The sequence below is a fragment of the Macaca mulatta genome, chromosome 15, assembly GCF_049350105.2.
Source record: "Macaca mulatta isolate MMU2019108-1 chromosome 15, T2T-MMU8v2.0, whole genome shotgun sequence".
NCBI lineage: Eukaryota > Metazoa > Chordata > Mammalia > Primates > Cercopithecidae > Macaca > Macaca mulatta.
In genome coordinates this window covers 50,495,263-50,639,441 of record NC_133420.1, presented here as the reverse complement: position 1 = coordinate 50,639,441, position 144,179 = coordinate 50,495,263, and the positions used below count along the sequence as shown (strand labels likewise).

General features: G+C 42.5%; 1 protein-coding gene, 2 long non-coding RNA genes and 1 other non-coding gene across 12 annotated transcripts in view; 1 reads left to right on the top strand and 3 right to left on the bottom strand.

Annotated features, from left to right (window-relative positions):
- The window catches only part of LOC144334852 (uncharacterized), a 14,565-nt gene extending 3,669 nt beyond the window's left edge, over positions 1–10,896 (top strand). Inside the window, exons 1-5 of one of the 6 annotated variants that reach the window (XM_077966609.1) lie at positions 1,684–2,067; positions 7,300–7,407; positions 8,175–8,319; positions 8,952–9,022; positions 9,408–10,896. In XM_077966609.1, the coding sequence (XP_077822735.1) occupies positions 7,365–7,407; positions 8,175–8,319; positions 8,952–9,022; positions 9,408–9,484 (336 nt within the window). In that variant the 5' untranslated portion in view covers positions 1,684–2,067; positions 7,300–7,364 and the 3' untranslated portion in view covers positions 9,485–10,896. The other 5 variants (XR_013405095.1, XR_013405094.1, XR_013405098.1 and 2 more) reach the window with 5 other exon arrangements.
- A 32,060-nt stretch (positions 10,897–42,956) lies between these two features.
- LOC114672977 (U6 spliceosomal RNA) lies at positions 42,957–43,060 on the bottom strand. The gene has a single exon (XR_003723489.1). It is a non-coding gene; the product is annotated as a U6 spliceosomal RNA (small nuclear RNA).
- A 46,374-nt stretch (positions 43,061–89,434) lies between these two features.
- Positions 89,435–113,031, bottom strand: LOC144335166 (uncharacterized). 3 transcript variants are annotated; one of them, XR_013405660.1, is made up of 6 exons: positions 112,599–113,031; positions 108,099–111,542; positions 104,510–104,632; positions 103,584–103,653; positions 95,838–95,960; positions 89,435–94,986 (listed from the first exon to the last, which is right to left on the bottom strand). It is a non-coding gene; the product is annotated as an uncharacterized LOC144335166 (long non-coding RNA). The 3 variants fall into 3 exon arrangements; XR_013405661.1 differs by having other exon boundaries at positions 104,510–108,470; positions 111,350–111,542; positions 112,599–113,025; XR_013405659.1 differs by having other exon boundaries at positions 104,510–111,542.
- A 13,600-nt stretch (positions 113,032–126,631) lies between these two features.
- On the bottom strand, positions 126,632–135,344 carry LOC144334851 (uncharacterized). Of its 2 annotated transcripts, XR_013405093.1 has the most exons (4): positions 135,112–135,344; positions 129,794–129,929; positions 128,739–128,932; positions 126,632–127,266 (listed from the first exon to the last, which is right to left on the bottom strand). It is a non-coding gene; the product is annotated as an uncharacterized LOC144334851 (long non-coding RNA). The 2 variants fall into 2 exon arrangements; XR_013405092.1 differs by lacking the exon at positions 128,739–128,932 and having other exon boundaries at positions 135,112–135,333.
- Positions 135,345–144,179: the final 8,835 nt, after the last annotated feature.

Here is a 144,179-nt window from a genome sequence, read left to right as displayed (position 1 = left end):
GAATTTGAATTCAGGTCTGTCTCACCCCAAAGTTTAGAGCACTCAATTCCTCCAGGCTGTTTCACTGCGACTTTGCTGTGTTCCTATTTTTGAAGGCCACTCCAGAAATTGGGGTAAAATAATGACGAAAAAGAAAAGTTTGATGCCGATATCAGGATAGAAAGGAAAGAAGAAAATGAATGATTTTTTTTTTAATCACAGAGAGAGAATTTGATTTTTCCAGTAACCTTCTTGCAAAGTATACATTTGCATGTCTCTTTTTCTGCCTGTCTTTCCACTCTCATTGACCGCTGATTTGCTCAGTTGGGCTGGCCAGGAATACACTTTCTATTTAGAAAGCAAATGCAGCCAGATTTGGGCCCCGGCCTGGGAGCTGACTCACTTTTGCTGGGATGACACATTCACTGCGCATGTTTCACAATTTTCAGAAACACCAGATTTATTTCTGTCAATACCCAGAGCCCCACTTCGCCGTCCACCTAAGGCCACACACTGAGGCGTTGCTATTTTTTTCCCTGGGGCCTAAATGGATGGGAAGACTTCCCATGCCTGAAACATCACCCTCATTTGTAAGGAGAGAAAGTCTGGCCAAGAATTGCAGTGTTTTTAACCAGAATTTGGCTGGCTTTCAATAGCTTTATGCCAAAGCTGTACCAGCCAGAGAGATGGCTGTGAGTGTAGAGGGGGGTTTGAGGCTTGAAAACAAGGCAAAAAAGGAAGGAAAAAAAAAAAAAAAAAAAAAAAAACCCATGCAGGCAGTAGAGAGGAAAGGAGAGAATAGGAGAGAATGAAGGTTGACTAAGTTTGGCAAGGAAGGAAAGAGAAGGAAGAGAGGGAGTTTAAAAAGAGAAAGGGAGCAAGAGAAATAACAAAGGAAGAATCAAGAGAGAGAGGGAGAGATTAACTTACTTTAACTAATCAACTGTTATGAGTGCCACGCATTGTTGGGGATGCTTCTGCACACCACCTCATCTAATTCTCACAACTACCTTGTGGGTACACACAATGAAGCTTCATTGTTACTAATAGAGAAGTAGAGGGCTCAGGAAGTTGGATCCTTTGCCCTGAGGCTATACTGCTAGTACAGGGCAGAGGGATTTGAACCTCCCATCTCTGACTTTTAAAAGCTTGGAGGACTCTGCTTGCAATCGGGGAGCTTGATGGGAGGCCCTGTGATCTGGATGGTCCGTGACAGTCTCCTCTAAGGGGGTTGTTTACACACTTAGACACTAAGTGCTTAGGACTTGAAGGGACTGCCACATACACAAAGCCCTGGATTCAGAGCTATCTGGAAACTTTCTCCAGGGTAAACAAAAACAACCACTCCAACAATGTTGCCAACGAATCTCTCTCCAAAAAAGAAAAGGAAAGGAAAAGGGAAAGTGATGCTATTTTTTCCCCCTCCAAAGTAAAGGTTACAACAACATTTTCTTTGAGCTGATGTGAGAGCAGCCAGCAGACATTTCTTTGGTAACCATCTCCATGTGTCTGTGTGGAAAGTACCTTGCAGTGACTAAGCGTTCGTTGAGGTGATTCACTTGTCACTCCGCTTGGGGACTTTGGACGGGTCCTGGCAGCTGCGAAGTTATTTTCCTCGGCTTCTGACCCAGGCCCTCCGTGCAGGGCACAGGTGCCTGAGAATGTACCCCCGTCTCTGCTCACAAGGTGAGGAAGGGGGCCTGGAGGACAAGCTCTCTTTGGACTCCTGGGAGGACTTCTAGAGAGTCCTAGCTGCTGATTTCCTTGGCAGCCTAGGAGTCAGGGGTCTGAGGCAGCACTCAGGGCTTGAAATGAAATGAAGCTCATTTACTGAGCTTCTAGGATATGCCAGAAGTTTTCTGTTCATTTGTCTCATTCTTCCTCACAGTAATCCAAATACATGTTTTCTTTTGTCATTGAAACGGAGACCCTGACAGAGCAACAGGCCTGACCTCCACACCTAAGTAACCCAAGGTCACAGCGAGGCTGAGGGGCCATGGGACTCCAGTGAAGCAGGAGTATCCATCCAGCCACAGAGGTGGGACCAGTCCCAATGGGATCTGTCTGTTCCAAAGGTTATTCTCCTTGGTAAGTCTGTCTAGATTTCAATATTTTATTAAAAGTATATACACATAGAAAAGGGCACCTATAAGTACATAGGTTGATAAATGTTCACAACCTGAATAGAGCCTATCATTAACACCCAAATCAAAACGCAGAACATTCCCTGTGTTTACCTGTCTCCAAGATGACTGCCATCAGTTCATTTCCTCCAAGTATATGAATGCCCTTTTCTTGGAGAAGTGGAATTCTTCCTCTTTCCCCCTTGAATTTGGACTGGCTTTAATGACTTCTTTGACCATAGAATGAAGCGGAAATGGTGCTAGGGCTAGATCTTAAAAAACCTTGCAGCTTCTCCCTGGGTCTCTTGGAAACTCCAGGAGCTCTGAACTACTACCTAAGACGTCCAGCTACTCTGAGACTGCATGTTGGAGAGGCCACATATAGGCACTCCCACTGACAGTTCCAGTAGAACCCAGACTTCTGGTGATCCCTGCCAAAGCAGGAGATTTGTTAGGAGAGTTTTCTTGGACCCTGCAAAGCAGCCCGTTTGCCAGCTAAAGACCACTGAGTGACCCCTGTCAAAACCACATGGAGCGAAAGAATCACCCACCTGAGTCCTGACCAAATTTCTGACCCGCAAAATCATGAGATATAATGAAATGATTGTTTTAAGCCCCTAAGTTTTGGGGGTAATGTATTAGGCAGTGATAGATAAGTAAATATAATCCATCAGCTCAGAGGCCCCCAGTTGACCCTTTCCAGTCATTATGCTCCCTCCAATGGTAACCATGTGTCAACTTCCTCTGCCATAGATTGGTTCTGCCTGTTTTTATATCTTCTATCAATGGAATCACACAATATGTCCTTTTTTGTGTGTGTGAGCCTGGCTTCTTTGGCTCAATATTATGTTTATAAAATTCTTCCCTAATGTTGCATGTAGCTACAGATTCTCATTCTCATCATTGTAGTCCAATGTGTGACTATATTGATTTATCCATTAGACATTTGAGTTGTTTCCAGCTTTTGGCTATAATGAATAACATTGCTATGAACATTTCAGCATGTGTGCATTTCTGTTTGATATATACATGTATCTCCATATATACATATCCATATATATATATACACACACATATATATATATGGAGAGAGAGAGATGGGTGTGTATGTGTGTATGTGTAGGTATATAGGTGTGTGTCCACCTTATGTACATACCTATATCCATCTAGATATATATACACACACACAGTATTATAAGTCTCATATATATTAGGTTGGTGTAAAAGTAATTGTGGTTTTTGCCATGACTTTTCTATACACACACACACACACACACACACACAGACACACACATTACTTACAGAGTTTTAAACACTTTATTCCCTAGCAATTCCTCTCCTGGGGGTGGCGTGTATGTGTGTGTATATAGGTGTATGATATAGTTTGGCTGTGTCCCCACCCAAATCTCATCTTGAATTGTATTTCCCGTCATCCCCATGTGTCGTGGGAGGGACCTGGTGGGAGGTAATTGAATAATGGGGGTGGTTACCCCCATGCTGCTGTTCTTATGATAGTGAGTTAGTTTTCATGAGATCTGATGATTTTATAAGGGCCTTTTCCACCTTTTGCTTGGCACTTCTTGCTGCCACCATGTGAAGAAGGACAAGTTTGCTTCCCCTTCCACCATGATTGTAAGTTTCCTGAGGCCTCCCCAGCCATGCTGAACTGAGTCAATTAAACCTCTTGCCTTTATAAATTACCCAGTCTCTGGTATGTCTTTATTAGCAGCATGAGAACAGACTAATGCTATGTATATAAGTATGTATATAGGTGTGTGTCCAACTATATACATACCTATATACACCTATATCTATAAACACATACATACACCCAGTGTTACAGGTCTCATATATATACACACACACATATATATAGGTCTTCTAGGATGTGTGTATACATACACACATATTACTTACAAAGTTATAAGTACTTTATTCACTAGCAATTCCTCTCCTAGGGTGTGTGCGTGTATATATACAGGTTTTCAAAATGGTTGTACTTGGTTTATATTCTTACCAGCAGTGTTTGATGGTTGCTCCATATGCTCCTTAGAACTAGCTGTTTGCTGTTTTTTTCTTTTCTTTTCTTTTCTTTCTCTTTTTCTTTTTTTTTTTGAGACAGAGTTTCACTCTTGTTGCCCAGGCTGGAGTGCAATGGTGCGATCTCAGCAAACTGCAACCTTTGCCTCCCAGGTTCAAGCAATTCCCCTGCCTCAACCTCCCGAGTAGCTGGGATTACAGGCATGTGCCACCACACCCGGCTAATTTTGTATGTTTAGTAGAGACAGAGTTTCTCCATGTTCATCAGGCTGGTCTCAAACTCCCGATCTCAGGTGATCCACCCGCCTTGACCTCCCAAAGTGCTGGGATTACAGGCGTGAGCCACCATGCCCAGCCTGTCTTTTTCATTTTGCATTTGAGGATCTTGTACAATTAGCTACCACACAACAAATAACAGGGCTGTCCATGTGCCAACATGGCATCTGAGACATGCAAGCTAAATGCAGAAAAATTGAGTCCCCTTGACCCAGATGGGTTACTTCCATGAAAGGGAAAGAATATTATAATTGTTTGTTCATGTCCAAGAAGAAGGTAGCTGGGTTCAGCTCTCCCTGCCTTATTCTTCTGGGGAGTTTCTGTTTTGTAAGTCAGGCTCACTGAAGATGTGATAGAGGAAGTGATTGAGATTCTGATTATTTTCTTCATTCTTGGGCCCTGAGTCATCTACAGGCCATGGGGCATTTGGGAAAAGGTGAGGCGGAACATGGCGATTGGGTTTATTTTAGGGCAATCAGATGGCTGGGTCATAAAAACCTGTTTGGGGGACTTGAAAATTCACTCTGCCGGATACTCCATGACTCATACATTTTTGCTTCCTAATTGATGTGACAAGACATCCGGGCACACTAAAGTCAGTATTACAAGGAAAAAAACAAGAGCGTGACTGATTTGGGTAGATGTATTGAGCTTATGGCAGCTGAGAAAAGTACTGTCCTCATGTGGCTAAATTTTCTTAAATTCAGTCGAATCACAGATTTTGAAAAATGGCGGAAACTTTGTGTGATGGTTAGTTTTTTGTGTCAACTCAGTTATTTGAGCAAACACTAATCTAGATGTTGCTGTGAAGGTATTTTGAAGAGGTGATTAACATCTACAATCACTTGTCCTTAAGTAAAGAACTGGGCCTCATTTAATCAGTTGAAAGCGTTAAGAGCAAAACTTGAAGTTTCCTGGAGAAGACAGAATTCAGACGCAAGATTGCAGCATCAATTCTTACCTGAGTTTCCAGTTTGCCAGCCTAGCCTGTGGATTTCAGACCTGCCAGCCTCACAATTACATGAAGCAATTGAGATATGTACGTGTGTGTACACACACACACAAATACATACACACATACATGCATACATATACACATATATGTGTATATACAAGTGTGTATATACATACACACATAGATGGAGGAGTGGATAGATAGATCAATAGATAAATAGATGGATAGAAGATACTATTGGTTTTCTTTCTTTCTCTGGAGAACCTTGACTGATACATATGACATAAGTGAAATGAAACAATCTAGAAGAAATCTTCAGATTTTGATCAAAGGCCAGGCTATCCTGTTTCTCCAATGTGCTTGGAATGGGTGCCTCAGGGTAGGTATGATTATCAAGCACCTTCCCTGCTCAGCCTGACTCAATTGTAAGAAAAATGAAGCTGAAAAACACACTGTGGCTACTCATGAAAAGTTCTGGATGGTAAGTTGAGATTTCTATTGAATCCTGTGGCCAAACTCTAGATCATGTACAGATCTAACTGATCTGTAGAAATCAGGAGGACCCTCTTGCTACACGACCAAGACCAAAGGCCCTTTTTAGAGAGACTTGGGAGGCTCCGTCAACTTCAAAAACCTTCTCACTGGTCCCATGGCTCCAGGTGCTCGCCTGTTAATACATTCTTCTCCCGCAGCCAGGGTGAGATTCTAATATTTGATGGCATCACGTCCCTCCTGCAGAACCTACAAAGTCTCCCATTTCCCACTAAATAAAACCCAAACTCCCTAGTCAGACATACATGGTGCCCCATAATGTACCCCTGCTCCTCTTGCCCTCTGTACCCTCACCATCCCCATCTCATTCGCAACTTCCCAGGAACACACAGAATGAAGCTCTCCCTTCCCTGAATACCCCAGACTTCCTCTAATGTCCACATCCATGCTATTGCCCTTGACTCTGTCCTGCTCATTCCTTCTACCTGGCAAAATATATTTTAAAAGCTAGCTCAAGTATCACTTTCTCATTAAATCCTTCCAAGATTTCCTGGGAAGATTTTTTGTTGTTGTTGTTGTTAACTCACTCCTATAGCAGATTTCATGGATTTCCGTGATGGCCCTTATTATATAGGATTGAATTAGTTTTTGTTTGTTTGTTTGTTTTAACATTAGCTTCCCCCTCTAGACTGTGAGCTCACTGAGGGTAGAGGCTGAGTCTTGTTTCTGTTAATAGTTGTGTTCCCATCACCTAGCCCAGAACCTGGCACAGATTATTGTGGGTGTAAATGAATTATAAACATATAAAGAGGTACACAGCACTGAAAATAAGAAGGACGGCTCTATTTCTGAAGGCATTTATACTCTAGAGGATAAACAGACACAAAGTTTATACCACATTGATGTCCAGGTGGAGCATGTGATGGCTCTTCCTTGGCCAGACTGTTGGGGAAACTCATGCTGATGTGGAGTTGCCTCTCTGAGTCATCCCCTACGGAGGATGGCTGTCCTGGGAACTCTGCAGGTCCATAAAACCAATCTGTGAGCAAGATACCTTTGTGATTTTAAGCCACAGAGATTATTGGTGGTTCTCTGTTATTGCAGTATAACCCAACCTGTGGTAACTAATATCCAACTCATGGCACCATTCTTCTTAAAGACAGGAAAGGGGTCCTGGCTTGAAATGCAGGTTTATGCTTTGGGAAAACAAGTCCTGTTTTGAGATTTCCAGCTGTCCTTCTGTTTTTCAACATGGCAGCCAGAATCTGCATCTCAGAGCCAGGAACTCTGTCCATTCTTGCCTAAGAGAGCACCCACTGGAAGTTCCCCTTTCAGCGTCATTGTGGGTGCTATTCAGGGAGGTGAGATCTGGTTGAGATCTGTGTGAAGGGCTCTGCCCTTGGCCAAGAGTCCTCCTGTTTTCTGTCCTTGAAGGAAAGGCCAGGAAGCCTCCTATTTCCTGGACTGCCTCCCGAGCGGAACGTTCCCAGGCCTGGATTATGGAAGAAGACCGAGAGCAAGACATCAAGGTCAACACCCAAGGTGGTGATGAGTAATCTTGCTTTGACCTGGAGTGTCAGTGAAATGGCTCCACTCTCCATTTCTCCCTAGCGGTGCAGAGGTGGCCCCACTGGGGCATGTGTGTGTTTTCTCAAAACCATTCTCTGAGACTGGTTTCATAGTTCCATTTCACAAACTGAAAACTGAAGGGCAGAGAGTCTAAGGAATTCAAACCAATGTCATAGCTATTTGGTGATACAGCCTGAATTCAAAAGGAGGTATTTTAGTTTTTAAAACTTTGGTTATTTCTACTACCACACAGTTGTAGAAGTGAGTTTCAATGAACACATATTGGGAACCTCTCTGTGGCAGGCATTGTGTGAACACCGGGCATGAATGTGAACAAAGCTCAGTATCTACCCTCGATGAGGTTTCAGTTTTGTTGGGGACCCAGGCACATAAATGAGTGATTATAGCAGACTCAAAAATGCCACATGTAAAGAACACTGGGGAAGAACCATCAGGGCCAGGACCCTGGGGCTGAGACCTAAAATTTGAGTGGGGATGTTCTGGGCAGTGACAGAGGGGAGCAAAGAGAATTCTAAGCAGAGACTCTGGTACGTACAAAGGCACTGAGGTGTAAGACAGAGGGACTTGATGGGGAACTGAAAGCCTAGTTGGTGTGATAAAGAAGTGGTAGGCAGGGAATTTACAATCATCTGCAAGCAACCTGCAGCTCTCCGAAATTTGTGGGGGCCTTGAATAATTTAGATAATTGCAACACGTCTTCTCTTGGCTTGACATCAAAGCCACCTCTTCCCAGCAGCTCCTGAAGTTGCTGAGGACGCTGGCTCAGGGCCATTCATCACCACCCTTGCTGGACTGGCGACTGGAGTGGTGGCAGGCCTGCCGCGAGGCCCATGAGGCAGTGACGACAGTGACCTGCAGGTACAGGTACTAAACGCATTCCAGGTAGGGCAGTGCTACAGCCTGACAACCTCCCAGGGGCCTCCACTGAAGGCAACAACAACACTTTTATAGGAGAAGGTAATTAGCTTTGTTTGGCGAGACTTCCACGGATTCTATGCTGTGCTACTTATTAAATATTGTCTCATTTGATTCTCAACCGTCCCAAGTAGAGGGCTTTCTCCTTCTCGTTTTATAGGAGAAACCTGGCTTCTCGGGGTTTTGCACACCTTGTCCTGGGTTACACGGCTGGGATTCAAATCCAAGCTTTTTCTTTTTTTTTTTTTTTTAAATTTATTTATTATTATTATACTTTAAGTTGTAGGGTACATGTGCATAACGTGCAGGTTTGTTACATATGTATACTTGTGCCATGTTGGTGTGCTGCACCCAAATCCAAGCTTTTTCATATCTTTCCCCGACCTAGTCCTGCTTCTGTGAATTCTGGTTGTAGATTTTAACTAGAATCAAAACTGAGAGAAATTGTCTCTAAAATGAGCATATTGAATATTCCTTACATTTCATACAAAATGAAAGGCATTCTTGGACCCCTTTGGTGGGCCTTGGCTTTTCCTGACCTGTTTTCCTGGGGGCCTGGCTGGCCTCGTCATTTTTGGCAGTCTCTGTGCTGGGTCTGAACATGCTGCCTTGGTGGCTCCTTCCCGCCTGAGGAACTCTGGGCCCAGAAATGGTAACTCCTACTTATTTTTAATCCTGGCCTTTAACCCAAGAAAGTCACCACTGGCTTTTGGAACAGGCTTCCCCCAGAATAAAGGGAGGAGGAGATTAACGATTCAAATGGGGAAGTGGTTCAGCAAGGAGGAGAGCGGGGAGGAGCAGAGTTCCTGAGACCCGCAGGGGTCTCAGGAAGCCTGGCTGGAAGAGGAATCCCAGAGGGAAACTCAGAGCATACAGGAGGCTGGCCAGTGTGCAAGGCCAGGGTGCAAAACGGGGATGTGGCTTCCAGGGTAAGGGAGCAGGGAGAGGATGAAGGGGTGGGAGGCTGGGATTGGAGCCCCAGGAGCAGGAAGTCAGTGAGGAACGGTGCCTGGGGTGTGTTTTGGTTCTGCTTTCAGAACTACAGCAGTGGTTTGGCTGCAACATTCAAAGACCTGAAAATATGGAAGCAGACTTTGGGGAAGAGGACTACTGAGAATAGCAGTAGTGAATACGGGAAGTGCTGAGCCCAGGGCTCCACGGAGGAGCTGCGGCTTCTGTCCGGAGCCTGTCAGTCTACAAGAAGAGGACGTCCGGTTCCAAACTGTTCCAGGCCTGCTAGGGTCATCCAGCTGGTTCCCTCTGTCTTTTGCTGAACGTCCTCACTCCAAACTTGCCCACATCAGCTTAATATGCTTTGCAAACCTGAAGGGGACATAAAAGAAAACTTGCTGTTAATTAAACTAATTGTGTATTTATTCAGCATGATTTGTTGAGACCTAATTTGTGCCAAGTCCTGGAATTTAGAGATGAATTGAAACTCACTGCTTGATGCGATTATACAATATGGTGTAACTGGCAGTATAAAGATGCATATTCCCAGAGCTATGGAGCCCAGAGAACGGAGAGGCTGAGCAGGATCCGGGAGAGTTAAAGTCACTTTCCCAATGAGTTTGCAAAGATATGTACACCAACTTGACCAAGAGGAGAGCAAAGGGCAGGCCAGGCAGAGAGACTACCTGTGCTGAAAGGAGGAAAGGAGACCTAAATGTTTGAAATCATTGGGAAAGAGCCAGGATTGGGCAAAGATGAGGCCAGGAATATAACAGGGGTGGGGGGCATGAATGCCAGGCTATAGAACTTGGATTTTATTCCATAGGCAGTGCAAACTAAGGAAGGTTTTTATGTCAAAGGTAAATGGAATCTTAATACTATATTTCAGGATACCAACTTTAGCACGATGATGCTGAATGATAATATTAATTATTGTAAATGATAGTGGTGATGAAAATACCAATAACAAATCCATTCATCATAGGTCTAAGATGATGGGTTATTACTCTCATGATCATATTGCACTATATATGACTCCATCTTAGTGGACTGAAGAGGATATTCCCCTGCTGGCTTTGAAGAAACAAATTGCCATGTGGTGACCTGCCGATGGAGAGGTCCATGTGGCAGGGAATGGTGAGTAGTCTCTAGGACCAGTGGTTGGCCTCCAGAAAACAGCCAATAGAAACAGGCATCCTCTGTCATGTATCTGCAAAGAAATGCATTCTCCCAACAACTCAAATGAGCTTGGAAACAAACTCTTCTCCAATTGAGCCTCCAAATGAGAATACAGCCTGCCTGACAACTTGTGAGACCCCGAACATACAATGTTTGATTTTCCATTCCCAAGTTACTTCATTTAGAATAATAGACCCTGAGCAGAGCTAAGTTATGCCTGGACTCCTAACCCATGGAAACTATAAAATAAATGTGTATTGTTTTAAGCTGCCAGTTTTATGATAATTTGTCATAGAGCAATAGATAACTAATACAGATTCTCCTAAATGAGCAGTGCAGGAATCTGCTTCTGGAAGACTCTATTATAGTTAATGTTCAGGATTACAAAACTGCAGATATGCTTGCTTTACAAGCTGGTATCATCTGCAGCTACCCACAAAGTGGGATTTGAGAGCAAGTGCTATCCCACCAGGTGTTCCATTCCCTAATAGCCCTCCATTGCAGGCTGGCAATTGGAGAGTAAACTTCTTTTTTTTTTTTTTTTTTTTTTTTGAGACAGAGTCTCACTCTGTTGCCCAGGCTAGAGTGCAGTGGTATCATCTCAGCTCATTGCAACCTCCATCTCCCAGGTTCAAGTGATTCTTGTGCCTCAGTCTCTTGAATAGCTGGGATTACAGGTATGTGCCACTACATTCAGCTAATTTTTGTATTTTTAGTAGAGATGGAGTTGGCTAGGCTGGTCTTGATCCCCCAACCTCAAGTGATCTGCTCACCTTGGCCTCCCAAAGTGCTGGGATTACAGGTGTGAGCCACTGCACCTGGCCTGAGTGAATTTCTTAGAGTCTTAGAGGCAAGGCAGTTAAGGAGAAGAGTAAAAGCTTAGTAGTCAGATAGGCCAGATACTACCATGCAACTTTTGCCTATATTTATCTTTGTGTGACTCAGTTTTTTCATCTGTAATATTGGTGTATTCTACTTAGATATATCAAGAGGGTTTAAAAAAAATCAAAAACTACCTATTAGGTACTATGCTTATCACCCGGGTGATGAAATAATCTGTATGCTAAACATTATACAGTTTACCTATATAACAAACTTGCACATGTACCCTGAACCTAAAAGTTTTATTTATTTATTTATTCCTATTAATTTAGTTTAATTTGTTATTTATTATTTTCCATAAGTTATTGGCATACAGTTGGTATTGGGGTACATGAGTAAGTTCTTTAGTGGTGATTTGTGAGATTTTGGTACACCTATAATGTGAGCAGTATACACTGAACCCTATTTGTAGCCTTTTATCCCTCACCTCCCTCCAACTCTTGCCCCCAAGTTCCCAAAGTCCACTGTATCATTCTTATGCCTTTGGGTTCTCATAGCTTAGATCCCACATATCAGTGAGAACATACAATGTTTGGTATTCCATTCCTGAGTTGCTTCATTTAGAATAATAGTCTTCAATCTCATCCAGGTCACTGCAAATGCTGTTAATTCATTCCTTTTTATGGCTGCATAGTATTCCATCATATATGTATGTATATACATATATATATACACGCACACACACACACCAGAGTTTCTTTATCCACACCGACTTGTTGATAGATGGGCATTTGGGTTGTTGGTTCCACGATTTTGCAATTGTGAATTGTGCTGCTATAAACATGCTTGTGCAAGTATCTTTTTCGAATAATGACTTCTTTTCGTTTGTGTAGATACCCAGTAGTGGGATTGCTGGATCAAATGGTAGTTCTACTTTTAGTTCTTTAAGGAATCTCCACAGTTTTCCATAGTGGTTGTACTGGTTTGCATTTCCACTAGCAGTGTAGAAGTGTTCCCTGTTCACCACATCCACGCCAACATCTATTGTTTTCTTATTTTTTTGTTATGGCCATTCTTGCAGGAGTAAGGTGTTATCACATTGTGGTTTTGACTTGCATTTCCCTGGTCATTAGTGATGTTGTGCATTTTTTCATATATTTGTTGGCCATTTGTATATTTTCTTTTGAGAACTGTCTATTCATGTCCTTAGCCTACTTTTTGATGGGATTTTTTGTTTTTTTTCTTACTGATTTGTTTGAGTTCTTTGAGTTCTTTGTAGATTCTGGATATTAGTCCTTTGTCAGATGTATAGATTGTGAAGATTTTCTCCCACTCTGTGGGTTGTTTACTCTGTTTACTCTGCTGACTGTTCCTTTTGCTGTGTGAAAGCTCTTTAGTTTAATTAGGTACCAGCTATTTATCTTTGTTTTTATTGCTTTTGCTTTTGGTTTCTTAGTTATAAATCCTTGCCTAAGCTAATGTCTAGAAGGGTTTTTCCAATGTTATCTTCTAGAATTTTTACAATTTCAGGTCTTAGATTTAAGTCCTTATTCCCTCTTGAATTTATTTTTGTATAAGATGAGACATGAGGATCCCATTTCATTCTCCCACATGTGGCTAGTCAATTATCCCAGCACCATTTGTTGAAAAGGGTGTGCTTTCCCCAATTTATGTTTTTGTTTGCGTTGTCGAAGATCAGTTAGCTGTAAGTATTTGGGATTATTTATGGGTTCTCTATTCTTTTCCATTGGCCTATGTGTCTATTTTTATACCAGTACCACACCATTTTGGTGACTATGGTCTTATAGTTTGAAATCAGGTAGTGTGATGCCTCTAGATTTGTGCTTTTTGCTTAGTCTTGCTTTGGCTATGCAGGCTCTTTTTTGCTTCCATATGAATTTTAGAATTGTTTTTTCTAATTTTGTGAAGAATAATGGTGGTATTTTGATGGGAATTTTGTTAAATTTGTTGATTGCTTTTGGCAGTATGGTCATTTTCACAATATTGATTATGTCCATCCATGAGTATGGGATGTGTTTCCATTTGGTCGTGTCATCTATGATTTCTTTCAACTGTGTTTTGTAGTTTTCTTTGTAGAGATCTTTCAACTCCTTGGTTAGATATATTCCTAAGTATTGTATTTTATATTTTTTTGCAGCTATTGTAAAAGAGGTTGAGTTCTTGATTTGATTTGCTGTTTGGTCCCTGTTGGTGTATAGAAGAGCTACTGATTTGTGTATATTAATCTCGTATCTGGAAACTTTGCTGAATTTTTTTTTTTTAATCAGTTCTAGGAGCTTTCTGGAGGAGTCCTTAGGGTTTTCAAGGTAAACGATCCTATTGTCAGCAAACAGTGACAATTTGACTTCCCCTTTATCGATTCGGATGACCTTTATCTCTTTCTCTTGTCTGATTACTCTGGCTAGGACTTCCAGTACTAAGTTGAAGAGGCGTGGTGAGAGTGGGCATCCTTGTCTTGTTTAGTTCTCAGAGGGAATGTTACCAAAAATGTTACCAAAAAAAAGAAGAATTTTTTTAATGATAAAGAGATCAATTTAGTTGTAAGTCATAACGTTTACAAATTTGTATTCACTCATATCAATCCTTAAAATATATAAAATGAACATTGAGAGAAACAAAAGGGTAAATTTAAAAAAAGGAATAAAGGATAAATGATGGAGAAATAAAGGATAAATGAAAAACAAACAAACAAACAAACAACAACAACAAAAAAAAACAGAGCTTCCACCACTACCACTTCCCGTCCATGTTCCAAGAACGTTGTCCTTTTGAGTGGAAAGCTGTTATTTGAGTGCAGGTAGTTTATTTGGAAGGAGGTCCCAACAAATATTGGTAGATCTGAGACACAGAGGGGAGAGAAATATCATCAAGCTAGTTACTATTATAAGCTACTGGAGCTCAGTCCCGTGGAGAGCCCTGGGTGATGGTATGGATCGTGACTGAAGGCTGAACCAACGGAGAAGCAAGGAAGCTGTACTGTCAGAGGGCTGTTCACAGGGGCATTGACTCTGTGCCCTCTGCCTTGCCCTGTGCTTGGGCCAAATAGACTCTTATGACCAGAAAAAAAGAAAATTACATGTGCTCACTTTGTGTTAAGCAGCCTTTGGTGTGCAGAGGCTAATAATGAAGGCACGTGGGCAGAGCTTCTATAAGGACAATTATAGGGGTAATACCCTGTACCTCTCAGAGTTGTTGTGCGAATAAATGACGTAAGTGCCTGGTGCTTGATATATATAAATCTGTTTTTTTCAAAAAATCAGGCTGGGCATGGTGGCTCACAACTGTAATCCCAGCACTGTAGGAGGCTGAGGCAGACGGATGGTTTGAGCCCAGGAGTTTGAGACCAGTCTGGGCAGAATAGTGAGACCCTATTTCTACAAAAAATACAGAAAAACCAGCTAGGCTTGGTGGCATGCTCCTGTAGTCCCAGTTACTCAGAAAGCTGAGGTGGGAGAGTCACTTGAGCCTGGGAGATCGAGACTGCGGCGAGCAGTGATCACACCACTGCATTCCAGCCTGGGTGTCAGAGCAAGTCCCTGTATCAGGGAAAAAGAAAAAAGAAAAAAAGTTGGTACCCCAAAGAAAGGCTCATGGGGATCTTACAAAATGAGTTTTAGGAGCCAAAATTACTTCATGTAGTACTCTCTAGTAAAGATAGAGGATGCAAATGTTGCAGCGGGCCTCTGGTCAGCCGCCATAAGTCTCTTGGATCTAACACTCGCACTCTTCAGACTTCAGTTTCCTCATAAGGTGAGAACAAGGCTGTATCTCAGTGCTCCGGGCCTGCTCGCACATGCTGCTCATGTGAATGTGAGGGCCACACCAGCCCTCTGGGAAGTAGTCCCTCAACAACAGCCTGGTGCAGGAGGAAGGAGGCAAACATTACAGGCAGACCAGTTTAATCCACTGTTGGGCAAGGTGACCTTCGGAAAGCCCATTTCCTTCTGCCTCAATTGGCACCTCTGTAAAATGGAAACAATAATATTTATTTCCGTGGCTGTTTGGAGGATTACATAAAATAACAAATACAGTGGCATACCATTTTTTGAGGCAATTATGTTCTACAAAGTCACTGCAAACACTGAATTACTGGAATAGTGAGCCATTGCTCTTAGTGGAAATACAGGAGTGGGTTCCTGAAAATCTCTGATCACAACATCTTTGTCAACTGATCAATACATAACCATGTTGTATGTGTGTTTCTTTTTAATGGTACCTTATTTAATATCATTGTTGATTCATTAATATTAAACTCATGGCTAAGAACACTTTAAGTCATACTTGAATGAAGCTTATCTAATATGTATATTCTCTCTGAAGGTACATCACTGCTCTCTTGCACTTAAACACACCAGACAGTACTTCAGCACTATGTCTGGAGACCATTTCAAACAGCAAAATCTCCAATAAAAGCAAAAAAAAAAAAAAAAAAAAAAGAAAGAAAATAAGTGAAAATTACGGCGCTAAATAGACTGCAGAAAGGACCCCTGTTTATAGTATGAGAGCTGGAAAAAAAGGTAGAGGGCCGCGAGTGCTGGCTCACACCTATAATCCCAGCATTTGGGAGGCCAAGGAGGGCGGATCACCTGAGGTCAGGAGTATGAGACCAGCCTGGCCAACACGGTGAAACCCTGTCTCTACTAAAAATACAAAAATTAGCTGGGCATGGTGGCGGGCACCTGTAATCCCAGCTACTCAGGAGGCTGAGGTAGGAGAATCTCTTGAACCTGGGAGGAGGAGGTTGCAGTGAGCTGAGATCACGCCACTGCACTCCAGCCGGGGTGATAGAGTGAGACTCCATCTCAGAAAAAAGAAAAAAAGAAAAAGAAGGTAGAGCATGGCCTCGCTCAGCTGGGAATGTGTGTGCATCAAGCAACTAATTTTTTGCTGCTCTGTGCTTGTCTGTGAACGACCATGAAAATGCTGAAACACTGCACGAGTTAATATTGGGGTTATAAATAAATTTAGAGAGTAAGCAAATTTGCAAATATGGAATCTGCAAATAATGATTTGACTGTACTTAGTAATTGGCCAGTAAAAAACTGGCAGCTTATTATATTACCATCAGGGAAAGTATAGAGTCTGGTAAAGATCTGTTAGGGTACACCAGGAATCCAAACTCCAACTGGTGCCCATAGGAGTGGGAGGGAAGTCTGTAAGTGTGGAGCCCTTCAAATCAATGCTCCAGGGAGCCTTGAGTTCCTCTATCACCTCTCGGCTCTTGGATCTCCCTGACAATTGCAGTAGGTGAAAACTCCGGGGCCGCAGCTGGAGGCTGCTGCATTTGATGTCGATTCTGTCGGCCCTCTGTATGCCTAGGATAAGCCTCATTTGGCCAGGTCCAACGCAACCTGGCTCAACAGACTGCATGCCATTGCTCGTAAGCACAGGCCTGTATCCTGCCATTGTTCTGGGAATGACCACGGTGGGACCAACCGGCCAGAGAATAGCACTGCAGATAGCGAGTGTGTTTCCAAATTGCAGGGTCACGGGGAAAAAGAAACTGACCTGTTCCACATCACACCACCCCCTTCCTGCTCTCCACCCTAGCTCTCCGGTCAGGTGACTAGAGAAGCCCCAGGGGGTCCTTAACCTGGATTTCTGCACTTTCCCAGGAAGCCAGCAGGAAAAGAAAGGGAACTCCCATTTCTCAAGCCTTTCTCTGTGCCAAGCCTGGTGCTCACCACTTTCCACTTCCTGCCTTGTGGAGTCCTCCCAATAACCCTACAGTGTCCAGACCATCCTGGGTTTCAGATGAGGAAACTGAGGTTCAGAGTGGCCCAGTGAATAACAACGAATTCAATCCCAATCTAGACGTTTGGCAGCATTAACTCATTTTGAGCCACAGTGCAGGATTCTGTTACAGAAACTTTTCAAAGAGCATAAAAGGGTTGCATAAAAGCGACTTTACAGGGTCCCTATAACAATCATTAAGTTAAAATATAATAATAATAATAAGAGCAATAACGACAACTTCTGAATGTTTTCTAAGTGAATAAATATACTGCTTTAGATAACTTTCCCTCCATTTAACCATTTCTGGGACATTTTGAGTTGTGAATTATCATTATACCCATTTTACAGATGAGTTATGTGAGGTTCAGAGATGTGAGCTGACTTGCCTGAGGCTATGGAGGTCATAACTTAGAAAATGGGGAGCAGGGGACTAGAACCCAGAGCCTCTCCTCTTACTTGTCACACTAGAGGCTGGCGCCAAAGTGGGGCCCCTTTCTCATTCTCAATCCCCCTCCCATCCCCTCAGTGTCTCTTTCATCTCACAGTGCGACAGGCAGCAAAGGTTGCCAGGAGCCTCAGTCCCTTCGTCTGCAGGAAGAGGCCAGAGCCTTCTAAGCCAGAGGTGTGGTGCTTGCTGCAGCTGCTGATTCCCATCCCTTCATCCTCATTAGCCTGATTGTCTTCCTCATCCCCACCAGTGTCATGCCCATCATGGCTACAGGCACAAAAGATTCCTACTCTCCTAGCCTCCTTTTGGCTCCAACTTGTTCATTTTTAGAGTTTCTTGTAAGCTCCAAGACTTCTGTTCTGTCAGCCTTTGTTTCCACAGAGAAAGACAATGAAAGGATCTGCCATTTATTGAAGTCCTACTGGATGCTGGGCACTGTGATGAGCCACCGTGTCCAGTGATGAGTATGACTACTGCCCTTTCACAGAGGAAGTCACTTGAGAAAGATCAAGTCACTTCCCCAAGATAACAGTGGATGATTCTCATAGGGCTGGAATTGGAAACCTGGAAAAGAATTACTGAGGAATCCTTGGTTTTGAAAGAATATCATCTGCTTCCTTTTCTCTTCTCCATTCCCTTCCTGCTAGCGTGTTCATTAGTGTTTTAATGGGGTGGTTTTCTTAGGGGGACTATGAATTTGGAGCTTTCATCTGATGGCCCGCCAACACTTGCAATGGGATCAATGGTACTCAGGAGGTACCCAAATTGCATACACAAAGAGTTTCTAAGTATTTCTTGATCATCTCTCACTGCAAGGCCAACACAGAAGCATGCATAAAATCCCAGCATCTTCTCTCCTGCCCTGATCTTGGGGGTGGGCAGTGAGGGTAACCGTTAAATTGTGGGAGGTAAGGCAGATGGATGGGAGGTGCTGAGCTCCTGACTTGCAGCCCTCATTCACGCCCTGGCGGATGCAGGCTTCCTCCCACGTGCATTGTGCTGACCACATGGCCTTGTCATGGAAATAAAGACTGAAGCCCCATGAGCAGGCCAAATCTCTCCATCCCTCAGGACACTGCTGGAACAAGAGGCTGTGGAAAGCCTCGTTTGGCACTGGGAAAGGTAGTCTTGGGCTTTGGAGCCAGAAAGACCAGGGTTCCATGGTCAGTGCCACAGTTCATCTGAGTGATCTTTGCGTAAGTCACTCAATCTCTCTGAGCTCCAGTTCTGTCACCTATAAAATGGAGAAAATAATGCAAATGCTATAAGACTAGGAATTTAGTGAAAGTATGTATTTTGGTAATAAACCAGGTGCTCAACGGATGTCATTCTCCCCCCTTCTCTTCCTCTTCAGAGCAAGATTAGGGTGAGAAGAGCTTAAAGAAGTGTCCAAATCCACTTTTCATCAATCTATTTAGGACAGAACTAATTCCCTGCCCGAAGGCTCCTGGCCAGAATGACAATCAGTCCAAAGCTGAAGAGTCTTCAACTGATCGGAGGCATAGATGAGCTTAGCCCACCTTTTGCCTTCCTGAATTAAAATAAAACCTCTCACTAGAGATACTAAGGGAAATCCTTTAGAAGCTAAAGTCAGTGAGAATGAAAACAATAAAGAATCTTGGACATGGTTTACTTTTTAATGCATGCTATTATTAAATGTTGAGTAAAATAATATATTATCTTAAGTAGGGATTAAGATGTGGCCTGGAGGTAATATGCCTATACATTCGAATTCCTGCTGGCCCTCTTATTAGCTGACCTCAGGCAAGATATTTAATCTCTTTGTGCATCAATTTCCTGATGTGTTAAACAGTAGTAAGAATGAAATCTACCTCATAAGGTTGTTATAAAGACTTCAGAAATTATTATATGTAAAATGCTTGGAGTACTGAATAACACGTAGAAAGTGCTGAATAAATATTATTTGTTTATATATTTTATTTTACTGAGGTAGAGACTGAGTCGAAAAAAGACTAGATAGATGCCTCAGGAAAAAAGGGAGAGAAGAGAAGATTTTACTTCATTAATTAGTATTCTATGTTGTGTGTTTGGCAGCTGCTTAATTAAAAATGTCTGTAATCTTGATTAGAACTATTAATCAGTGTCAATGGTTCTTTATAAATTGTGCCAGGAGCATGAGTTTGAAGGTTTTGCATTTATTTGGATGCAAAATTGTCCCCTTTAACCAGTATTTTCATAAAACTGTAAGAACTGACTTTGAATATAGGATGTTGAGAGGCTTGCTACCAGTAAGGTCATGGACAACTTGCTTCTGCAGAGTGATGCTGACGTAAAGTTTCACAATTATATAACCTTCATTCATTAATTTATTAACTCAACCACATTTCATAAACAGGCACTTGCATTAGGCACTGTAGCAGGCCTACAAATATAGAGAAAAGAAGGCCACAATGCTTGAGATCTGCTGGGGAGATACAAGTGCAAATGGGCCATGACTGCATTGTGATTAATACCTTAATGGAGACACAAATGGATACTGTGAAGGTGCGAGTAATGGAGTCCCAAGTCTACCAGGGGAGGCTTCACACGGTAGTGAAGGTCATGCAGTGCATTCATGGCAGTGATAGACAGTTCTCCTCACCCAGTGTTCTCTCACTGCCTCATGCTGGCTTTCCTACCAAGCATACCTCAGTGACAGGCCCCATATCCTGAGAGCTAACTGAATTATCAAATGTTTATTAGGAGTCAGGCATTGTGCTAGGCACTTCACATAAATTAGCTTATTTAGTTATTGCATTGGCCTTCTGAGGGAAGTGCTATTATCTCCAATTTACAGAAGTGAAAAATTAGACTCAGAAAAGGTTAAATAAATGTAGTAAAATCACGCAGCTGGTGCAGTGTAAGGGCTGAGCTGTGGCTTAAATGCAGGTCTCTCAGGGTCTGTATTAGTCCGTTCTCACAGCTATAAAGAACTACCTGAAACTGGGTAATTTATAAAGAAAAGAGATTTAATTGATCCAGTTCCACAGGCAGTATAGTGGGCATGGCTGGGGAGAACTCAGGAAACTTACAATCATGGCAGAAGGGCAAAGGGGAAGCAAGTATGTATTCACATGATGGCAGGAGAGAGAGAGAGCAAAGGGGAAAGTGCTACATACTTTTAAACAGCTAGAACTCATGAGAACTCACTCTCTGTCACAAGAACAGCAAGGGGGAAATCTTCCCCCATGATCCATTACCTTCCACCAGGTCCCTCCCCCAACACAGGGGATTACAATTCAATGTGAGATTCGGGTGGGACAAAGAACCAAACCATATCATTCTGCCCCTGGTCCCTCCCAAATCTCATGTCCTTCTCACATTTCAAAACCAGTCATGCCTTCCCAACAGTCCCCCAAAGTCTTACGTCATTCCAGCATTAACTCAGAAGTCCAAGTCCAAAGTCTCATCTGAGACAAGGCAAGTTCCTTCCACCTTTGAGCCTATAAAATAAAAAACAAATTAGTTACTTTCAAGATACAATGGGGGTACAGGCATTAGATAAAGAAATCTGGAACAGAGAGAAATCAGGGTTTTTAGTGTATTTGGCAGAAGACATTTCTAGAGAAATTGACCAAAACAAAGGGGCTACAGGCTGCATGCAAGCCTGAAACCCAGCAGGGCAGTCATTAAATCTTAAAGCTCTGAAATAATCTCCTTTGACTCATGTCTCATATCCAGGTCATGCTGATGCAAGCAGTGGGGTCCCATAGCCTTGGAAAGCTTTACACCTGTGGTTCAGCAGGGTACAGCCCCCTCAGCTCCTTTCATGGGCTAGCACTGAGTGCCTAAAACTTTTCCAGGCACATGGTGCAAGTTGTTGGTGGATCTACCATTCTGGGATCTGGAGGATTGTGGCCCTCTTCTCACAGCTCCACTAGATAGTGGCCCAGTGGAGACTCTGTGTCAGGGCTCCAACCCCACATTTCCTCTTCACACTGCCCTAGCAGAGGTTGTCCATAAGGGCTCTGCCTCTGCTGCAGACTTCTGCTTGGATATCCAGGCATTTCCATACATCCTGTGAAATCTAGGCAGAGGATCCCAAACCTCACCTCTTGCAGTCTGCACACCTGCAGGCCCAACACCAAGTGGAAGCCACAAAGGCTTGGGACTTGCACCCTTTGAAGAAATGGCCTGACCTGTATATTGGCCCCTTTTAGCCATAGCAGCAACTGGAGTGGCTGGGATACACGGCGCTATGTTCTGAGGCTGTACAGAGCAGCATGCCCCTGGACCTGGTCCTTGAAACCATTTTTTCCCTTCTAGACCTCTGGGCCTGTGATGGCACCGGTTGCTATGAAGGTCACTGAAATGCCTTGGAGGCATTTTCCCCATTGTTTTGTCTATTAACATTTGGCTCTTCTTATGCAAATTTCCACAGCCATCTTGAATTTCTCCCAGAAAATGTTTTCTTTTTCTACCACATAATCAGTCTGCAAACTTTCCAAACTGTTATGTTCTGCTTCCCTTTTAAATATAAGTTATCTTTACTTGTGGAAGTGAGTGTAGGCTTTTAGAAGCACCCAGGCCATATCTTGTATGCTTTGCTGATTAGAAATTTCTTCTGACAGATATCCTAAATCATCTCTCTCAAGTTCAAAGCTCTACAGATCCCTAGAGCAGGGGCACAATGCCTCCAGTCTCTTTGCTAAAGCATAGCAAGAGTGACCTTCACTCCAGTTTCCAGCAAGTTCCTCATCTCCATTTGAGACCACCTCAGCCTGGACTTCCTTGCCCATATAACTGTCAGCATTTTGATCACAACCTCTAGGTTGTTAACAAGTCTCTCGGAAGTTCTAAACTTTCCCCCATCTCCTTATCTTCTTCTGAGCCTTCCATACGGTTCCAAACTCTGCCCATTACCCAGTTCTGAGGTCATTTCTACATTTTCAGGTATGTTTACAGCAATAGCCCACTCCTGGTACCAATTTTCTGTATTAGTTCATTCTCACACTGCTATAAAGAACTACCTGAGACTGGGTAACTTATAAAGGAAAGAGGTTTAATTGACTCACAGTTCCACAAGCTGCACAGGAGGCAGGGCTAGGGAGGCCTCAGGTGACTTATGATCATGGCAGGAGGGAAAGGGAAGTAAGCATGCCTTTACATGGCAACAGGAGACAGAGGGCAAAGGGGGAAGTGCTACACACTTTTAAATAACCAGCTCTCATGAAAACTCATGCACTATCATGAGAACAGCAAGGGGGAAATTCACCCCTGTGATCCGATCACCTCCCATCAGGTCCCTCCCCCCAACACCAAGGATTACAATTCAACATGAGATTTGAGCCAGGACACAGAGCCAAATCATGTCAGGATCCAGTCCTTTGTGCCAGCATGGCTAATCAACCAGCTCTATTATGTGTTCATTGAGTCTATAATTCCACCCGAAGTAGAACCTTTGGCCAGATGCCCTGTCTGAAATGCCTGGGCTTTAAGGTTATGTGATATGGAGGAAAGAGCTTAGGATCTGAAATGGTTTGCGTTGTCTTATTGCCTTCTAGCCATGGGGTGCTTACGACCTAGAACCTAAGCTTAATCCCATGAAAAAATGGGTCTAGTGACATGCATATCTTTTCTTGGGGTCTTATGAGGCTTCCATGAAAGAAGAGAGAAGAATTCTAAGAGAACATGTTGTGAAAGTAAAATTTATGTTAAGGTATGTTATTGGAGAAGAAGTGTATTGGACAGGCAATGGAAAGTATCCTAGCTAGTTTAGGTAGAAAAACAATTTAATGTAAGGAAAAGGATGTGTACAAAATTGTTAGAAGTTCTAGAAAATGGGTTCTAGATTAAAAGACAATTTTGATTTAGTTTTTAGAATTTAATTATTATTAGTTTTTGAGAAACGGTCTCACTCCATTGCTCAGGTTGGAGTGCAGTAGTACAGTCATGGTTCACTGCAGTCTTAGTCTCCTGGGCTCAGGTGATTCTCCCACCTCAGCCTCTCAAGTAGCTGGGACGACAGGTGCGAACCACCGCACCCAGCTAATTTTTAAAAATATTTTGTAAAAAAGGGGATTTCACCATGATGCCCAAGCTAGTCTCAAATTCTTGAGGTCAATAATCCACCTAACTGGCCCCCCCAAAATGTTGCGATTACAGGCGTGAGCCTCTGTGCCTAGCCTCATTTAATTGTCTGTAATCAGAAATACACTGAAGAGGCTGGAAAAGACACTAGGCAAACCCACAATTTGGTTCAAATGCTTATATGCAGTGATTTAGCAGAGCACTCACCTTCGGCTGTGCCAGATGGCCCCTTCTCCAAAGATGGAACCAGGAATGTGTTGGCCTCTACCCTTCCTCCCCCTACTGAGAGTTGAGGAGCAAGGAGTGGGGTGGGATTAGGAAGACTGGGACATCAAGAGCTTTCAGAACACAAGGATTGGCAAAGCTAGAAACCCTACAGTAGGCAGTCAGGAAGAGCACCACAACTGTGAAAGTCAGCAGAGGAGAGCAGTGAATAGGATCAAGAGTTCAAGAGGGAAAGCAGGTGGAGATCCAATAGAGAATGGAGTTACTCCATGCACTCTAAGACCAGCTCTGTTTGCAGCTGACTTTCAGTAACCACCATGAGTGTGATATGTGGATGGAGCAGTCCAGCTGAAAGGATAGGACATGGGACATAAACAGAGGCCGTGGGTTAAAACACACAATGCCCTCCTTTTCGGGAAGATCTCAGTGAAATAAAACATATTATACCTGCCTCTGTAGGACATTAAGTTAGGTACTTCCAATACTTTCCTCATTACCATTCTATGCTTACATATTCACTTTCAAGCAATGATCAGTTTCATTTGATCAATGAAAACCAAATTTTCAGCTAAACGTAATTCATCTTAAGCAGATATCCACACAAGATGAAAATGAAATTATGGGCTGGGCGCAGGGGCTCATGCTTGTAATTCCAGCACTTTGGGAGACTGAAGTGGGAAGATCCTTTGAAATCAGGAGTTCAAGATCAGCCTGGGCTACATAGTGAGAACTCACTTCGACAAATAATAAAAACATTTAGCTGGGCATGGTGGTACATGCCTGTGGTCCCAGCTACTTGGGAGGCTGAGATGGGAGGATCACTTGAGCCCAAGCAGTTGAGGCTGCAGTTAGCCATGATCACGCCACTGCACTCCAGCTTGGGTGACAGAGTGAAACTCTGTCTCAAAAAAAAAAAAAAAAAAAAAAAAAGGCCAAGCACAGTGGTTCACATCTGTAATCTTAGCACTTTGGGATACTGAGGTGGGAAGATTGCTTGAGTGCAGGAGTTTGAGACCAGCTAGTGAGAACCTGTCTATATTAAAACAAAACGAAAGAAAAAAAGAAAATGAAAATGTTTTTCTAACTTCATCATCATCATTAAAGAAGATCTATAATTTGAAATTAATCTCCCAGTTACTTTTTTTGTAAAGGCAGAAATGAGATTTTTCTTAAGGTTTTGCAGTTCTTTTCTTATAAGCTGAGGATATATTCTTTTATAGTCATGCCAAGGCCATCACCACTGGTTGTCATGGAGATGGTTAAGGCACCATGGCAAGTGCCCCTTTAGCATGCCTGCTTTCCTAAGGACACGATGGCTGGTGGTGTTGGTAGGGATGTAAGAAGAGGGAGGAGTAATTAAAAATGATGGAAGTAACAAGCACAAGCAAAATTACTTCTTAAATTATAAGGAGAGATTTCACAATTTTATTTAACATGAATGAAATAGATAGGCACTATCTCAATAAATGACCATGGATGGGGTGTCCCCTTGGGGAAGCCAGGTTATGGTGCTGATTCTAATAGGGGTGGCCCAGCACATCTGGCAGCCTGGACTGTCTTTACTGGCACAAGCAGGAAGGGGCTGGTGGGGCTGAGACTCTGGTCTAGGGAGCACGTCCAGACTGTAGCAACATTGCTGCTGCCTCTGTCCCAGTTAAGATTAGAGCCAAGGGCACCTTGAGAGCACTTTCTCCAAAACTCATTTCACAATTAGGAAAAGCAAGGCCCAGAGAGTTTCTGGGAATTTTTCCCCCTTATTGTGAATCCTGAATGTATAAAAATTTGAAAAAGTAAATAATTGACTTGAACATAAAGGTCCTAAATATACAAATCCAAATGGTAAATGAACAGATGGGAAAATATTTAGCTTCACTAATAATCAAAGAAATGCTAATAAAAAACTGGCGTACGATTTCTTTCCTATTTTTACAAATGTAATGCTAATGCTTAGAAGTAGAGGAAGTATGAGAGACTTGGGACCTTTTGTTCTCTCAGGGACCACACGAATTGATCGGTGCAATCTTCCTGAAGGGCATTTTGGCAATACGTGTCAATATGTGTCAAGAAGCTTAAAAATGTACATTCAGTTTTTGACGCAGCAGCTAGAATTTTAGAAATGTATCTTGTAAGCATATTATAGAAGGACACAATTAGCCACAGGTTGTTCATTTTTTAGATACAAGATACGTGTTCTAAAGCATGAGACTATTTACATAGCATATTCATAAAATGGGATACTTGTCACTGTAAAAAATCTGGGTTCATATTTCTTTTTTTTTCTTATTTTATTTGGGGGGTTTTCTAGTGACCTGTAACACTTCGTCTTTCAGATTTATTTCCAAACTTTCTTTAGCATCATTTGCATTGGAAAGAGCAATGAGCTCTGGTGGCACAAGATGCAGATTGAAAGTCCTCCTTCTACCCCTTTCTAGGGGTGTGGCTTCACAACATCTCAGCTCTCGGAGACTTTGTTTCCTCACCTGTAAAATGAAGTCAGAAATAATACCCAAGTTGGAGGTATGTAGGGAGGATTCCTGAGCTCGTATGTGAGAAAGGACCTCATAAACTCTTACACGACCCAGAACTCATGATTGTGGTAATTTCTTCTGAACACAGTTGAAATGACAGCTAGAGCCCTCCCCTTGCTATAAGTAGGATTATTCTCAGAGAGTGCATCTGCTGCTCTTCCGTCTGTGGCAGGACAAAATTCCTGAGCAACCCGAACCTCTGTACTCCGACCCAGAGTCTAATGCAACTTTGGCACCCAGGGAGCCTGGACAACAGACAACAGTGAGAACATCCTGTGACCAAGCCATTTACAGCCACTAAATAGGGACTAAGACTAGACCCTCAGCAGTGAGGGTAGTCACCTCAGACATCAGCACACAGCTCCAAAACTTGGTGGGTATGGCTGTGATTATTGCCATAGCCATGTGTTTCTTGTAATATCTGCTACATTTAAAAAAACAAATCACTTTTTAAAACCAAACAATTTATTCACAAAGGAAGCTTTTATATCACTCTAATAAATAAAAATAGAGTCATTTGCTAAAACAGAAGTCAACCAAAACACATGCATGATGATAGCAAAATAATGATATTAAATTCTAGCTAAACATTCTTGCCTTCTGAAGCTTTGTCCTAAGGAGTGTGCTCAGTTAAAGAGAAAAGTAACAAATGTTAGAAAGCTGTTAAAGACAGGCTAGCTCCAATATATGAGAATTTCTCCTTGAGGTATAATTCAAAGGATAAAAAGAGAGTTAAAACATGATTACCCTTTTTACTAGTGATTTTCTTTTAAGCTTGTGATTCCTAAAGTCTTTTCTCATAAGGGTTCTGCAACTGCTTTGCGCCCGTTCTTTGAGAAATGATAACATAGTTACAACCTCCTACCACCTCCCTGCCCCTCTTATAGATGTGAAAACTGGGGCCCAAACAAGAGAGGAAACTTGTTCAAAAATAATCAGTGAATCAGTGGCTGAGCTGGGTTAAGAACCGGGTGCTTCTGACTCCCAGCTCCATGTGCCTTTTACCAAACACCCCAGTGGCTCTTGCAAGAAGGTTTGGTTTTGAATGATAAACAACATGAATAAAACAAAGCTCTGAATTACTAAGTCTTTTGTCTTGGAAAATTTATAGCTGATTTTTTTGTATTTCTGGTTCTGGATTCAGAAAACAGATCAAATAAATAAATAAATAAAACAAAAAAACCCACGCCTCCTTGAAAGAACATGTATTTTCAATTATAGATGTTCTTTGACATGACCTATTTTTAAGCATGGATTTCAACATGTAACTGAGAACAACAAAGATAAAGCTGTTTTGTCCAGTACCTCTCACTGTCCAATTCTAATTCAATATTGTCATTATTGCCGTACTGGCATTGCACTTTATATTTGTGCATTTCCTTATGTATCTTACATTTGCAGTGTGTTTTCATACACATCAACCCACTTGCTAGTCATCCTAACCACACGAGGAAGATGCTATGCTCTTCATGAGTACAGCTGAGGATGCTGAGAATCTAGAACAGCAGCTTGGCCAGGGTCCCATGGATAGGAAGGAGAGGGATGGAGACCTGGACTCAAGCCAAAGCCAAAGTCTTTTCATTCCCCCACGTTGCCTCTTCCCTTCCTTGCCACCAATTTCTACCACTGTATATATGCACTGGGAGTAGCTGTGTTGGGACCAAATGAATGGAGGGAAAGGATCATGAGTTGAAAATAACTAAGAGTCCCCAGTTGAGAGTCTTTGGACTGAAAGGATTTACCTGGGGTAGTTTTAAGAACAGAAAGGGCTGTAAGAAAGGAAGCTATGACAGATCTCAGACCCTCATTAGAAGGAGACCATCAGCAGTTTCTTCTTGCAAAGTGCAGTTATGGTTTGCAAAACCTCAGCGAGATAAGCCACTTCCTCAAGAAAGTTTTTCCTGATTGCTCAAACAAAGTCATGTCTCTGAGTTATGGTCCCCTGGTGTCCTGCTCTTTTCTAATAATCTTAATAGATTTAAATTACTTATTGGAGTGATTATTTTGGCTTAATATCTGACTCCTCCACTTTCCCGGAAGCGTCACAGTAGCCGGGACGTATTTGTTGATTGCCGCTGTATCCTACTGCCTAGTATTGTGCCTGAGCCATGGTCTGTGGTCAATTAGTATTTACTGACCGAATTAATACCCTGTGAGAAAGGTAGAGGAGTTACTCTAAGGCACATGCCATAGCAAGGTCATGGAGGCTGTGTAGTGCATATGTTTTCAAAGTGTGGTCTAGGGACCCCAGGAGTCCCCGGCAATCTTGCAGGGGGTCCTTGAGGTCGAAACTATTTTTGTGATAATACTAAGATGTCATTTGCTTTTTTCACTCCCATTCTCCCATGAGCTTGGAGTGGTATTTTCTGGAGACTGTTCGATGCGAGATGATGTTGTACTCGGATGACAAACGGAACGTGTGCTTGTGTATTCTTGAGCTTTAAAAAATTCACAGTTTTAATTTCTAATATGGTGATTGATATAACCCACAGAAACAAAAGCTCTTTGGGATCCTCAATACTTTTAAAGACTGTGAAGGGATCCTAAGACCCAAATGTTTGAGGGCTGCTGACAGGGCGTGAGCACACCTAGCGTCCAAAGGCCTGGGTTCAAATCTGGAATGTGTGTGTTCTTAGGTGAACTACATAAGCTCTTCGTGGCTTAGTGTCCTCATCTGCGAAACAGGGTAACAATAAAACTTATCACGTGGGGGGTCCGGGCACAGTGGCTCATGCCTGTAATTTCACCAGCACTTTAGGAAGCCGAGGTGGGCGGATCACCTGAGGTCAGGAGTTCGAGACCAGCCTGGCCAATATGGTGAAACCCCATCCCTACTAAAAACATAAAAAAATTAGCCAGGAATGGTGGCAGATGCCTGTAATCTCAGGTGTTCGGGTGGCTGAGGTGAGAGAGTCTCTTGAACTCAGGAGGCAGAGGTTGTAATGAGCCGAGATCACGCCACTGCATTCCAGCCTGGTGACAGAGTGAGATTCTGCAGTCTCAAAAAAACAAAACAAAACAAACAAAAATCCCCCAAAAAACGAATCACACGAGATGTAAGGTTGTTGAGAGGATTAAATAGGAGTTGATTCCTATCAAAAGTAACTAGAACACTGCCTGGTACACAGTGTTCTTTGAAGGTTAGCTAGCATGGAGGCCCAGAGACATTAAGACCGGTTCAAGGTCATACTGGAGTGGGTGCAGAGCCCTGAGCCATTGATTGGTGGGACTGAAGGTTCGTTTAGCTCCTCCCATAGCTGAACCAGGCGGTGGGGTGGGGGTGGGTGTGGCTTTCTCTCACAGCTGAACCAGGAAGCCAGGAAGAAGGAGGTGTGATTGATGACTGCACAAGCAACCAATCCCTGTCTACAGGGCCTGAAAGAGGTGCTGAGCGGGAGGAAGACAGCCCCAAGGACAGGGACTTGGCCCGTTCGCCTGGGAAGGGAAGGGCTTTTGGGCACTGGGTTCTGGCACCTGCCTCCGAACGCAGCAGCGCTGGCCCTGGTCGGGGAGAAGCTTCGATTCCTGGAAATGCACATCAGCACATTTGTTACTGTGTTATCAGCAAAGTGCAGAGGCAGCCAGAGAGCGAGGGATGAATCCTGTTCCTCGTGACGGAATGCCCTTTTGGTCAAGTATGAGAAATGTTTTAGGAATGAGTTCCTAGCCCTGGTGTGAAAACAGATGTTCGATTCTCTCTGTCTTTTTTTCCTTTTCCCTCTGACATAGTTCAGGAAGCCGGGGCAGGAGTCAAACGTTTGAGCCGCTCACAAGGGTAAAGGCCCTGGAGTGATGTCAGGAGAAAAGCTTCCAGGTCATCCTGCAGGAACTGGGAGAGCCTCCATCCAATCCCCTGTTCTGCAGAAGAAGAAACTGAGGTCTGCTTTGAGATGGAAGGAGGTGCCCACGATCACACAGCTTGGCCAGTGCTCTCTTGGCTAATTAATGCCCGATATGAGATTGACAACAGTCACAAAATTAGGACAGACAATGGGTCCATAAAAAAATGAGCTTGGGAAAAATGATGACAAGGGCAAAAGGCCTACCCAAAAATTTATTTTTTATTCTTTAAAATAATTAAAATGTCCTTTTTTTTCCTCAAAAATAATGTTTATAAGGGAATAGAAGCACCTATTGAGGGTATTCAGCCCCCACATCTGCCAGGTTGAAGGACTGACTCATGGAAATAGGTCAGGCTTTGGTATCAAGAAGAACTAGGGTTAAAAATTCTGGATCTGCCATTCAATTGTTGTGCGATCTTGGGCAAGTCTCTGAGCCTCAGTTTTTCCTTTATAAAATGGGGATCATGATGCTTTCTTAAAAGGAGTGTTGTGAAGAAAGTAGAATTATGGCTGATCGCAGTGGTTCAGGCCTGTAATCCCAGCACTTTGGGAGGCTGAGTGGGTGGATCACTTGAAGTCAGGAGTTTGAGACCAGCCAGCTTGGTCAACATGGTGAAACCCTGTCTCTACCAAAAATATAAAAAATTAGCCAGGTGTGGTGGTGCACACATGTAGTCTCAGTTCCTGGGGAGGCAGAGGCAGAAGAATCTGTTGAACCTGGGAGGTGGAGGTTGCAGTAAGCCGAGATTGCACCACTGCAATTCAGCCTGGGCGACAGAATGAGAACCCGCCACAGGAAAAAAAAAAAAAAAAAAAGAAAGAAAGAAAGAAAGTAGAATTACTATTAGAAGCTGACTATTTTAAATATATCGATGTGCCAAACCCAATGCCATATTCTTTCATGGATTATATACATTGAATCCTCCAAAGAACTCAGTAACTATTAAGTCTCATGCTACAGATAAGGAAATGGAGACTTAGTGAGGTTAACTACCTGCCCACTTAAGGTCACTGAGACAGTAAGAATTAGAGGTGGGGTTTGAACCCACACCATCTAACTCCACAGCCTGCATTAACCCATGTAAGTTGCCTAGGACAACAGCAGCACATGTAAGCCAATATTGGTGCCATGATCTGAATGTTTGTGTCCTCCTTTGCCCCTCAAATTTATAGGTTAAAATTCTACCCCCAAAGTGATGGCATTAGGAAATAAGACCTTTAGGAAGTGATTAGATCATAGGACAGAGCCCCCATGAACAGGATTCATCCCCATATAAAAGAGGTCGCAGAGAGCTAGCCTCCATCTATGAAACAGGAAGCAGGCCCTCACCAGACACGGATCTTGGACTTTCCAGCTTCCAGAACTATAAGAAATAAATTTCTGTTGTTGATAACCCTGTCTATGGGATTTTCTTAGCAGCCAAAACAGAGCAAGACAATTGGTATTATTAAAATAATCATATTTCATTTCACTTGGCTTATGTAGCATCACAAAGGCCTTATCATCCTGAGATCATTATTGAAAAGAAGTCAGGAAAATAGTACCATGAAATATCTGAAGACAAAATCTAAAGTCTCTTTGGTATGTGGGATGAGGAGCTGTTACTGTGGTTCTAACCTAGGAATGCCACCTTGAGGAGTTTGAGAAATATAAATGAGTTCTCCTGAGTTAATTTCTGTATCATAAAATTAAGGATGGCAATCCTACATTGAACCCCTATTATGGATATTCCCAGATGAACTAAACTATCTTATTACTGTGCTTTGAGCAGGAATTACACAACCCAGTGGAGAAACATTGGTTATCTCATGCTGGTCACAAGGTTAGGTTGGCGTTAATATAACTGTCTCGATTAAAACAAATGGATCATTACTCAGTAAACATCTTTGTTGTTGTTATTGGTTGCATCCTTTTTCAGTACGTGTGGTTCATAGGAAAGAAGTCACAGTAGGGTCCCTCCATGATGACAAAGTTGGGAGCCACTCAACTGAGAGTTGCAGCTATTTCAGGTTGTTATTTAAAATGTATGTATTTATTATTTTATTTTATAGAGATGTGGTTTTGCTATGCTGCCCAGGCTAATCTCAACAAACCTCTGGGCTCAAGCAATCCTCTGACCTCAGCCTCCCGCGTAGCTGGGACTACAGGCACAAGCCCCTGGGTCCAGCTTATTTCAAAGTTCTTTTCTTTTCTTTTCTTTTCTTTTCTTTATTTCTTTTCCTTTTTCTTTGATTTTCTTTTCTTTTCAAGATGGAGTCTCACTCTGTTGCCCAGGCTGGAGTGCAGTGGCGCGGTCTTGGCTCACTGCAGTCTCTGTCTCCCGGGTTCAAGTGATTCTCCTGCCTCAGCTTCCTGAGTAGCTGGGACTACAGGCATGTGCCACCACAATTTTTTCTATTTTTAGTAGAGATGGGGTTTCACCGGGTTAGCCAGGATGGTCTCAATCTCCTGACTTTGTGATCCACCTGCCTCTGCCTCCCAAAGTGCTGGTATTATAGGCGTGAGCCACCGTGCCTGGCCTTCAAGGTTGTTTTCTGAGCAGAGACTGTCCACATTGGCAAGGAAGTTCAGAAAATGATGAATGATTAATTGATCTCTGATGTCTACAAAACTCCTGATTACTGAAAAGAAATGGAAGTACATCTGCTCCACCGCATCATTAAAGGAACAGGTAGAGCCAGCCAAGAGAGTAGACAGGACTTGCTCAGGATTGCCAGGGAAATCCAGGCAGGTTTGGGGCTCCTGAGACCTTGCTCTTTTCTCAGTGGTTTTCAAACATCTTGATGAGTTCTACAGAAGAGTTTTCTGAGCTCTTTGGACAGCAAGCCCTTGTTATTCAACAACCTGTGAAAGCTTCCCTGAGAAAGTGACTTAAACTAAAAAATAAATACATATAACACAGAGAAAATTATATCATAGGTGTACAGGTCGATGAATTTTTATGAACTCATTCAACCAGCCCCCAGATAATAAAATAGGACATTACTAGCAACACAGAACTCCACATACCATGCTACCTTCCAGTACTTACCACTCCTCTAAGGGATTACTACAGTCCTGACTTCTAACACTAATATGGTTGGATGTTTGTCCCCTCCAAATCTTACGTTGAAATGTGATCCCCAATGTTGGAGGTGGGGCCTGGTGGCAGGTGTTCGGATCATGGGAGCAGATCCCTCATAAGTGGTTTAGCACCATCCCTTTGGTGATAAGGGAGTTCTTACTCTGAGTTCATATGAGATCTGGTTGTTTAAAAGAGAGTGGCACCTTCCCCCAGACCTGTTGCTCCCACTCACACCATTTGACACCAACTGCTCCCACTTCTGCCACGATTGTAAGCTTCCTGATATTCTCACCAGAAGCCAAGCTGATGGTGGTGCCATCCTTGTACAGCTTGCAGAACCATAAGCTGCCTAAAACCTGTTTTCTCTATAAAGTATCCAGCCTCAGGTATTTCTTTATAGCAATGTAAGAACAGCCTAATATAAACACTACAGATTGATGTTGCCTGACTGATCTTTTTATAAATGAAACCTTATGAGGTGTACATCAGTTAAAGCTGTCTGACTTCTTTCACTCATGATATGGTTTGGCTGTGTTGTCACCCAAATCTTATCTTGAATTGTACTCCCATAATTCCCATGTGTTGTGGGAGAGGCCCAGTGGGAGATCTTTTAAATCATGGGAGCGGTTCCCCCATACTGTTCTCATGGTAGTGAATAAGTTTCATGAGATCTGATGGGTTTATCAGGGGTTTCCAATTTTGCACCTTCCTCATTTTCTCTTGCCGCCACCATGTAAGAAGTGCCTTTCACCTCCCACCATGATTCTGAGGCCTTCCCAGCCATGTGGAACTATAAGTCCAATTAAACCTCTTTTTCTTCCTAGTCTTGGGTATGTCTTTATCAGCAGCGTGAAAATGGACTAATAAATTCAACATTATGTTTGTGGTATTTATTCATATTTTTTAATGGAATTTTAGATTATACATTCTCACTGCTGGGTCATATTCTATTCTAAGAATTCATTGATCTATTCTACTGTTGATAGACATTTGGTTACCATGCATAATACTGTTGTGAATATTCTAATGTGTGTCTTTTTGTGCGTGTGTGACCACATTTCTATTGGGTAGATACAGGAGTAAAATTGCGTGGAGAGGTGAATTTGAACTGAATTTAACTTTCCAGAAAGGGTAGGGGGAAGCTATTGCAGCAGAGGGCAGTGTCTATGCACAGGGATATAGTACAAAAGGGCGAGAAACATCTAGGGAACAGAATGACTCAATGGGTTGGGCATATGATGCCCATGAAGCCTGAACAATGGGATGCTCTCCCTTCTGGGATGACCCACCTGGGATGACCTGCCTTTCCCTCCTCACTGCTAACTCCTTGTTCTTCAGCCATTTCTAGAACAGCTTTGAGTTCACCATTTCCTGGAGCTTTCAACTGTCTTGAGTTAGTTGCCTCTGTCTAGGTAGTTACCAGAATTTCTATAGCCTGCTGTGATTCTAGTTAACACAGCACTGCCCCCACCATGTTGGCCTTGTCTGTTGACCCATCCGTCTCCTCATTAGGCTGTGAGTTCCTTGAAGGGCAGAGCAGAGTTGGCTCAGTGTCATCTCTTTGTACCTTGGACCCACTCTGTCCTATCTCTGTCCTGCTTTCTGTCTAGGAAACTGACCTCTCTGGACTGCATCAAGAGGCACACCCTCTCCTTTGCTTCTGACTTTGGCCAAAGAAGAAGCCTTCTCAGAAAACCAGAGGTAGAGATGAGAGTGAAAGCAGGTGCAAAGTGCCTGGTCTGCAGGGTTATCTTGAGTTGGCTGCATTCCCAACAGAAGGTTGTAGTTTCTCTCCAGGTAGAAGTCCCTCTTCAGGTCTAGAGATACAAAAGTCCCAAAATTTCTAGGCTCAAAGTACTGCACTATCTTTGTGGTTCTCCTACCATTCAACCAACCCTGCTCACATTGTCTTAATTTGTATGTGCCATCTGCTGGGGCCCTAACCGAAGCATGCATTTTATTCATCTCCATATCCACCTAGCACACTGCTTGGTACATGCTAGGGATCAAGGAAGGTTTATTGATTAAATAGGGAAGTGAGAGAGGCTGAAGATGTAGAAGTTGACCAGTAGCCAATAGTGAAGAACCTTGAATATCCTTTTGTGAAGTGTAGAGTTTAATCCTTAAGACCGGGTGTTGCAACTTCAAGTATTGTGGGGCCAGGCAGTGAGGGTGGAATTGCGGCATAGTAGGAAGTAAGTGATGTCTATGTCATACTTCTACTACTCAGCATCAGCACATTAATGCTCTGCAAGAATTTGGACCTGGAATGGCCAGATCTTCTGATTTTTTGAGAAATCAGAAATCAGAATTTTAAGCGGACTGCCAAGTTTTAAATGTTGTCAATATTTAACATTTAAAAACACTTCATACTGGCAAACAAACATGTGGCTGCCAATTTGTAAGCTCTCTGTAGCCAGTAGGGACCCACTGGACAGTGTGAAGACAGGGAGTGAGATGGTCACATATCACACAGTGCCATGAAAAAGATATCCGCAATGGATGAGCTGCAGAGACCAAGGGCCTTTGATCTCCATTTCTGAAGTGGTTCGAATGTGCTGAGAGGTGCTTACACTGAGAACCTGAATCTTTCTCCATGATGGATCATTTTTTAAATATCAGTTTTTAATTCTAAAAATAGTGTTGGGTAGATTTCTCCACTTTAGTCAGGTTCCCAGCCACTTTCTCTATTTCTGCTTCAAGCTAGGAGCTCTGAGTTCTTTTGGGTTTTATCAAATTATACACTGTGCAAAGGCATCATTTCACCAACAGATGGACTTAATGTGCATGAAAATACATGCCTTTTAAAGAAACTAAATTAGTAGTTCCACTTCTTTCCTCTTTTATTAAAGACAGAGTTCTAGGAGAGCTCCCTGCTATAAAGTCAGACTTTATAGACATCAGCAAAATGAGATTTATTTGGATAGAAATAGGACGGAACATCAGAGAAGTCTTTTGCAACAGTGAACCTGCAGGTTTCAAGTAGAGATTAGAAGGATGCTGCCCCCTGGACCCAGACTGGTTTAAAAAAACAGAAGAGGGAGAAGAAAAGCTTTCAAATCTAACTCTTTAAGAGTTGAAGTTTCCCTTGAAAGAATGGGTTGATGGGTTCCTTCCATAAGAGGCAAAATGGTATGAAAACTGGAAGTTAAATGAAGCAGGAAGGTGCCATCCATGGAGCACTGGAACTGGAATCAAAAAACCTGGGTTCTGGTCCCAGCTTTATCATTAACCCCTCCTGGCTCATCTCACAAGTCCCCTCTCCTCTCAGACTCTCTGATTTCTCATTTAGGATGTGGAATCTGTCTATCCATGGCGTTATAGTGAGAGAAATAAAATAAATAATGTAAAGAAAAGCACTTTTATTTCCATGCTTTTGTTGTTTATGTATCTATTTATTTATTATAATGATATGAACAATAATGAGCACATTCTCACTGTGAATTTCAGACAATATGCCATCAGTGCAAAAGCTGGTTTTGTTTTCCCATTGTTCCAATCCCAGAATGATGAGCAGTAATCATTAGCAGTTTGATATGTATGTGTCCTTGAATTTTTGTATAAAGTTATATACATATAGACATACAATACATTTTTATCACATAAGTAACATTATGCTATACATACCACATGTTTTGTTCTACTAAATAAAACATTCTATGTCAGAATATACAAATCAGCCACGTTCTTTTGGAAGGTTTCACAGATGCCATAGTTTGGATGCACCATGATCCTTTTACCTATTACCTATGAATGGGTAATATGGTGCTTCTAATATTTCGCTGTTACCAGAAAACGCAGTGGATGTTTTTTCATACCCATGTGAAACTATTTCCCTTGGGTAGGTATTAAGAACTAAAACTACTTGATCAAAGAGAATACACATTTAAAATTTTTATAGATACTGCCAAATTGCCCTCCACACAGTCCACTGATGTGTGATCCTACAAGAAGTATTTAAGAGCATTCCTTTCACCTCTCCCTTCCTGACACTGGGATAGTATTAGTCTTTAATTTTTACCCATCTGATGAGTGAAAAATAGAATTTTGCTGTCATTTTAATTAGCACTTTCCAGATAACTAGCGAGGCTGGTAGCTTTTCAGACCTTTACTGGCTATCTCTAAAGATGAGTATCTTGCTATGTGTTAGAATAACTAATATAAAAAGCATGGCTGTAGTAGAAAAAATGGTGTATGTGAGAGAGAGATTGGCTCACGTTCCAGCTCTTGCATTCATAAGGTTGATGGCTTTTGGCAAGTTACTTCACTTTTTCAGGCTTTAGTGTTCTCATCTGTAAAATGGGAAACATACTGTTACAGTCTGAATTTTTGCATCCTCCCAAATTCATATGTTGAAGCCCTGACCCTCAATGTGATGGTATTTGGAGACAGGGCCTTTAGGAGGTAATTAGGTATAGACAAACGAAGCCATGTGCAAGCCAGGAAGAGGGTTCTCACCTGAAACCAAATTGGCTGGCATCTTGATCTTGGACTTCCCAGCCTCCAGAGCTACGAGAAACAACTTTCTGTTGTTGAAGTCACCCAGACTAAAACATTTTGTTATGGCACCCTGAGCCAATTAAGACACATATTATACCACCATTCCCTTGACTGAGGATTGTTATGAGAATTAAACATGAATGTGCATGGAAACTTTTTTGTGACAGTGTGTTAGTCTGAGTTCTCTAGAGAGAGCTGATGGTACAGTGCAGTCTGAGTGCAGAGGTCTGAGACCGAGGAGGGCTGATGGGATCAGTTCCAGTCCAAGTCTGAGTCTGAAGGCAGAAGTCCTGTGTTCCAGCTGGAAGGCAATCCCAGCAGATTTTGTTCTGTTCAATTCAGGACTTTGACAGGTTGGATGAGGCCTAAGGGCAATCTGCTTTACTTAGTCTACTAATTCAAATGTTAGTCTTACCTAGAAAATCCCTCACAGAGAAACACAGAATAATGTTTAACCAAAGATCTGAGTACCCCATGGTCCAGTTAAGTTGACTCATGAGATTAGCCATCACATCTAGACAAAGATATGGATTTTGTTGTAGTTCATTTAACCTGCTGGAGAAAGACTGATTTCCAATCCTCATCCCCTCATCATTCTCTCCTTATTTAGTATGCACTGATAGTCAATGACTGTGTAGCTGTTGAAAAAGCACATTACTATCAAAAAGTGGAGTCTGCTGAGAGCGGTGGCTCATGCCTGTAATCCCAGCACTTCGGGAGGTCGAGGCAGGCAGATCACGAGGTCAGGAGATTGAGACAATCCTGGCCAACATGGTGAAACCCCATCTCTACTAAAATACAAAAAATTAGCCAGGCGTGGTGGCATGTGCCTGTAGTCCCAGCTACTCCGGAGACAGAGGCAGGGGAATCGCTTGAACCTGGAAGGTGGAGGTTGCAGTGAGCTGAGATTACGCCACTGCACTCCAGCCTGGTGACAGAGAAAGACTCCATCTCAAAAAAAAAAAAAAAAAAAAAAAATTAAAAAAGTTGAGTCAAATATTTTCTGTTTTGCCTTTATTAGTGGTGAAAATTATTTTGTATGGGGAAGAAGGTTTGGGATGGATTTGGACAAAATCTCCAGATGTGAGTGCCTTTTTTTTTTTTTTGCTCTTCTTCCTAATGCACAAGTATCTGACCCAACACTTCCTCTGTAAAGAGACCCCAGAAGTTCCCTTCCAAAGGCAATGCACAGGTATAGTCTCCTGTCGGCTCATGGGTATATCTTGTTCTAGGCACTCTCCCTTCTCTCAGACTAGCTTGCTGATCCTCACTTGCCATCTCTCTTTAAAGCTTCTTGAGACAGAGGAGTTATCTTATTCATCTCTGCAATTCCCAAAGGGCCTAGTATTAGTTAGCCAGTTGGGGCTCCAGAATTATTGGCTGAATCCTGACGATATAGAAGTGGACATTCTGCCCGACCTATTTGTGTGTATGTCCTTCTCTGAATATAAACAAATGAGGTATTAGAGCAGTGGCTCTAAGCAGCTTCAAAACTGTAGCTGCATAAAGAGCCACCTGCAAAGTTTGTAAAATTCTCAGTCCCCAGGATGCACCCAAGGACCAATTAAGTCAAAATCTTGGAGAATTAGATGCAAGCATTCTTGCTTTTCAAAGCTTCTCAGTTGATTCTAACTTGCATCCTCTGCCGTAGAGGTTAGGTTGGTTCCTCTCCAGGCTATGGGTTATCAGCCTAAGAAGATTTTTCACACTGGATACCAGATAATCTCTTGCTATAATAATGTCCTTAGAAGGAAAACTTCGTAATTTTTTTATTTTACTGTTCTCCAACCTTCTATCCTGAAAAACTTTGTAATTTTATAAAGAAGATTCAACTCATAATAGCAATAGTAATTTTATTGCAGTCCAAAGTTCAAAAGTTATATTTCAGAAATGAGGCCTTAATCCAAAGGAGAACAATATTTGGCAGAACAAGGCTGTAAAAATTTACCAGCAAGCAAGTAAATAAAGAACCTAAGAGTCATAGAGCACATGGCAATAAAGAAATGTTAGCCTAGTTGCCTTTTACCAAAGACTAGCCCTCAAACCAACATTGCTGTTAATCTGTCACTATCTGGAGAAGCTGGCCTGGTGGTTTGTCACAGATTAGATTGTGCAAAAAAGCTATCAACCTGCTGTTGAGCCAGAAGGCAGTTAGAGGAGGTATGGAAGAGGAAGAAGGAAGATTGCTCCTAGTAAAATCCTGCTCTGACTCCCTCAAAGTGATTGGATTCATTGAGCAAGAGTATTCAATCTCCTGTGCAGAATTACTGAAATTACATTTCGTATTTGCATTACCTTTGAACTATATGTTCTGTAGCTTGTACATGCATATGCATTTCATTCTTACTAGAACAGTGTAAATGGTGCGCAAAACTAACTCAATTGTTTTAAATTCACTTCTTGATATGTGAACATTCTACCAATGCTGTCTACCTTTGGCTCACTGATGAGTAAAGATGGCCTAAAAGGAAACCAGGCTAAATGGTTGCCTGAAACAGGAAAGTAACACAAGCAAGAAAACATATGATAGGCTTGTTGGCCATTTGAAGTAAATTCTGCTTCCAGTAAAAAGTATGGTCTCTTAGAACAGCCAGTGCCCCCAGCCCCTTGACCCCCAGGCTTACCTAGTTCTAGAAATAATACTCTTACCTCGTACTTGTTTGAGCCTCACTGAACTTCTACATACTGTGGGTCTGCTGGAATTTTGTGCTCATGAGGCATGGTTGGCACTCCATGTGAATATGGCAGCAGGGAACAGGGGGCACACAGATTGCCTGAATCTATTCTGGTAACCTGCATGTTCCCTTGTTCCATCAGACTTTGCTTAGAAAACACACATTCAAAGCTCAAACTATTAAGAATTTCATGATGGTGCCAACAAAGCGTTAAACCAAACAAACCCTTCTGAGTGAGGGTTCTCTGGGGCCGCCCAGGTTGCACTGCTGTGAAGCTGACCCTGAGTACAGTGAAGGAAAATGCACTGCAGATGAAGTGACTGCAGCATTTCAGAAAGGATTTGGCAATTTGTGTGATATTCATGCCTAACAGACTCATACTCCATTTCTGGGGATGTATCTCAATGTTCTAATTAAAGCTTTACTTTCAAAGTTGTTCATGACAGAATTGCCATAAGAGAAGTCAACAACCAGTTATAACCTAAATATGTAGTTTAAAAAGATTAATTAAATAAATATTTCCTTGATAACGTATTATACATCCAGTAAAACTCATGGAGTCCGTGTCAAGGCATGGTGATATGGTTAGGTTTTGTATCCCTACCCAAATCTCATCTTGAATTATAGTCCCCATAATTCCCATAATCCCCACAGTTCAAGGGAGAGACCAGGTGGAGGTAACTGGATCATGGTTTCCCCCATGCTGTTCTTGTGATAGTGAGTGCGTTCTCACAAGATCTGATGGTTTTATAAGGGGCTCTTTACCCTTTGCTCGGCACTTCTCCTTGCTGCCTTGTGAAGAAGGTGCCTTGCTTCCCCTTGCCTTCCACCATGATTGTAAGTTTTCTGAGGTCTTCCCAGCCATGCTGAACTGTGAGTCAATTAAACCCCTTTCCTTTATAAATTACCTAGTCTTGGGCAGTTTTTTACAGCAGTATGAAAATGGACAAATACACATGAGAAAATGTGTCTGCTTAAATGTTAGTGGAAAACAAAAAGATGTACTATTTCATGCTACAAACTCTGATTTCGTATTTATATATTTGAAATAATATATAGATTATATATGTAAAATATATATCTGTATCTTTAAGTAAATGTCAATCAAATACTTCACAGTCTTTGGACATTAGATTATACGCACTTTTCTTTATTCTTTATTTTAGTTTCTACGTATTCCAAACTTTATTGTATGAGAATTTATTTCTTAACTACATTTTGTTTATTTGTTACAGTCTAATCTTTCTGATGTTCCATAATTCTTTAGGGCTTCAGGATAATGAAGACATTACCATCAGTCAATTTCGCATGTTTTCTCAAAAAAGCAAAATTGTGATTGAATGATCTGGCAGGGGAGACTGGAGAAGAGGTCAAGAGGGGAGGCATTTTTTTTCTGCCTGAATTTTCATTGCCCTGTGTATTAGTCCATTTTCACACCACTGATAAAGACCTACCAGAGGCTGGGAAGAAAAAGAGGTTTAATTGGACTTACAGTTCCACATGGCTGGGGAGGCCTCAGAATCATGGCGGGAGGTGAAAGGCACTTCTTACATGGAGGCAGTAAGAGAAAATGAGGAAGAAGCAAAAGCGGAAACCCCTGATAAACCCATCAGATCTCGTGAGACTTATTCACTATCATGAGACTAGCACGGGAAAGACCAGCCTACGTGATTCAATTACCTCTCCCTAGGTCCCTCAGAATTCTGTAAGATTCAAGTTGAGATTTGAATGGGGACACGGCCAAACCATATCACCTGTATTAGGGTAGAGTTAATTGAAAGTGCTTTATGATGATGCTGCTGAACTTCAAATAGCCTGAGTATTACAGGAAGCCTATAGGGCTGAGACCAAAAGGACCTAGGTTTAAATCTAGCTCTACCTTGTTCTCTTTGTTTTGTCTTCTTTTTTTTTTTTTTTTGGTGGTGAAAAACACATGATATAAATTTTACCATTTTTATGTGCACAGTTCAGTAATGTTAAGTATATTTACGTTTTTGTGAAACATTCACTAGGCTTTTTTAAAAGTCTTTTTGAGGCATAATTGATCTATTGAAAAAACTGTACATATTTAATGTATACAATTTGATGGGTTTAGATGTGTGCATCCACCCATGAAACCACCACCACAATCAAAGTAATAAACATCCATCACTGTATTAATCCGTTTTCATGCTGCTGATAAAGACCTACCCGAGACAGTGAAGAAAAAGACGTTTAATTGGACTTACAGTTCCATATGGCTGGGGAGGATTCAGAATCATGGTGGGCGGCGAAAGTCACTTCTTAGACGGCTGCAGCAAGAGAAAATGAGGAAGAAGCAACAGCGGAAACTGCTGATAAACCCATCAGATCTCGTGAGACTGTTTCACTATCACGAGAACAACAGGGGAAAGACTGGCCCCCATGATTCCATTATCTCCCCCGGGTCCCTCCCACAACACGTGGGAATTCTGAGAGATAAATTCAAGTTGAGATTTGGGTGGAGACACAGCCGAACCGTATCAATCACCTCCAAAAGTTTTATTGTGTCCCCTATGCTTTTTTTTTTTTTTTTTTTTTTTTAAGAAAATATGGAATGCTTCATGAATTTGCATGTCATCCCTGGGCAAGGACCAGGCTAATCTCTGTATCATTCCTATTTTAGTATATGTGCTGCTGAAGTGAGCATTTCAACCCTTTCTTAGTGGTAAGAGCACTTAACATGAGATTTATCCTGTCGACAAAATGTTTAAGTTTACAATACAGTATTGTTAACTACAGGCACTATGTTGCACAGCAGATCTCTAGAACTTATTCATCTTGCATGTGAAATGTTGCAGCCATTATGGAAAACTATATGGAGATTCCTCAAAAAATTAAAAAACAAAACTACTATAGTACCCGCAACCTCACTTCTGGCTATATATCCAAAAGATTTGAAATCAGGATCTCCAAGAGATACTTGCCCTCCTATGTTTATTACAGCATTATTCACTGTCTTAATTTATTTTCTACGACTATAACAAAATACCACAGACTGGATATTTTATAAAGGAAAGAAATTTATTTCTTACAGTTCTGGAGACTGGGAATTCCATGAGCTTGGTGCCAGCAACTGGTGAGGGTTATTCTCTGGTAGGAGATATCACATGGTGAGTGAACGTACGAGACAGAGAGAAAAGTGAGCTGAACTCATCTTTCTTTTTTTTTTTTTAATCAGGAAGCTACTCCTTTGACAATTAACCCACTCCCATGATAACAGTATTAATTCATGCATGAGGGCAGAGACCTCATGACCTTATCATCTCTTAAAGGTTCTGCCTTTCAATACTGTTACACTAGCAATTACATTTCAACATGAATTTTGGCAGGGACATTCAAATGATAGCATTCACAGTAGCCAATATATGGAAACAACCTTAATGTCCGTTGATGAATGAATGGATAAAGAAAATATGGTAAATCCACACAATGGAATATTTTTCAGCATTAAAAAAAGAAAGAAATCTTTTCATATGCAATGACGTGGATAAACCTGGAGGACATTATGCCAAGAAAAAATAAAGCAACCACGGGAGGACAGATATTGTATCATTCCAGCTCTAACTCTTATTAGCTGTGTGATTTTTGAACCTAAGTTATTACAGTTGTAAAATAGGAATTATACTCCCGCCATAAGAGGGTGAATGAGAAGACACCATCAGAATATTGAACTGTGCACTGTGTGCACTGAATCTGTCTTGGAAAAGTCACTCTGTCAAATGTTGGTTGTTGGTTGTACCACAAAGCCTCATATTCCATATTCCTCTGGGGGATTAGCGGGCCAAGGTTTGGCCAGTGAAATACCAAATTAGTTTCCAAATATATTGTTTCCAGGAAAATTATCTTTTCAAAACAGTTATGGTGTTTCATGTCTCACAAACCACAGAGTTTATTGTTCATCATTTCTGCTTCACAAGAAGTGCTCTTTTTTATGTTTTTAATGTATTCCAAGAAAAATTAAAGATGTTTCCATCACGGTTAAAAACAGAAACAAACCACCTTTGAATTCTAAAATGAGACATAGGCAGCTAGAAAACTTTTATTCAACATGGTAATAAGAGTAAGTCTGCTGTGGTATTGTTTGCTCTGCATTTCAATGATTGATTCATCGACTCACACGCTTAGCATCTGCTGAGTGACTAAAGCTGAGTATAGGGGTGGAGAGATAAGATGAGTGAGGTGTGATTCCTCTGCCCTCTCTTTCCTGCACCTTTATATCCAGGAGGCAGGCTTGTAAACTAACAATATGTTAACTGTACACAAAAGATTATAGGAGCCGTACCTGGGGGTGCCAACTCTGGCTGAAGAAGTTGAGGATGGTTTCCATGGGATGGATCTCAGCTCTCCCAAAGCCCTTTAGAGCTCTTACTCCTACAACACCTTCATTATGGTGTGGTGTAGATACAGGCTGACTGCATCCTCAGGGCATGCCCTGCTGGTCAGACAGGCAGGTGATTTAAAGACATTCTTCTTACCACTGTCAGCAGTAGGACATAAAGCTTTGTCAGGAGGCAAAATGAAACTTTAGCAAAGCAAAGCCTGGGAATTCCAGATCCTGGGTCCTTATGTGCCCAGTGTAACTGAGAAAAGCCTTTGGCAAATGTACAAATGGGTTCACTAGGCTAGAGAAATAAGACCTTTGTTTGTGAGTACAGGTTGAGTATCCCTTATCCGAAATGCTTGGGATCAGAAATGTTTTGAATTTCAGGTTTTTTCAGATTTTGATATATTTGCATATATGTAATGAGGTATCTTGGGGATGGAATACAAATCGAAACAAAAAATTCATTTATATTTCATATACACCTTCAGTAAATAGCCTTAAGGTAATTGTATACAATATTTCAATAATTTTGTATGTGAAGCACAGTTTGTGCACATTGAACCACCAGAAAGCAAAAGTGTCACTATCTCATGTTGGTACTCAGAAAATTTTGGATTTTTGAGCATTTCAGATTTTGGATTTTCAGATTAGGGGCATTCAACCTGTGTTTTTTTTTTTTTTTTTTTTTTTTTGAGACGGAGTCTGGCTCTGTCACCCAGGCTGGAGTGCAGTGGCCGGATCTCAGCTCACTGCAAGCTCCGCCTCCCAGGTTTACGCCATTCTCCTGCCTCAGCCTCCCGAGTAGCTGGGACTACAGGCGCCCGCCACCTCGCCCGGCTATTTTTTTGTATTTTTTAGTAGAGACGGGGTTTCACCGTGTTAGCCGGGATCGTCTCTCCATCTCCTGACCTCGTGATCCGCCCGTCTCGGCCTCCCAAAGTGCTGGGATTACAGGCTTGAGCCACCGCGCCCGGCCTCAACCTGTGTTTTTAAGAGATTGCTGGATGAGGGGAATAGTCATTTTCTGATCACCTAGATCAGAATCACTGTGGATGCTTGTTGAAAAGCAAATTCCGGGTCGGGTGTGGTGGCTCACGCCTGTAATCCCAACACTTTGGGAGGCAGAGGTGGGCAGATCACTTGAGGTCAGGAGTTTGAGACCAGACTGGCCAACATAGTGAAACCCCGTCTTTACTAAAAATGCAAAAAATTAGCGGGTCGTGGTGGCGGGTGCCTGCAATCCCAGCTACTCGGGAGGTTGAAGCAGGAGAATAGTTTGAACCCAGGAGGTGGAGGTTGCAGTGAGCCAAGATCTCGCCGCTGGACTCCAGCCTGGGTGGCAGAGCGAGACTCCCTATCAGAAAAAAAAAAAAAAGGAAATTCCTGTTCTTCGTAATGGAAGAACTGAGTCACAATCTCTGAGATTGTGACCTGGCAATATGTTTTTGACCAGTTTCCTGGTTATTTTTGCATACAACCTAAGATTTATGAATCACCAGTACAAGAGAAAGAACATATAGCTCAAAGTCAACAGATCTGGTTCTATGGGTTGGGCACATCATTTTACTTTTCTGAGCTTCAGTTTCCATGCTGTAAAATGGGGCTTGAGAACAGTATTTCCCTTGCAATGTGGGGTGATGTCACCTCATAATAATAAAATGCCTTGCAGTGCTAAGTCATTGTTATTACTTTTCAAGACAGTGCATTTTCTTTTCAAAGAGCTTTTAACTGAATGAAAGTCCTTTTATAAATTAGTTGAGGGGTGTGTGGAACAGTCTTTAAGGCTTCTGATCCTAGTTCTAACTTTGGAGATACTGTCAACATAATCAATTTGCATTGAATACAATACGGTTTTGATATACAATGATAAAGACTACCTTGGATTTCTTTATGAGTCTAGTCTAGGAAGAGATATGTAAATAAATAATTTCAATGCAATTTGAAAATAATAATTATAATGGTCATAATAAAATATTTAAATCAATAATTATTATAATTAACATATTTTGAGCATTATGATGTTTCTGGAACTCTGCTAAGAGATTATGTTTTCTCATTTAAGCCTCATTATTACCCTGTAAGATGAGCATTATTATTTGCATTTTACAGATCATAAAATTGTGGCCCAAAGAGGTAGAATGACTTGCTCGAGGGCATACAGTCATAAATAGAAGAGTTCAGATCCAAATCCACGTCTTAGTTGGGTGTGGTGGTTCACACCTGTAGTTGCAGCACTTTGGGAGGTGAGGCAGGAGGATTACTTGAGGCCAGAAGTTCGAGACTAGCCTGGGCAACATAGTGAGACCCTGTCTGTAAAACAAAAGGCCAAAAAAAACCCTTAAAATCTATCTGTCTGATTCTATCTTTCTCCTCTGTCTATTGGTCTCTAGTTTCCAGCAAACTGTTAGGTTTGCATTTGCAATTGTGAGACCTAAGTCCCTAGACTGAAAGAATCCTCCTTAATGGAGTAACTTTCAAAATCTTGACAGTAATCCACAGTGAGAACTTGATCTTACATCATGACCCAATGTACATACACACATACACAAAGGCACACACGTGTGTGTATGTATGCCTGTCATAAAAAAACACTCAATACTCATTTTTACTATGATGGTTTTTCTTTTCTTCCTTTTGTTTCTTTTTTCTTTTTTTTTTTTTTCCTGAGACGGAGTCTCACTCTGTCACCGGACTGGAGTGCAGTGATACGATCTCGGCTCACTGCAACCTCCACCTCCCGGTTTCAGGCAATTCTCCTGCTTTAGCCTACCGAGCAGTTGGGACTACAGGTGTGTGCCACCACACCCAGCTAATTTTAGTATTTTTAGTAAAGATGGGGTTTCACCATGTTGGCCAGGATGGTCTCGATCTCTTGACCTCAGGTGATCTGCCCACCTCGGCCTCCCAAAGTTTTGGGATCACAGGCATGAGCCACCGCACCCGGCCTTCCTTCTGTTTCTTAAAAAATGTTTGTGGTGACTCCATTGATCTGATTACTTTTTGATGGGTCTGACTTATGGTTTGAAAATCCCGCCTTAGGGGATATTGAGACCAGGTCTCTCTTTTATAGATGTGAAGACTGGTGACTGAAGAGGGCAAACAATCCGGGGAGGGTCTAATTGGCAATCAGCAGGAATCAGCTACCACATGGCTAGCCTAGAGTTTTGTATTTTTTGTTTTTTCCCTATTCATAGGTTCTAAAATGACAGTCCTGTTAACAGAAAGAACAATCACTTTGTGGTCCAGCTGCCCTTGATTCCAATCTGAATTCCACCCTGTCTAGCTATATGACTTGATGTATTACTTCATCTCTCTGAGCCTCTTTCCTCTGTGGACAAGGAAGGTAACAATAACAATGAGGAGACTTGTGAAGGTGAATTGATATTGAGACCCAGTGCCTGACATACATTATGTGCTTAACACAGGGAAGACACCACAGGTAACTGGGGAAATGTTAAGTAAGAGACAGTGAAGACTCAGAGTCATTTGTTAGGTGGTCATGAATGCAACCTCATTGATTTCCAGAATCCAGTGCAGCCTTAAGATTTGAGATGTGGAGATAACATTTGTATATGTTTAGCAGTGTGGTTCAGTGGGGGAAAATGTTGGCCTTTGATCCAAACAGATGTGGCTATGAATCTCAGCTCCAGAACCTTCTAGCTTCAATCAACCTGTTTCTTCATCTGTAAATTGAAATATTAAAACTTCTTCAAATAAGTATTGTGGGATTCACCAAGGAATTTTCCCAGTATTTACCCCTTCCTTTCATAATATGACTTAGACATTTTATGGATCACCTTTGATTTTACCTTTTTATTATAGAAATTTTTGAATATACAGGAACGTAAAAAGCATCCATATACTGATCCATATACACCAACTTGCCTGAATTATGGGCCTGTTCGCATTGAATAGTTTAGTCTCCCCCCACAGTTGGCTAACATAGTGCCTAGCTGATCGTAAGCATTCAAGAAATATTTGCTGGTTGAATGAATGGACAGGGGGATTAAGAATGACAAACCTCACTTCTGTCACCAATTACTTATAGCAGGAACCCAAACTCAAATGACTTCAGGGGCCAGACTGTTAGTGTAACTGGGTGAATCATATTGGGGTAAGACAATAAGGAGTGAAGGAGACTGTGGAGAGGATGTATGACTTCTAAAGGGACTTGAACTTAAATAAATTTTAACACTCTGTGAAGGTCCACTCTCAAAAATCTGTGGGCTATCCATGATCTCTGATTTGTAGAATGCCTGTTACATGATTTGCACCATGCTAGACATTGAGACAAAGATATATCATGGACCAGTGAAAGGTAAACTGGAGAGTCCCACAGACCTAATCACAAGTGTAACACTCACCTGCTAAGTTGCTTTGGTTCACTGAGCCTCAGTGTTCTATCTGCAAATGCCAAGTTATGAGACTGAATTTGCAGGATTGCTTAGGAGATCATGGTAGACAGCCTCTGAGATGACCCCCAGTGATTCCCCACCTCCTGTTACTCACACTCTTGTGTGATCTCTTCCCCTTAAGTGTGGGCTCAATTTAGAGAGTTGCTTCTAATGAATAGGATATGGCAGAAGTGATGGGATGTCATTTTCAAGATTAGGTTATGAAAGTTGTGGCTTCTTTGTTGAGTGCTCTTGCTGTTGCTTGGATTGTTCACTCTGGAGGAAGCCCTGTCCTGAGGAAGCCCTCTGGAGAGGTTCATGTGAGTGAGCTGGGGAATGAATTTTCTAAGACCTGCCAATAACCATATGTGGTGAGCTCAAATGCAGATCCTCATCCAACTGAGTCTTCAGATGACACCACAGGCCCAACCCACACCTTGACTGCAACCTCATGAGAGACCTTGAGCCAGTGGCACCTGCATAACCAACACTCACATTCTCAACCCGCAGAAACTGTGAGATGAGAAATGTTCGTTGTTTAAGATTGCTCAGTTTTGCTGTGGATTTGTTACTTAGCAACAGAAAACTAATATAGGAATCAAGTAAAATGATATATTTGAAAGCATGTAACTCAGTGCTAAAGACATGGTAAGTGCTTAATAAACATTTACTTGTTATATGTGGTAATAGCCACTAAACAAGAAGTCTTGATACCCTATAAACAAATGCTATGGCAAAAAAATGTACATGGAGTGTAGGAATCTGAAGGAGAGAGCTTCCAATACTGGAGTCAGAAAGATTCACAGAAGAAATGAGTATTGGGTTACATAAGATGACTAAGAATATGAGGCAGAGAAACAGAATAAGAGTATGCTTTGTAGGGGGAACAGCCAAGACTAAGCAGTGAAAATAACAACAAGTGTGGATGGTGTGGAGGTTACAGGGCAGGAGATGAGATAGAAGTCAGACCACAGAGGACCCTTATTCAGTAAATGTGCTTTATATTTGATTGACATTTCATTTTAGGATGCTCACTAGAATTGCATACTCAGAAAAGTAGGAGAGACTATGGAAGTAAGGTAGTTCTTTGCCCACCTCCACTGTCTTTTCCAGGTAGTCGTCAAGGGAATGTTAACTAAGATATTCACTAAGGGCTGGCGTGGTGGCTTACGCCTGAAATATTTGTACTTTGGGAGGTTGAGGCAGGAGGATCACTTGAGCTTAGGAGTTCAAGATCAGCCTGGGCAACATAGTGAGACCCCCATATCTACAAAAAAATACAAAAATTAGCCGGGCATGGTGGCACATTCTTGTAGTCCCAGCTCAGCTACTCTGGAGGCTGAAATGGGAGGATTGCTTGAGCCTGGGAGGCAGAGGTTGCAGTGAGCTGAGATCGTGTCACTACACTTCAGCCTGGGTGACAGAGTGAGATCCTGTCTCAAAAAAAAAAAAAAAAAGTTATTAAGGTGTTTACCTAAGTCCATTGTCAATTATCTTATTTTTTTATTTTTATTTTTAATTTTTGAGACAAAGTCTGGCTCTGTCACTCAGGCTGGAGTGCAGTGGCGCCTCCTGGGTTCACGCCATTCTCCTGCCTCAGCCTCTCGAGTAGCTGGGACTACAGGTGCCCGCCACCACGCCTGGCTAATTTTTTGTATTTTTAGTAGAAACGGGGTTTCACCGTGTTCGCCAGGATGGTCTCGATCTCCTGACCTCGTGATCCGCCCGCCTCGGCCTCCCAAAGTGCTGGGATTACAGGCGTGAGCCACCGTGCCCAGCCATCTTATTGCTAAATAGACAAGGCATGCAGCCGAGGAGGTTCATTTGACCCAGGTCATCTTGTATGAAAGTCCATACTTCGCACTTTTTCTGGCACTGCTTTTGTTATGTAATAAAATCATGCTCCTCTTGAGCAGCTGGAATTTCCTTTAATCTGACAGACATTATGAATCACACATCCCTGATAAGTGTTTCCTACTTAGCCTGTGGAAAACTCAAGTTAATTTGTGTCCCAACTTCCTGCTCTACCTTGCTGAGAATCAGTCTTCCTCTGACTTCACGCAACTATTCTAACTTAATTTTGCCATTCCCGTTACTTTCTAAGACTATTTTCATTGTGTTGTATTGTAGATTTTTTAAATAGCTACTTCAAGTTTTTTTGGGGAGTGGGATGTGATAAACATAAATGTGTATAAAGGGTCTGTTAATTCTGTGGAAACGAAAATGAGGAAAAGAAAGAATGAATCCTCACCTCCCTCAGCAAATACTTGAATTCCTACATTCTTAGGAAATACTACAAGAAAGAATGAAAGGTTTTGGGAGAAGACGGACGGTTACTTTTAGCACATGCACAATTGGAGGTCCTCTGGAAACAGAGCTGTCCAACACTGAATTGGTTATGTAAGTAGGGAGCTCAGGAGTGAGGTAGATTCTGGACAGAAAGTTTAGAAGTCATTACCCGGTTGTTGAAGCCAGTGGAGGAAAGAGCCAGTTCTTTAAGAGTGGTGGCCTAGCCTCAGATGACAGCAATAGAAAGAGAAAAGATGTATGATCCTTTAACAACGCAGAAATTATCCCATGACTGATGGCATACACATGTACACTACCCATTCACCCATGCAGCTCACAAGTGAATTATATAACACCACATTGACACCTAATTTTAAATCATATGAATAGACATGAAGTGCCAGTTTACACTCGGCATTAGAAATTCTTTCCGGGATATGTAGTTTTTATAGATTCACTTTCTTTTCTTATTGAGTTTATAAATCATTTATTTCCCTGTGGTTTGAAAACAAACATGCAACATTATTTGGAGAAGTGATGGTCTGCTATAAAAGTTAGACGGTCAGTACTAATGGGGAAATTTTGATTGCTTCAGGGTTGTTCTTTTCCATGCCTGGCACATGCAAGATGAAGCTAATTTGTATTATGAAATATAATGTGTTCTCTTTTTATTTTATTGAAATGCTTTAAAACTTAAGATCAGAGCTGGCGTAAGAATATTTTCCAAGTAAAACACCATCAAGTACAAATATTACCAAGGACCTCCACGTTCCTTGTTAAGTGGCCTATACATTTACATGAAAAGGGATTTTTAAAAGTTTCCTCTATTCCTTACTCCCCACTCCCTCACTCAGTGCTGGTTAATTAACCAATCATAAAGAAAAAGATGAAAGTATGTGAACCTCAAATCCTTGTGTTCTGGAAAAAATATATAGTCGCAGAATAATGAAAATAAATTTCAACTAATGAGAACAAGGAACAATGACCACTGGAAATAGTGAAAACAGTTGGATCAAACAGGTAAAAACTTCCCAGAAAATTAGCAGTGTATTGGTCTGGCTTTGCTTCTGTGTCTCCTTAAGGCCTGTGTCTTAGTTGGATGAATATTGGTGGGAGCAGGAGGGAGCTCTTTTCTTCAAAGCACATGTTTTAAATGTTCTTTCAACTTTGTTGGCTAACAGGTTGTTTAATATCCCTGTTCACTTGGCTTCCATCTGTTTGCATACATACTCAAAGTCCCTGCCTTCTGCTGCAGTCCACCATCTTGAAACAGCCTGTCCCTTACTCAGCCAGCATAGACACTCCATCCTCCCTGATACTGCATAGCAGGGAGATGAGGTTTAGAGTTGTATGACTTGCTTGACTTGGAGGTGGAACTGGATTTGTTCCATTTTAAATGCTGCTTGTGGCAGTCTATGGCAGGCAAAACTTTTGTCCTCTTTCTAGGTATTAGGGTGGGATAAATTTGCCAGCTTTCTTTGCAGTTAGGTTGGGGCTTGCGTTGGAGTTCTTGCCAATGGAATGTGCACAGAAATGGTGTCCACTAGTGGTTCTCACGCTATAATGTGTATAATGAGTCATTCCATCGCTCAGTGATCTTGTTGAAATGCAGATTCTGATTCAGTAGGTCTTGGGTGAGGCCCATGATTCTGCATTTCAATAACCTCTTAGTTAATACCAGTGCTGCTGGTTTTATGGACAACACTTCAGCTAGTAAGAACATACAACAATTACAACCTGGCCATGAAATATCATGTGCAGTCTCCAAAATTTCTCAACCTTCTCTGTACAGCTACAAGCAAAGGACTTGGAATGGCAGAGTGCTTCCTTCAATGGATGGAAGGAGACTGGATCCCTGTGTCACTGACTGGAAGAGCTCTGCTAAGCACAGCTGCTAGCTCATGAAAGACTGTGAGGAGAGTAAGAGGTAACATTTTATTGCGTTAAGTCATTAATGTCAGGGTTTACTTGTTACTATAGTGTGGCTTCCTCTAACACTTCCTTTTATCAACTGCCTTGTCTGAGTCTTTCCTTGACTCATGATTTTGAGTTAACTTAGTAAACTTACCAAAGACCGAGTTTGCACCAAGAAAAATTATAGGTGCTGGACAATATAAAAAGATGAAGAAGGTGGAGTCATTTTTCCTAAGGAGCTAGGAGAGGAGATAAGAAATAGGATCAAATAATGAACAACAAGTTTCAAAGGGATCAGAATCCAGTAAGACCTGCTGCCTGAGCTCTTAGGAGAGAAATGGAAATCCTAGTTGTGGACGTCAGGCTCTCTAGAAGTGGTTGTACCAACATCAGCCTTGAAAGGTGAGTGGAGTTTGAATTTATAATGATTAGGATAAGAGCACATTGGAGGAGTTAAAGTCAGGAAATGGCAGGAAGGTACACGGGAAATGTGGGACTTGCCATTGGGATCCAGTATAGGGTGAAGATTTGGAGTCATGGTATATCCAACAGAAATGAAGGTCAAGGTTGTATCATAGAATACTCTGAATGGCAATTTGAGGAGCTTGGATTTATCCTGATAATAGAAGAGAACTCTTGGGTTTCAATAGGAGTGTGATCTCACTGGATATAATGAGGAGGGGTATGTGGCTCTGGTACCACACTGTCCCTACTCCCAGGGTCTGTTGCAATAGTTCAGGTATAAGATACTGAGGTCCAGCGAACTAACACAGGAACAGGAAACCAAACACGGTGTGTTCTCACTCATAAATGGGAGCTGAACAATGAGAACACATGGACACAGGGAGGGGAACATCACACACTGGGTCCTGTAAGGAAGTTGGGGGAAAGAGGAGGGAGAACATTAGAACAAATACCTAATGCAAGCAGAGCTTAAAACCTAGATGACTGGTTGATAGGTGCAGCAAACCACCATGGCACATGTATACCTAGGTAACAAACCTGCATGTTTAGCACATGGATCCCAGAACTTAAATTAAAAAAAAAAAAAAAAAAAAAAAAAAAAAAGAGGCTAAGGTCTGAGCATAAAGATGAAAAAGACAAGGAAATCTGACAACATTGGGAGAAAGACAGAGAAGCACCTCCCCATTCTACTCCACCCCCATTCAGAAACCAGGGTGCTGCATCTCTGAGATGTTGTGTCTTGACACATAACCATTGTGTCTTAGTTACATGTAACGAGGTCAGCAAGCCATGGAGTTAGGTCTGAGACCCCTGGCTTCTTGCTCCAAGCTCACTATGTTTCCACTTGAGTACAAGGTTGTCACCAGTGTCATAGGTGCCCTCTAAAGTTGTTCTCGGTGAGCTGGATCTAAGTACAGCATAATTCACATCTTGCAATGTGACCACCTTTGCAAATTTCACTTCAATAGTTTTGAGTCACCCAGCTGGGAAATTTATTGGAACGCTATTTCACTATGACTTGCCAACATCAAGTTTAAGACACACTTTAATAAGACATTGACTACTCTAAACATGCTTCCACCAAACCTGCTGCTATTTCTTTGGGACCTGTACCACACCTGGGTGAGAGGGTTTAGGCAGTCTTCTTTCCCCCTCCCCTCCCCTCCCCTCCCCTCCCCTCCCCTTCCTTTCTCTCTTCCTCTCTTCCTTTCTCTCTCTCTCTCTCTCTCTCTCTCTCTCTCTCTTTCTCCCCTTCCTCCCCTTCCTCCCTTCCTTCCTTACTTTTTTTTGAGACAGGGTCTCACTCTGTCACTCAGGCTGGGGTGTAAAAGGGAGAACTTTCTGCAACTGTTGTCAGACAGAGATTTGTTTGAATCTTATGTTTGTCACTTCCTAACCATGTGATCTGGAACAAATAATTTAACATTCTGGAGCCAAGATTTCTATAGTTTAAACTGGGGAGGCTGATTACCTGCCAACATTATATGAAGGTTCCGTGAGATGATGGTGATGAAGTTCTGAGCACAGTGCATTGCACCCAATGCCAAGAGTCCAATCAGCGTCCATGCTGCTATCTCTATCCTGGGTATACTAATGAGAGCAAGGTTAGCTGCTCTAATGAACAAATCCAAAAGTTTCAGTGACCTTAAAGTAATAAAATACTATTTTTCACTCACCGAGCTGTTGATGTGGATGTTCCTGGTTGCCAGAAAACCTTTCACATGGTGAGTCAGAAACCCTGCCTCCTTCTTCCTGTGGCTTCTTTCTTACCTAAGATGTGAAAAGACAGGATGGAGAAGGGATGCCTTGGACCAGGAGTGAGACACATCACTTCTGCTCATTGTTGTAAAGTGGTCACATGACCACCCATGAGAAGCAAGAGGTGCTGGGAAATATAATCACTGACATGGCAGCTACTTCCCAGTGACAGTTCTACACTACGGAAGGGAAGCAGTTAGCTGTCTCTACCGTAGGAGGGGGAATTCTGAGGCAGGACTGGGATATGGGCCAGGGAGTTGGGTTTATAGTGGTGAAAACAACATGTCAGATTCACATTTCTTTCCTCTCTGTCTCTTCTAGAGCTCAATCCAGCAGATCCTGTCCCACTTGGAACCTGGCTATGAGTGAGAAAACATCTGTGGTTGGAAAATGGGGCTGGTGATTCAGGCCTGTTTGGGACTTGAAGAAGATGCTCTTGAATGCTTTGCTCAACAAACACCTCCCTTCTGCAAGGAGGTGAGAGGTCATCTGTCTGTCTACTTTGACATTTTCACCCAGTGAACTTCAGGGCTTAAGACACCTTCCCCATAAGTTGGACTGAGCTCGGCACAAACTGTCCCTGAATTTGACCATAACTGACTCACCAAAGGTCTGAATAGGGGAGAAGGCAAAAGCAGACAAACAGGCACTGAGTACTTTGCCATCCCAGACCTGTGTCATGTAAACAGGCTGTCTGCTTCACAGCCAAGGAATGAGCCCTGGACGTGGGTCGGAACTGGAGCCTTAACAGCTAATACCCAGAGCCTTTGACTGTGGACGACTGTGTTCAAAGGGGCAGGCTGCCCACTACTAGGGCACAGAGGAGAGGCAGGATGTGGGGAAAGAGTGTGGTTTTGGAATCAGACATAACTGGTCCCCGCCACTTACTCAGCCTTGTGACCTTGGATGAAAAAGTCTCTTATTCTTTCTAAGGCTCAGTTTCCCCAACTGTGAAACTGACATAACACTATGGACTTCAAAAGGCTTTAAAAGCAAAACAATTTATTCAGGCACATAGCACAGTGCTAGCACATAGATATATAAGTAATAGTTTTTCCTCTGTTCCTTCAACGTGGAGGAGAGGCATCTGTTGTCTCTTCAAGTTAATTAATTTGAAAATATTCAATAGCAACCATTTCTTAAATTCCTCTTATGAGCCATTTAGTTTTGCAACAACTGCACAATAGACAGTATTATTCCCATTTTACAGATATGCACATTGAGGCTCAGGGAGTACACCACATATAGTGACTTTGATCTTCTCATTGCCCTGACACTGAGGAGAGAGAGATAACAAAATCAAAAGGAACAGTTGGAGGAAGAAATGTCAAATATAGGAGGCTGGAAGCATAGTCTCTAACCTCAGTCTAGCCTTGGATAATAGCGTTTTCATCTTGCTACAGCTGTAGCAGACACTGCTGGGTGCCCTCCCCTATTTTATTCATTTGTATGTTCATTGAGCAATTTATCTATTGCTAATTCCTTAGCAAGCACTTACTGTGAGCTTCCTTTTATTATTACTATTATTATTATTCATTTTAGAGACAGGGCTGTGCCATTATGTGGCGTAGGCTGGAGGGCAGTGGCTATTTACAGGTGTGATCCCACTACTGATCAGCATGGGAGTTTTGACCTGATTCATTTCTGCCCTGGGCCCATTTGCCCCTCCTTGGGCAACCTGTGATGCCCCACTCCCAGGAGGTCACTGTACTGATGCTGAACTTAGTGTGGGCACCCCATCGGCCCAGTACACTACAGCCCAAAACTCCTGTGCTCAAGTGATCCTTCCACCACAGCCTTCCCAGCAGCTAGGACTACAGGTGCATGCCATTGTGCTCAGCTACTGTGAACTTCCTACGTCCTCAAATCCTGCTACTCAAAACATAATTTCTAAGCCAGAAGCATCAGCATCACTGGGAGCTTATTAGAAATACTGATTCCCAGGCCCAACCTCGGACCAACTGGACCAGAGAATCTGCATTTTAACAAGATCCCTGGGTGATTCCCAGCATATATGAAAATCGCTATCCTTAATGCTTTTCTTTTTTTTTTTCTTGTTTTTTTTTTTTTTGAGATGGAATCTCACTCTGTCACCCAGGCTGAAGTACAATGGCATGATCTTGGCTCACTATAACCTCTGCCTCCCAGTTCAGTGATTCTCCTGCCTCAGCCTCCTAAGTAGCTGGGATTACAGGTGCCTGCCACCATGCCCAGCTAATTTTTGTATTTTTAGTACAGTTGGGGTTTCACCATGTTGGTTAGGCTGGTCTCAAACTCCCAACCTCAGGTGATTCACCCTCCTCAGCCTCCCAAAGTGCTGGGATTACAGGTGTGAGCCACCATGCCTGGCCTCCTTCATGCTTTTCTATGTTGGTAAAATACTTATTGGGAGGACTCCCAGTACTTCTATCTTCCTTATTGTGAGTAGAAAAAAACTCAAAAAGTCAAAGTGTTTTTTCAATTCTCTCACTCAAAAATAATCACCACTGAAGAATCCTGTGACCAACTCTGTGAGGATTTCTCCCCACCAACAAGTGAACAGTCAGTTCTGTAGCAGACACCAGCTGGGTGCCCTCCAATCCAATTCAATTCTGATGTTACCTACCTGGAGATAGTGTCAGATTCTACAGGTTGAGGGCTCAGTCCCACATGACTGCCCCCATCTTATGATACCAGTCAAAAGCCCCAGGTTGTTTTACTTGTGCTTCTGACTGACCATCTACAAGTCAGGGATCCCCCGAACCCTTTTTTGTGTATGATTAATTTGCTGGAACGGATCTTATAGAACTCAAGGAAACACTTAAAGTTTACTGGTTTATTATTGTATCAGTTCATTTTCATGCTGCTAATAAAGACATACTTGAGATTTGGTAATCTATAAAGGAAAGAGGTTTAATGGACTCACAGTTCAGTTCCACATGGCTGGGGAGGTGTCACAATCATGGCAGAAAGTGAAGGGGAAGCAAGGCATGTCTTACATGGTGGCAGGCAAGAGAGACAGCATGTGCAGGGGAACTGCCCTTTAAAAAACCATCAGCTCTCATGAGACTTAGTCACTATCACGAGAACAGAATGGGAAAAACCAGCCCCCACAATTCAATTACCTCCCACCAGATGCCTCCCATGAAACGTGGAGATTATTACAAAGTGAGATCTGGGTGGGGACACAGCCCAACCATATCAGTTATAATTGGTATTACAAAGGATACACATGAAGAGATACATAGGTCAAGGCATGGGGAAAAGGGCATGGAGCTTCCATGCCCTCTCTGAGTGTACCATCCTCCAGGATCCTCCATGCATTCAGCTATCCAGAAGCTCTCTGAACTCCACCCTTTTAGATTTTTATGAAGGCTTTATTACATAGGCATGATCGACTGATTAAACCACTGGCCACTGGCGATCAACTTGACCTTCCACCCTTCTCCTCACCCAAGAGGTTGTGGGTGGGGCTGAAAGTCCCAACCCTCTAATGGTGTCTTGGTGACTAGCCCTCATTCTGAAGTTACCTAGGCCTGCAAGCCATCCATCAACTCATTAGCATACAAAAACACATCACTTTACAGATTCCGAGGATTTTAGGAGTTGTATGCCAGAAACAGGAGGGAAGATTAAATATATATTTCACAATATTACATGAATCCACACAAGGAACAAATGGGGCATCTCTAGAACACATTTTTTTGTTTCTTCACTTCAGTGCACCTATGATCATCTAGACCAGAGATGTCCAAACTTTTGGCTTCTCTGGGCCACACTGGAAGAAGAAAAATTGTCTTGGGCCACATGTAAAAACACACCAACAGTAAAGATAGCTGATGAGCTAAAAAAAAAAATTTGCAAAAAAAAAAATCTCGTAATGTTTTAGGGAAGTTTACTAATTTGTGTTGGGCTGCATTGAAAGCCATCTTGGGCTGCATGTGGCCCATGGGCCCCAGATTGGAAAAGCTTGGCTTAGAGCCTGGCTGACCACTCCTTCCTAGCCGTGCATATGTGGTGTACACTTCTAGACCTTAACAGAATGAAAAGTGAAGCAAAGAAGGCGTCGATCTTAGAAAATGTTTAGGGGCCCTAATCTCATCAGTTGCACCCCATTTGTGGTCCTGGGGATTCAGCTGGAGGTAGACAGACAGTGCCTGAGCCCTGAGACTTCTATCCATGGTGTCCAGGTATTTCTTGTTGTATCACGATAGCACCACGATTAATCCATAGTTAATCGTAGCATCACAGTGTATGTGACCTTGGGATAGCTCTGCCTCATCTAACCAGGCTAGGCACCAGTTGTGGGGATTTCAGAGTCAGGAAATATGGAAAATGGGAAAAGCTATGAATTACTTCATGCTTTATTTGGAAGAAGCTGGCTATTTAATAGGCAGCAACTCAAGATGCAGCAGAGGAGACAGTGCCTGGCATGCACTGGGTCCCATGAACACTCAGGAAACCTTGCCATTATTTACAATTAGGGAACATCTGCTGCATTCCAGGCGGCAGGAGGAATGATGGCACATCACCTTGTTTCATTCTTATGATATCTTCAGGTAGGCAGCATGATTTCCATTTTCAGAAGAGGTGACTGAGGCTCAGAGAGACCATGTGACTTGCCCATGTCACGTAGACAATGGTAGTGCAGGGCTACATCCATGCATTTTTCAAAACTTGGCAAGGGGATCTTAATCAGAAAAATTATGCACTTTTTTTACAATTAGAATGGGAATTTACATTCAAATAAAAGACATTTTCATTAATGGGGTTTGGGAATGTAGGATGTTACTCCCCTGCTACTTCCAAGGGAACTGCAGGAGAGGGTGTAGGAGGATGAGCAAAGTTAGTAAAGAATGGGTGCAGAGACAGTCTTGGATATGTTCCACTCCTGTTACTGATATATCACAGCCATCCTGCTCCTTGACTTCCCCACTTTAGCTTGAATGAGCTCACCATGGACCAAGAAAGTGGCAGGTCCTGGATGAAATGCACTGCCTTAGTGTTTGTGTTTCCTCCAGCTTTCAGGGCCCATGAGTGTCAGTTGCAGAGCATGTCTCCACTGATTCCCTGGCATGTGGCACAGGCAGGCCAAACAACCCCTAGGGAGGCTTTGTTGTTGCCAGAGTTTTGAGCTGGGTTTTGCCACCCTCAGGAGCCCGCTTTGGAAGCTTGGAGCCTTGTGTAGGACAAAAGTCATTCTGTGGCCCTAAGCCTCGGAGGGAAGTGTTGACATCTTGTTAATTAACACAAAAGAGATGTTGCTCCCTATACACTCTTCCTTTGGAAGCAGAGAGTGGAGTCAATGTAAACTTAAATTTTAGATTAGGATCCCCAGTCCTCCTTTGATTAGCTCAGTGATTTTTGTCAAAGTCAAGCAACCTCTCTGAGTCTCAGGTGACTTCATTTGTTCAGTGGAATGTTCACATGAGAGATGCTGTCAATGTCTTAGTACAGGTCTTAACTCCAAATGGGCATTCAATAAGTAATTGCAGTTATTGTCCCATTTTGCTACATGAAGGTTACTGAAATATAAACACAGTATATTCATTACAACATTTTCAGTCACAAGTAACAAAACTCAACTTAAAATTAACCTAAACAAATAAATAACATTTTATGTACTCAGCAAGACCAACTTTAGGTACAGCTGGATTCAGGGATTCCAACGGTGACATCAGGGCCCAGCTTCTCTTCATCCCTTAGTTCACAGTCCCTGTGGGTATTGGCTGTATCAGGTAGACAGGCTGTGGCCACCCACAGCTCCAGGTTCACATGTTGTCCAACTTATTAATTCCCAATATCCAGTTATCAATCCAGGGAAGATTTTGATTGGCCTTGCTTAGATTACACAACTACACCTGGACCAATCACTGTTGCTAGAGGCATAGAGCACTGAGATTGGCTAATCTGGAGTCACATGACCAACTCTGTGCTGAGGAAGGGGATGTCGGTAGATGTGGAGACTGGCAGCCCTGCTGGGAAGACACAGACTGGAGACCAGCGGTTCTCCAGTGGCATTAAGGATGCTGGGCAGACAAAAACAAAGCAATATCTACCTCAAGAACCTTAGAGAAAGAGGTATTTGCTCCTGACTCCTCCCTAGTTCTCCCTATGAGTCAGTCCTAGTCCGAGTAAATTTGTTTCTAAAGTCATTAAAGATAATTCTGTTGGCTTAGAAATACGTATAGCTTCCAATCAAAGTAAAATAACTTGCAGAAAAGTTGCTGTTGAGCTGTGTGAATCTGAATTATAAGTAGGACCCCCAGGCAAAGTCTGTGACTTTGTCTCAAAACACATGGAACTCAGGGCAAAATTTCACTTCGCCAGCTGGGTGTCATATGGAAATCTCCTGCTCCAGTTGCTTTAAGACCAATGCTGTGCACATCAGTATCGAAGGGCACATGGAAACTGTTCTGCCAGTATTCTGAACGCCCCCTTTATTTTTTTCCCCCCAAACTTTTCCAAAGCAGTAACAGCCAAACACCCAAAGCCTACCTTATGTCACACGGATAGTTCTTTGACTCTGTAAGCTACAAACTTGCCAGCTCTTTCTTGGCAAACATTTGCACATTGTGCTAGCTTGAGGTTGAGAAGGTCAGGATTTGCCTTTGCAAACTGATAAGGTTATTTCTGTTTTGATCCCTGTCAGTCCTTTGCAGTGGTAAGAACCACAGTCTTCCTTGTGAGCTTTTTTTCTAGTAGTTATTTTATTTGTTTCACAAATACTTGTCGAACACCTGTTTTGTGTAACAGGCTGTGTTAGAAGACGAAGCCCACACATGTGAGCCAGATGTGAGCCGTCCTTCATCGCCTTGCTCTGCTTCTTCAGACCCTCCTCCCTTTTCCCACCCTTGCCAATGTAGGGAAGGCTTCCAGCACCTCTCTTTACTTGAGTTCTAAAGGGAGATGGAGGAAGGAGATTGCTTTGCACACCTTAGCAAACAATTTACAACATTCCTCTGCAACATTTTCATCATTCAAGGTTGGTTCTGGGACATGGTCATGTGCTAGTGTCATGAGTTTCCTGCTTTCCCTTTTCCTCAGCCTTGCTGGCCTCAGTTTCTTCCATCCCAGTATCCACTTCCCTCCCCCATTCCCACATATTCGGCACTCTTTTTTATGAAGTAGATCAATTAATCTATACCTGAGCTTTAACCTCTAATCTTATGTATGCAAAAGGCATCGTAATTGTTAGAAGACTAAAGGACCCCCAGTTTCCGGAATGTATGCTCCTTATAAAGCAATGTGATAGTTATCAGGCCCCATTTAGCACCCAAAGGGCATGGCAGCATTGCTCAAATGTGGACTGAGAATCTCTGCTCCAAAATTCTCCGCCAGGCGCAGTGGCTCACACCTGTAATCCCAGCACTTTGGAAGGCCAAGGTGGGCGGATCATTTGAAGTCAGGAATTGGAGACCAGCCTGGCCAACATGATGAAAACCCATCTCTACTACAAATACAAAAATAAGCCAGGCATGGTGGCTCATGCCTGTAGTCTCAGTTACTCAGGAGGCTGAGGCACGAGAATCTCTTGAACCTGGGAGGTGGAGGTTGCAGTGAGCAGAGATCATACCACTGCACTCCAGACTGGGCAACAGAGTGAGACTCTGTCTCCAAAAAAAAAAATAAATAAATAAATGAATAAATAATTAAAATTCTGGAGCCCTACCTCAGGTAAACAGAATGAGAATCTCTTTGGGGAGGAGAAGTTGTTCTCAATTCTGTCGGGATATAGGATTCACCTAGAGAGCTTTTGTGTTTTTGTTTTGTTTTGTTTTTCAATTGTCCCAAAGTGATTGAAATATGGAGCCAGGACTTCCAGTCTTTGGATTAGAGGCACCTACATTTTTACAAACATCTCAGTGACTCTTACCCAGCTGATGTTTGCATTATGGAAGTTTAGAGGATAAAATATAATTTTCTTCTGGAGTTTGGAGAAGGTGGAGTGAGGAGAAAACTTCCTAGAGGAGGTGAGTGGTTTTATGGGTGAAATTGGGAAAAGTGAGTGGGGTTTCATTAGTTGTGGGGAAAGGGGAACATGGACAGTTTAAATCATCAAATGTTTAAACTCCAGGTTATTTAAAACAGAGCTAGTGGTAGCCCAGCTTTGAAAGTAGATCCAACTTTAAAATGACATAGTTACTTGCCTGTAAGCCTTTAAAATACTACTTGTCTTTCCCATGATCATACGCCCTTTTCCTCCCTCCCAATGAGACAAATTCCCAGGTACAGTCACTAAGGGTCATGGATTTTTCTAAAACTTCTGCCCCACTGATGCAGTAAGTCATGAAAATATTCCAGACATCCCAATATTTAAATCTTCAAATTCCATTTCCAAGATGACCTCTGGCATTTGAAAGTGACACAAAGGTCTGTTGACAACCGCAAGTTTCACCTGAGCATTTAAATAATAAGGCCTCCATTTCCCAGGTGGCCAGTAACACCAGCTCTCATCAGAGTGTGCTGGGACAGGCATGCACCACACCAAGCCAGCTGAGGCCAAGCCTGATAATGATCAGTCAATACTGAGATCAGGCCACTGATTGCTTCTCTCAACTTAATGCTGTTTGTTTAACACCAGTGAGAGTCCTTATTAAGGGCTGTTAACACTCTGAAATGCTGTTTGTTGAGCTTGCCAAAGTGATAAGTGATGCTGTGTTTACTCTCTTGTTCTCAAAGCTGATGGAGAAGCCTAAAGCAGTTTTGAAGTGCTTCGCTCTAATGAAGATACTAGTGAGTTCCACAAATAAGTCAATGGTTTGAGGACACAGTCACGAAGGCTAAAAAAAGTTTGCAAATGTTTGTTGGCTTGTAATGGATTTGCTTGAAGATAACCACAAAGCATACACACACACACACACACACACACACACACACACACACACTACCCACTCATACACACACATTTCACTGTGTCCAAATACATCTTAAGATCTGTGCTCTTTTACTCTCAGCTCTGAATGCAAGTGCTTTCTTTTCCAACCATGTGAGTGAATTGTGTGTGCTTGTGTTCAGAAGGAGAGAAAACATCAGATGGAGGGAGACATAAAGTGAGTGAGGGACTGCTTCCCCTAAACTCGTGCCCTCTAACATAAGCAAATGCTGGCTTTCCTGGTGAGCTAGCTTTCTTCAGGACTTTTGTCCACTGTGACTCCAAATGGGTATGCCCATGGAACTTGCTAGTTATTGGGTTGAGGGCACCTCTCCCTTGGTGAAGTATATGTTTCCTCTGCCTGTGAGCTGCCTGCAATGGTACTAACCACATTCTTAGTGCCTTGACATTAGGTTACCTGTGGCCTCTTGTGGAATTCTAAGACGTAACCAACTGACTCCTGCATGTTTTGGAAGCCCTAGAACCAAAGCTGGAGAGGGAAGATAAGAAGATGGTGGCCAGGTGTATTGGCGCATGCCTGTAATCCCAGCACTCTGGGAGGCTGAGGTGGGAGGATCCCTTGAGGTCAGGAGTTCAAGACCAGCCTGGGCAATGTAGCAAGATTTATCTCTACAGATTAAAAAATAGAAGAAGATAGTAATAAATAGTCATATAATTTATTGCCAAACCAAAACCTTTTGAGAGTGAAGGGGTATGCAATAAATAATTATGCCAGGACTGTAAATAAGGGCTGTCCTGGGGGGGGACATTTGGTCTTCCTGGTAATAAACAGGTTGATATTTATTGAGCCCTTACTACAAGCTAAGAATTTAACTCATGCTTTAAAATACTTTTTAATCCTCACGGTATTATTCTGTGGATGTTTTTATTCCCATTTTAGAGATGAACAAATGAGGGCTCAAGGTGTACTTCGTGTCAAGTTACTCTTCAGTCATACCCTGGTGAGGGCAGACGTGAAGAAGGATTGGGACTGAAGCCTGTGTTATTCCAAAGTGCACGTGCATTGCACTATTGGCATGATTTCTCATCCTGTAATTCGGTGATTTTTCTTTTCTTTTCTTTTTCTTTTTTTCCAAACTGGGTCCTAAGGAGACCTAGGGAGCCAGTTAGCTGCCAGGTGCATGCCCGACGGCAAGGAGGAGACCAGTGAGGAGCACCTTCTAAAGAAGGCTCCATCTTCATGTGCAATATGCTGGCCAACTGGATGGGAGCTCATTTTGGGAAGGGAGGGATCTCTACTATTGAAAGAAAGAAAAAGGGAAGAAAGACAGGAAAAGAAGCAGGAGGAAAAGGAGGAGAGAAGGAGGAATATGAGGAAGAAAAGGAAAGAAAGAAGAAAGGAAAGGGAGGTAGGGAAGGGAGGGAGGCAGGAAGGCAAGAAAGAAGGAGTAAGAAAAGACCATCATTCTAATTTAAGCCCCTCATTTTAAAATAGAAAAACTGAGTATCAGAGAGAGAAAGTTTCTTATCCAAAGTTGCATAACAAATCATAAATAGAGGGAAAAATGGTCTGCAAAGTCCGGGTTTTTTTATTTTCAATCCTTTTTTTTTTTTTTTTTTGCTACACTTTGCTGTGTAGCAAACATATGTTGAGAAAACATGTTGCTGGTGAGAGCTATTTCCATATTTCACCTGTTTTGACATTGGCAGTGAATAGCTGGTCCTCAGGGAAGCTTTTCTTTCAAAGGGAGATAAAACTGTTTTTAAATACTGAGCAGGAAAAGCTGTCACAGATTTTAGATATACTGTGGAAGAGGTTTTAAATAAAGACAAGTGTGTGCGTGTTGAATTTTAATCGTGAAATGTAGCATTATTGAAATGCTTTCTTTTTCCTTTTTATCACCATAGTTCTGAACTATTTAAAGAACATTAAATGATACTAATTTAGGTTGGAAAGTGGAAAAAGCTACAATCACTTCTCAGTAAACTAGGATCGGGGATTGGAGTAGAAAAATACAGAATATTGGTCAAGGGAACTCACAAAAATAAAAACATAGCAGAGACTTAAACAGTCATCACCCCTCTCCACCCACAGAGTCTCCCTAATATCTGGTTAACTTAAGTGAGAGACTTTTCTAAGACAGGAGTAAACTTTGGGGCTGGGCCTCTTGGAGAGGGACAAGGGGGAAAATCCCAACAGACAAAGCTCTGGGCTCTATCCCAAGGTTCCCTAGAACTGCTCCACTTTAATCTTCTCATATTTTGAAATATTTACTATGTATTAGGGACTTTTCCAAACATCATACACGTGCTAATTTATTTAATCTTTACAACCCTGTGAGGTTGACATTGTTATTATCCTCAAGGTCAAACGGCTAATAAATTGTAGAGCTGGAATTGAGACCAAGGCAATTCTATTCTGAGTGTATGTCCTCAACTGCATGCCACACTCACTCTGAAATTTGCAAGGATCATCTGGAGGCAACGCTGTAGACTCAAGGCATGCACGAATGGCTGTCTGCATCACATTATGGTGTTGCGTATGTTCGACAGCAGACTATGCCCTTTAGCCATGGGATGTGGCACTAGGGTAGCAGTGAGCATGGTATTTCCTTCTCCTTGAAATTCTTTTCTTTGGCTGGGTGTGGTGGTTAACACCTGTAATCCCAACACTTCGGGAGGCCAAGGCTGGTAGCATTGCTTGAGCTCAGGAGTTTGAGACAAGCCCGGGCAACATAACAAGACCTAGTCTCTACTAAGAATAAAAATAAAATCAGCCAGTCATTGAGGGGCACACCTGTAGTGTCCCAGCTATTCAGAAGGCTGAGGTGGGAGGATCACTTGAGCCTGGAAGATGGATACTGAAATGAGCTGTGATCATGCCGCTGCACTCCAACCTGGGAGACAGAGCAAGATCCAGTCTCAAAAAAGAAAAAAAAAAAAAAAGATTTTTTCGTTAATTCTTGCTCCTGAGCCTTGACCGTGGTGTATTTGAGAAGTAAGAAGAAAAGGAGTGTTCAGAGAGGTTGTTGATAAGCCCATTCTCCAGCAAATTCCTCTAGACTCTTCGGCAGATGTTGCAGTTTGAGTTAGATGGTTAGGTTATGAGATGCCTGATTTCTGCTGTTTATCAGCTTTGAACTTTGTGGGTGATGCTTTTCTCTGAGCTGAATCTTGGTAGGGTATACAGACATTGACTTCCTGAGTATGTAAACCTGGTTAAACTTTTCAAACCAGGAATATAATAATTGAAAAATCTGTTTTACTCTGCTGTAATCATGCATTTCAGGAAATTCAGGAGCCAACAGAGAAAGATATTTCAGAATGGGAACAGATGTCAACCTTTTGCATTTTAAGAGTAGTGACATAAAACGTTCATTTTACTCTGGAAACTAGCCCACAATGGGTGTGCTCAGTTAATGCTGGAATTAAAAAAATTTAATAGTCACAAAACTCAAGTATTTTTGAAGGTTTTGATTGGCTGCTGACCTTAAGGACTATATTGACCATCCCAGCTATTTGCAATAAACAAAAACAAACAATGAAAAATAAATCTTAATTAACAGTGTCCTCAGATTCCACTTGTCTACTGTTTATTTTTTTCAAGCTTATCATTTGTGGTATATAAGACACTCCACAGACCAGTGGCTTGGTATTCAAGGCCCTCACTATTTGATTTGCAACTGGTCTTACATCTGTTTTACATCTGTTTAGTTAAAACCGTGTTGCCTGAAAATAACAGAAAATCCCACTGACAGTGGAATAAACAAGGAATGTATTTGTCTCATGCAACAGGAAGTTCAAGGTAGACAATTTAAGGCTAGTATGGCAGTGTGTGTATGCCACCAGCAATCCTGGTTCCTTTCATTCTCCTGCTCTGCCATTCCCAGACTATAACTTTCTTCCCAGAAGATGAGATGGCTCCTGCACTTCCAAGCATGGCTTCGGCCTGGCTAAAATAAAGGTGAAGAGTGATGGGTAAAGGGCTTTCTCATAGTGGGGCTTTGGGAAAGAGTGTCCTGGACAAGAACTTCCACGAGATCTCATTGGTCAGAGTACTGTGGAGCCAGGAAGATCCACATATGTTTAGCTGGGACCATTGTCACTCAGAACAAAGTTGGGTTTTCTGTGAAAGGAAGAAGGAAATGGCAGTAGGAATGGTCATTACCGGTGTCTGCTGCACACAGCTGTGCTGCCAAAATAAATGCCTTGTAGTGCCCTGTTCATATCCATGGACCCCGCTTTCACATTTCTGCTTATACTCTTCTTTCATCCTGAAATATTTTCACCTCCATTCTAATATTCTTTCTAATTTCCACAATTTCAAGTTCCCCTGTCTCTGGGGTACCTTTTTCTCAGCACCTTTCCTGACATCCTTATCCCAGTGGGCAGGGGTCTCCATCTTCCTGCATTCCCACTGCCCTTTACCATCTGAGAGCCTGAGGATGTGGTTTCCCTCCAGCCATCCCTACAGTTTGGGTACCACATTCAGCAAAGCAAGGTAGAGGGCTAGTTTTCCCTAGAGAAGCAACCCTTCTCCCACTGTGTTTTGTCCAGGAGAGACACTAAATGAGTGAGGGTAGATATTTACACATGACAACTAAGACACGAAATAAAAGGAGGCATTTTTGTTTTTCTATTGTTGGGGAGATCCTACTAACTAGTTTGCTTGGGACAGTTCTGATTTATACCTGCTATTCTGGAGAAATTATTAATAGTGCTCCTTTTCACCTTCAGAAGTGTCCCCGTTTAAAAAATAAACTCTGTGTTTATCAATAAATGACCTTATTTTGCAATGGAACTTCCACTCCCATTCCCTGGGGGATGGGTGGGGAGGAGAAGTTTGCCAGTTAAGGGAAACTCTGTCTCTCTGGTTTAAAACACTTTCATCTGGATTAACTCACAGTCAATTAGACATGTACTTGGCTTATTCCAAATCTAAACTCTCTATCAGAGTTGTTTCTTCCCTTTGGTCTCAGGATCTTCTTTTTTCCAAAATGTGTCTGAGAGCAAGTCCCTTGTCCAAGGCACCAATGTCAACCATTTCTGACACTTGTCTGCTATGCCAACATTTGGAGTTCAAGCTATATTAAGAGTTTTGGTACTATCCTTTACTTCTTCTCCCATCTATTGCTTTTAATCTTATAGGGAGTTGGGGGTGACATTTGACTTCCTCCTTCTCCCTCATCTTCCTTTGTTTTTGTCTTGTGAGCATCTTCTGTTTCTCTTCCTTTACCTTATAGCTTGTAGGAAACTCTCAATTCCAAGTCCACTAGACTTGAGTTTTGATAGGTAATGGAGAAGTATGCAATGTAGAAAGCCATTTTCTCCTTTCAATGAGGTTTAATTTATTGTTTTTTTTAAATTTAATAAGGAATATGTGCCTCTAGGCAAAAAGAGGGAAAATCATGGATAATGGTGTGTGGGGTGAGAAGGGAAGGAAAAGACAATTCTGTATTTTCCCCAAAGGATGATCCCTGTTACAGATACTTATTGAGTGACTTGATAAACGTGTGACTTCATACAACTTTCCAGAAGCTACCTAATGCCGAAAACCATGAAGAAAGAGTGTGTATGTGCTAATACCCTTATACCACAGGGGAATTTGATGGCTCTACTGGCACTCCTCATGGACCCTCACCCTTCAAGAGTGGTTCTGGCTGTTGTTGGAACCCCAGATCATTTCACTCCTCAGCCAACTCTCTGGGCCTTGCAGTGATTCACTTATAAATGTAGGAAACAGAATTTATTCTGCATCGACAGATAAAGACTGAGCAGTCTAAAGAAAGTTCAATGCATTAAAACTGCTTTAAATCTTCCAGATTATGGCAAAATGGCTAAGTAGAGAAGAGAGCTCTATTCTCTGTTTCACTGTGGCTAAACTGTGCACTGAGTTCTAATTTAATTATTGCCTATAAAATAGGGCAGTGTTACATGTGTTTATTATATATATAATATATATATTTATATATGTATATTTAATTTCCAAGAGCGCTTTAGAAAAATTCTGTAAGACAGCTGTGGAGTCGACGGAAAATACTGAACTTGAAATCTGAGGACCTGGATTTGGATCTTCATCTAACTCCCTATAAAATTGCTCAGTCTTGGTTTCTTCCTCTGTAATAAGGATTATACCTACCTCACAAAATTGCTACAAGAATTAAACGAGATAATGCAATTGGTGATGCATTGTAAAATAATTTATTAGATAGGAAAACATCCAATGTTTTTAAGAGAGAAATTGATCTATGTAGCAAATGTTAAATCCAGACATTGTGAGCAGAAACTGTGAAAGCAGATCTAAGCGTCTAAATTTATAGATATACAACGGTACTTAGCAAGGGGGAATTGTGACAGCATGGAAAGTTGTCTTTCCAAGGCTAAAAATGGGCCAGGCATGGTAGCTCATGCCTGTAATTTCAGCACTTTTGGAGGCTGAGGTGGGAGGATCACTTGAGCCCAGGAATTTGAGACCAGCCTGGGCAACATAGGGAGACCCTGTCTCTTCAAAAAATTAAAAACTTAGCCAGGTGTGGTGGCGCATGCCTGTAGTTCCAGCTACTTGGGGGGCTGAGGTAGAAGGACTGCTTGAGCCTGGGAGGTCAAGGCTGCAGTGAGCCGTGATCATGCCATTGCACTCCAACCTGGATGACAGAGCTGATTCCGTCTAAAAAAAAACCCAAAAAAACCAAACCAAACAAAACAACAATAAAAATGATGAAGAGGCAAAAAGTTGATGACAAAGGTCAGAGGGGGACTCTGTTTTTTATCCAAGCTCTGGGTAGGCAGTGTCTCCTGGAAAGAAGGATGTGTTCCTCTCACCAAATTGTAATTAAGGCAAGCAATAAAATTAAGTTCCCTGATGTTTGCACAGGCTTTTTTTTTTTTTTTTTTTTTTTTCAAGGAGAGCCAGGGAGTCAAACCCTGCCTGTCGCACTCCAAAACTTAAAATTGTCTTACTGTCCATGAGGATTAATACTTTTGTTTTCAAAGAGGCTATTGGTCCGTGGAAGAAAGAGAAACTTCCTTTTTGAAAAGAAAACCTCAGTGCTGCAAAGAAAGTTCATGAAGATGGTATATCCATGAAGGTCCTTTTTCCTCTTAATAATAGCTAAGAACTGTTTCCAAGTGTGGATAGGGAGTCTGATCAATCTGGTGATCCTTTGAAGCTCCCTCTGACTGGGGTCTTGTCTGATGGTAGCTCAGCTTCTTGTATCATTGGCCTTTGAGACTGGGAATCAGATTTCTTTCTTTCTTTCTTTTTCTTTTCTTTTCTTTTCTTTTTTCTTTTCTTTCTTTGACGGAGTCTGGCTCTTTCGCCCAGGCTGGAGTGCAGTGGCGCGATCTCGGCTCACTGCAAGCTCCGCCTCCCGGGTTCACGCCATTCTCCTGCCTCAGCCTCCGGAGTAGCTGGGACTACAGGCGCCCGCCACCACGCCCGGCTAATTTTTTGTATTTTTAGTAGAGACGGGGTTTCACCGTGTTAGCCTGGATCATCTCTATCTCCTGACCTCGTGATCCACCCACTTCGGCCTCCCAAAGTGCTGGGATTACAGGTGTGAGCCACCGTGCCCGGCCCAGATTTCATCTTTTCGAGGAATCAGGATGTTTTGGGAGCTAGAGAGATGGTTTGCCTTAGTTTATTTGTGTGACCAAGGGGAGAGACAAAAGACCTCTCTTTCCAGGAATTCAAATTCCTAGAGTTCTGGGACTACGGAGAAGGAAAAGAAGAAGTACTAGTGGGGTACTTGCTCTTTACAGAGCTGGGTCTTACTGCTCTTCTTGAAATGTGGTCTGAGGGCAGCATAGAGAGTTCTTTCACCTGAGGACCTGCAGACTCTGTGCTCCATAGGGGAATGAACAAATGATTGCATCCGCCTTGTAAACCTGTTTCCTCAAAGCCTGACATCTGCGGCTGAGGCAGGAGAATGGCGTGAACCCAGTGAGGCGGAGCTTGCAGTGATCCGAGATCGTGCCACTGCACTCCAGCCTGGGCGACAGAGCGAGACTCCATCCCAAAAAAACGAAAAACAAAAAACTGACATCTGGCATAGAGTAGGTGCTCATTAAATGTTGAGTGATTGAATGAATGAAATAATGCATTTCTGAACAGTTCTCAAAGCTGACATCCAGTGAGTGGGGTAGGGGACCGAGGCACTTACATTATTAGTAATATGTATTGTATTTGCATGTCTGTTACTTCATTCACTTTGGCTCAACTACAGAAACAGAGAGAGAGACAGAGATAAAGATAGAGAAAGCATGTGCATGAGAGAATTGCACATGATACATGATTCTTATTGACTAGATAAGGAAACTGAGGATTTGAGTGACTAAGCTTCTTATTCAAGGTTACAATGAGGCAGATCTCAGGCTCATACATAGGCCTGTCTGGCTGGAAAGCCAGCACTCTGTGTCCCCACTCTCTTGTACTAAGTGATTCCCTTGGCATGGAAGGGGAAGTCAACAGCGAGAGTAGAAAAATCAGCATTCACGAGGATGAAAGAGGAGGGGTGAAGCGGGATGTAACCAGATACCCTGTGGAAGGGCAGTCATTGCATTTTCTAATTGCTTTGAAATCCAGGTTTACAATTCTTGAGAACTGATTTTTATTTTTTGAGGCTATTGAACCTGCAGTTCAAGTTTGAGTCCCCTCAAGATCTATCACTGATGTTTTGGCAGATATCTGGACATTTCTTGGCTAGCTGTTATATATCTAGAAGTGCTAGACTATTCCATGTACATTCTGTTATTCCATCCTCATAAGGACCCAGTGAGATGTTTTAATCTCCATTTTATAAATCCAGGAACTAAGTTTCAAAGAAATAAGTGATTTCACTTGAGTTCATACACTATAATTGGCAGAGCCAGTGTATGAATCAAGAAATGTCTGTCAGTTAAGTGTTCCTTGTTTATTTTTATTTTTTATTGATGTATCATAATTGTACATATTTCTGGAGTACATGTAATATTTGGATACAAGTATACAATGTATAATAATCAAATGAAGGTAATTAGGATATCTATCACGTCAAACATTTATCTTTTTGTTTTGTTTAAGACAGGGTCTCACTCTGTCTCCCACTGCTTGAGTACAGTGGCATGATCACTGCAGCCTCTACCTCCTGGGATCAGGCAATTCTCTCACCTCAGCCTCCCAGGTAGCTGGGACCTCAGGCGTATGCTACCATATCTGGCAAATTTTTAAAAACTATTTGTAGAGATAGGGTTTCCTTATTTTGCCCAGGCTGATCTTGAACTCCTGGGCTCAAGTGATCCTCCTGCTTCAGTCTCCCAAAGTACTGGGATTATAGGTGTGAGCCACAGCACCTAGTCAACATTTATCTTTTCTTTGTATTGAGAACATTACAATTCTTCTCTTCTAGCTATTTTGAAATATATAATAAATAACTAACTATAATTTCCTTACTGTACTATCAAATGCTAGAACTTATTCTTTCAATCTGACTTATATCTGTACCCATTAACCAACTTCTCTTCCTCCTCGCCATCCCAGCTTCCCTCTCCAGTCTCTGGTAATTACTGTTCTACTCTCTACCTCCGTTAGATCCACTTTTTGTTTTTTAGCTCACACATATGAGTGAGAACACACAATATTTGTTTTTCTGTGCTTGGTTTATTTCACTTAACATAATCACCTCTAGTTATATCCATGTTGCTGTAAATGACAGACTGTTTTTTAAGGCTGAATACACCATTGTGTATATGTACCACATTTTCTTTATTCATTCATTTATTGATGGATACTTGGGTTGATCTCATATCTTGGTTATTATGAATAGTGCTGCAGTAAACATAGGAGGGTATGGATACCTCTTTGATATACTGATTCTCTTTCTTTTGGAGATACATCCAGCAGTGGTATTGCTGAATCACATGGTAGTTCTATTTTTAGTTTTTTGAGGAACCCCCATACTGTTTTCCATAATGGCTGTTCTACTTTGCCATCAATAGTGTCCTAGCATTCCCCTTTTCTGCATTCTCACCAGCACTTGTTATTATTTGTCTTTTTGATAATAGCCATTCTAACTGGGTGAGATGATATCACACTGTGGTTTTGATTTGCATTTCCCTGATGATTAGTGATGTTGAGCATTTTAAGATATACCGGTAAGTCATTTATATGTCTCCTCATCCTCCTCCTTTTTCTTCTTCTCCCCCTCTCCCTCCCCTCCCCCTTCCCTACCCTACCCTTTCTCTTTTTCCTTCTTGATGGGGTCTTGCTTTGCTTCCCAGGCTAGCTCAAACTCTTGGGCTCGATTGATCCTCCCACCTCAGCCTCCCAAGTAGCTGGGACTATAGGCACACACCACCACTTCCAGCTTCCATTTATATTTCTTCTTTTGAGAAATGTCTATTCAGGTCTTTTGCCCATGTTTAAGGAAGATTCTTTGTTTTTCTGCTCTTGAGGTGTTTTAGTTCCTTATATATTCTGGTTATTAATCTCTTGTTGGATGGATAGTTTGCAAATATTTTCTACCATTCTGTAGGTTGTGTCTTTACTTTGTTAAATATTTTCTTTGCTATGCAGAAGCTTTTTACCTGATTTAGTTCCATTTGTCTATTTTTATTTTTGCTGTCTGTGCTTTGGAGGCCTTACACCAAAAAAATCTTTGCCCAGACAAAGGTCCTTTAGCATTTCCCCAATGTTTTCTTCTAATAGTTTTATACTTTTGGTTCTTACATTTAAGTCTAATCAATTTTGAGTTGATTTTTGTAAATGGTGGAAGATAGAAATCTAGTTTCATTCTTCTGCATATGAGTATCCAGTTTTTCCAGAGCCATTTAAGGACATTGTCATTTTCCAAATGTATGTTCTTGGTGCCTTTGCCAAAAATTATTTGGCTGTGTGTGGATTTGTATATTGTTTATCTATCCTGTTTCATTGATCTATGTGTCTGTTTTTATGCCAGTACCATGCTGTTTTGGTTATTATAGCTTTGTAGTATAATTTGAAATCAGATAGTATGATGCCTCCAGGTTTGTTCTCTTTGCTCAGGATTGGTTTAGCTATTTGAGGTCCTTCCTAGTTCAACATAAATTTTAGGATTATTTGTTTTATTTCTGTAAAAAAATGTTACTGGTATTTTAATAGAGATTACATTAAATCTGTAGATTGTTTTGGGTAGCACAGACAATTTAACACTATTAATTCTTTCAATTCATGAATGTAGGATATCTTTCCTTTTTTTTTTTCCTGTTCTCTTCGATTTCTCTCATCAGTGAGAGATCTTTTACTTTTTTGCTTAAATTTATTCCTAGGGGTGTGTGTGTGTGTGTGTGTGTGTGTGTGTGTGTGTGTGTTGCAAATGGTATTGCTTTCCTGATTTCTTTTTCAGATTGATTGCTGTTAGTGTATGGGAACACTATCAATTTTTTAAAGTTGATTTTGTGTCCTGCAGCTTCACTAATTCATTTATCAGTTCTAAGGGTTTTTGGTGGAGCCTAAAGGTTTTTGTAAATATAAGATTGTGTCATCTGCAAACAAGGATAATCCAACTTTCTCCTTTCCAATTTGGATGCCCTTTATTTATTTCTCTTGCCAAATTACTCTGGCTAGGACTTCTAGTACTACGTTAAATAAAAGTAGTGAAAGTGGGAATCCTTGTCTTGGTCCAGATCTTAGTGGAAATGCTTTCAGTTTTTTCCCATTCAGTGTTATATTAGCTGTAGGCTTGTCCTATAAAGTCTTTATTGTGTTGAGATGTTCCTTCTATATGCTGTTTGTTGAGAGTTTTATCATAAATCATTGTTGCATTTTATTTAAATTTTTAGCATCTATTGAAATGATCATAAGGTTTTTTTTAATCCTTGCTTCTATTTATGTGATGAAGTGTTCTTTTTACTTCTCAGCTTGATGACATTGCAGTTGACTAAAAAAATAGTGAGAGAGAGAAAAAAAAGAAGGAGAAGAAAGTCTAGAAGCCCAACTAATTATTTGAGAAGCAGACAAACTGTGCTAGAAGTTATCTTGCTCTGACTTCTAGAAGAAACCTATCAGTATCTGTGGAATAAAAACACTAACATCCTTGTGGCTAATTAATGTTGCTTTAGTTTTCAAAGTTTCTTCTCACATGTTCATTCATTCAGCAAATATTTATTGAGTGCCTGCTTTGTGCTCATGATTCTCTAGACCTCAAGAAAATAGCTAGGACAGGCTGGGCATGGTGGCTCAAGCCTGTAATTCCAGCACATTTGGAGGCCAAGGTGGGCAGATCACTTGAGTCCAGGAGTTTGAGACCAGCCTGGGCAACATGGCAAAACCCTATTTCTACAAAAAATTGCTGGGCATGGTAGTATGCACCTGTAGCTACTTGGGAGGCTGAAGCTACTTGGGAGGCTGAAGTGGAAGGATTGCTTGAGCCTGGGAGGTGGAGGTTGCAATGAGCTAAGATAGCACTACTGTACTCTAGCCTGGATGACAGAGTGAGAACTTGTTTTAAAAAAATAAAAATAAAACAAAACGAAAACAACTCTTATTTGTCTCCTGGCAGGGGAGAAAGATGGCAACAACTTTTATTCTATTTTGTTAAACAGCTATGTTGAGATAGACTTCACATACTATAAATTCTACCCTTTGAAAGTGCATAATTCAGAGGTTTTTAGTATATCACAAAGTTATGCAACCATCACCACTCCCTGATTCCAGATCAATTTCAAATGGATATCTAATTTCAAATGGACAAGGTCAGTGAAGACAAATAAGTGGGATGAGGTGACAACATTGGTAGTTTACCTGCAGTGATCAAGAGAAGGTTTGCCAGAAACGGTGACACTGGAGCAGAAACCTGCATGCAGTGAGGGAGTGAGACCTGGATATCTGGGGAAATAATGGTCCTTGGAGAAAACAGTGCCAGATCCCGAGGCAGGAGCACATCCAGTGTTCAGGGAAGAGTAAAGAGATCAGTGAGAGGCTGGGTGTGTGGTTCACGCCTGTAATTACAGCACTTTGGGAGGCTGAGGTGAGTGGCTCTCTTGAGTCCAGGAGTTCAAGACCAGCCTGGGCAACATGACAAAACCCTGTCTGTACCAAAAACCTGAAAAATTATCCAGACATGATGGTGCACACCTGTGGTCCCAGGTACTTTAGAGGCTGAAGTAGAAGAATCACCTGAGCCTGGGAGGCTGAGTTTGCAGTAAGCAGTGATGGTGCCACTGCACTCCAGCCTGGAAGACAGAGTGAGGCCCTCTCTCAAAAATAAAAACAAACAAAAAGAGATCAGTGAGAAGAGGCAGGGGCCCAGGAGGGGAGATCGTCCTATCTGAGTGTTATAAAGGATCATGTGTTGAAGCACCTGGTACAATGCCTGGTATACAGTACAGGAAAGGTGTGATTATTATTGCTGTTTTCATCTTAAGGACACCAGGCACTTTGCTTCCTGAGCACCAAGGCTCTATTTCACCTTTGCATGCCCCTGCAGACAAGACCAATGATGTGGCCTTAATGTGAAAAGTCATTAAACATCCATTGAGTGAAAGAAGGTTCTTTAGTCTTTAATAACCTTTGTTTGCTCTAGGAATGAGCAGAAATATACGTGCTCAGATGGACTGATAAACCACAAAGGCCAATTAATTTAACTCTTCCTACCAAAGGGGCATTATTTTCTCGAAGGCTTTAAAACTTTCTATTTCCTTGAGAGGCGGGGTGGGATGAAGAGATTTTTTTTTCTTTTTTTCTTGGCCTCTTGTTGAAGGCGGCTCTGTGATGGGGTTTCTTTATAGTTGGGCAAGGGGGTGTGTGGGTCAAAGTGACAGCCAACGTGTGCTGCTATTACAACACATTACATAAATAGCTCTACATAATTGCTACCATCCATCAATTTGGGGAGATCCGTGGTGAGAGACGCTGCCAGTTTCCTGGAATGAAAACTAAAGCTCCAAATAGCCCATACAGTCACACTCACTAATCAATGCCAGTTTTTCTAAGGGAGGGTAAAATTGGTCTAGTCACCAATTCAACCTTGAAAAGGATTCCCTTGTGTGTCCTTCATGTGGATTTGCAAGCCTGTTTGCTCAATGCTGTCTTTACATGTTTTTTCCTTGAATCTCTCCCAAACTCTTTTTATCATAGTATTTTTTGCTCTGCATTTTCCTACATTGCAAGCTGAAGCCTTTGTTGAGCTGGCTAAGGCTGGTTAGCTTTCTGATGGGTTTAGGTTAATCTGACCACTGTGGGCAGCAGGACAGAACGTCTCAACTCCATGTGCAGTTGGGAGTTCTCATTGACCAGCTTCTCTGTCTGCAAGGGTTGAGTTAACCTGATTATTTCTCAATTTCTATTTCATTCTGGATTGGAAAAAGAGTAACCATGAGTTACAAAACAAACAAACAGGTGGAAAAACAAAACAAAACAAAACAAAAAAAACACATGTTAGTCGTGCAGCATTCAAAGTGTGAAATCTCTCAATAGTCACATCTTGCCCTTCATCTCAGTCATTCTAAGACACTGGGCCGTAAGCACTGTGCAGCAGGCAGGGCTGTATAGATCCCATTTCCGCAGGGCTAATGGCAGTGTATCTGACACAAAGAAGCAGAATAATCTTATTGAATTGATGCTGAAGTAATGAAGTCACATTCTTGTTGATTGAAAATACAATTAAACAGAAAATTCCCACAACTAAGGCCCTTCTGTGCAGCGCTATATGGTCAACAGCTTGCCTTGCAATAACTCTGAGGGACTCTACAAACTCCTGGAATGTGAGAACCTTGTTTAGTTCCTCTGAGAATGAGCCATAGGGTCTCTTTAGCGGTGGTAATGGTGGAGGGTGTATGTGTTCCGCAGATCCATGTTACAGACACAGCTGACAACTTTCCACCCCCAGCACATAGTCTGGTTTTCTTTCTCCATGAGAAATGTGCTCCCTTAATAGGAAAAGCCCCTTTCCATCAGAATGCCCCTTGAGGCATCAACCCCTATCAAAGGATGAGATGGGGAGCCTGTGAGGTTCCTTTGGCTTCATGTTCCATGCTCTATCTGGATCCTCTAGTAATGTTTGAATGAATGAATGCTCCATGTTCTCCAGAGTGGTATAGCCTATTATTATACTAGTCAGAATTATTTTTTGTGTGTGGATAATTAATAGGAAATAAAAGAATTCAAGGGTGATTTGGTGTTTGCAGAAACCCTTAGAAGTTCTTTTTTTTTTTTTTTTTTTTTTTGAGACAGAGTCTCGCTCTGTTGCCTGGGCTGGATGGAGTACAGTGGCTGGATCTCAGCTCACTGCAAGCTCCGCCTCCCGGGTTTATGCCATTCTCCTGTCTCAGCCTCCCGAGTAGCTGGGACTACAGGCGCCCACCACCTTGCCCGGCTAGCTTTTTGTATTTTTTAGTAGAGACGGGGTTTCACCGTGTTAGCCAGGATGGTCTCGATCTCCTGACCTCATGATCCGCCCGTCTCTGCCTCCCAAAGTGCTGGGATTACAGGCTTGAGCCACCGCGCCCGGCCTAGAAGTTCTTTAAGAGGAAAAAAGAAGAGTAAGTCTTGTTTAAAATCCTCAAGCCAAGGGGCATGGTTCTTTTTCATGGACAATAGCTACAGAGAAAAATACAATAAAACATGTCATGCTTTCTGGTCAATAGACCCTAGGCATTTAAATTTTCTTTTCTTGTTTTTTTTGAAGTGAATATACACTCAAGGTTTTATTGTCTTCATCATAAAACAAAAAAATGACACTTAGAACTGTATCGCTTGGCCCTTTGTCTTTGTACCTCCTCCCAGTTCAGAATCCCTGCATCTCGTAACAACCAGAACTCTCGTAGATCTGCAGCTGGGCTCAACACACTCAAGTCACAGCACAATATTCTTTGTAGTTTTAGCCTTTTTCCTGAAAATGGGCTCAGTCTGCCCATGATAGCCACTTGGCTTCCTGTTATAGCACTTCTTTCCCTGGGCATACAGAGAATCTTTGCCCATCTCATTCTGTGTCACTTTGTGGGATTGGTGCTACACTTGTTACAGAAAGTCCGGCGGGTTGTAGGAACATTTGCCATATTTGCGAGAGTGCTATGGTCACAGAAGTGCATTTAAATTTTCTTGGGCAAAACAGGATCAAGAAAAGGTAGTTTTACCTTTTCTGGGTGCTAGCATAAAGAGATGGTCAGGTAATTAACTCTCCCCTCCTGGCAGGCAGCATGTAATAATAGCAGTATAGTAATGAGAAAGAGAGTGTGTTATATTTGAGTAGCACTCTATACTCTGAAACTGCATTCACCTGCGTTTTCACTTGATCCTCCTAATAAGCCTGTGAGGACAGTTAGGCAGGTATTACGCAGATAAGGAAATCGAGGATCACAGAGAAAGTGGAAAACGACTTTTTCAAGATCACATAGTTAGATGGTGACCTTGAAACTTGGGTTTCCCTATTCTCTAGCTGTCACCCTCTCTGCTACAAAAGGGGTTGTGAGGAGGGGAAGAGTATTTCCTCCCATTTTTTTTGTTTCAGTGGTTGATGGACCCTCAAGAGAGACTCCCTTTATTTTGGCTTCCAGGAGTCTGAGGTACTGTTTGCCCAAAACAGGCTTAAAAACCAAACAAACATAAAAACAGAGGCTGGGCACGGTGGCTCATGCCTGTAATCCCAGTGCTTTAGGAGGCCGAGGCAGGCAGATCACTTGAGGACAGGAGTTCGAGACCAGCCTGGCCATCATGGCAAAACCTTGTCTCTACTAAAAATACAAAAATTGGCCAGGCGTGGTGGCCTGTGCCTGTAATCCCAGCCACTTGGGAGGCTGACGCAGGAGAATCACTTGAACCCAAGAGGCAGAGGCTGTAGTGAGGCAAGATCATGCTGCTACACTCCAGCCTGGGTGACAAAGTAAGACTCTGTCTCAAAAACCAACCAACCAACCAACCAACCAATCAACAAACAAACAAAAACAAAACATTCTAGCTGGCTTTGCCAGGCCTGCTGCTTTGGGGCCAGTGAAGAATTATGCTCACCGCCCATGCTTGTACAAGTTTCCCAAGAGCAGGCCCTGACCACATCTCCATCACCACTTATCTCAAGCTTGTCCCATGCTACCATTTTCTATGGTGAGGACTTCTTTCCTTGAGGCTGCCACCTATATTGCCCAGCCTTAGAGTCATTTTCTTTCCTGCTTTGCTAACACCCGTCCTTAAAAACATCACTTTTCCTCTGCTGGGAAAAGTGCCTTTGTGACTTTTTCACCGTGGTCTCTGTCATCTAAGCCTATGTCATCTCTCACCTGAATCTTTCTTTTGGGGACACTTCACTCCTTTTTTCTCCTCTAAACCCCATCTTCTCAACTCTCCAGCATCTTTCTAAAGCATGGATCTGCCTAATGATTCCCATCAAGAAAAGTCAAGCTCTATAGAGGCAGCATTTGGGACTCTCAGTGGCCTGGTCCAAATCAGTTGCCAACCTCACCCCTCTGCCTCCCACTATTGACTTGAATAAGACTTCAACTCCAGCCACACTCTTCTGGCACTGCCTTCGTTATCTTTTTTGAACTCTTCCACTTCTAGGATTTTGTTCACACTATTCTGTCTCCAAGTGTAGAAATTTAATAAATCAACTTTTAAAGATTATCACAAATGCTGTCACCTCCAAGAAAACTTCCAGTCTTAACTCCTCCGGGAAAGGAGTTTCCCTTCACTATTAACAGCTAGTGCCAAGACCTGTCTTGTTTGCAATAGTTCCTCATCTGTCTGCCTTCACTGGGCCGTGAGTGCTCTGAAGCTCATGACTAGACCTTGGCCATCTTTGTGTCCCTGTATCTGGTATAAAATAGATAATCAAAGGTTTCCTTTGGATTGATTCTGGCACCATGTGAATTATAGTTTGATGGCTCAAGCATCTAGCCCCTCTCCTCCAGGGCAGGATTATCAAAGAATGTCGGAATATCTGTAGCAAACCAGTCAGTATCTGCTTGCAGGAGTAGCAAGAAGAAGACAGAGCAGATAAATGGATGTTGGGCTTGGAGTTCTTGCCCTTTGTAGAACCTGGACTGTTAGGATGGCCTGAGGCTCTGAAACACTGGTGGAAGGAAAAGCAAAAAAGTGGGCAAATCTGAAGGTGCTGCCAAAGGTGGAATTGGGCTGATGCTGCTCCTAAAACACCCACCCTTTGGCAGCATTATTCTTCCCAGAGGGGAAAGAAGTAGGCTTGGGCTCAGAAACTCTTATCTTCCAGTCCTTTTTTGTCCCTTGGGCAACAATCTTGGGCAAATCTCTTGGCTCCTCTGAGTGTTGGGGTTCATTAGGGCTCCCTCACAGTTTTATTGAAAGGGTGGTCCTTAAAAACTTGGACCGGGTTGGGTGCGGTGGCTCACGCCTGTAATCTCAGCACTTTGGGAGCCCGAGGCAGGTGGATCACCTGAGGTCAGGAGTTCGAGACCAGCCTGGCCAGCATGGTGAAACCTTGTTTCTACTAAAAATATAAAAAATTAGCTGGGTATGGTAGTGCACACCGGTAATCCCAGCTACTCAGGAGACTGAGGCAGGAGAATCGCTTGTACCCAGGAGGCAGAGGTTGCAGTGAGCCAAGATCATGGCATTGCACTTCAGCTTGGGCAACAAGAGTGAAACTCTGTCTCAAAAAAATAAAAAAGGGAAAACTTGGACTGCAACTTTAAGCCATGGAGAAACAATGAGAACATTTGAGATAGAAAATGAGTTTGATAAGTTGGTAGTAGGAAGGTCAATTTCAGGGGATATTTACCTAAGACAAGTAAAAACATATGCTCACAAAAGATGTGTAAAATGGTATTTTCAGCAGCTTTATTCACAGTAGCATGAAACTGGAAACAACCCAAATGTCCATCAGCAGGAGCATGGACAAACCAACTACTGTATCTTCATACCATGGAATACTACTCACCAGTGAAAAAGAGGAAACTACTGAGATAGAAAACAACGTGGATCAAACTCAAAAAACATGTTGAGTGAAAGAAGCTAGACCAAAACGAAGAAAAGAGTATTGCATGATTCCATTTACATAAAATTGAGGTCAAACTGGTAAGAGTTACTGGAACAATAGTTACTTATGGGATGGGGTGGGGATTGACTAGAAGAGGCATGAGAGAACATTCTGGGCTGATGATAATGTTCTAATTCTTGATTGAGATATTTACTTCATGAGTGTTTATGTTTGTCAGAACTCATCTAATTATATATTTAAGGCTGTGCAGTTTAGTTGTCCATTAAAATCACTCTTGGGAATAGTTGTTAAGATTAATTTTATTTTTAAATTTAATATAATTTTAATTACTTAATTAATTATTTTGAGACAGAGTCTCTCTCTGTTGCCCAGGCTAGAGTACAGCGGCGTGATCTTGGCTCACTGCAACCTCTGCCTCCCAGGTTCAAGCGATTCTCCTGCCTCAGCCTCCCAAGAAGCTGGGACTACAGGTGCCTGCCACCACACCCAGCTAATTTTTTGTATTTTTAGTAGAGATGGGGCTTCATCATGTTGGCTAGGCTGGTATCAAATGCCTGACCTCAGGTGATTCACCTGCTTCTGCCTCCCAAAGTGCTAGGATTACAGGCGTAAGCCACTGTGCTCGGTCTAATTTTTATTTTTAGAGACAGGGTCTTCTTTGTTGCCCAGGAGTGAGTGCAGTGGCACAATTTTGGCTCACTGTAGCCTCGACCTCCTGGGCTCAAGTGATCCTCCTACTTCAGTCTCCTGAGTATCTGGGACTACAGGCACACGCCACCATGTTTGGCTAACAGATTCATTTTAGACCAGACTTGTAAGTAAGCTTGTGGCATTGGGAATTGGTGAACTTGACAGTCAATGTCAGGCAACAGCAAAGCAACTTACCTGCAACCTAGGTTTCCAAGAGGAGAAGATATTTGGAATGAGCTATAAAGCAGTAGACACCCACCAGATGGACCAACGTGTAGAATTTACTTCAGGAAGAAGAGAAGGAAGATCATAGGCTACAGGTAGGAAAAAGAGGCATCTGAACCTTGCGGATGAATTGATGCGACAGGAAAGAGAGTCTGTGAAGGAGCAGGGGATAAGGCTACAAAGGCAGCATGGGTGACCATAGGGATGGCTTAAGGGCCAGGAGATGGTGGTCCCTCACTGTACAAGGCAGAGGGATATGCAGGCCTGCATCTCAGAAGGGAAGCCTGGAGGCAGAGTTTGGGGAGAGTGGCCAGCATAGAGGAGGTATAGAGAAAACAGCATAGAGAAAACATCTGGGAATGGACAAGCTAACCCAGAAAATTAGAAAAGCATATAGTATATGTGGTATAAAAATGAATCATCTCTCAATCTTACCAGCAAGAATAAAGTAGTGATGGCTGGGTGTGGTGGCTCACCCACACTTTGGGAGGCCGAGGCAGGCAGATCACCTGAGGTCAGGAGTTTGAGACCAGCCTGGACAACATGCTGAAGCCCCATCTCTACTAAAAATACAAAAATTAGCAGGGCATGGTAGCAGGTGCTTGTAATCCCAGCTACTAGGGAAGCTGAGGCAGCAGAATTGCTTGAACCCAGGAGGTGGAGGAGGTTGCAGTGAGCCGAGATTGTGCCATGGCACTCCAGCCTGGTGACAGCAAGACTCCATCTCAAAAAAAAAAAAAAAAAAAAAAAAAAAAAAAAAAAAAGAATAAAGTAGTGACTTGACCTGTCAGCTTGGCTAGACTTTGACTTGGGTTCAGCAGCTGAAGATGAACATGAAGCTGGTTTCAGGTACAGAAGAATGGAAAGAAAGATCATTCTTTCTTCCTTGACATGTCCAGGGAAAGCAAACCTGGTAGCCTCTCTCTCTGAGCTATAGAATATTGCCCTTGTCCAAGGTTTCTCCAGTGACAGAATCCCATACACTGTCTTGTTCAGACCAAATGGAAATGAAGCCATTCCTCAGCTAATGAAAAAAGAAGTCCCGGAAAAGGAATTACAACCTGCGATGAACAGACTTTGTGCTGTTTTATGTCTCCTGATGACTGTTACCTAACTTCTCTATGCCTCACTTTCTTTGTTTGTAGAAAGGGGTTACTACTGCCATAGGATTATTATGAGGAGTCAGTGAAAGATATTTAGAAAGGACCTAGAATGGTTCTTGGTACATAGTAAGTGTTATACAAATGTTTTTCAAATAAATTTGTGTAATTGTTAGATGAAAGTAAGAGTTCTCAATGGAAAGAGCTATAAAAAAGAACTTGCCCACAGGAAGGGGAACATCATACACCGGGTCCTATTGTGGGGAGGGGTAGGGGGAGGGATAGCATTAGGAGATATACCTAATGTAAATGACTAGTTAATGGGTGCAGCACACCGACATGGCACATGTATACATATGTAACAAACCTACACGTTGTGCACATGTACCCTAGAACTTAAAGTATAAAAAAATAATAATAATAACTTGCCAAGAGTTCCGGTGGTTCACTGGTAGAAGATCAGTTCCCAAGGAAGATCAAATTAACTGTCTTACTCAATTTGTATTTTGGAATAGTTTCAGATTTATGTAAAAGTTGCAAAGAAACTGAGAATTCCTCACAAAAATCATTTTTGGAATGTATACCCAGTACTAACCATGTGCAAAATAGTAAACTAAGCTGAGTGTAAGGGTCCGGGGAAATAAGGAGAACCATAGAGTAATGACTCATCTAATCCTTCCTACCTGCTGATCGTGGGGGAAAAGACGAGTTTATGTTCATGTATTTGTTTGCTAATAAGAGCCTGCTAGTTACTCAGCACTGTGATAGGAACTGAGGATATAGTGGACAAATTCCTACATCTGCCGAAGAATGTTCCTGTAACTATGCCAGGCACTAGGAATGCAACAGTGAAGGTTACTGTCCATGTAGGTCATCGTTATAAAAGCAGAAGGAGAGAAAGATGCATGTCAAGCACTATGTGAGCTTCAAGAAAGAGGGATCAGGTTCACTTGGGAAGAGGCTTCATGGATAAGACAACTTTTGAAAGACTGAAAGGTGGGTAATTGGGGAGTCTTATCCCCTTATAATAAGGGCTTTTAAAGAAGGTATGTAGACTTTTAAAGAGCTGAGACACTGGACAGGCGCAGTGGCTCATGCCTGTAATCCCAGTATTTTGGGAGGCTGAGGTGGTCGGATCATGAGGTCAGGAGTTCGAGACCAGCCTGGACAACATGGTGAAACCCCGTCTCTATTAAATATACAAAAAATTAGCTGAGCGTGATGGCACATGCCTGTATTCCCAGCTAATCAGGAGACTGAGGCAGGAAAATTGCTTGAACCTGGGAGGTGGAGGTTGCAGTGAGCCGAGATCACGCCACCACACTCCAGCCTGCGCTATAGGGCGAGACTCCGTCTCAAAAAAAAAAAAAAAAAAAAAAAAAAAAAAAAAAAAGAGTTGAGACACTACATCAGTGTGTAGCATGGGAAAAGAAAAAGGGTTTTGATATTAAACCTGCAACTTTGGTGACATTGTGCCATTGACTGGAGAGTAAAGGGATGAAACAAAATATTTCTTAGCAACTGCATTCTAGAAAGAGAGACAAGAAAATATGAGAGAGAAATGGGGCAGGGGAAGAAGAGAGAGGTGAGAAGAAAAATTAAGTTCTGTTTTCCGCTTAGGTAGGAGCAGTGTCTGAAGGATTTCTAGAAGCCTGGATTAGGCTTCAAACATTTAATGACTCAAATAATCTATTCTTGCTGATTTCCAAGTTCTTCCTGAAAGAACGTAGGCACTTGTTCCTTAAAACAACCCAAAGAATGTTGCAATATACTCAAATCAGAAACCACGTTATTTTTAGTTACTTTCTCCTCTTCCTCCTGTGAGTGACTTCTTGTATCAGATGAAGGCAGCACATAACCTGTGTGGCCTGCTGACCTTGTATCCCTAGAGAAGGTGGGCACCTGTTACCCAGGAGATGGGTGGGCTCTTCTTTTCTATGACTTGCATCCCCCACTCCCAACCCCCATTCTTATCTACTCTTGTTAACTTTCTCAGGCTCAGATACTTTGAGCTTTTAGAGGACAAAGAACTTGTTGGTCACCTCTGCATCCCAGCACAGGCCTGACACACAGTAGGTATTCAATTCTTCATAAATAATATACTAGAATAATGGTGGAAGCTTTAATTATGCCAGAATTGTTGTGGTGAGATCCTCAGATGTATTGCTTCTACAAATACTTTCAAGAACAGGTTATTCTAAGGTGTTTCACCATGAAAACAAAGACCCAATGGACCTTCTGGGTCTCATCCAGTTCACTGAAATTTCTCAGCCCAGTAATGCTCATTATACCCAGAACTAAATTCATAATCTTTAACCCATTTCCCTAAACCAGTCCCTATTTTTTTTTAAATGGCATCACCTTGTTCAGATACCCACATAGAAAACCGAGCAAGAGTCTCAGCTTTTCTGCTTTCACTCCCCGTATGAATTGGTTACCAACTCTGAATGCTGCTACTTCAATATTTCTCTGACACACATAATCCTTCATCATTCTGCTCTGAATTGTTCATATGTCTCCCATTGAGCCTCTGATTCTAATCTTCCAGCTCTGATCTGTTCCTCAATATGGTCCTGCTAATATGCAGAACTGACCATGCATCTCTCTGGTTTAGACCCCTCTGGGGGTATCTTTGCTTTCAACCAAGTCCAGAATTGAGAATCTGCATGCTTCTTAACACAACTCACACGCTTCTCCATAGTGCTCCACCCATCCCCCCAACCTCCAATCTACTGTCGGTCATAACAAATGTCTTTATGTTTCCTAAAAACACCTGCCTGTTCCTCGTCTATTCAGGATGTGTCTTCTGAAAGCTCTGAGGAGGAGGCAACTTAGTGAGATTTGGCACAGCAGCTTATTCTGCTAGTCCCACCACTGTTGCTATGACTGACCCCAAAAAGCCCAAACTGAACGAATCCACTGCTCACTTTGTTAAAATACCATTGAGGTCAATTCAGGCAGCACGAACTCTGTGAGTTTTGTTTGATTACTGATACGTTTTGGCTGCGTCCCCACTCAAATCTCATCTTGAATTGTAGCTCCCATAATCCCCACAAGTTGTGGGAGGGACCTGGTGGGAGGTGATAGAATCATGGGGGTAAGTTTTTCCCGTACTGTTCTCGTGATAGTGACTCAATGGTTTTAAAAAGGACCTGCTCCCATGTAAGCCGTGCCTTCGCTCTTCCTTCGCAGTCTGCCATGATTGTGAGGCCGCTGCAACCGTGCTGAACTGTGAGTCAATTAAACCTCTTTCCTTTATAAATTACCCAGTCTCAGGTATGTCTTCATTAGCGGCCTGAGAACGGACTAATACAATTACATTGCCCACATATACCTAGCTCCTTAAGTTCTCATTTTAGCAGGTTTTAATGCCTTATTAACTGAAGAGTTGGTTAAAATCTTTGATACTTTTTTTTGTGTGTGTGTGTGTTTTTTAAAAATGTAAGTAGAAAAGTCATGTTTTATTTTGTTTTGCTTCTTAAAGCAGAGGTGGGGTTTAGCTATGTTGCCCCAGCTGATCTTGAACTCTTGGAGTCAAGGGATCCACCAGCCTTGGCCTCCCAAAGTGCTGAAATTACAGGAGTGAGCCACTGTGTGTCCTGCCTTCCTTCCTTTTTTTTCTTTTTAGAAAAGTCATGTTTCTAACCCTTCAAAAATTATATTTTAATGACAGTCTTTCATAGCAATTATACTTTTAACGACATATATACTAAAAGTGGGAGTGACCTGTCATTTCAGATTTTTCAAGCTTAGCCTAGTCTTGTGTCTTCCCCCGGTAGAAACAATTTATCTACCTCATCATGGGTCACCTCCTATCTCATAAGTTATCATCTTCTTTATTCCCATAGCACTTTGAATTTAACCTATTTATAACACGATTGAATTGCATTCTGGGTATTTATATTTGGGCCCTGACCCCGTCCCTGTGAGAAGACTGCAAACCTTTTGAGGACAAGAACTATACCTTTCTTTCATCATTATATCCCCTCAAGTTTCCATAGACCCTAGTGGTGCAGACTTTAGAATTAATGAATGGATGGATGAATGAATGAACAAATGAATTGGGCAAGAAATACAAAGATGAATAAAATCAGTTTATTTGGTGGAGAGACGAATATATGCTGTCATTCCTTTTGCCTGGTGTTCAGAAAAGCCTTCTGGATCCATTGTTATATATGCGTGCATTTTCCTTTTCATGGGGATGGCCGTTTGATGATTGACATTGTTTAAATATCTCCAACTAATCAGTTCTGCCCGTGGGATTTGGAAACCCTGAACTACGTTCTTTGGAGTAGGATACAGCATTATTTTAAATACAGTACAGCTCAAGTATTATTATTAACATATCTTGTAAGAAACCAGATGTTGCCAAGGTTTAGTTCACTTAAGTAATATCTAACATAAAATTGTGTTTCGGCCAATAGTTTTGAATAGAGTTTTAGAATTTGTTGTAATGCGATTAACCCATTATATTAATTATTACCTTGATTCTCAGGAAACTCCTTCTGTGTTCCCAACTGGGGATGGGCTCTTCTCACTTTGCTCCCAGCTTCTGCCTTTCCCTTTATCCAGGCAAACAGTCTGTGTCATTATGCCTCCCCATTATCCTGGGTGGGAGTTTTCTGGTGGCAGAAACCATGCCTGACTCATCGAAGATCCCTATCACCCCTCACCCAACACAGGGTCCAACACTATATAGGTTTTCACTAAAGGTTTCCTGCATGAAGGGGAGGAGAGCAGAGATCACGGGCTCTGGGTCAGACCTCAGTCTGTTAAAGAATCATTTCCAAACAAGGATAACATCGCGATTTTCTTTTTTCTTCTCCTTTTTATTTAAAAATAGAGATGAGGACTCACTATGTTGCCCAGACTGGTCTCAAATTCCTGGCCTCAAGCAATCCTCCCACCTCGGCCTCCCAAAGTGCTGGGATTACAGGTGTGAGCTACAACTCTTGACCTAGCATCATGACTTTCACACAGGTAGAAATTAAACACGTGTTAAATATTTTATTTAACTTATTAATTAATGAGAGAATGAGGCAGGTGTTATAATGTTCAAAGGAGAATCCGAAGAACTAGCACATGGATACATGAGAAATATTGAAATCAACATGCAAATGAAAACAAAACTAGCTTCCTTTACAGTGGAGGAGAATCAATGGAAACCTTGTGGATAAAAGAGAATTTACATGTCCATAAACAAGAATAATTTTGCATCGCTATCAGTTATCTACAATTTCCAGAGTTGTAAAATAGCTCCCTTGGAATCAGAATCAGATAACTTAGAAGGTGTTCTCTAGACAATATAGAGTTTCCCGTTAAAGCACAAAATTTCCCTTTCAGTTCAAATCTCACCTGAGCTCACCTGAGGGAAGGGCATCTGGGTAGAGAGAACGGCACCAGGAAAGGCCTGGAAGCATGAAGCTTCATGTTTCTGTAAGGGGAGGAAAGTTGCTAGAACAGTGAGAGGTAGGCAGTTGCCAGAACATATTAATATCCCAGGAAGGCTAGAATAAAGATTTTTATTTTTTATTATTTTTTATGTTTTTGAGACAGGGTCTTGCTCTTTTGCCCAGCCTGAAGTGCACTGGTGTGATCACCACTCACTGCAGTCTCTATCTCCTGGGCTCAAGCGATCTCCCAACCTCAGCCTCCCAAGTAGCTGGGACTACAGGCATGCACCACCATGCCCAGGTAACTTGTTGATTTTTTGTAGAGACAAGGTCTTCCTAAGTTGCCCAGACTGGTCTTGAACTCCTGAACTCAAGTGATCCTCCTGCCTTGGCCTCCCAGAGTTTTGGATTTACAGGCGTGAGCCACTATGCCCAGCCAAGATAAAGAATTTAAATTTAATCCAAACTTTCAAAATCACACAACTCTAACAAAAAATATATTTGGAGCACCTCATCCCCATTTGTGCATATTTGTTAATAAGTATGCATATGTATTGCGGAATAGTGATACCAGAATAACTCTAATAGCACAAACTCAGACATTGAACAGCTGTGTGACCACAGGCATTATTAAACACAGTCATGCCTCAGTTTCACCATCTTTTTTTTTTTAAGAGATGGGGGTCTCATTATGTTGCCCAGGCTGGAGTTCAGTGGCGATGCACAGGCACAGTCATAGAAAACTGTAGCCTTGAACTTCTGGGCTCAAGCAGTCCTTCTGCCTTAGCTTCCTAAGTGGCTGAGACTACTTTGCCCAGTTTCAGTTTCCCCATCTTTAAAATGGAGGTGAGGCTGGGTGTGGTTGATCATGACCGTAATCCCAGGACTTTGGGATGCTGAGGCTGGAGGCTTGCTTGAGCCCAAGAGTGTTGCTTGAGACCAGTCTGGGCAACACAGTGGGACCCCATCTCTACAAAAATGAAAAAGAAAAAAATATATATATACTATACAATACAATACAATACAATTGCCGGGCGCGGTGGCTCAAGCCTGTAATCCCAGCACTTTGGGAGGCCGAGGCGGGCGGATCACAAGGTCAGGAGATCGAGACCACAGTGAAACCCCGTCTCTACTAAAAATACAAAAAATTAGCCGGGCGCGGTGGCGGGCGCCTGTAGTCCCAGCTACTCAGGAGGCTGAGGCAGGAGAATGGCGTGAACCCAGGAGGCGGAGCTTGCAGTGAGCCGAGATCGCGCCACTGCACTCCAGCCTGGGCAACAGCGTGAGACTCCGTCTCAAAAAACAAAAACAAAACAAAAAAAACAATACAATACAATACAATACAATGGAGATGATAACCGAAGGTTGTCTTTCTGTATTCAATGGATCAGGTTGACCACCGCACATGGGATGTGCACCCCATTTCAGAAATTATAAATGAGAAGCTTGATAAACTCTGTGGATTATAGAGATGAAGAGCTTGGGATAAGAGAAGGGTTAAAGGCAATGAGATCAGAGAAGAGGCAGTATTGCAGCACAAGAGAGAGATGAAGGGGGCTTGAGGTAGGGCACCCACAGGGAGTTGTGAGTTGGACTCACTGAGGGTAAGGGTGGGTGCCTTTGTCTGGTAACTTTTGCACAAGGACTTGCAGAAAAAGGCAGAATGAAGACATAGAGAAGATTCTTCGTGTGGGAGGCAGATGATGCCTAGAACGAGCTTCAGAGTTGGGAATGGAGGCAGAGAGGTGCCAGAAAAAGGCAACAGTAAGAGGCTCACTGGACAGTGGGCTCATGTCCCGTTGTCCCCAATGCTTTGGGAGACACTAGTGGCTCATGCCTGCATCGGTATTTACAACCAAGAGTATAATGTGCTATGGTGTTACCCATGATTTATAGGCCCACTCTTCTGTACAGATGCAGTGCTTGCTACTTTACAGACAGCCTTTACTGCATTTGGTTTTCCCAACAAACCTGTAAGAATGACTACCATCCCCATTTTACAGATGAAGAAACTGAGGCTTACAGAGGTTAAGAGGCTTGAGCTGTGAAATGACATGCTCAGTATAAAGCACCCTGCTATATAATCCCAGAGTGTGTGCTCATTTTCTCCTGCACCTTATTGCTTCCCAGCTGAAACCTAGAAACCTAGAAAACTGCATTCCCTTTGCCCTGGTTACCTCACTTCTCTGTGCTTGGTAATTCTCAGTGTCCTTACAAGGAGGAGGCTCCTCCTGAACTCTGAGGTGGCCACCTGAAGAGCAGGATACGTCAGCACCTGCTTGCTGGGAAGCACCACCCGGTGTATCCCATTCCTTACCTCAGGAAGCAGACAAGGATGGGGAGAGGCCCGGTTGAGAAGAGAAAGCCTCATGTGGTCCAAGAAAACTACCACGTACTTTTATTTTTTAGATGGAGTCTTGCTCTGTTGCCATTAGATGGGGTCTTGCTCTGTCGCCAGTCTGGAGTGCAGTGGCACAATCTGCGTCTCCTACGTTCAAGCGATTCCCCTGCCTCAGCCTCCCAAGTAGCTGGGACTACAGGTATGCGCTACCACGCCTGGCTAATTTTTTGTACTTTTTTAGTAGACACGGGGTTTCCCATGTTGGCCAGGATGGTCTCGATCTCCTGACCTAGTGATCCGCCCGCCTCAGCCTCCTAAAATGTTGGGATTACAGGCGTGAGCCACCACACCTGGCTCCCAAATATCCTCTTAAGAGTTACAGACTGCCCAGGTTACTGGCTGAATACTTTGGGGGAGGCTGGTAGGGAACCTAATCTTTTACAATTTCATCCACAGGAAAACAAACGGAGACCCTCCAGAAATCACAGCCATTGCTAAGGGGGAGAATCAGTTGCCTTCAGGCACCTTCACCCCAAATGGCTTGTGTGTATCTTTCATGTCCTGCCCTCTACTGCACCTCCATTTATTGTAAAGTGTTACTACTTTCCAAGAATTGGTGAAAGACTATAATAAAATAGGGAAGTCACAGGTGACTATTGTATGTAACTCAAAAATGTGCTTTACAATTTTAAACTCTTCATGCAGACCTAAAATAAAGGATTAAAAGGTGAATGATGCCAGGTACGATGGCTCTCACCTGTAATGCTAGCACTTTGGGAAGCCGAGGTGGGAGGCTCGCTTGAGCCCAAGAGTTCAAGACAAGACCAGCCTGGGCAACATAGTGAGATCCCATCTCTATTAAAAGAAAAAAAAAGGTGAATGAGGAGAATTCCTGGAACTTGCTTTAATGAAGGGATCAAAATTATTTATAAAGTGAGCATGTACCTTTCTATGATCTCAACAGTTTGCAGTTTCCCACCTATTCTGAATAATCATGTGAAAAGCCTGCATAAATGGTTCTTCTAAAATGCTTAAGCCCTTTCTCATCTGAAAGCTTTGCTTAAACTTCTTTGCGAAAGGCACTCTAGGTTTGTTGAATGAATGAAGGAATGACAAAGAGAGTTTTTTATTTTTCTTCAGTACCAAAGGCCAGTTTAAGCCAAGCCCTTGACTGAATCATCACAAACTCCTGGAATCACACATAAAAATGAACTCTTACCATAGATGATGTGTTTGCCAGGACAGGATTAGAATGACTTGTTGAAAATATTTTATTTAAACCTGGGAGGTGCATTTAGGGTTGTGCCTGTACATTAAGTTATATTCTCCATTATAATTGTGATGACGGTTACTCACATGCACTGGGCTCTGCAGAATTTAAAACTCTTTGACAGTGAAATGTCAAAGAAATGAGAACACTGAAGTTCAGAGATGTTTCAGCTTGCCCAGAGGTTCACCAGTGTTTGTTCATAGATTAACAAGCAGGGCTCAGCCCCTATACCATAGCAGGGGCAGCTGCTGTTTAAAAGGGGATATTGTTCTTTCTGTTCTCTAAAGAGGCAGCTCAAGCTCGTTGAGTGTTGCAGGGAAATCAGCTTCCCAATTCAGGAGAAATGGGAGCAGGGCAGGCCTCATGCAAGAAGCAGCTTTCGAATACTTGAATTTTTTCAGAGTTCTCCTCCTCCTCTGGGCTGGGCACGTGGCATTCTAGCAAATTCAAAATGTTTTAATTTCAGACCAACCATTCATTTGAAGCAGAACAAAAAAAAGAAAAAAAAGAAAAAAAAAAACAGAAAAAAAGCAACTAAATCCGAGTGTTGCAAACTCTTTTAGCAAATAGTTGTGAAATAGCATTGACTTTGCCAGTTCCTGTTTTCATTTTCCATAAATCTATTCTGGCGTAATTTTATTCCCTTGAAGTAGATGTAGCAAGTTCTTCGTGATACTAAATAAAACAACAAGATAATCAGTTAGAAAGCCCACTATGTATTAAATAACAGCAACAACTAAACTCCGGCCCCAAGTTAAACTTAGAAAAATTACTTTTTTGGGGGAAAATTCAAAATGTTTTAGAGAAGCTATAAGACTATTTAAAAGTGTCCTCAAACAATGTTAAAACATTTGTAGGCTGGGCGCAGTGGCTCACACCTGTAATCCCAGCACTTTGGGAGGCTGAGGTGAGCGGATCACTTGAGGTCAGGAGTTCAAGACCAGCCTGACCAACATGGCAAAACCCTGTTTCTACTAAAAATACAAAAATTAGCCAGGCATGGTGGTGGGCACCTGTAATCCCAGCTATTTGGGAGGATGAGGCAGAAGAATTGCTTGAACCCGGGAGGGGGAGGTTGCAGTGAGCCAAGATCATGCCAGTGCGCTCCAGCCTGGGCGACTGAGACTCAGTCTCAAAACAAACAAACAAAAACAAAAACAAAAAAAACATTAGTGGTGAGTGACTAAACATAGGAACTATACTTTTTTTTTTTTTTTGAGACGAACTCTTGCTCTGTCGCCCAGGCCAGAGTGCAGTGGCGCCATCTCGGCTCCGCCTCCTGGGCTTGCCTCAGCCTCCCGAGTAGCTGGGATTACAGGCATGCGCCACCACACCCAGCTAAGAAATGTTTCGCCACATTGCCTAGGCTGTCGCAAACACCTGGACTCAGCTGATCCACCTGCCTTGACCTCCCAAAGTGCTGGGATTACAGGCATGAGCCACCATGCCCGGCCAGGAAGTATAAATTGAATCAGCTCAGGAGAACCATAAAGATTCTAGTGTCTTTGAATTTCTGTAGCACTTACGATGGGGGTGGGAAGCAGCGTGCTGGGGCTGGTAGGTGCCTGTGGCTTCAGGAAGATCCTTGCTCAGTTGACCACTACCCAGATGCATGACAAGTGGGTCACTCTGAATCTTTGCAGCCTCAGCTACGAGGGGAGAAGGATGTTACTGATGTCAAAGGGTTGTTGAGAAGTACCGAGGGTTGGGAGTCATCTTCACCCATTAGCAGCTTAACATGGAGTTGCTGCCATTGTTGTGAAGTTGAAAGACAGAAAGGATGCAGAAAAAAGAAGGGCGGAGCGCGGTGGCTCAAGCCTGTAATCCCAGCACTTTGGGAGGCCGAGGCAGGCGGGTCATGAGGTCAGGAGATCGAGACCATCCTGGCTAACACGGTGAAACCCCGTCTCTACTAAAAATACAAAAAAAAACTAGCCGGGCGAGGTGGCGGGCGCCTGTAGTCCCAGCTACTCAGGAGGCTGAGGCAGGAGAATGGCGTGAACCTGGAGGCAGAGCTTGCAGTGAGCTGAGATCGCGCCACTGCACTCCAGCCTGGGCAACAGAGCGAGACTCCGTCTCAAAAAAAAAAAAAAAAAAAAAGAAAAGAAAAGAAAAAAGAAACCAAAGCTTTGCTTTTGTGCAAGAGTGTCCAGTTGTTTGGCTTCCCTGGACCACATTGGAAGAAGGCTTGTCTTGGTCCACACAAAAAAATGCACTAACACTACTCATAGCTGATGAGCTAAAACCACCACCACCACAAAATCACAAAAACGTCTCATAATATTTTAAGAGTTTACAAATTTGTGTTGGGCTGCATGTGTGGCCCGTGCGCCACGGGTTGGATAAGCTTGCTTTTGTGAGTGAGGCTTGAAGTCGGAGAGCTTAAAAAAATATGAGGGAAGGCCGATCATAAGCAGGTTATTATGTAAGGAAAATATCCCATTATCTGAGTGAGGCTTTTTGGATAAAAATCTGACACCAAAATTCTTTCCGTGTGCTCCTAATAGCACCCTGAGTGGAACAAATGGAAGGCATTTACATTTCACCAACTCCACTCACCATCTTTTGATGGGGCAGTCAGGCAGCATTAGGACCCACTCCAGGCAGCTCAGGCTGGAGTGCTCCAATTTGTAGCATCTTCCTGCCTGCTGCTTCCCTATTGCAGGCCCACCTGGTCAACCCTGCCCACTCCTCTTTCGGTCCCTTTTTGAGTGGAAAGGCGCCTGGTCATGACTGCTCTGAGGGGCAAAGCACTTGCAGTCATTCTGTTGTGTTCCTGGTTGTCATGCGGTTTTGCAGTATTGATGAAATGAGAAGCAAGGATCCAAATATTACCCTGAGGTCATTTGTCCTATTCTCATTGCTACTCAGGCAATGAGAGTAGGCTGGGCAAACATGTAACAGCAAGAAAACAGAGTGTGGCCTAAAACATTGTGTCTCTCATGCAGAGCCGTCAGCAGTCTTAGAGAACAAACTCTCAGAGCCAGCCATGGCCACAAAATAAAAGATCATGTCCTTTTGATCCTTCTCATAAGGCCAGATCCCGTTGCTATGCTTGCTCATGGCATCCCAGGCATCACATTCATCTCCCGTGTAATTCCTCAGTTTGTGTTGTTTGGTGGATCCCACCCCTAGCCTGACTATCACCCCCAGGCTATTAGCTCCATGAGGAAGATTCTGTGTGGCTCCTACGCACTGTGATATCCAGTGGATAACACTGAATCCAGCACCAGCTGGTGCTCAGCATACATTCCTAGGATGAATGACTTGAAATGAATGTTATATTCTAGTTTACGGCTTTTTGTCCCAGGACGCTGGGTCCTCAATAACCTTCGAAAGCCTCCATTAAGTGCTTCCTAACAGACAATAAAAGCTTGCATCACAAAAGGTTTAGTTTTTGGTTTAGTCCACTTGTGAAGATATAGCACACACGGGAGGACTGGAGGGTCCCTAAAAATCTAGTTCATCTCCTTTGCATTACAGATGAAGACAGGGACACTCAGAAAGGGGCAAGAATTTAAATAAGTGCAAGAAGGTGACATAATCACCACTGGACTCGTAACAGCCTGTGTATTTAACAAGTGCTGCTGATAACCCAGGAGCACTGTGGTAGAGTGGTTAAGAGAGTGGGTTTTAGGTACCAGACCACCAGGTTCAAATCCTGGCTTGACTACTTATTTGTGTTAAAAGAAAAATTTTAGACAAATTAAATTTAACAGGGTTTAATTGAGCAAAGAATGATTTGCACTTAATCCATGCTTAACATTGGATTTATATCCTCTTAAATACCAACTTTATTTCTGCAATTCAGGTACATAACATTGCTTATTAAATGGGTTATCATAGGTAATTTGCCTTGGACTGTGGAGCTCATTCAAATTGAATATCTTAATAATTTTGGTATGGCTGCTTTAACATGAAAATCTGGCAAAGTATTTCTTTGGTATTTAATTATTATCATGCTTGAGTTAGCAGTTCTATAAACCAGTCAATCTTTGCATTAGAGTTCTACGAATTCTTACTTAGTCCAAATGATCCTAAAGTAATCAGAAATCTGTATTTAAGAGTTTTTGTCAGGGTCCTTTCCATCCTTTCCAGGAGCCAACCTGCTTAAAGATACAATACTTTAGAATTTTACTTGCTTGTAAAGAGCTTTCAGAAAATGCATAAACATTAAGCAATTAACTGCGGACAAGACTTAAAATGGTCATGGTTAAAGATGCAATTGACAAGAAAATTTGCTTATTTGTGTGGCTTACAATAATTTAACATATTAGGCACAATTATGACTGATAATATATCAGAATTTTGTTTTATTTGAGACAAACTCTCGCTCTGTCACCCAGGCTGGAGTGCAGTGGTGCAATCTCAGCTCACTGCAACCTCCGCCTCCCAGGTTCAAGCAATTCTCCTGCCTCAGCCTCCCGAGTAGCTGGGACTACAGGCACGTGACACCACGCCCAGCTAATTTTTTTGTATTTTTAGTAGAGACAGGGTTTCACCGCGTTAACCAGAATGGTCTCTATCTCCTGACCTCGTGACCCGCCCGCCTCGGCCTTCCAAAGTGCTCAGATTACAGGTGTGAGCCACCGCACCCAGGCATCAAAAGGTTTTAAAAAGCAAAAAAATTTATTCTTTGATGGAAAGGAGAGTCAATTTTCCAAATAATCAAAAGACCTAATAAAGATAGCATGAAACACAATCTGTCTCTCCTTCTCTTCGCTCTTTTTTTTTTTTTTTGCAGCTTACTTAAAGGGTGAACAGTATTTCTTTTGCTGTCTCGTGTATTAATACTTCACAAACTCCTTGTTCAAAGGAGAAAATCAAATTTTACTTTTGTATTAGTGTATTATCAATACTAAAATTAATTTTAAGAAAGTTTTATAAACAGAGGGTGGGTATGGTGTCTCACACTTGTAATCCCAGCACTTTGGGAGGCTGAGGCAGGAGGATCACTTGAGGCCAGGAGTTTGAGACCAGCCTAGGTAACATAGCAAGACCCTTATGTCTACAATAATAATGATAATAATAATAATAATAGTAAAATAAAATAAATTAGCCAGAAGTGGTGGCACACACCTGTGGTTCTAGCTACTTAGGAGGCTACAAAAGGAAAATCCCTCAAGCCCAGGAGTTGGAGGCAGCAGTGAGCTAAGGTTGCCCCACTGCATTCCAGCCTGGGTGACAGAGCAAGATTCCATCTCTTAAAAACAAAAACAAAAACAAAATACTCCTCATAAACAGATACATCTAATCTCAGCCAGCTTTTCAACACAAAAAATAAGATTTCCATACAATGGATATCTTATATTTTATAAAATAATCTATTTTAATCTCTTACATAATATCTTATAATCTTAAAAGATTATAATCTCTTACATAATTCTTTTTATCTTTTTCCCCCAACTTTTTATATTCATTTAGTTTTATTTATAACATGTTTTCCTTCATTTTGAAACAACTTTTACATAACCTCAAAAAGAAACAAAATTACTTTTTCTTTAACAACATACCCATCCTCTTGTCTTTTTTATAAGGTTCTTCACCAAAAAACACACATCTCACTTTATTTATTTATTTGAATTACAATGTGACTTTTAATAATTTGGAGTGAGCCCCACAGGAATAAAAAACACTGAGAAGGGATAACCACTTGACCCTGAAGAGTGGCCCAGAGGGAGAGAGGCTACCTGAGGGGCAGGAAGCACAAAAGAGATGCCCTGTAGACTCAGGGCAAAGGAAGTGCCATCGGTGCTGGGACCTGTGAGCACTACAGGAGGAAATGTGAGTCTGGTTGGACTGGCTTCAGGTACACTGGCAAAGGGCAAGAGGGCTGAACACAGAGCCACAAATCTACTTGGATTTTCCTCCTCCTCCTTCTTCTTTTTTTTTTTTTTTGAGACGGAATCTCATTCTGTGGCCTAGGCTGCAGTGCAGTGGCGTGATCTCAGCTCACTGCAACCTCTGCCTCCCGGGTGCAAGTGATTCTCCTGCCTCAGCCCCCCGAGTAGATGGGATTATAGGCATGTGCCACCATACCTGGCTTTTTTTTTTTTTTTTTTTTGTATTTTTAGTGGAGTTAGGGTTTTGCCATGTTGGCCAGGCTGGTCTCGAACTCCTGACCTCAGGTAATCTACTTGCCTTGCCCGCCCAAAGTGCTGGGATTATAGGCGTGAGCCACCGTACCCAGCGTGGGTCCTCCTTCTTCTCATTTGCCTTTTTCTGCTTCTGCTGAATGGTCTCCAAGTCCCTCTGCTTGCAGGAGGAAACAGAAAGTCCATCATCTTGGTGCTTTCCCTTAACCAAGTCACTCTGCTTTTTCATATTCTTCTCGGGGGCAAGTTCACCACAGTCATGGCTATGGCAGGGCAGCAGCTCTCACCTGCCTCTGTTGTGTCCCCTCCTTCTGTCCATATCTCACTTAATACACTCTGTATACAGAATTGTTTCTTTTATATCTCGTAGTTTTAACTACAGTTAACTATTACAATTAAAATTAACTACAATTTCAACCCTTAGTAACCCTAATTTCCAGTGAAAAACCTAGGAAGTAATTTGAACTGTTTTATATCAGTATTTATAGATAAAAACCATTTCATAATTTTTTAGAAAGATATGTTCCCAGCAGGGCATGGTGGCTCACACCTGTAATCCCAGCACTTTGGGAAGCCAAGGCAGGAGGATCACTTGAGCCCAGGAATTCGAGACCAGCTTGGGCAACACAGCAAGACTCTCATTTCAAAAAATAATGATAAAATCAAATAAAAGAGATATGTTTCCTCAATTTTTAAATTTACTAACAGAGCTAAATATATTTAGCTTTTCTATATGATGTAAAATAAGATAAAGTATAGAAACTTAAGCTTATGTTTAATAATGAATGTTTTGGTATTTTATAATAACTTAGAAATGACTCAAACATTTTATTATTATCTATTACTTAATTTAACATAATGTGTCTTTAAGATTTTTAAATTACTGAAAAGAATGTTCAAACTATGACACAGGCACACTACTGAATGTCTTCTTCAGTCATACTGAGTCTCGAATACCACATGGCACCCAGGACAGCTATGAAAGGCAGGGACCTTCTGAAACCTGAATTTACACAACAGGTGTAGAGGTCAGAACACAGCACGGAGCTGTAAAGAGAATGCCTGGAGGATCTGACTCTTCCTAGTATAACTAAGAAGCAAAGCTGGGCCATATCGGGTCTGGCTCTGCCTTGGAGCTGGTGGCCCAGGCATTGAGAACACAGGATGTGTCCCCAAGCCCACAATAGCCACTTGGCCATGTCCCAGTATCCAGAGGCTCAAAACCAAATACTTGTGTAAGCTCACAGTAAGATGTGTGCAAGGCTTCAGGGAAGCCCAGCAGCCAGCCCGTATAGCTTTAGCTTACAGATAAATCAAGCAAGTATCAAAAATATTACAGAAGCAGCAGTTTTGTTACCTTAAAACATGTATTAGAGACAGCATAAACCTGTCTGATCAGTAGATCCAGGCAAAAATGTTTGAGTTATATTTAATAGTGACAAGTCTGGAGATATTCCTATTTTATTATACCAACAATTTTAAAACTAGTTTTATCTAGCCAGTATCATTTTAGAACACATAGAAATACCACATACACATAACAGATACAGATACATAGATATACAGACACACAGACAGAAGCACGTCTTATAGCTTTCATGAGGTTTTTCATTGGCCAGTTTACAAATAATTTTTCTTTTCTCTATTCAGACTATCCATTTTCCAATTACCTATTTCATTGTCCTAAGTAATTGTTATGTAACCCTACATTTACACTTCTAAAGGGATGCCTCTTAGGTGAAACAAAGGAGAGAAAATGTGTATCTCAAAAGCACAGAGACTTCAGGCCTAATCATCTACCACCATTTGCTCAAATAAACAAAGGAGGATGTAGGTAAGGGCCCAGTTACGACAAGATGGCCAGGAAAATCACCTTAAAGGTGCATGTTATGTAAATCTAAACCACCTTTCAGACTCAGTCCTCCCTCTCTTCCCAGTGCACAGAGTAGTCAATCTTAAAATAGAAGATTTTCTTTATAGACGTGTTTTTTAAAATATAAAATGGTTTTAAAATAGCTAGCTAAATGCCAGAAAGATGTATTTTGGAGACCAACTTAGTTCAATAGGTGGACTTTTAAACTTAGTGTCTGTTTCTTAGCTAAAATTACAGACTTCAGGGTGAAACCCATTAACGAACAGGGCAGGGAAAGCATTCCCTATGCCTGAACTCAGCATGGATAGCTCTGAAAAAGAATCGAGCCCACTTTACCTGAGGGCCTACCTTTTATAAATACTACAACCAACTTTCTTTTCACCTTCAGGGCAGCATAGAAACTAAGCCAAAAAGTGAGCAGCTTCAATTTTTCTTATCAATTAGTTGCTTAAGCTTTCTATTTGCCTCTCAAAAAGCCTTTTTAAAAAGATAATAAAAATATTAGAGTCTTTTTAGAAGCTTCTGCCCATCACTAGGCATTCCTGGATAAGCCTAATTTCAGGAGCCCTCACTTTTAAATGCCTTTCTTAAAGTGCAGCGTTGTCAATTTGGAATGTTCTACTGTAATGTTAAATTATCTTTAGTAAGATTTCATCAACTTTGTAAGTGTTTTCTGCTTCTATAGCTGGAAGATGGAGAGCTCAGTTCTTCAAAAATTAAGGGTCCTATTGTTGCAGTACTTTTCCTTAGCTCAGCTAAAGACGGGGTTCTTGTTTCATGGCCACGAAAGATTAGGCTTGCAGACAATTTGAAGGGTGAGTAAGGCCGGGTTTTATTGCGTGAAAAGGGAAAGAATGGGAAACAGGGGCCCTCAGCAAAGCCAGAGTCCCTGCTGGTGCGCTTCCAGCTTCGCAGTTTGAATCCCAAGTTCCACACAGGAAGAGGAGGGACCAGGCTCCTCCCCACTGCAAACTGTGTGAACTTCCGTGGCTCAACTCAGTGTGCACTCCTCCCAGTGCGCAGGCCAGCTGGGGTCTCTCTGAGGACCCCTTCTCACCTGGCTGTCTCACTATTTTTACACTGAATCTTGGCTTTAGCTTTCAGATCTCTTTGATCAACTTAGCCAATAATTCATTCCTACCTAAGCACAGAAGAAAAAGGATTGGTTACAGCCGGATGTCTGTTTAAACAGTTGGCTGCCTTGGATTGACTGAAACTCTGTAATTGGTACAAGAATAGGTTACTTTGTGTGTGACTTTGAAAAACTTACTTAAAACTCAGTGGGGCCGGGTGCGGCGGCTTACCTGGGAGGCGGAGCTTGCAGTGAGCCGAGATGGTGCCACTGCACTCCCGCCTGGGTGACATAGCGAGACTCTGTCAAAACAAAAAACAAAAAACAACAACAACAAAAAACTCAGTATGCCTCACTTCCCATATCAGCAAAACGGGAATATTAATAGTTTTGGCCTTGAGGGGTGACTGTGAAGATAAAATGAGTCAATGCCTTCCTTGCCTTCCCAAATTACCAGGCCAAAGCCATATTAGTATATATCTTAATATATATTAGAAAGATATATATCTGTATGTGTGTATATATATTAAGACGGAGTCTCTCTGTCGCCAGGCTGGAGTGTAGTGCCGCGATCTTGGCTCACCACAACCTCCAACCCCCTGGTTCAAGTGATTCTCCTGCCTCAGCCTCCTGAGTAGCTGGGATTATAGGCATGCACCACGAAGCCCAGCTAATTCTTGTATTTTTAGTAGAGACGGGGTTTCACCATGTTGGCCAGGCTGGTCTCGATCTCCTGACCTAGTGATCTGCCCGCCTCGTCCTCCCAAAGTGCTGGGATTACAGGCGTGAACCATAGCAACCGGCTTGTATATATTTTTAAATTCATGTATTCATTGATGGACGCTTAGGTTTACACATTCAGTTACGTACAGTTAGGGATGTATGGAGACAAAATCTCGGCAAATTTTTGAATGCTAGAGTTCCCAAGGCATTTTCTGCAGGATTGTCATTTACTACCAGTTTTTATGTGACCCAGTTAGACACCTAGGCCTGTAACTGGATCCAATCTAGTTAATTACTGGATCCAATCTCATCCTAGAGTCAGGCCAGTTTCTGTTGGGAATACTAAACTCGGTTTGGATAAAAAATTTACTCAAACAAACTCGAATAGGTCAAAACACAAATCTATGGCTCCTCAAAATCCACGAGAGAACTTACCCACCATTCCCTGCTGCTGTGAGAGAGCAATGGACACAGTGGGCCCAGTGAGAACCTTGCTTGGTCACTCAATGCTTTTAGGGCTCGCTGGAAGTTCTACCTCAAACCCACTTCTGATGCCATCTGTTGAAAAAAAAACTTTAGACAAATTAAATTTAGCATAGTTTAATTGAGCAAAGAAGAATTCATGAATTGGGAAGTTCCCAGAACCAGAATAAGTTCAGAGTAACTCTGCCCCATGGTTGGATAACATTTATGGACAGAAAAAGGAAAGTGATGCACAGAAAATGGAAGTAAGGTACAGAAACAGCTGGATGGCTTACAGCTGGATGTCTGTCTTATCTGAACACAGTTTAAACAGTTGGCTGCCTTGGATTGGCTGAAACTCTGTAATTAATTAATTGGTACAAGAATAGGTTACAGTCTGTTTACACATCCAGGTTTTTCTTTTTTTTCTTTTTTCTTTTCTTTTTTTTTGAGACAGAGTCTTGCTCTGTCGCCTAGGCTAGAGTACAGTGGTGTGATCTCGGCTCACTGCAACCTCCAACTCCCTGGTTCAAGCGATTCTCCTGCCTCAGCCTCCTGAGTATCTGGAATTACAGGCGCCTGCCACTACATCCAGCGAATTTTTGTATTTTTAGTAGAGATGGGGTTTCACCATGTTAGTGAGGTTGGTCTTGAACTCCTGACCTCATGATCTGCATGCCTCAGCCTCCCAAAGTGCTGCAATTACAGGTGTAAGCCACTGCGCCCGGCCCACATCCAGTTCTGTACAGTTCAGGATATATAGAGAAACCTTTGCGTTGAGCTTAAAATATGTAAGGAGGCAGCTTTAGTCAAAACATAATTTAACATTAGTTATCTGATGTTGGACAAGTCATTAAACCTGTCTGTGCTTTGACTTTTTTATCTGTGAAATGGGGATAATATTAGCTCCCACCTCCTAATGCTCCTTGGAGGATTAAATGAGTTGATATCTCTAAACACTTACAACAGTACCTGCATTAATAAGCACTATACAAATGCTAATTCAGATCATCATTGTATTCTATAAGAATCTAAATAACTTAATAATCCCATTCAATAATTCAATTTTTCTGAGTCCCATTCTGTATCAGGAGCAGCACATGGATGGGAGGCTCCAGATAGGCAAGTACTGACTTTGGACCCCAGGGTGCTTACAAAATGTTTTTAATGGGAAAAACATGAAGGGATAATTTACCTGATCCAATCTTGGGCTTAGAAAAGAGCAAACCTCTATGAAAAAGACCTGGGCCAGACATAGCAGCTGTATCTATCTTCATTATATGGGTAGAAAGGTGAAGGCCTCGAGTGAGAAATATCTGCTGCTACCTGTGGGAGATTGTAATTTCCAAGAATGACAGCAATAATACCTCCCATTCCACATGTTTTTCTGGAACCTTGGCACTTCCCCATCATGAAGTAGAGTCTAATTCTCTCCTCTTGAACCTGGGCAGGGCTCCCAGCTTGCTCAGAAGAAACAGAATGCTGTGAAAGTGACACTGAGTGACTTCTGAGGCTAGGTCATCAAGATCAGGAATAGGGATTGGAAGGGGCTTCTGCCTTTGTGGCTGCAGCATTTGCCTTTGGAGCTCAGAGCTGACACTGAAGAAGCCTGAGGCTGTCATGCTATGGGGAAGCCCAGGCCACATAGAAACGCCATGTGCAGGTCCTCTGGGTGACAACCTCAGTTGTGGAATGAGATCCCTACTGGCAGCCAGATATGTGCGTGAATATACTTCCAGATGCCTCCAGCCTTTATCTGCTTTGTCTTCCCTAGTCTTTGAGTTTTCCCAGATGAGGCTTCAGACATTGAGGAATAGGGTAAAACTTAAAACTTGTTCCCTTTGCAAATCTCCAACCCACAGAATCAGTGAGCATATAAAAATGGTTATTCTAAGTCACTAAGTGTTTGGAGTGATTTGCCATGCAGCAGTGAACCCGGAACACTGCAATAGGCACTTCTTTCTCTAGAGATCGTAGAGAAAGAAAATGTATTCACAGCACAGTTAGATTTATTTCTTAATGAATCTAGAAAATCCCCAGTGATTAAACATGTTGCAGCTGGAAGTTTCTAGAGCTGCCATCCTTGCCAACATCAGGCTGTGATGGTGCCCTTAGAGAGTCATCACCAGCATCACCAGCAGAGAGGGCAAGGAGGGTGATGCAGACTCCTCACCTGCCCAAGACTGTTTCACAGCTCTTCTCTGGAACCGGTCCAGATTACAACAGCGCATGCAGATGAAAGTACCAGGTTAATAATGGAGAAATGTTAAATCCACCTGGAGGAATGCAATTCCCCTTAAAAGAAGAGAGGAGCTCTTCATTTGGTTTGTGAGATGGTTCTCACATTTTCCAGCTTCTGTGATTCATCTTACTGTCTGATGTTTTCTTAGAACTCTGTATTTCATGTCTATTATTTAGTTCTATTCTCACAATCAAAGTGGGTAGTAGTTTGTCAACCTCATTTTAGAGATGTAGAAACTAAGATTCAAAGACTAACTCAGGCCGGGTGCAGTTGCTCACGCCTGTAATCCTAGCACTTTGGGAGGCCAAGACAGGTGGATCACCTGAGGTCAGGAGTTCAAGACCAGCCTGGCCAACATGGTGAAATCCCATCTCTACTAAAAACACAAAATTAGCTGGGTGTGGTGGAGCATACTTGTAATCTCAGCCACTGGAGGCTGAGGCAGGAAAATCACTTGAACCCAGGAGGCAGAGTTTGCAGTGAGCTGAGATCGTGCCACTGCATTCCAGCCTGGACAGCAAAGTGTGACTCCATCTCAAAAACAACAACAACAACAACAACAAAAACTAACCCAGAGCACATTTATCTAATCAATGGTAAAGCTCAGACATAACCCCATGTTTTCTGATTCTGAATTCAGGTCTCTCTTATCATTGTACTCTGGAAAGAATTCCTGTCCTGGAGCAAAAAAAAAAAAAAAAAAAAAAAGAAAGATTTTTGTTTGTTCTAAAGTCTCAGAAGAGTGCTCATTAAAGGTGTGGCGTTTCTTACTTTTTAGTTCCATCCAAAGTAATATAATTCTGCACTTCATCTGTGCAAAGAATTTAGTTTTCTGTTCTGAGTGCCGGCTTCGTGTACTTCTTCCCAGGAGTGAGATGAAACAAATGTCATGATGGCTCATACACTCCTGCCCTTCCCCAACCCTCTGAAAATGATTTGAAGTATTTGCCAACACCCATGGTGTAAATGCTCCTATCATGGTTGTCTTCAAGCAACTAAGTTGATGTCATTCACCATTGAGAAGAGATAGGCACATTGAGCTTTTGAGAGCCAGCACTAGCCCCCTCTAGCAATGGATGAAGCCAGTGCAATTATAGGCAGTTTGTAACTGTTTCTTCCAAAGCAATCAAATGTCTTCCACTCAAAATTTTCAAATTACTGAAGACAGTGAAAAAAGACAGTGCTGCTATTCACATGTGAGGACAGGACTATTTTTGCTTCTATAAAAGGTCACACTCTGAAGCAGCCATCAACTCTAGAAAGCTCCTTGTATCTGTCACCAGTAACACAACCCCAGTGATACAAGTACTGAACACATACCTTAGTGTGGTGTGACCATCTTGCTTGCATTGGCGTGGGGGTGGAGGGCAGTATTGTAGGGCTGAGTTGGAGCAACTGACAAGTCTGGTAAAGAATCCCACAAACTTCAGTCATGCTCCCCAAGTCAGTTTTGACAGGCCTGAAGCTTATTTGGTTCCCTTGGCTCCCACCTAAGGAAAACGTTGAAGGGGAAGAGGGTCCCCAGTGTTTGCTGGGACTGCTTCTCCAAGGCGTGACTCACTTAACCAGGAGGGAATGCACAGACCTCCTTCTTGCCCCACTGGTCTCCCCAGTGTCTCCCTCTCCATTTTCTTCTTTTTCTCTTCCCTGTCCTTTTTGTCCCTAGATGTCTAGTAGCATGTCCTTCTTCTCCTACAAAAGAGCAGATGGAGAGAAGTGGGTGGAGACCTCAAGAAGGAGATTTGGTTCAGACAGAGCTAAAGATCTGAGAGGTGTTGGTGCCTGGAGGCAGCTGATGCCAAGGGAGTAGGCAGTGAGTTTCCCAGCATGAGGATGGACAGCTGGTGGGGATTTGACTATACTCTTCAGGAGTCAGAAGCTTCCATGAAGGAGGTAGAGGTGGTTAGAATACATGTGAAGGTTTATGAGCTGGCTCCTGCCCTCCTCCCTCCCAATCTCTACTCATTTCCAAACTGAACTTGCAATTCTTTCAAACCCTAGCCCAGTCACACTTTGCCACTGCTATTCTCTTGCAGTAAATTTCCTACTCTGACCCTGCCCTACCTTTGTCATTCCTGCTCACCATTTGACACCCAGCTTAGGTGTCACCCCCTGAGGAATCCTTTTCTGGCTTCAGCCTCACCTTGACACACACACACACACACACACACACACACACACACAAACACACACCACACCATACACACCACAATATGAGCTAGAAGTGCAGCCTTAAATTCTGGCCCACAGTTGCCATGGTCTGAATGACCCCAGTCAAGACCTTCCACCCTCTCAAATCACATTTCCTCATCTGTAAAACCAGGGGTTGGGTAAGCACTTCAGTTATTCTGAAGTTCTGGGGAAGTGTACACCATGAATATGTGCCCACACTGGTACAGCAAACAGCACAGCCTCTTCATTCTATTCTAAGTAGAAAAAAAAGCACCTGAGGTCAAAGCAATTTATTTGCAGGTACTCACAATGCAGCTTTGCCCACAGTGGCTCTAATTCCATGCTGACATTTTCGAGGAGCCTGGCTTAATAGAGAAAAATGACTCTATTGCCTAAACAAGACAGACTTTAGTAGGAGTTGAGATGGATAGTGGGGGAACTTTTATTTACATGTCACATTTCTCTAATTCTAAGGAATTTAAGCATCCTCTTTGCTTTCCATTTCCATTTCCTACCCATCCCATTAATAAAGATTAATGAGAAGACTAGAATTGGTTGAGAAAAACAAATCAAAATAACAGTTTTCAGTCCTTTTGCCTGAAAACATGGCATGCTCAATTTGAGCAACTCATAAAATTCCATCCAGTTAAAACTGTGGCTATTAGGCAATTAATACTTAGTTTTGGTTCTGCTTACTCTCTGGAAAGTCTGTTTTCCAAAAGCATAAATGTGACAGGAAATTTCTTCACTCCGTTTATCCCTAGTAGTTTAAATATTATTTCATAATTGCAAATGGGCTTTTCCACACTTCTTGCATAGGCAGGCTATGGCTGGTCTTCTTTTTGGTGGTATGGGCATGGTAATATGTTTTTTCCCAGAGTGACAGAGAGAAGCAATTGAGCTCATGGATGAGAAAACTCTGTCTCCAAACTCCAAGAAAAATGCAAGGAGGCAGCATTGCCAGCCATGGTCCCAGACAGGCTTTAAGTTCTAGGAGGTCAACTGTCTCTTGGTCAGGATTAGCCTGGGCTCTCTGGAGAGAATGGGGTGATACTCAAGGAAGGCCTGTCAGATGGAACTAGGGGAATACAGACCCCGTTAGCACAGTTTAAGAGGAGTCTCAAATTGAAATGCTTGCACAAGACCAAGGTTTCTCCATGTTCTTTATTTCTCCTTTTCTTTCACAACTTTTTCTAAAGGAGTGATATTTCTTGCCAGTCTAGTTCCTCAACCTCAAAATTCGAGGAATTTGCAAATAGTTATCTCACGTGGCCCTGCCTCAAAGTCTCCTCGTGAACACTTCCATCCCACGTCTAAAAGTATGTCTATAAAGAGCAGATCTTTGGGTCCTTTGGTGTACTGGAAAATTTTAAATGCCAAAGCAGTATTATTTATACTTACCCTTGAGTGCAAATGTTCCTCTGAGAATAACACTTAAGGATTCTTTGTATATAAGGAACGGCTTCATTAGATGTTTAAGACTTAAGGGACCAGGGCATTGTGTTTTCAATAGAGGCTTCTAGATTTATGTATTTGCTTCTTAGCCTGACAAAGTTCTGGCTAATTGATCTGTTGAGGAGGAATAAATTCATGAACATTTATAGCTCCTCCCAGTCACACTGAAGACTGAGCTACACTGGTCCTGTCCTTATCATTTATGCTGCCAAGTAAAATGCAGTCCTTCATGTTTTACTCACGTGTACCAGAAAACCAGCACCAGAGAAGGACTTCTAACCAGGAAAACTCTCCATTTAGAAGAATGTGTCTCCTAGACTCACGTAAGGGGATGGATCTCACTATTCAAAGTATCAAACAGGCAGAAGATTTGAAATGCCATAATTTTTTTGTGTATGCCAATAAATGCTTTCTTCTGAAGAGTATCAGGAATTCACTTTAATAAGACCAAGTGTTTCTTGATCCATTACTTTGTATTAGGCATAAGGATGGGAGAACACAGAGCTGATTAAATCTCAGCACCACCGGTAGAAATATGCGTCTCACATCTGAGTAGTGTCTCACAGATCATTCTGTATTTGCCCATCATCTTTAATTCCCTCAATCTCCTTGAGAGTCTATACTCTTTCTTAGAAACCAAAGATCAAAGAGGAGACTTGACTTACAGAGGATGCACAAAGAACCTACCTGTGAGTCCATGTCAACTCCCCCAGGTTCCTGCTTCTCAGGTTTTCCCTAGGGCCATGGGTTGTGTTTTTAGGAAGCAAGAATCTAGAATCTAGACTACTTGGGGATGACAAATGTTGAATTGAAATGAAGGAGGAAAACGTCCCTAAGATCTCAACATGGGGCAGTGCAAAAAGAGAGCGTGGCCAGACGGTGATCTGGGGAGGCGATAATTGCAGCAAGCACAGAACTTCTGACATGGCTCTGGGCAAGCCCACCTTTGACAGATTGGCCAGAGGGTAGCCTTACAGCAGGCCCAGACTTCAGTTATATATCAGGTATTTTTAGGACATCCAAATGTCTTCCGAGAAACCAAGCGCTTTAGACTTTTCCCAGACTCTTCTGAGATACTGGAGGTTCCGGGGGTTACAGCAACTGAGGTTTCTGGTCAAGGAATGTAGTCCCAGCTACCTGGAAAGAATGCCAAAGATTTCCTGTAACTTTTTCTCCCTGAGCAGCCTTCACAGACGCTGTGGTCATAATCTGACTGCTCAGCACTTTAGAATCCATTACCAGAAGCTTCAGTGGACCTGTCAGAACTCACCCTTAAGATCAAGAAGAGTAATAATAAAAAATGAAAGAGAAATTGGTTTCTCAGTAGAACTGAATAATTCTTCTTCCATTTGCACAAAAGTAAACACCTGGAGGAACTCCTGCTGCTACCTTACATTGCAGTGTCCAGAGCACTTACTTATATATTATTGAAATGCCATTTCATGTTGACATTAGTAATTGTTGTTTTCTCTGAGTGACGAGGAAATTGAGACTCAGAGAAGTTAATATTTGAGTTTCTGTATCCAAAGCTGCTGCTTGTTCTATCACATTAATGGTGGCTCCATGATACTTGATGAAACTCAAGAGACCCCATGTAGATAATTTTGGGATGCTTTAGTAGAGAAAGAGAGGGCCAAGAGGCCTGCACCCTAACCTTGATTCAACCAAAGCAGTTACAGTTTTAATTTAATTTATACAGTGGATTTCATGTATTATTTCATTTGAGTCAAGGGTTCTGAACATTTAAAACTTGTTGCAATTCATGATTCCTGAACTTTTAACTAACACTTTCAAGTGAATAGGCCCAAACACCTTAGATCTATATCCACCTATATCCAACTCTGGAGTTGTTTGAACTTTGGATCATCCTGGGTGAAGGCCCTTATAGTAACTTGGGCCTCTTTGTCATTCATGGCAAACCCAACTGGGGCAATGAGAATGTTTTTATTCTTATTGTGCCACTGACTCCCTGTGCGACTTTGAGCAAGTTTCTTCTTCTCTCTGACTTCAGTTTTTTAATCTATAAAATGAGAACACTGGCCGGGTGCAGTGGCTCATGCCTGTAATCCCAACACTTCGGAAGGCCGAGGTGGGAGGCTCACGAGGTCAAGAGATCAAGACCATCCTGGCCAATATGGTGAAACCCCATCTCTACTAAAAATACAAAAATTAGCTGGGTGTGGTGGAGCGCACCTGTAGTCCCAGATACACAGGAGGCCGTGGCAGGAGAATTGCTTGAACCCAGGAGGCAGAGGTTGCAGTGAGCCGAGATCACACCACTGCACTCCAGTCTGGCGACAGAGCAAGACTCTGGCTAAATAAATAAATAAATAAAATGATGAGAACACTGAACGGGATCAGCTTCCAGGCTGGCGTTCTGCGAATGTTGAGGGAGGGGTGGAGATTGTTGCAGTCTTCCAAAATAAAGTACTCATGTGTACTGGCTGGAGGCCTGGCAATAAGGTTGCCAGATTCAGCAAGTAAAAATGCAGCACTCTCATTTAAATTTGAATTTTAGATACAAAACAAAGTCTTTTTTTTTTTTTAGTATAAGTATATCCCATGCAATATTTGGGACATACTTACACTTAAGAATATTTGTTGTACATCTGAAATTCAAATTTTGTCTGAGTGTTCTATATTTTATTTGCAATTCTGCTTTAGAAGTATGTTTCCTTTAGCAAAGAGTTGATATAAATAAGCAAACAAATGAACAAATGAAAAACTCTTTATTATGGCCTTGTTGCCTTGGTAAAATCTTCCTCTTTCAATTTGTAACATCATAGCACCCAAAAATATTAAATGTAGAAGGTGATAACAGTACCATTCCCAGAGTTTCCTTTAATTTAATTGACTTATTTTTTAACAATTGTTTTCTTTTTTTTACAAATTTTTACAAAGCTTTTACTTGTTTTAATTTACTTATTAATTAATTTACTTATTTGTGTTTAAGAAACACAATTCTGTGCCTGCACATAACACTTTGTGCTTGCATTGGGGATATCTCTTTTTTCATATCTGATGATTTAACAAAAGCTCTTGACTTGAACAAGCCTCTCTTCTCCCTGCCCCAGACATGTTCTTTCAGCCTAGATTCACACTGCCATCACAAGGAATTTTATTGGCTGTCTGCATTTCCTTCAAATTCTATTACTTTGTGTTTTAATATGCACACACACATGCTCACACATACATGCTCCTCCAATCCAAACTCTTGCCCTTTTTGCTTCTCAACCAGTGATTGCATGTGGCTGGTGGTTTGGTGATTGTGAAATCATCTTGAAATATCAGTGAAGAAAGTGTTCCTCCTGCATTTGTGGCTAAACTCCTCTCAGGAACTTCAGGTTTCTTTCTGCCTCCTTGGGCAGAAGGAAGCACTCACTTGGGGTGGCCCTCGGGCAGGGAAGCAAAGAAGCTGTCAAAAGCAAGCCTTGTGATAATGTGCTTCTGGCATTTTTTCAGATGTCTTTTGCAAACATTATTTGGTCCTAATGGAAATAGCATGCACCCTGGGTAGAATCACTGGTGAATCTGGGCACTGCTGAGCCTGTAGACCAGAAGGTATAGAGGGACTGGACCCTAAGCCTAGGCAGAGAGCCTCTCCAGAGCAAGAGCTGAGTAGCAAACATGGCCTTGACATTGGCTCAATCCTTTGAGGGAGGAGGAGAGCTTTTCAAGGAAGGAGGTCAGTGCAGGGGGAAAGTTTGTGCTAGGAGCCACCAGATATGCAAATGTACAGTGAACTGGACCCAGAGTGGGTGTCAGCATTACTTCAGCGATGGCCCCTCCATAAAAGAAGTGGCAAGGGCCTTGTGCACAGGCCTTACCTCTTGATTTGGCTGAACATCCAGCTAAAGCCCCTCCACCCAAAGCCCCTACTAAAAATACAAAAACTACCCAGCCCCTATATGTGCTGCACATCCTGCACTGAGGATTATATAAAGAGGAGGTGTGTGGAGGGAGGGCCATGCCTGAGGGACTGGAGATTTGCACTTTCTTCCCGTGTCTACCCAAAACTTAGTACAAGACTTCCGGTGTAGAGATCAATCTGGTCATAGGGCTTGGTTGAGCTAATTTCTAAGAGATGTTCCAGACTTGCCTTTCTGTGATTCTTTTTAAAATTATTATTATTGTCACCATTATTGTGCAACAGTTCATTCATCCAAACATAGGTCTAGAAATAGGAAATTCTGCAGCTTAGGAAGAACAGCAACAGAACATAAAGGACATACTTTTTTCCATGCATATTCACCCAGAGAGACTTTAAGAAATTAAGGTAAGTATCAAAGCACAAAGGTATAGCCAACTTTCATTATATTCCATTCATATCTAATAAACACATATCTACTATGTACCACGCTCTGCTTATGGGATAGAAATAAAGCACGCGGCAGCCCTGTCCTGGGAAGCTCACAGTCCCAGGGAGCCCTGGCAATCCCAAGAGCTGGGGCATTTGTGATAGGGAGGAAGGGCAGAGCCCTGCGGGGACCTGAGGAAGAAGTGGTGCATTTATCTCTGCTTATTTCTCTTGTGGAAGTGATATGTGGGGGTGGAGGTGGCTTGAACTATTGGGGCAGCAAATAGAGGAAGTATATGCTATCAAAAATAGAGGGGCAAGGAGGAAATAAAAGTTCTTCTAATCTAACAGAAACACAGAGGGGCCTGACAAGGCCAAGGAATTAGTAGTTTTCCCTGGTGCTTTTGGACCTGAGCTGTCTCTAACATAGAACAGGGTTCAGGAAAGGGAACCTGCCGCAGCCACATTGTGACACTTGCCTGATGTCAAAAGGCAGACCAGTGGGTGCTCCGGAATCCCTTAGTAAGGGATATGTAGGGGGGCTTCCCATGGGAGGATGAGAAGTTTGCTCCCAGAGGTTTTGTGTTCCTCTTTAGGCCACCTGGTGTAGCCACTATCGCAGATGGGGACAGGCTGGGCCCAGAGATGCCTTCTGTTCCGCTCCCGGACTCAGTGCTGAGGATGTGAGCCTCCCATCCCAAAGAGCGCCGCTGCATATCTCGGCTGCAGCAGTCCATGCAGGAAGGGGAGACTGACCAGGGAACCAGTGGCTATCCTGCTGTCATGACACAGGGCCCTCAAAGGCTCCCTGCCATGGAATGTGGGCATGGCATCTGTAATTGTCCTTTGTTTTACTTCCCTGGGACCCCCAAGTTAGGTCCTTTGGCCCTTTCCACACAAGCTCAAACACTCTTCCACCTGAGAATTCACAGAACAGTCTATCCACTCATCGTCTCCAGCCATTGCATGTTATACACAGTTCCCGGCCCATAGTCAGCAGTCAATAAATATTGAATGGGGCTGACTAAATACTCAAATGAATTTAATAAACAAATGAAGAACATATAGAAAGTGATCATAATGAAGTGTAACAGAGGGCTCTTTGGGATGGCATGTGAGCTGGGGCCTTAGATGCTCAGGGTCTCAGCAGCTCTCCCTTCTGTAGGCACGAAAGTCAGAGAGACACCCCAGCAGGAAAGAGAACATGCACAAAGCCATGGATGTGCTAAGTCATGAGATCCACTTAGGGAATGTCAAGCTAGTACCCAGGTTTTAGGGAAATATGAACCTAGAGAGACTGGCTGAGGATATGTCATGAAAGCATGCCATAGAGTTCAGATTTCATCTCATCAGAAAAAAGAAAAAAGAAACTATATAGAGAGTGTAAGAACTTTATTTCCATTGGAGCTCAAGAATCTTCTTCTAGGCCAGGTACAGTGGCTCCCACGCGGAATCCTAGCACTCTGTGAGCCCGATGAGGGCAGATCACCTGTGTCAGGAGTTTGAGATGAGCCTGGCCAACATGGTGAAACCCCGTCTTTACTAAAAATACAAAAAAATTAGCCGGGCATGTCGGTGTGGGCCTGTAGTCCCAGCTACTAGGGAGGCTGAAGCAGGAGAATTGCTTGAACCAGGGAGGCAGATGTTGCAGTGAGTCGAGATTGCACCACTGCACTCCAGCCTGGGCAACGGAGTGAGACTCTGCCTCAAAAAAGAAAAAAAAAAAAAAAAAAAAAAAAAAAAAAAAGAATATCCTTCTAGAAGCCTTTTCAAGTTTGTCTAAAACATTCTTGAGTTGACTTTAATATTTCTTTGTCACCCTTAAACAATGCTGTGTTTCTGCAGAACACTCTAGACTTTCCAAATGTGGGTATGCCCCCCTTTTGTTTCTGCCTCTGCTGATGCTGGCCCACACTGACGCCTCTCTGCCACCTTTTCCCCCACACTGTAGCCTCCAAAGTCCAAAAAGCTGGGATAGAATCGGACACGGGAATTATAAGTCTTGGGGAATTCCATGCTCATTTTATTTCAATGTTGCTAAGGCCAGAGCAACAAGGGGCTAATAGAGCATCATAGAACTCAATAGCTCTCAACCCCCAAGTCAGAGAGCTCCTCAAAAAATCCTCATTGAGATTATTTCTTAAGTCAATCTTCATATCTCCTCTTCAAGGCAATTCCAGCAAAGAATATCAGTGGCTGCGTCCAAGCCTCCAGAATTGACAGAGAATACATGTTCATGGTTTAAGCCATCCAGTTGTGGCACTCTGTCACAGCAGCCCTGACAAACTAGTACCCACACATATTCCAAAAGGGACTGAGAGCCTTTAAAGCTTTCTTATCTTCCTGTCCCAGGAGCAATGCTCTTGCCTGTATTCGAGGTGGACTGTATTCCTGGGCAGCAAGGTCCAGTGAGTTCTTTTTTTTTTTTTTTTTTTGAGACGGAGTCTCGCTCTGTCGCCCAGGCTGGAGTGCAGTGGCCAGATCTCAGCTCACTGCAAGCTCCGCCTCCCGGGTTCACGCCATTCTCCTGCCTCAGCCTCCCGAGTAGCTGGGACCACAGGCGCCGCCACCTCGCCCAGCTAATTTTTTGTGTTTTTAGTAGAGACGGGGTTTCGCCGTGTTAGCCAGGATGGTCTCGATCTCCTGACCTTGTGATCTGCCCGTCTCGGCCTCCCAAAGTGCTGGGATTACAGGCTTGAGCCACCGCGCCCGGCCTTCAGTGAGTTCTTAAGAGCATTCTGAAGTATCTGCAATCACATTGCTGCATCCCACTGGTGCTCAATAATGCTTTAGTTTAACCAGATTTTAAGTCATGGCTAAAGCTTCATTAGAAAAATGATGACGGGAATTCAGAATATGGGAAATATTCATCATATTCTTCCTTTGTAAAACTTTCCATTTTCTATGGCCCTTGCCATTTCTCTGCCATTTGTACACATACATATGTACTTCCAACCTTAGTCCACATTCATCTTTGTGAAGTCTCCTCTTTACCCTGCATGGTATTGTTATATCATCTTATAATGTCTGCCTAATATTCCATCCGGTTGTTATACCACAATTATTTCCCCATTACACTCTTGCTGGTCATTAATTTGAACTTTTTTTACTCGTTTAGATAATGTTACAAAGAACATTTTGCATGTATAAACATTTTATTCTTTTGTATAATTTCTTTTGGATACATTTCTAGGATCCATTTACTGGCTCAAAGAGTACACAGAGTGTCAAGGATTTTGTTACATATAGTTCACTTTTATTTATTATGTTTTTAAGAATCTAGTTGCTTTTTAAAAAAGTTCTTTCCTTCTTTCTTTCCCTTCCTTCCTTCCTTCCTTCCTTCCCTCCCTCCCTCCCTCCCTCCCTCCCTCCCTCTCTCTCTCTCTCTCTCTCTCTCTCTTTCTTTCTTTCTTTCTTTCTTTCTTTCTTTCTTTCTTTCTTTCTTTCTTTCTCTTTCCTTCTCTCCTTCTCTCTGTCTTTCTTTCTCCTTTTTTTTTGAGACAGGATCTCACTCTGTTGCCCAGGCTGGGGTGCAGTGGCCTGATCATGGCTCACTGCAGCTTCGACCTCCTGGGCTCAAGTATCTTCCCATTTCAATAGTTGGCTCATTTTAATAGTTTATTAAATGGCCTCCTGAGTAGCTGGGTCTACAAGAGTGTGCCACGACACCCTAGTAATTTTTGTATTTTTTCTAGAGACGAGCTTTCACCATGTTGCTCAGACTGGTGCTTTTATTTTTATCCCTTAAAAATAAATTATATTATGTTTATTTAAGGTATACAACATGTTATGCAATACACATAGCAAAAAGGTTACTATAGTGAAGCAAATTAACATACCCATTATCTCCCATAGTTACCTATTGTTTTTGTTTTGTTTTTATGATAAGTGCAGCTAAAATCTACTCACTTAGCATGGATTTCACATAAGTACAATTTTATTGCCTATTGTCCTCGTGTTGTACATTAACTCTTTAGATTTGTTTATTCTACGTATTTTATTAAACCATTTTTTAAAAAGAAACCCCCCCCCAACTAAAAAAAAATACAGGGGTACCAGAAAGTATGTCTCAAATAGTGCTTCCTTATACTTTGTATTTTTATTTCCTGGATTAAAATGTATGTATTTATTCTGTAGGACTGTCCTTGTGTTAATCGATATTTACCAACTACTCTATTGGGTCCTAATTACACTGGCTGTTTATACATCACAGATACTAAGTCAAACTATCTGTGCCATGTTTTTGAAAATAGTTTTTCTTTTTGCTTCAATGGCACTTATTTTCTTAAAGAGAGTTACATTTTATTCACAGGAAATTGTTAGAGGGTTGAATTTTTCATTCTTTTGAAACTTACACTATTTATTTGCTATTTACCAAATAAACATTCCTCTAAACATTACAATTAAATATTCAGTTCTGTTATTTTTGTGGCTCATTATAATTGTTTATTTTCAACCCATTTGGAGTTTTTTATATAAGGTGTAATCTAAATGAATTTATCTCTAAATTGTGATGCAGTTACATAGAATAAGAACTTACATGTGTTAATTACCCCAGTTAGTTTTGATGCTGACTTGATCACATGGCAAATTATGCATGGACTTCTTTTGTTATAAAAATTTATGTTCTTTACCCTTTAAGTATTATACATTTTTATTATTGTTGCTTTGTGATACGGTCTGCTTCTATTATTGCTTTTTTTAGCATGATTATTATTTTGTAGCATTATTTTTGTGTGTGTGTTCTCATGCATTTATTTTTCTTAAGAGTTTTAATCTGTGCAGTTCTAAAAGGAGATCATTTGATATTTGGGTTAGGGCCTATATAAGCTTGCATCCATTATTGGGTGGGTCAGGATAGAATGGCCTGTAGCAGTTTGTTCTAAGTGGTGTGGTTGGATGGAAAGAGCTGGGCTTTATGATTGGATATGTCTAGGGACGAGCCCCATCCTACCACCAGCTAGCTTGTCCAGGTTGAGTAACCACCCAGAGCCTAACTCCACTCCTAACCGCACAGGGGTAGTACAGCCCACCTCAGGTGGAGCTGTTATCTTGGCTCTGCCACTGCCTGCCTGTCGCTCAATCATTTCCTTACATCTCTCTCAAAGCGGGGTCATTCTAATTAAATGAGAGAAAAAGGCATGTGAAACATTCAGCATAATGTCTGCCACAATATCGGCAGCTAATTTTCATTTCCTTTTTATTTTCTCCCAATCACAATTTGTAGCTTCATTTGAACTTCTTAAGCTTCCTCCAAATGTGGATGTGTTTGAAACGGATTCCTCTGTCTCTTTACAAGTGCATAGCTGTTTCTGACTGACACTCAAGGATGTTGTAAATTATTGTCCTTTTCTTTTGTTCCCTGCCCCTTTGTGAAGCTCTTGTATCACTGTGGATGGTCCACGGTTCTTTTCAGGCTCTTATGGATTTTTTAGGTAGATGCAGAGCTACCTTTTGGCTCAAGGTTTCTGAAAGTCATGGCTGTGTTCCTAAACAGATGCTAGAAACTGTCAGTTCCTTGAGCCATGTGAAGGGTGGCCTCTACCCAAATTCAGGAGTTATTCTCTGTTCGCTCCCTCAAGGACTATACTCTTGGGTACCCAATCTTTGAACCTCTCACCAAAAGAGCTAAGTTCTTCCACAGGAGGATTTCAGGTCTGATTTCCACCTCTGCCCCACTCCCACCCTGTCCTCAGCCAGAACCCACACGATTTATGGTATTTTCAGATTAGGAGTCACCTTTTGGCCTCCTGTGGACTTTTCTTTTTTTTTTTGAGACGGAGTCTCGCTGTATGGCCCAGGCTGGAGTGCAGTGGTGCAATCTCAGCTCACTGCAAGCTCTGCCTCCTGGGCTCACGTCATTCTCCTGCCTCAGCCTCCCAAGTAGCTGGGACTACAGGCACCCACCACACGCCCAGCTAATTTTTTGTATTTTTAGTAGAGATGGGGTTTCACTGTGTCAGCTAGGATGGTCTCGATCTCCTGACCTCGTGATCTGCCCACCTCAGCCTCCCAAAGAGCTGGGATTAGAGGTGTGAGCCACTGTGCCCGGCCCTCCTGTGGACTTTTCACTATTGCAAATGCACATCCACCAAGCAAGTAGTCCACTCCAGAGCAAGGTAACATGTGATGCAGCTGAGGCAGGAATCTGGGAATGGGGTTCTCATCTTGGTTCTGCCACTGCCTGGCTGTAACTCATTCATTTATTTACATATCTCTCTTATCCAAAAATTATTTGAAATTGCTTTACAACTACAGGAAAAAGTAGAAATCATAAAATGAGGAAGAAGAAGATAAGAAAGTAGGGGCTGGAGGAAAAAAATGGAGTCTGAAATGACAGAAACGCAAGTACGAACCCCTGTGCACTTGCATTTGACCGCATTTGACCTTGAGCTTCCTAGCAGTCAGAAGAAACAGAGAAATGTTTTGGGCAAATTAGTTTATCTCTAAATCTCGATTTCATCGTTGACAAAATGGAAATAGAAACACCTGCATCAGAAGATTGTTCTGAAGATGGCATGAAATAAGGGATGCAAAACCCTTATGTATAAATGTACAACACAGAGTAGGGACCTCACGGTTGCTAGTTTTTGTTGTTACTGTTATTTCTGCTAGCAGCTGCTTTGGGGTTAGACATCAGCACTATAGCTGGTGCATAGGTTGACTCAGCTCCAGAGGTCCTGTCCCCTTTTCAGCGTGGCGCAGTCTGAGAAATGATGATGTGAAGTTAACTATACCACTGATATAAATGTGAGGCATGAGAAATTAATCTGCTTCCAACAGGTATGATGACAGGTAAGGACAGTGATGTCACTTTGTGTCACAGGACACAAAGGAACGATACCTTTTAGATGGAATAGATGTCCCACATATTCCAACCCACTGGCCAAGAAGTGGCCTCAATAGAAGCAAATGCTAGAGCTTAAAGGAAGCCTCCACAGCTCAACCTCCTCTCTTTTCACGGTGAGGGGGAGAGTTGAGTTTTCCGGCATTACACAGATAAATGCTCAAATTCCAGTTCCTTCTCTTAAAGTACCTATGGATGGGAGGTGACAAACGTGGATTTGAAGTAAAGAAAAAAAGATGCTGATTTATTTATAGTTTAGGGAAGTGAAAGTCAGCTTGAGTTCGGACAGTTCATTGTTTCATTGTTATTACTTTCAGCGCAGTGCAGTTGTCCATCCTTCTTCTTTCCTCTGCTGGCCCTGGCAAGTCAGATCCCCTGGAATGTGTTTAGATGTCTTGTGCAATTTCTATCTGATATGAAGGAATGTAGGTATTTAAAGGGCCTTGTTTTCCTAAATGCTTTTCTACTTTGACAGAGAGTCTCACTCGAGCACATCTTTGGGCTATTTAAAACTTACAGAGGAATGCCTTCTGCATGTGCACATGTGCCCTGGAATCTAGGCAGAACACCGGTTTATTTTGACTGGCAGTATTTGACACTCTGAATCACAGGCCAAGTTCGTCACGGGCTCCTCTCTGCCTGTTCCTAGCAATTGAAAGCCCACATGCATGTAAGAGGCAGTCAGAACGGTTATGATGCAATGATGTAGAAAGAGAATCTAGCTCCTAGCACGTGGTTAAATTCCTCGTATCTAGGCCACTTTGTGCCAAATGTTTGGCTCGCACTTTCACATGCACCCTCATCTTCCCCTCCCATCAACTTGGGGAGGAGGGGGATATTATCAGCCTGCGCTGTTCACAAAGCCACTCGGAGAAGTGGGCTGACGTGCTAGGATCACGGTCATAAGACAACCCAGGTTCCAGACTCCAGCCAAGCCTAGCACCACTTCCTTGATACCACTGCCATCTACTCTTGGCGAAAAGGAAAGGAAAGGAAGCAAACAACTCCAAACCCCAAATTAAATCAATGATTTCCAAACAAGCTGTATTCTCTCCAGTCTCTGGTGCAGCCTTTGGATGACCACTTGGGTATTAGCTCTCCCTTAGTCAACTGTGTGCCTGGGAGATGAGTGTTCATACTCTTTGGTACAACGGCGAAGCAATTGGATGATTTTAAATCATTTATTTGTGAGGTCCAAAGCAGTGGTGTCTGTGTATCTGGCGAGTTGTACTTCCTCTCTTCCCTCTCCTATTTCCCTTTCTGAATTGGTCACTTGGAATGCTGGGCTCCATGCGCATCTGTGTGCACTTGAGATCTGAAACCCAAGCTGGTGCCACCACCAGCTGCAGAAGCACGCCACTCGCTGTCATTTTTGGAAACCAAAAATGACTGGTCACGTAACGGTGATTAGATAAAGCTTGTAATTTGTGTTTGCTGTAGTCAGCGACGTGGTATTTTGGGACAAACAGCCACTCTATGCTACATATAGCTTGGAATTTGCGGCTTTTTTGTAACCTGCCATTGTATGGTCAAGGAGGTAACGGAGAAAGAGGGGAGAGAGAATGGATGAAGGGAGAGAGGTCAGGAAGCCCCCCTCAGCAGACAGGCAGAGGACCAAGGAAGCTTTAGAGCTCAAAGAGCCTGCAGAAAAATCTGTAGGTGACTCACCCTTAAGAGGGACCCCATTCTATGTCAGGCACTGCCTCACTTCCTGATAGTACAACCTTCCTTTCCTGACAGTTGGAGCCTCTTGACTCCCAGTGAGAGTCTCAGCCTTACTCCAGGCTCAAGAAACCCTAAGCTGAGCCAGAGCATGACTGAAGCAGCTCAAGTTCAATTCTCCAGTTACTCAGCTTCTTAGTCTAGTTGATAGGTATTCTCTGATTGACTGCTCAGCTCTAAAAGGCTTTCCTGTCCCCAGTTCTAGAAAAAATGCCCTTGCCTTTCCCTGAGTCCACGTCTCAGCTGGATAAAACCTTTTTTGTTCACCAAACATTGACCAAGGGCTTTTACGTGTCAGGCCAGAAAGGATATTGGGGATGTGGAAATAAGTCAACCCTGCAGTCACTTGTAAGCTAGAGAAAAGCCAAGACTCTTTAGGAAGCTGCCAATGTTGTTTTAACCAGACCCCGTTGCTCCAAGCAAACTGGGAACCACCGTCCCATCAATATCCCCTAGTTGGAGTGGGAGAGAATCAATTTCCCAGGAAAGCGTGGTGCTGCAACTACAATATAGAGAAATGGGGGCAAGAAATGGGAGACATGCAAATCAAGAGATTTCTGATAGTTGCTCATCAATACTCCCAGTTAAGGGTTTAAAATTAAAAGCCCGAATCTCAAAAGCTCATTAGCCTCTTGAGGTAACATGAATATGCAATAGAATTGTCAATACTTGGTGAATTGTTTGTCCGGCAAATAAAGAACAATTTGTGTTCCAATGGGAATCTTCAAGGACTTACAGGTACTCCACAATATGAAAAGCAACACTGATTACAACAAGAAATCTTACTTAGGGCCAGAGTGGTGGCTCACGCCTGTAATCCAAGCACTTTGGGAGGCCAAGACAGGTGGATCACTGGAGGCCAGGAGTTTGAGACCAGCCTGGCCAAGATGGCACAACCCTGTCTCTAGTAAAACTACAAAAATTAGCCAGGTGTGGTGACTCAGGCCTGTAATCTCAGCTACTAGAGAGGCTGAGGCACAAGAATCGCTTGAACCTGGAAGGAGAAAGTTGCAGTGAGCCGAGATTCCACCACTGCACTCCAGTCTGGGAGACAGAGTGAGACTTTGTCTCAAAACAAACAAACAAACAAAACACCCAAGAAATGTTACTGAGGAAATAATCTTTGTATCTAAAAAGTAATTCTTTCTCTTCCATTGGCCAGGGCCCAGTAGCTGTGTAGGAATAGCACTCTACTCCTGAAGGTGTGGGTTGGGAGCTATTGGGGACCTGCCTCTCATGGGTTCTTAAAACAACCACTCACTGCTTCAGGTGGAGGTGCTGCCTTTGCCATCATTTCGGTTTCCTTTTGGGCTTCCAAACTCATGCCTTGAAAGCATTTCCCAGGTGCCGTTTCTGACTCTAGCTCAATTGTCTCTGCTGTTGACACTGCCATTTACTCCAGAAATACACAATGGGGACTAGAAGAAAGGGTTTTCTGTAGCATTAGCATTCCTTTTAAAATTTTTAAAACTAGAACCCAGGAATACTTATTAGGTTACATTAAAAAGTCTTTTAGCCATCCCCGTGTCTAATATTTTGTGAAGTGTGTTCCAGGGAGCCCAAGTTCTATAGGATTCTGAGGATTACATGAGAAAAGGGGCAGGGATATGATGGAGACCTCTAAGTTCAAATAAGTTTCTGGAGTGCTGACTTTAAATAAAGATAAACAGCTGTCTTTACTGTAAGAGTTCTCAGACTTTCAAATGCCTCAAATCTGTGGTAGATCTCTAAGAGGGGCATGTAGTTACAATGATTATAAAAGTTATTTGACAATGGAATTTTTGTTCTGAGGTGAGACAGAGTAGCACACAGATTTGAGTTTTATATTAAGCCAATATTTAGCCAGTAGATGATGATGATGATAATTATTATTTAAGATGGAACCTTGCTTTGTTGCCCAGGCTGGAGTGCAGTGGGGCGATCTTGGCTCACTGCAACCCCCGCCTCCTGGGTTCAAGTGATTCTCATACCTCAGCTTCCTGGGTAGCTGGGATTACAGGCACCTCCACCATGCCCAGGTAATTTTTGTATTTTTAGTAGAGACGGGGTTCTGCCATGTTGCCCATGCTGGTTTCAAACTCTTGACCTCAGGTGATCCACCTGCCTCGGCCTCCCAAAATTCTGGGATTACAGGCATGAGCTACCATGCATTGCCTAGTCAGTAGATTATGATCAGATCTTTCCCACTTCTTCAACTGATTGCTTGAGCCCCAAATGCCCTGTTAGCAGAGAGTCTCATTCCCTGGAATTATCCAGGAGCACTGTGCCTACCCAGGCCCATTGCTGCACCGTATTTCCCTGCCCCCAAGTTGCTCTTGAGAATACTGGCCTGCCCATTCTGGCATGCCATTGTTAGTCCCATCCTAAGTTCCTTTCAGCGACTTCTGCTTTTATTGGTCTTTTTGTTCTGATTCTCTCATGCTCAGTCATTGTTCCCCAAAGCAGAACAGCTATGTCTGGGGCTCTGGGTCCAGGGGAGGTCCTTGCACTGAGAGAACACCAGGACAAGATCAGCCCTTCCTATAGACACTTAGGTTCTCCTGCTGAGCCTCTCTGCTCATGGTATGGACACCTTATTACTCTAAGATGACTTCATTTGAGGAATCAAGTTTGTTCCACTTTGCTACCAGGTCTTGGCTGAGGCCATCCTGCCCACTCCAACAGGTCTTCCCTACCTTAAATACTGGGAAGCAGGCCCTGGATTCTTTTTAGGATTCTTTTTTTTTTGGACAGTCTCGCTTTGTCACCCAGATTGGAGGGCAGTGGTGCAATCTTGACTCACTGCAGCCCCCACCTCCTGGGTTTAAGCGATTTTTCTGCTTGAGCCTCCCAAGTAGTCGGGATTACAGGCACCTGCCACCATGACTAGCTTGGACCTGGATTCTTTATGCAAATTGATCCATCTCCTTCTGGAAGACTGGATCTGTTTTGGCAATAGGTATCTCAAGGAGTGCCGTCTTTGTTCAAAGTCAAAAAGGCACAATACATTTTGTTGTAACTTCCGTCTCTGTGAAATTTGCATACTGAAAGTTCATTTCCCTGAACAAAGAAGGTATATCCCAAAGTAATTACTCATCTCTAGTCCCAAATAGGAAAGAAAAATGTTGACATAATTGAGCCCCCCTATTCTGTTACATCGATTTTGGGGACACTGACTCTAGGTCAACTCTGTTACTTAACAGATGGGGAAACTGAGGTGCAGAGGGTTGAGGGAACTTGTCTAAAGACAAAGAGCTAGGATGTGGCAGATCCAGTGTGGAATCAGGTTGGCCCAACTCCTAATCCAGAACTCTTTCCACTGTTCCCTCAAACTTAAGACTTCCTGATTATGGCCACAGGTCATAAATAAGAATCATCACATTCAATCAACCAGTATTTTATTTGACTGTGATTTTCTTTGAGGACACAAATATATGTAAGATATAGATTCTGCCCTTAAAGCCCTTATTATTTGTAGAAGGCAGTAAGATATACATAAAAAGTTGTGCTAAATTGTAGAAAATGCCACGTGACCCCTATAGGAAGCGGAGATTGTTGGAACAACTTGGCATCTTGGTAGCTCAACATCACTTTTGTTAGGGAGCAGGCATTTGAGCTGACTCTTGGAAGGATTTGGACAGAGAGAGACAGAGGAGATTGAGAAAGGGCGAAAAAAAAGAGCACTTCTAAGTAGGGGCATCTGGGGAATTGAGAGGGAAAAAATGGGGTGCGTAGGAATTGGGAAAAGGCCTTTTAAGCAATGGAGTTAGCATAAGCTCAGGGTTAGAGGTGTGAAGTGCTTAGCATGTTTTGGGAAAGGTTGCTGGTTATCCATCATGTCCAAGGGGAGCTAGAACAATGAGGGAGGATGACTCCTTCACCACATAACTGGGTGATCAGTGGAAGCATGCTGACGAGAGAGCTGTCCAGAATGACTGGGTTTTGATAGCTTCACATCTCAGCTCTATCTTCTGGATTCATCTCTGGGCCATATCTCTCAGGCATCGTTTAGGGTACTGTGAATAGATCAAAGTTTCTGCTTTTGGCTCCATCTTTACTGAATTTACAACTCAATCCAAGCTCTGTCTCCATAATACCAAATATCTTAATACAATGTGACAAAGATACAGCATTGTTTGGGTCGTATCAGGAAGAACATCTGGATATTTGAAAACATCTGGACAGTTTGCCAAAGAAAAGTAAAACAATACTTTGTATCTCAGAGTTTTGTATTATGGGACACAGACAATGTCTGAGTCACCAGTATGTCTTTTAGAATTTGGGAAATGCATTCCTTTGAAAAGAGAAGAAAATTGTCACCAATAGCCCCACTTCTGTTTCTTGTTCACTTTCATCTTTCCTATTTGTTGCAGATATGACGAGCAATTGCACTTGAAATGTTACAGAACTAGATGGTTCACCTCTAATTGCTATTTCTCTAGGCAGAATAAAAATAGGCCATCCCTTCTGTTTATTTAAAATTTAGTTTATTCATAAACCTGATATATATTTATTAATCCCCTTCCTAGTTTGAGGCCCCGTGTGTAACTTGAGGACAGAGATGACCAAGACACATGCCCTACTTTGCAGGAGATCGCTGTCTCATAACCAGGTCATTTTTTTTTTTTTTTTTTTTTTTTTTTTTTTTGAGATGGAGTCTCACTCTGCCGCCCAGGTTGGAGTGCAGGGATGTGATTTTGGCTTACTGCAGCCTCTCTGTCCTGGGTTCAAGCAGTCCTCCTGCCTCAGTCTCCTGAGTAGCTGAGTTTACGGGCATGAGCCACCATGCCTGGCTATTTTGTGTGTGTGTGTGTATTTTTAGTAGAGACGGGGTTTCACTGTGTTGGCCAGGCTGGTCTTGAGCTCCTGACCTCCTGTGGTCTGCCTGCCTCAGCCTCCCAAAGTGCTGGGATTATAGGCATGAGCCACTGCACCTGGCCATCAGGTCATCTTAACCTGATTTAATGATGATTTCATTCGTTATTGTTGTTAAAATATTCTATTACATGAATATACTGCAATTTATTTGTTCTTTGATTGATAGACAGTTGGTTGCTTCTGGTTTGGAGCTCTTATGAACAGAGGTGATGTGAACATTCTAGAACATGGACTTGTAAAAATTCTGTTTAGAGTAGCTTTAAAAATAATCGCTGGTTTTGTTTTATTTTACCTTTTTGAGTTAAAACATACATTAAGTGCACTAATCTCACTGCTGTTGAATTTTTACATATGAATACACTCACATTCCTACCACCAGATCAAGATATAGAACACTCCCAATGCCCTCAAAGGCTCTCTTATGCCCCCTCCCAGTAAACACTCCACTCCCCATAACCCCTGTTTGGACTTTTGGACTTCAGTCACTGCAGACTAAGTGTCCTGTTCTTAAACTTCCTGTAAATATGATTATATACAAATGGCTTCTTTTGGCTTATTTTGGCCCCCTCCCACCCCACCCCCCCCCCAAAAAAAATATGCAGCTATGCACCTGAAATAGGCAATTTCTGGCAGGGCCTTTTTTTTTTTTTTTTTTTAACTTCCACTCCTCTGGTGAACAGATACAGTTATCGAATCCACCTCTGTGAATGCTTATTATGGATGAAATGACTTGGAAGCCAACAAAGGTTGAAGAGAAGGCCAGCTGGACCACCTCCCGGGACACCAATCCATGGGCCAAATTTCCTGGGAATGAATTGGAAAGATGGAGGTCATTTATTTAGAAATCCGGGTGCAACAATTTACTTAATTGGCAAAATGTAAATCGGTCCCTTTCTCACCCAAGACAAAATGTCTTTGAGTGGAAGTTAAAAAAAATAAATAAATAAAAAAACCCTGCTAGCAATTGCCTATTTCAGCTGCATAGCTGTATATATATATTTTTGACATGCTCAGGCAAAAGCAGTCAGCGGAGACTCTGGAATCAAAGAGTATGTTGATGTGGTGGTCTTTATGTTAGTGATTCATTTCATTATCTCAATTTAAGCCCTTTAATAGTTCTCTCAGTTAGTTTGCTTCAGAAAATCACAAAAGACAACTGCAGGTAGTTTCAGAACCACAGAAAAATAGGAAATGTCTTTCGTTTTTAGAGACCGGGTTTTGCTCTGTCACCCAGGCTAGAGTGCAGTGGGACAATCAGAGCTCACTGCAGCCTTCAACTTCTGGGCTCAAGCAGTCCTCTCCCTGAGGCCTCGCAATGTGCTGGGACTGCAAGTGAGGGCCACCTTTCCTGGTCCTCCCCCTTTTTTTTTTTTTTTTTTTCTTTTTTCTTTTTTTAATGAACATTGAATCTCCTTTGGTCTTGGGAGTGAATTATCAGGAGACTCTTTTACTGAATGTAATCTGTATTAAGAGAAAATAATTGGTTTTATCATTCCCCCTTTAAAAATGTTGAACATTGGCTGGGTATGGTGGCTCACACCTGTAATCCCAGCAGTTTGGGAAACCGAGGCAGGAGGGGTGCTTAAGCTCAGCAGTTCAACACCATCCGGGGCAACATTGCAAGACCTTGATTCTACTAAAAATAATAATAATAAAAAACCTTACCTGGGTGTGGTGGCGTGCACCTGTGGTCCCATCTACTTGGGAGGCTGAGGTGGAAGGATTGCTTGGGAGGTTGAGGCTGCAATGAGCTCTGATGGTGCCCCCACACTCTACCTCGTGTGGCAGAGTGAGAATGTGTCTTTAAAAAGTTGAAAGAGTATTTAAAGAAAATTGTTTGGTGTCACAAATTATAATCCTGCCAGTCCTCACCCCCTACCCCATGAAGATGAATTTAATCCTAACGGATTTTTCAATGAGGTGAGAAGACATGGAAGAGAAAGCAAGCTTGTTCATTTCCGATTAGAGGGGCAGCTGTGATTGTCAAAAGGGCTGATCAAGTTTGGGAAAGCGGCTGCAGAGGGGTGCTTGTTTACCTTGCCTGCATTTTGGAATTGTATGAGCAGTCCCTAAGGCCCCTGATGGCTTGTAGACTGGGTATGGGGCTGTGTACAAGCTCCCCATTTGACTACAGAAGACAGCCAGGTGGAAGGTTGCTGCTTAGGAAATGGTCCAGCAGCTAAGAGAGCTATTTTTCCCGAAAAGGATTCCAGGGCCCAGGTTCTCAAAGTCTGTTCCCCAGATCAATAGCATCAACATCACTTGGGAACTTGTTAGAAATGCATACTCCCGGGTTCCACCCCAGACCTGCTTATCAGAAATACTAGGGATAGGGAGGCCCAGCAATCTGCATTTAATCGGCCCTCCAGGTGCTCCTGACGCACTAAAGTTTGATAATGACTGATGTAAGGAAAGACGGCTTTTATCGTGTCTGGAATTAGTGGGTTCTCGGTCTGGCTGACTTCGAGAATGAAGCCGCCGACCCGGCAGTGAGTGTTATAGTTCTTAAAGATGGCTTGTCCCGAGTCTGCTCCTTCAGATGTTCAGATGTGTTCAGAGTTTCTTCCTTCTGGTGGGTTAGTACTCTTGCTCACCTCAGAAATGAAGCTGTAGACCTTTGCTGTGATTCTTACAGCTCATATAAGCAGCATGAACCAAAACAGTGAACAACCACATTTGTTGCAAAAAGCAAAAGAACAAAGCTTCCACACTGCGGAAGAGTACCAGAGCCGGCTGCCACCACTGACTTCCACAGCCTGTGTTTATTCCCTTATCTGACCCCACCCACATCCTGCTGATTGGTCCATTTTACACAGAGCTGATTGGTCTATTTTACAGAGAACTGAATGGTTCATTTTACAGAGAACTGATTGGTTCATTTTAGAGAACTGATTGGTCCATTTTGACAGAGTGCTGATTGGTGCATTTATAATCCCTGAGCTAGACACAGAGTGCTGATTGGTGCGTTTACAATCCTTCAGCTAGACACAGACTGTTAGAAAAATTCTCCAAGTCCCCACTGGGTTAGCTAGATACAGAGTACGGAATGGTGTATTTACAAACCTTGAGCTAGACACAGGGTACTGATTGGTGTATTTACAATCCCTTAGCTAGACATAAAGGTTCTCCAAGTCCCTACTAGACTCAGGAGCCCAGCCAGCTTCACCTAGTGGATTGCGCACCAGGGCTGCAGGCGGAGCTGCCCGCCAGTCCAATGCCCTCTGCCGCACTTATCAGCCCTTGGGTGGTTGATGGGACTGGGCGTCGTGGCGCAGGGGGTGGTGCTTGTTGGGGAGGCTCGGGCCACAGGAGCCCACGGCTGGAACAGGGGAGGCTGGGGCATGGCGGGTTACATGCCCCAGCACTGCCCCGCAGGGAGGCAGCTGAGGCCCGGTGAGAATGCGAGGGCAGTGCTAGCGGGCCGGCACTGCTGGGGGACCCGGCACACCCTCTGCAGCTGCTGGCCTGGGTGCCAAGCCCCTCACTACCTGCGGCTGGCGGTGCCGGCCTGCCGGCCACTCCAAGTACTGGCCGGCTGAACCCACGCCCACCTGGAACTCACGCTGGCCCACAAGCGAGGTGCGCAGCCCTGGTTCCCACCCGCGCCTCTCCCGCCACCTCCCGGCAAGGAGAGGGAGCGGGCTCCGACCTCTGCCAGCCCAGGGAGGGGCTCCCACAGTGCTGTGGCGGGCTGAAGGTCTCCTCAGGCACCGCCAGAGTGGATGCCGAGGCCGAGGAGGCACCTAGAGGGAGGGCTGCTAGCATGTTGTCATCTCTCATTATGAGAAGCTGGGGAGGAAAGCAATGTAATGGTGACTCAAGGGAGTGAGGCAGGCTCCCATCGGGTTGCAGAGACAGCAACCTGGAAGGACTTTCCCTAAGGAACAGACAACAAATATAAGGGGAGTACTCGAGGGGAATGAAAGCAAGATCTAGAAAGGTCAGACTTCAGCACAGTATGATGCCAACTGGTCCTCTTCCTCACCTAGGAACCTGCCATTGCCTCTTGGCTACATTTAGGGCACTTAGAGCAGTTTTCTCAGCTAAGTGGCTGATGGTGAATGTGACACACTTTGTGCAGGGGCTGCTGTGGTGGTCTGAGAAATGGGGCCTGATTTCCCCTTGCAGTAGAAAGAGGAGATTCCTGTCCCTATTCTGCAGTTGTTCCACTCCAGTGCAGCGAGGAGGACCTCTTTGATTTCTGTCTTGCTTTCACTTCTGCTTTCCCCTCTGACTCACACACAACACGGTGACTCTGGGGACAGATGTCCCTTTCCTTGGAAGAGTCAGAGATTTAGAATTAATGACTTTATGGAAGGCATAGTGAAGGTGAACTCGGCAGCAGGGAAGTTGTTTGGCTTACTTGATATGGTACCATTTAACAAATATTTCTAGCGTACCTACTCTGCATCAGAACTTGGGCCAGTTACACCAGGAAAACAGAGAGAGGGCACACAGATATGGCCCTTAGGAAGCTTATGGTCAGGTGAAAGGTATTTGCTGGTGGAGGAGAAAAATCATAGATCAATGTCTTCTGCCTGAAAGGTGCTATCATTAGAGCAATCTTTTAGGTTTATACGTAGACTAGGACATGTTTGATAGCAAAAGTGTGAGCTACTAACAGTTATACCAAGAAAACAGGTATCAAGTGAGATTCTCTGGGAAGACTCAACTGGAAGCATGGCCATCATAGCCATGCTGTGCTGAGCCTGCAGTGTTGGCTGGTTGTGGTTTAGCTCACAACCTAGGACTAAACCCCACTTTGTGTGTTGCCCCTCTCAGGCTCCCTTGTATGTATCACACTTCACCCCATACCAGCTTTTAGAATTAGCAGCCGTAGTTAGAGGGAGGCAGCATGTCCCGCCCCATACAGAGTACCATGCCACTCCTGTGAGGACCCAGCTGTGGTTCTGACCCTCAGGTGTAATGCCCAGGCTTCTTTCTTGGCCACCATCCCAGCTCTGCTTCATATTCTGAGTGTGCAACACTGGGCATGTTACAAAACTTCTTGGATCCTCATCTCTTGCATCCATTAAATGGTACTCCTATTTTATAGAAATTTGTTGGATCTGGAGGGTCCATTAATGCCGGTTTTCGATAGACATGTTTTCTCCTCTTAAGGTCAAAGTTAAATGTCTGCATTTTTATTATACTGTGCCTTTTGTGAAGATGTCCTACTGAATTTGGACGTGAATTTCCCCCACTTAATGCCTACATGCAATGATGTGTGAGCATCACTAAAACTGACCTAAAATTATTTCTCTGGTTCCAACATTTTTTGAGTACTACGTTCCAGGCAGTGAACTAGGTGCTCTAGCACTTTCAAGCTCTTTTATCTTTTTAGATTTTAATTAATTAATGAATTAATTTATGTATTTTTGAGACAGATCTCACTCTGTCACCCAGGCAGGAGTGCAGTGCCGCCATCTCAGGTCACTACAACCTCTGCCTCCTGGGTTCAAGTGATTCTGGGGCCTCAGCCTCCCTAGTAGCTGGGATTACAGGCATGTGCCACCACGCCTGGCTAATTTTTGTATTTTCAGTAAAGATGAGGTTTCTGCATGTTAGCCAGGCTGGTCCTGAACTTCTGGCCTCAAGTGATCTGCCCACCTCAGCCTCCCAAAGTGCTGGGATTACAGGCATGAACCACTGCACCCAGGCCTTCTTTTATCCATTAAAAAAAATTACATTGTGTCTATTTAACATTTTTTATCTTAAGCCTCACAATGACCTTGTGATGTAAATGATATTAGGCCCATTTTACAGATGAGGTAAAACAACTTCCCCAAGATACACACTGCAGACAGCAAGGCTGGGTCTTCTGACTCCCCATCAGGCACCTGATACAAGGCTTCACAGCTACAAAATCAAGAGAAAAGGGCCAGGTGTGGTGGCTCACGACTGTAATCCCAGCACTGTGGGAGGCTGAGAAGGGCAGATCACAAGGTCAGCAGATCGAGACCATCCTGGCTAACACAGTGGAACCCCGTCTCTACTAAAAATACAAAAAAATTAGCCGAGTGTGGTGGTGGGTGCCTGTAGTCCCAGCTACTGGGGAAGCTGAGGCAGGAGAATGGCGTGAACTCGGGAGGTGGAGCTTGCATGCAGTGAGCTGAGATTGCACTACTGCACTGCAGCCTGGGTGACAGAGCTAGACTCTGTCTAAAAAAAAAAAAAAAAAAAAAAAAAAAAAAAAAAAAATCAAGAGACAAGAATAGAAAGATCATAATTTTGAAAGGACTTACTTAAGTATGTTACAAAATTCTTTATCAAGTTGACATGCTAGAGAGAATCACTTGTCTTAATAAAAGCACCATGCCGTGGACGAAAAAAATATAAAATAGCAAAGTCTAATAATCTCTTAGCATTGGTATCACCTGGCTGCTTGTTAGAACTGGAGAACCTCAGGCCCTGTTTTGCACCTACTGAATCAGAATCCGCATTTTAACAAAACCCCTAGATCTTTAAAAATATCTGTTAAAGTTTGAAAAGCACTCTGATTTTCATAGGCACGGGAGAGACCCTTCTAAGAGATCTGAGAAAGAGACAGGACAAGGGAACTGATTTAATTAGCAGTGTTAGAGAGACTAACCAATCCTGGCCGAATAAAAGAAACATCTGGGAATTTTTTTTTTTTTTTTAAATGCCTTTCCCCCAGTCAAGCCCCACCCCACACCAATTCCATTAGATTCTCTGGGACTGGGGCCCGGGTTGGTATTGTAAAAATTCCCCAGGTGATTCCAGTGTGCAGCCGTTGGTAAGGAGTATTGACCCATTTGGTTCTAGGCATTTTTCACATGATCGCATTTAATACTAAAAAAATCAACTTATTTTGCTCATTTTGCATACAAGACAACTAAGGTTGCAAGCAGACCAGCAGTGAGTAAATTGTAGAGCTGAAATTCTAGCCCAGATCTCTCTGACCCCAAGTCCTGAGTCCTGACTGACTGAGGGAAATAAGTTGCCTCTGGCTGGCTACTTACCCAGGGCTCTTCCGAACCCCTCCAAATTCTCCCACGTCTCCACTTAGTTGCGTGTTTCATTCTTCAAGGCCAATTTTCTCAGTAAAGCGGTTTCCCATCACCTGAATCCAAATTGATGTCTTTCTGCCACACTCCTGCCATGTTCAGTCATGGATAGCTGGTGACCTCTTAGTGGCTCTGAGTTAAAGTGTATGAAAATGTCCCGCCCAGCCCAGGGCGCCACCAGGTCCTTTCTGTGCTCAGAGCAGATAAGCACCACAGACAAGCACCCTGCCAATCAATTGCTGATTATCTCATCTCATGCAGTCCACTCCTGACTTTGCTCATTTCCAAACATCAGAAACATTTCCTGGAGGCAACTTCCCATTCCCTAACCAGCAAGGGTCTGTTGCATGACTGTTGCTCCACAGATCCCATTTTTGAAAAGAGTTTGACCACCAGACAAATAATATTTAGTGAATAATGGTTGATTTTACGTTAAAAATCAATCACATCACTCAGAGTTTTTTTCATGTGAGAGATAACCAGGGCCTCCAGGCTGATTTGATATACTTTATACCTCTTAGCCTGGACTTCTGGCATGTTCTTCATTTCTGAACGTCCTTCCTCCTTATTGCCCTGTCTTCTCCTAGCCACTTCACACTTCAGCTCCAATTAATGCCAGTTCCTCTGGGAATTGATCCCAAATTCCTAAGCTATGTTGATGCAACTCCTTTGTGTCTCTATTAGTCTGTTCTCACACCGCTAATAAAGACATAAGTAAGACTAGGTAATTTATAAAGGAAAGAGGTTTAATGGAATCACAGTTCCACATGGCTGGGGAGGCCTCACAATCATGGTGGAAGACAAAGGAGGAACAAAGACACATCTTACATGGCAGCAGGCAAGAGTGTGTGCAGGGGAACTGCCCTTTGTAAAACCATCAGATCTCATGAGACTTATTCACTATCATGAGAACAGCACTGGAAAGACCTGCCCCCATTATTCGATTACCTCCCACTGGGTCCCTCCCACTACCTGTGGGAATTATGAGAGCCACAATTCAAGATGAGATTTGGGTGGGGACACAGCCAAACCATATCAGTGTCCCACAGCAGCAAAGTCCCTCTGTTCATTAATGATCATTTTTCATATCTTAATTATCTGTTAGTAAATGAAGTAACACTTGTTTAGCACCTAATACTTGCTTGGCCCATTATAAGGGTTCAATAAACTTTAACTGCAATTATTTTTTATCTATATCGTCTGCCCTTCCTCACCTCCAGCAAGCATTTTTTGAGTGCCGACTATCTTCTAGACACTGAAATAGAAGCATACCCAGGCTCTTTTATCTTAAGCCCTACTATAATCTTGTAGGTCCTGCTAGGCCTATTTTACAGGTGAGGCCAAACAGATTCTTCAAGCTACATAGCTTAGAAACAGCAAGACTGTTTCTTTCCCGGGATGAGAAGCAAGCAACTTGAGGCAACGACTTAGCTCATGATCACAGAGAGCAAGCCTGGACTCATGGAAAAATCTGGGGATTCAGGCCCAGCATTAGGGTTAGGCTATAAGGCCATTATGCAAGTACAGAGTTAGATCTTGTCTTTGTTTAAAATTTTGGTATTTTCTTCATCGACTTTTTTTGCTTTAATTTTTATTATTTTTTAAATTGTTTAAAATTTATTTTATTTTTATTATTATTACTTTTTGAGATGGAGTCTCATTCTGTTGCCAGGCTGGAGTGCAGTGGCGCAATCTCAGCTCACTGCAACCTCCGCCTCTTGTGTTCAAGCGTCTCCTGCCTCAGCCTCCTGAGTAGCTGGGACTACAGGTGTGCACCACCATGCCCAACTAATTTTTGTATTTTCAGTAGAGACGGGGTTTCACCATGTTGGCCAGGATGGTCTCGATCTCTTGACCTCTTGATCTTCCTACCTTGGCCTCCCAAAGTGTTGGGATTACAGGCATGAGCCACCATGCCTGGAAATTTTTATTTTTAAAAGCACTGCATTACAAGGTTATTTTATCTTGATTACCGAGTTTTGGCACTCCTTTAAATTTTGTGCCTGAATCCAGTGTCTCGGCCTCGTTACCGTAGTCCTGGCCCTGTGAGGACATCTATACAAGGCAGGATTTGACTTGATATGCAACATAGTCACTCACTGCCTGCTCCCCCAGCTCAGTGTAGATTTGTATTAATAAACCTCACGGTCACGTCTTAGGCCTTTCTGTTTCCCAGTAATTTGTTCAGGCTTCCCCTGCTCTGTGAAACCCTGATCAGTACCCAGCCCTTTCCTTCTGCCCAGGGCCTGGTCAGCAGGGCTATTTAGCACCAAAAGTGTGTTGAGTAATGCTCTCCAATGTCCTCCAAGGCAAAGACTTTGGCTTTCTTTTTTTCTTTCTTTCTTTTTTTTTTTTTTTTTTTTTTTTGCCCATGCAGCCTTTTGGAGGATAAATGAACACATTCCTTTGGACTTGGTAAAATGCTGATGAAAACTTCTGGACCTCATATCACCTTGGCACAATCCTTCCTGGCCTATTGCCTTCAATTGCCTACTACCCTCATGCCAGCTGGGATCTGGAATGTCAATGCATGTCGTAAATGGCCTGCGTTTAGCACTTATTATTGTGAGAAACCCAAAGAATGGACTTAGAGACACAAAGAACAGCAAAAGTGAGACTTTTAATAAGGGTCTTGCAAGATCAGGTGTCTGGTAGACAGGCACACACAGGGCAGCTACAGAAGATAATTTATCTTTTAGCATGCAAGTCCCTCCCACAGTTCCTTATTGGTTGAGTACTATGGGGTTACAATTTTCCTGGACATTGCCTAAGTTTCATTATACCCCTTGTAAGGTTAGACCCCTTCCCCTTTCCCACTTAAGTTTTGAATTCCCAATAACAAAACTTTTTTTCCTTTTATGGACTGACCCCTCCTCTACATTCCGTTTGCTTATTGTGACCTCCTGGGTGCATGAGCCATTCGGTTTGTCACATTCGCAGGCTGGCTGCCAGTACTTAGATTTATCATGCCTTGAAAATGGACCATTTAAAATATTTTCTCACATTATGTACCAGGCACCACCTAAGATCTTTACATATATAGTTGTACCTTGGTATCCATGGGGGATTGGCTCTAGGATCCCCCCCAAGGATACCAAAATTTGTGGATGCTCAAATCCCTGATATAAGATGGTGTAGTATTTGCATACAACCTATGCACATCCTCCAGGATACTGTAAATCATCTCTAGATTACTTATAATACCTACTGCAATGTAAGTGCCATGTAAAAACTTGTTATTCTTTTGTTTTTTTATGTTGTATTTTTTTATTTACTTTTTTTCAAATATTTTTGATCTGCAGTTGGTTCAATCCAGGGATACAGAACCTATGGATACTGACAGTCAACTGTATTTACCCAGTTAATCCTCATAACAAACTTATGAGATGGCTATTACTGTTAATCCCATTTCATAGATGAGAAAACTTGGGCACAGAAAGAAAAGTAATCCTTTCAGACTCACATAGTTAATAAGTGGAGTAGCTGAGATTTGAACCCAGGCAGCCTGGCTCTGGATCCCACTTTCTGTCTACTACTGTCTCTTCCTGCTGCTGGTAGATGAGTCCTTAAACCATTGAGGAAAGCCTGGGAAGTTGCTTTATTTTACTGTAGCTTGGGGTGGGTTTATATGAAATGAACTATGCTGAGGATGGAACTGTAAACTCCTCTGTTATAGGCTGAATGGTGGCCCCCTAATATTTATATGTTGAAGCCCTCACCCCCAGTTTCTCAGAATATGACTTTATTTGGAGACAGAGTCTTTAAAGAGGTAATTAAGTTAAAATAAGGCCATTAGGGTGGGTTCGAATTCAATATGATTGGTGTACTTACAAGAAGAGAGAATTTGGACACAGACAGGTACAGAGGGAAGACCGTGTGAAGACACAGGAAGAAGATGGTTATCTTAGTCCTTTTGGGCTGCTATAACAAAATACTGTAGACTGGTATTTACAACAGAAATGTATTTCTCACATTTCTGGAGGCTGGGAAGTCCAAGATCAAGGCATCAGCAGATTCAGTGTCTTGTGAGGGCCCACTTTCTAGTTCACAGACAGCACCTTCTTGCTGTGGCTTCATGTAGTAGAAAATATGAGAAATCTCTCTGGAGCCTCTTTTACAAGGGCACTAATCCCATTCATGAGGGCTCCACCCTCATAACCTGATCGCTTTCCAAAGTCTCCACTTCCAAATGCTATCACCTTGAAAAGTAGGATTTCAACATATGAATTGGGGGTGGGGGAGGTATACAAATAAAAACCATAGCAACAGCTATCTACAAGCCACAGAGAGAGGTCTCAGAATGAAGCAACCTTGCCGACGCCTTGATCTCAGACTTGTAGCCTCCAGAGCTGTGAGAAAATAATTCCCATTGTTTAAGCCATCCAGTCTGTTATACTTTGTTATGGCAGCGCTAGAAAACTAACATAATCTCCATAGCATAGATCCAAGTGAGATACAGAAATGCTTGGAAAACACACTTGGGCTGAAGCTTGCTGGCACATTGCTTGCTCCTTCAGCCTCTCATTAGAGCGGCAGCCAATGCCCCTCTGAGACTCGAAGGAGCAAGAGAGCAGTCGTCTGTGGTCACAGTTTTCTTTTCTGATATCCCTGGAATGCATATTCTCTGCCCACTTTCTACCCCATCAACCTTGTCAGGCCCCCATTACCTTTGCCTGGATTACTGTGCCATTGGTCAGCCTGCCCTTCCTCCTCCCGTGCACTTCATTCAAAGCTTTCAGTTCAATTTTCTGAAAACATAGCTCTAATCATGGAAGTCATGCTCCTACTCTAAAACCTTTCTTGGCTCTCCATTTCTTTTATCTTCTTTTTTTATTTTTGTGACGGAGTCTCTCTGTTACCCAGGCTGAAGTGCGGCAGTGCAATCTCAGCTCACTGCAAACTCTGCCTCCTGGGTTCAAGTGATCCTCCTGCCTCAGCTTCCTGAGTAGCTGGGACTAGGCACGTGCCACCACGTCTGGCTGATGCTTGTATTTTTTAAGTGGGAGTTCACTATGAACTCCCAGGTTGATTCACTATGCCCAGCTGGTCTTGAACTCCTAGCCTCAAGTGATCCCCCCCACCTTGGCCTCCCAAAGTGCTGGAATGATAGGCATAAGCAAGCATGCCAGATCCTTATTCCCATTTTATTGATGAAGAAGCTAAGCCTCAGAGAGATGAAATGATTTGCCCACCTGCTTATAGATGATTTTTCTGAATTCCTGTGTGCTGGCTACTCAGGCTTTAAGGGATGAGGGTTCCCATCCTAGTGTGGTTAACAATTGACTGACGCAGGATTAGACATAGAGGATCTCTAGTTCTACGTGTCTTTCCTTTCTTAAGTCACCATGCCACTTCCCTTCCAGAAAGCACTCCAGAGGTCTGCAAATGTGGAAGGGGTTTAGGGTGGAGCACACGATAAATAACTACAGTGGACCCTCGAACAACATGGGTTTAAACTGCATGGGTCCACTTACATGTGGGTTTTCTTCTACCTCTGCCACCTCTAAGACAGCAATATCAACCCCTTCTCTTCCCCAACCTACTTAATATAAAGACATTGAGAATAAATACCTTTATGATGATCCACTTCCGCTTAAGAAATAAATGCATTTTCTCTTCTTTGTAATTCTTTTTTTTTTTTTTTTTTGAAACTGAGTATCGTTCTGTCACTCAGGCTGGAGTGCAGTGGCACAATCTTGGTTCACTGCAACCTCTGCCTCCTGGGTTCAGACTAGCGCGTCTGGCTAATTTTTGTATTTTTAGTATTTTTAGTGGAGATGGGGTTTCACCATGTTGGCCAGGCTGGTCTCGAGCTCCTGTCCTCAAGTGATCCACTTTAGACTTCCAAAGTGCTAGGATTACAGGAGTGAACCACCAGGCGCAGCCTCCTCTTTATGATACTTAATAACATTTTCTTTTCTCTAGCTTACTTTAGAATTAAAAATGTGATATATAATAATATGACATACAAAATACATATTAATTTACTGATTATGTTACCAAAAAGGCTTCTGGTCAAAAGTAGGCTATTAGCAGTTAAGTTTTTAGAGACTCAAAAATTATATGGGAATTTTCAACTGTGTGGGGATTCGGTGCCCATAGCCTCTGTGTTGTTCAAGGGTCAATGTAAAGAACTTAGGAGCCATGAGACATGATGTGGTGAGGTCTGAGAAAAGGAAGAGATAACAGCCAGGGATGCAAAGGCCTCATGGAGGAGATGGAATTTGAGCTGTGCTTGGGAAATCAATAGGATTCAAACATGCAAAGGGAGAGAAGGGCATTCTAGGAAGAGGGAACAGAGTGAGCAAAGGTATAGGGACAGGGAAGCAGTACGAACATGAGAGTAAATGCAGGTGGTTGCCTTTGGACCCCAGAGAGGGGTATGGAAAGAGATGGAGTGTCAGGTCCCACTGAGTGCTGGATGTGTAGCAGATCAAAGCAAACTGAGGAATTAGGTTTTGCTCTTTACGAAATTGAGAGCCAGCTGGGAGCGGTGGCTCACGCCTGTAATCCCAGCACTTTGGGAGGCCGAGGCTTGTGGATCATAAGGTCAGGAGTTCAAGACCAGCCTGGCCAATATGGTGAAACCCTGTCTCTACTAAAAATACAAAAATTAGCCAAACGTGGTGGCACGTGCCTGTAGTCCCAGCTACTTGGGAAGCTGAGGCAGAAGAATCACTTGAATCTGGGAGGCAGAGGTCGCAGTGAGCCAAAATCGCGCTACTGCACTCCAGACTGGGCGACAAAGCGAGACTCTGTCTCAAAAAAGATAAATAAATTTTAAAAAATAAAATGAGATGGAGACAAAACAGTGACAAGAACACAAGCATATAGGATAATATTGATGAAAAGTATTTTGCAAAGAAGAAATTCTTTATAAATTTTATTTGAGTTTTCTACTAGAGACTAGTGATGTCTCCATCAACTAAATCACTCATTTCCTGTAAAACCCATGATGCTCCACTGCATTTTCTAATTTAGCCAATATAGTAGTCCCCTTTTATCCATAGTTTTGCTTTCTGCAATTTTGGCTACCTGCAGTCTGAAAATATTAAATGGAAAATTCCAGAGATAGGCAATTAATAAGTTTTAAATGGTATACTGTTCAGAGTAGTGTGATGAAATTTCATGCCATTCTGCTCTGTCCTTCCTGGGACACAAATCATCCTTTTGTCTAGCATATTCATGCTACGGACACTACCCTGCTCTCAGCCACTTAGGAGCTGTATTTGTTATCAGATCACCTGTTGAGGCATCATAGTGCTTCGGTTCATGCAAACCTTATTTTATTTAATAATGTCCCCAAAGGGCAAGAGCAGTGGTGTTGGCAATTTGGATATGGCAAAGAGAAACTGTAAAGAGCTTCCTTTAAGCAAAATGATGAAAGTTCTCAATAGAGAAAGAAAAAAATTGTATGCTGAGGTTGCTAAGATCTATGGTAAAAACAAGACTTCTATCTGTAAAATTGTGAAGAAGGAAAAAGAAATGTGTGCACAGTGTATACAGGGTTTCAGTCATCCACTGGGGGTCTTGGAACATATCTTCTGAGGATTATGGGGGAGTACTGTAATAAGTGCATGATGTGTTTCAGCCTCTCTGCTAGGTGTGGTCCCTCATTTAATCCTCCCAATGGACTTAGAAAGGAGGTGGTACAGATACTATTCCCATGTTACAGAAAACCAGGGCTTCTGACATGCCTGATCTAGGTCCCAGCCTCTCCCACACAGCTTCAGGAAGTCACTGGGACCCAGGGAGAATTGAACTGGGCTGGAAGAGAAGAATTAGGAAACTCAGCCTCGATGGGTTACATTGGAGCAATGCCTCTAACTGGGTAGTCAGATTGATTTCCAAGATGTATTAGGACTGTGATTTCCCCAGCTGGGCTGGACATAATCTTGCATCTCAGTCTTCATGGGCCTGGCTGGTGACTGTGAGGATTTAGAATTTCTGGGCCCGAGCTGGCAGTGGTCTCCCAGAGTCAGGAGTGGGGTAGCACTGATGAGTCGATAATTAGGACACTTCTTTCAGCTGGAGATGAAGTCCAGAGCCTCAGTCCAGCCATTAGCCTGCCAAGCCTAATAGAGCCAGATTGATGGATACTGCGAGGAGGGAATTGGGAACATTCTTGTGCACACTATATCACACTCAATAACTGCCCATGCACAATGTACGACTCTTATATGCCATAACAAAATCCATTTTGAAACAGCTCTGGGTGTGTCAGCCAGCTGCAAAGCATCTAAAGTATCCCTGACATTTGGGCTTTGGTGGAGCTTGGGAGAATGCAGCGACTGGAGAGCAAATGCGCGTGCACGCACACAAGCCAAGAGAACTCTATGGTAAGGAAAACAGATGCTAGCACCACAGCCCACTGTACATCTTATACCGTATTTTTGCAAACACACTAATCCTTCTTGTTAGACAAGAACAGAACCCCCCAAAATGCTTTCCATATGTCCCATTGTCTTCCTGGCCCTTTAATTCTATCTCAAAACCCCCCAACTTAGCAACCTTCATATTCATGCTAAACATATTACATCAGTTCTAACATTGATATGTTTAATATGAATACAATTAAAGTTGCTTCAACATAATCCTGTTAAGATAAACAGCATTGCTATTATTATAAACATTCCTGCAAGGCCTCTTGTAAAATATTATCAATACTAATAGAAATTTCCCCCACTCCACATACTTGGACTAAACAATGCCACTGCCTCCCTACTAGTAACAAATATGTCCAATGATTTAAACATGGGTGCATCCAATGTAAACACCATTATAGCTAATGTAAAACAGTTACCCAGCCCAGCAAATCCTCCACCAGAAAGTTGCCGAAGAAAAAGAACAGTTTCCTCGGCAAGAATGCATCACAGCCTGCTGGTGACATTTGCAGTAGATTACTTAAGCCCATAAAGAAATGAAAATTGCAGGCCCAGCTTGAGCCAGAAATGATGAAATTGGAGAGCACAGGCTAAGTACAGTGTGGCACAGACTGGCTGCTGCCCAGGGTCTGCAAGCCC